The sequence below is a fragment of the Oryctolagus cuniculus genome, chromosome 7 (genome assembly GCF_051225735.1).
Source record: "Oryctolagus cuniculus isolate XC-2025 breed Fujian yellow rabbit chromosome 7, ASM5122573v1, whole genome shotgun sequence".
Classification (NCBI taxonomy): Eukaryota; Metazoa; Chordata; class Mammalia; order Lagomorpha; family Leporidae; genus Oryctolagus; species Oryctolagus cuniculus.
In genome coordinates this window covers 76,807,949-76,952,127 of record NC_142873.1, presented here as the reverse complement: position 1 = coordinate 76,952,127, position 144,179 = coordinate 76,807,949, and the positions used below count along the sequence as shown (strand labels likewise).

Below are 144,179 nucleotides of genomic sequence, written 5' to 3'. Positions count from 1 at the left end.
TCCTCTGTGAAATGCAATAATATACATCTCCCATGGAGGTGGTACAGAGGAAGGTGATACAGATAGAAAGGACTAGGGTAGCATTGTCCCGCCTCAAGGGATCCATCTCTTGTTCGGCTCGCAATTGGTGAACTGACTTTTCTGGAAACTCAGTGAGGGACTTCTACTTTGTAGGTGAAAGCAATGAAAGTTCACCAGCTCTTGATATTTTCTTTGCATACTATAAGTCTGATAACATCCTGGTTGACTCTGCACCTGTTACACCCCCTCAGAATATCTCCGTTTTTTTAGATATTGCTATGAGCCCATAGGGTCAAGGCATACTGAACACTATTTTAGCTTTTCTACTAATTACAGCAATTTGGTACCCCTTATTCTAACAGTGAAGCCATAGACTTTGACCTCTGCCATTCTGGAATTCTTTCATCCTTTTTTTTTTTCAAAGATTTATTTGTTTATTTGAAAGGCAGGGTTTCAGAGAGGTAGAGCCAGTAAGAGAAAGATGTCTTCCATCCACTGGTTCACTCCCCAAATGGCCGTAACGGCCAGACCTGGGCCAATCCAAAGCTAGAAGGCAGGAACTTCTTCTGGGTCTACCACGTGAGTACAGGGGCCCAAGGACTTGAACCATCTTCTACTGCTTTCCCTGGGGCATAACAGAGAGCTGGATCAGCAAAAGAGCAGTTGGGGCTCCAACTGGCCGTCCATATGGGATGCCAGAACCAATATGGATGCTGGAACTATGGGTGCTTATCTACTACTGCCGCCTCTCATTCTTTTGATATTTGGAATCTTCCTCTCAGAGCTAGACCTCTGTTTCCTTGCTGGGACTATGCTGAGATCTTCCCATGGTAGCAGTTTGGAGGCTAAGAGGGAAGACAGATAAGCTGTTAAGGAAGACAAACATGACTTTGAAAGGAACCTGCCTCTGGTGTGATCTTTCAGATGTCTCCAGACAAGGGATTGTTGATCTCTTCTACAAAGGTCAGGGCTTAGTGTTGCTTAGACTGCTGCTTGGGACACCAGCATCCCATGTTACAGTGCCAGTTTGAGTCCTGGCTGCTCTGCCTTTTTTTTTTTTTTTTAAGATCTAGTTATTTATTTGAAAGGCAGAGGCAGAGAGAGACAGAGAGAGAGAGAGAGAGAGAGAGAGAGGTCTTCCACCTGGTGGTTTACTCCCTGGGTGCCTGCAATGGCCAGAGCTGCACCTTTCTGAAGCCAGGAGCCAGGAGCTTCTTCTGGGTCTTCCATGCAGGTGCAGAGGTCCAAGCACTTGGGCCATCTTCCAGTGTTTTCCCAGGATGTAGCAGAGAGCTAGATCAGAAGTAGAGCAGCTGGGACTCAAACTGGCACCCATATGGGATGTCGGTATCACAAGCGGCAACTTCATTCGCTATGCCACGTTTCTGGGCCCTGCTTTGCCACAGAAGATGACCCAAGCTCATGAGTCCCTGCCACCTACACAGGAGACCTGGATGGAATTCCTGGATCCTGGCTTCAGTATGGTCCAGCCATGTCCTCTGCAGACATTTGAGAATTAACTAGTATATGGAGATATCTCTCTCACTGTTACTCTGCCTTTCAAGTCAATAAATAGTTTTTAAAAATGAAGAACTTATGAACTTAAGGCTCTTGTCAGTTGCTATTATGGAAAAGAAGGCTGTCCACCTCATTTACTGTAGATCCATGAGAAGCTAGTTCTTTTCCAGTGGACGAACATTGGTGTAGGCCTCTTATATTTCTTCTCTTAAAGTTTGCGCCATAGGAAGCTAATCAAAAAACCACAACATTGTAACAGAACAAAGTAAATATATACAACCAAGTTTATTAAATATTACACAAAAAAGAGAGTACTAAACTGACAGATTCTTGCAATGTCTCTGAATGATTCTTGTGATGCATGGGACATGGCCCAATGATAAACAAGGGTATTTCAAAAACCTTGTGGAAAAATGGAATAAAAGGTGAGTCTATAAAATTTTTGTGCCATAATATTTCATATGATGCATTTTCATGAACCTTTTGAAGATTCCTCTCTGCACGGATTTTCTGGCACCAAAATAATACCTTTTAATTCCATTTTCCACAGACTGTCTGAAATCCTCCATATATCTTGGAGCATATGTGACACTGGTCACATTTTATTCACAATTGCTGTAGCCTGGAGTCAGGACACAAAACCGCAAAACTGGTAGTCAGAGAGAAAGCCCTGGGTAAGCAAAGGATATTGGGGCCTCAGATTTTGGCTGAAGAAAAACAGACTGTTTGACATGGAACTTCAGTGCTTTTCATTGATGTTCTAGGTAAATTAGTTACCTCTCCACTATAGCACTCCCAGAAGTGACTCAAGCTGTCACAACTCCTAATCCTATAGAGGAAGCATTGTGACTATGTATGTAAACAGATGAGTAGCAATAATTTTTTTTCTTTTTTTTTAACTTTTATTTAATGAATATAAATTTCCAAAGTACAGAATATGGATTACAATGGCTTCCCCCCCATAACGTCCCTCCAACCCGCAACCCTCCCCTTATCCACTCCCTCTCCCCTTCCAGTTTAGGGAAGGTCAAATTCTGTGTCCATGAGATTAATTTGTTTGAAGTCTTCTTATTTAAGTCTAGCATAAGGAAGGGAAGCATCCTTTGCATTTTAATTAAAAACATTCAGGACTGAGGAGTTTGCTCAACTTGCCTGAAACATTCCTTTCAATAATTTTGTTGTACTGCAAGCAGTTGAAGGAAAGTTATTTGGACTTATTATTTTACAGATTCTTTTCCCTCGTTTGATAAGAATCCTGTATTGTGATGCCATGTTAAGCATTTCTCTGTGAAGCAGAATCAAGTCTTTAGTGTGTGACACTGGAGTGGCGTTTCTTTTTTAAAAGATGATTATTCATTTTTAATTTTCATTTGAAAGGTAGACACCCCTCCCCACCCCAACATACACACATACATAGGAAAAGAGAGAGAGAGAAATCTTCCATCCATTGGTTCACTCACCAAATGCCCATAATAGCTGGAGGAGCTGAGACTGAACTAGGCACTCCAATATGGGATGTGGCTGTCCCAAGTGGCAACATTTTTTCTGTTACTGAAGTCTCATAAATATGCTTTAAACAGTTATGTTTATTGGCATTTTCATTATAAAAATATGACTTGACCATTGTACACAATTTATAATTTCAAAAAGCCAAAAATTAGAGGACAATAAGGTGTCTATAGTTTCACCTGTAACTACTCTCTGTATTTTTGAATCATTCATTGAGCAAGTTTTTATCTTGACAAATATGCTTTTTTATTATAATCTATTTACATAACTAGAGATTTCTGGAGGGAAGTAGGGATTAAATAGGTTTGATAGAATTAGTTTGATTAGTGTTGTTCAACACATTTCTGCTTCTTTTTTTAGGATTTATTTATTTATTTGAAAGGTTGAGTTACAGAGAGAGAGGGAGAGGCAGAGAGAGAGAGAAAGAGAGAGATGTATCTTCTATTCATCCACTGGTTCACTCCCAATGGCTGCAACAACCAGGGCTGGGCCAGGCCAGGCCAAAGCCAGAGCTTCATCTGGGTCTCCCATGTGAGTGTGGGAGAGATGCCAGTGGCGCCATCCTCTGCTGCTTTCCCAGGGGCATTAGCAGGAAGCTGGATTGGAAGAGGAGCAGCTGGGACTCAAACAGGCACCCATATGGGATGTTAGCACTGCAGGCAGTGGCTTTACCTGCTATGCCACATCACCAGCCCCTCTGCTTCTCCTTTGAAGTACATGGTAGAATTGTACTACTCCACTCCCTTGACGTCAACCACAGCTTTACCCAATGGGATGTGAGTGGAAATGACTTGTGTTAATACAAAGGGGAAGCCTTTAAAAACCAGTGCACAATTTGTCAGATTTCCTTCTTCCTGCTGTTGGTGATGTGGAAAGTTACAGATGAAGTTACATCGGTCTGAGTTCTTTTGTAAGGATAATACAAAGTAGTACACACAGGAAGTCACATGCACACCCAAATAAGACATGAGCAAGAAATTCTGTTTGTTGTTTTAGATTTGGCAGTTGGCAATCCAGCACAAATCCAGTCTATCCTGAATGACATTTTGCTGTAATTTTGGAGACAGTCTACCCAACTCATATTAGAATGGTTGCTGATTATAAGGGTGATCTGACTTTGACATATCCATCCCGCTGACCAGGACAGTTCATGTGGTTGTACCTTCTCTCTGTTCCTGCTCCACAGACGCACATTTCCCAAAGATGAGGGCTCACTGGATGAGGATAATCCTCTCATAAGAGGATCACTTTTTAGTAAAAATGACAAAAAATAAATGTGCTCTCCTAAAATCTGAAAACAAAGCAAATCTGAGTCTTTGTAAAGAGAATTGTGCTTTTCTCTGAGGAAGGGGTCTGTCTGGAAAAGTCTTATTGTAAATGATTATAATAATTCCTTGATGAATAGAATAGGAAAAATAGAATATAAGCAATTCATGGCAATAATAGACATTCGATATGCTTATTCAAAATGAGTAAAATGGAAGAGAAAGTAGAGGAGAAGGAGGAAAAGACAGAGAGAAAGAGGAAATGAGAAAGAGATGGAAAATCTATCCAATCAAATCAAATATTCAATAAAATTCAGTTGAATCCAGGTGACTCAGTCAAAATAATTAAAGCTGCAAAATGAAGGACGTATCTGGGTTAGCATTTCTCTTAACCAATCAAGAGAAGCCTATGGCATCTACATTGTTTGAGATATTTCCAGTTACATGGGCCCTATGAATTCATAAGGCCCAAATGGCAGCACCACTTTCTCTGCAGAGTGAACTTGGTGCAGAGCCTTTGCTTGCTTTGGCTGCCACTCAAAACCGGATGCCTTACGTGTTAGTTGCTTAAAGGGCTGGTGAAGCATGCTCAAACATGGCATAGGATCCTTCAAAATCCAGTGAAGTCTTTGTGATGGGAAACATCAGCTATGGCAACTTGTTCTAACCTTTAAAGGGAGTCTTGGGTCCTTGGTGGACAGACCCATAGAAACCTCACTGTCATGTCAGACTGTTGGACTTCCTCAGAATTTGTCTTCTATCCTTTAGCATACACACGTTTACCTAGGCATATAGGGTACAATTAACATAATATGACCAATGTACTGGACCAGTGTGATAATCTGCCAGATGTTACAATAATGACTTCCCTCTGGATCCTGTTATGGCAGATGTCAGGACAGCTGACGCAGCTCTGAGATCAGACAATGCTGGTGAAGCGTGCTCTCTGCATATAAAGGGAAGTGGCTCTGATTACCTTTCCTAATGGGAACAGAAAACAAGCACTTTCTAGGTCAGTCTCTGCGCACTGAGTGCCGTACTGCAAATGATATCATCGCCTAATTAGGGCCGCAAAAGCCCACACTCATTCTTCAAGGCCAATTTGGCTTTTGCCACCAACCAAATGGGCAAGTTACAGGGAGAATCTAGCTACTGGTAGGTCTTTTTTCAGGGAGAAACTGGCTCCCTTTGAGCAGAAGTGAGGGAATGCTTGTGCTGGCAAGGAAGTTTCTGGAGATGTGATTCAAAGTTCTCAACCCCATATTTTTATCTGAATGTCCCCAGAATACACATTAGGTTTCTATCCTTTCCTATCAATTCCTTAACTTAATACAAGAGGCATCACGGTGTTGTGCACTTAATTGACATTGCAACTCTGCAACCTCTATAATCAGGCTGGGTTTAAATCTCAACCACCTCTTCCCAGTGCCTATACAATCTCTGGGGCTCCTTTAAAAATGTGATAGACACTTCCCAGTTTTCCACCCATGCCCAGAGTTAGGCATTCGATGCTTCAACTGTGTCTTTGTTTTCCTATATATACTCTCCAAGGTTATGAGACGTGGCCATCCCATGCTATGCAGTATTTTTGTACTCACGATTGTTTCCATAGCCACTGAATGCCAGGGCCACCTTCCAGCACCCTGCCTTTCATCTGCATTCCATTCCTTACTGTGAGTAATCCATGTCCCAATATTCCCCTTAGCGAAAAGTTACTCATGTGTTCTGTTTCCTGGAACCATCTCACTCCCTTTTTAATTGCTCTATCAGTCAGGAGCCTGCCAAGAAAGAGAGGGAAGCTCAACAGGGGTTATTAAAAGAAATTTGATGAAAGCACTCTTTACAGACGTGTGAAAGACATGAGGAAACCATAAGAGGTCAGGGAGTACCTGGGCTAGCACCTGCAGGATGCTGTTGGCATTTCTCAACTAGAAGGGGCAAATAAAGCCTGTCAGCCTGGTCAGCCACCCTTCCCTCCCCATCAGCACCCATTAGCATTGCTTCTTCCAGAAGCAAAGCTCATTTCCCTAAAATAGGGTACACACACAACTCCCTCTGGTATCATCAATTCAGTCACATTCTCACCTAAAACCTAGGACATTAACGTCTGCCCAGATTGCACACAAGTTTACAGATCTTTTACTTATTTATTTATTTATTTTTAAAGATGTATTTATTTGAAAGGCAGAGTTACAGAGAAGCAGAGGCAGAGAGAGAGAGAGAAACAGACACAGAGAAAGAGATGTTCCATCCACTGGTTCACTCCCCAAATGACTGCAATGGCTGGAACTGGGCTGTTCTGAAGCTAGGAGCTTGTTCCGGGTCTCCCACAAGGGTGCAGGGATCCAAGGACTTGGGCCATCCTCCACTGCTTTCCCAGGCCATAGCAGAGAGCTGGATTGGAAATGGTACAGTGGGGACTCGAACTGGCACCTATGTGGGATGCTGGCACTGCAGGCAGTAGCTTTACCCACAATGCCACAGCGCCAGCCCCTACAGATCTATTAAAAAGAAGGAAACCAGGCCGGTGTCGCGGCTCACTAGGCTAATCCTCCGCCTTGCGGCGCCGGCACACCGGGTTCTAGTCCCGGTCAGGGCACCGGATTCTGTCCCGGTTGCCCCTCTTCCAGGCCAGCTCTCTGCTGTGGCCAGGGAGTGCAGTGGAGGATGGCCCAGGTGCTTGGGCCCTGCACCCCATGGGAGACCAGGAAAAGCACCTGGCTCCTGGCTCCTGCCATCGGATCAGCGCGGTGTGCCGGCCGCAGCGCGCCGGCCGCGGCCACCATTGGAGGGTGAACCAACGGCAAAAGGAAGACCTTTCTCTCTGTCTCTCTCTCTCACTGTCCACTCTGCCTGTCAGAAAAAAAAAAAAAAAAAAGAAGGAAAACAAACAATGAACATGAAACACCACTGCTCTTGCTTAAAATGAATGATATCCAGCCTGGTCTATTCCTGTGCCTCGTGGCGTCTAGATGACTGGTAGCTGATGTACTCTGAGTGTGAGTCAATGGGAGCCCCAGGCAGTAGAGTGGCTATCAGGTTGAAATGGCACTAAGAAAGAATGTCATAGCAGGGTGCTGGGTGGAAGGCTAAACAAGGGGCTCTGAGCTTGGTCGTCTTCACCCTCAGGGTTCCATTCCAGAGATGCCAGCCTTGGTCAGCACAGCCCAGTCAGTCCATCATTGGGGAAAAGGAAGGTGCAGTGGTAGAGAAGGAGCCTGGGAAGGAGTAGGTGAGGGAGAGACTGGAACTCCACCCCAGCAGGCTGGTGTTCAGAATTGGGCACTGATTCAATATGGGAGCAGTACTGAAGGTCAAGGTCAAGTGGATTAGCCTCTTACGGTAGGGACTCGACAGGGAGTAGCCCAATGCTTATGTAGCTCCCTGTTAATAAACAAATACTGAGTATTTTCACTGTGTAGAGTATTGTCCTGAAAACTGAAGGGAAAGTGCAATGTTAAGAAAATTAAAAATCCTGGTCTTTATACATCAGGTCAACTAATTCAGATGATTAGTTGGTTATTACAAGCAAACATGCTGAGCAGAAGGGTGGGGTGACCACAGAGCGTACAGCAGGGGCCCTAACCTATTTGAGAGAGGCAGGGCAAGATGTCTCAGGTTTGACAGCCGGCAGGTGTGAGAGTGCCGGACCTCTTCCTGACGCTGCTCCCTCGTCCTACCACACATGTCTGCCAAGCTCCAGATCTGGACAGGACAGAGCCACACAGAGGCCTGGTGGCCAAAGGAGGCTCGAACTGTTTTGGTGGGGGGTGTGGCTCCATTTCTGTTTCCTCTCTGAGTCTATGATTTCTGTGAGTATGTGAGAGAGACAGAGATGGAGAGAGAAAGAGCATGAGAGAAACAGAGAGGGAGACAGGACAGGGAGAGAAACACACAAAGAGATACAGGGAAAGAGACAGAAATACAGAGAAACAGAGAGAGACAGAGGGACTGCTCTTGGGTTTCTGTTCCAATTGTCACTTTCTTATTTATTCTAACCTTTAAACTTGGAAACCAATGCCAGCAGCCATAAGTGGATCTTAGGTTCTTGAGGCAAGCACTCAATTCTCTAACATAATTCTGCCCCTCCTCTCTTTCTTTCTCACTTCTGGTATCTGCTCAGCTTTTGGCTATTTCGGTGTTGTGTATAAGAACTCACCAGCATCCCTTATCAGAGCACTGTTTTGAGTCCAGGCTACTCTGCTTCCTATCTAGCTCTCTGTTGATGCACCTGGGAAAGCAGTATAAGACCGCCCAAGTGCCTGGGCCCCTACCACCCACGTGGGAGACCTGCCAAGAGAGCAACTTGGCAGACACCAGCTCAACCAAGCCCTCCAAGCTAGCAGTACCAGTGAGAAGTCGATAGATCCATTGCAATGCATCTGGGGAGTGAACCAGTAGATTGGAAGATCTCTTTCTGTCACTCTGCCTTTTAAATAAATAAAATAAACCTTTACAAAGCCACGCTAACACTGAGGTCATACAACCTTACGTTGCAATCCTGGCTTCCCTAAAGACTAACGTGTGACCTCGGGCATGATCCTTACTATCTCCAAACTTTGGTTTCCCCTGTTATGAACAGGAGGATATTAATAGCAAATACGTGATAGGGCTACTTGAGGAATAGAAGGAGAAAACACCTCCAGAAGTGGAAGCTGTAACTATCATTCATTTTCTCATTGTCATTCCTTGGATGTGACAACAAAGTCGCACTCCTGAACTTCGACACTCATCATCCACTCAGACACGCAGCGCAGCTGCTCTCCGGCACGCTGCTCTCCAGCATTACGTGCCACAGACACATTCTCCAACCTCATTGTGAGAGACATCCCATGAGGAGCAGCTCTGAGTCCCAGCTCGCCTGCGGAGATTGGCATTGCCTCTTCCTCTTCCAGCCTCCCTCCCTTCCCTTTTAGTCCATCAGTTGTTTCTGATGTGATGAGAAGATTGTGTGGATTGGGGCGGAGGGGTTGCACTTATGGAACCATTTAATGGAAACTTGTCTTATTTTTAAGTCACGGGAATTTAATGTTGCACATTGCTATCTCTGAAATAATAGTGACTTTATACTGATGCCATAGTTTTCCCTGGGTCTGTGAGCCTGGAGGGGAACAAGACAGTGATCTCTAGAGGTTCTTCTACAGATAGGCAAAGAAGGTCACAAGTTCTAGTTTCATGTGGTTTGCAAGCTGTGTTCCCAGGCTTTGCAGATAAGTCTGAGATATTATATGGCTGTTATTTGATGAAAAAGAAAATAGTGGTTTTTTTAGGATGTATTTATGCTAGATTTTTTTTAAAGATTTATTTATTTATTTGAAAGGCAGAGAGAGAGAGAGAGAGAGAGAGAGAGAGAGAAATCTTCCATCTGCTGGTTCACTCCCTAGATGGCTGAAATGGCTGGAGCTATGCCAATCTAAAACTAGGAGCCAGGAGCTTCTTCCAGGTCTCCCATGGGGATGCCGGGTCCCAAGACCTGGGCCATCTTCTATTGCTTTCCTAGGCCATAGCAGAGAGCTGGATCGGAAGTGCAGGAGCTGGGACTCAAACCGGCACCCATATAGGATGCTGGCACTGCAGGTGGCAACTTCACCTGCTATGCAACAGTGACAACCCCATGCTAGTTTTTCATTTGATTTCTGGGTCCAGAGATAAGGCTTCTGATTAGACACAATTATTTTTTTTATTTTTATTTTTTGACAGGCAGAGTGGACAGTGAGAGAGAGAGACAGAGAGAAAGGTCTTCCTTTGCCGTTAGTTCACCCTCCAATGGCCGCCGCGGCCGGCATGCTGCGGCTGGCACACCGCGCTGATCTGATGGCAGGAGCCAGGTACTTCTCCTGGTTTCCCATGGGGTGCAGGGCCCAAGTACTTGGGCCATCCTCCACTGCACTCCTGGGCCATAGCAGAGAGCTGGCCTGGAAGAGGGGCAACCGGGACAGAATCTGGCGCCCCGACTGGGACTAGAACCCGGTGTGCCGGCGCCGCAAGGCGGAGGATTAGCCTAGTGAGCCGTGGCACCGGTGACACAATTATTTTCATAATCATTACCTTTTTAAAATTTCTTATTTTAAAACAATTTTAGATTTACAGACAAGTAGCAAGCAAAGCACAAAAAATGCCTGTATGGGAGATCTTTTTAAAAGATTCATGCAAAATTATGGGTGGATTTCAAAATATTTTTGCATCGAATAAATTTATCATTTAATTTCATTTTCCACAGACTCTGAAGAAACCTAGAATACCTTTCACCCAGCTTCTCAGTGTTTTTTTAACTTTTATTTAATAAATATAAATTTCCAAAGTGCAACTTTTGGATTACAGTGGCTTTTCCCCCCATAACCTCCCTCCCACCCGCAACCTTCCCATCTCCCGCTCCCTCTCCCATCGCATTCACATCAAGATTCATTTTCAATTATCTTTATATACAGAAGATCAATTTAGTATATACTAAGTAAAGATTTCAACAGTTTGCACCCACACAGAAACACAAAGTATAAAGTACTGTTTGAGTACTAGTTATAGCATTAATTCACATAGTAGAATACATTAAGGACAGAGATCCTACATGGGGAGCAAGTGCACAGTGACTCCTGTTGTTGATTTAACAATTGACACTCTTGTTTATGACATCAGTAATCACCTGAGGCTCTTGTCATGAGATGCCAAGACTATGGGAGCCTCTTGAGTTCGCCAACTCCGATCTTATTTAGACAAGGCCATATAGTCAAAGTGGAAGTTCTCTCCTCCCTTCAGAGAAAGGTACCTCCTTCTTTGATGGCCTGTTCTTTCTGCTGGGATCTCACTCACAGAGATCTTTCATTTAGGTCATTTTTTTTTTTTTTCTTGCCAGAGTGTCTTGGCTTTCCATGCCTGAAATACTCTCATGGGCTTTTTAGCCAGATCTGAATGCCTTAAGGGCTGATTCTGAAGCCAGAGTGCTATTAAGGACATCTGCCATTCTATGAGTCCCACTTCCCATGTTGGCTCGTTCTCTCCTTTTTAATTCTATCAGTTAGTATTAACAGACACTAGTCTTGTTTATGGGATCCCTTCTCATCCCAGTGTTACTATTGTCCTAAGTGTGGTCCTTTAGCAAAGCAAAGAAATCAGCGTTCCAAACTACAGGTTTGCATTTCTCCACTTCTTTTTTTTATAACTCTCCATCCTTTTGTTTTATGATTTATTTGAAAGGCAGAGTGATGGAGAGAGAGAGAGAGAGAGATCTTCCATCTGCTGGTTCCCTCCCCAAATGGCTACAAGGGCCAGGGCTGAACCAGGCTGAAGCTAGGAGCCAGGAGTTCATTCCAGTTTCCCACGTGGGTGGCCAAGGACCAAGCCCTTGGGCCATCTTCTGTTGCTTTCTCAGGTGCATTAGCAGGGAGCTGAACTGGCAGCCAGGACTCAAACCAGTGCTCATATGGGATGACAGCATTGCAGACAGCCGCTTAACCTGCTGAGCCACAACACTAGCCCTGCATTTCCTCATTTCTTAGGTTCTTGTTCTGCTACAGGATGCCTTGAGATATCACATTGTGCTCAGCTGCCATGATTCCTTAGTCATAAAATCTTTGAGGTTTCTGTCTTTCCTTGTGTTTCATGGACTTGACACTTTTGAAGAGTAATGCTTAGGTATTTTGTAGAATGTCCCCGGTTTGGGTTTCTCTGATGTTTCCTCACGATTAGATGGGGGTCATGGATTTGTTGGAAGAACACCATGGAGATGAACTGCTGCTCTCGGGGCTCCCTGCCAAGGATCTGATGTCAACACGGATCTATTAACTTCTTACTGATATCGCTAGCTTGGTTGAACTGGTGTCTGCCAAGTTTCTCTCTTGTAAAATTAGTATTTCCTTTCTATGCTGTATTCATTAGAGCAGAATTGTTAAGGGGCAGGCATTCAGTGTGGCAGTTAAGATGTTACTTGGAACACCTGCGTCTCGTATTGAAGTGCCTCAGCCTCCTCTGCAGATTCCAGCATTCCTGTGAATGCAGACCTTAGGAGGCTGCAGGCGATGCTTCAAGCACTTGAGTCCTTGCCATCTATACGTGAGACTCAGATTTTGTTCTGGGCTCTGGTCCACGTCTGGCTGTTGAGGGCATTTGGAGAGTGAATCAGTGGGTAGGATCTCTAATCTCTCTCTCCTTTTCTGCCTTTCAAATAAATAAATAAACAAATAAAAGAAATGTGTTATAAAGCTCAGTTAACACTTTAGTACTAGATAAATAAATTGTACCTTTTGGAGGGAGGGATTTCCTAGAATTTATGGACATACATTAGAATCACTGAAGGATTTAATACATATTTTGGAGAGATTCTTCGGGGGCTGTGTAACCATTCTGTTTCTCTTTAAAGTTTCACCCACTAATTTTAGTTTTCAAATCCTTGAGTCTCACATAACAATCGTTATTAACTGAGATGCTCAAATGGTGATTTTTCAGTACCCTTGTTTCTTCTATGCTTATTTGGAATTTTTCTGTGAGAAAGAATTTTGCCATCAAAGAATTGTTCCATCATTATTCATGTCATTATGGATTAGTGAATATTATTCCTTGGGATATATAATCCAATGCTATTGTTAATTTTTCTTGCTCAAATTGTGTCAGATTTGGATAATGTAAGTTCTTTTTCTTTCTGAACCACCTACTTGTCATTCAGCCTGATTCATCTGGTTGTCTTTGACCCTGTTCTAGCACCATAGGGCTCATTCGAGTCTTCCTTCCCGTGTTCATTTGTACGTTATTTTCTCTGACTGTGAGAAAGATGACTTGGGTGATCTGCAACTTACTTTATTTTTTTAAAGATTTATTTATTTATTTGAAAGTCAGAGTTACACAGAGAGAGGAGAGGCAGAGAGAGGTCCTCCATCTGATGGTTCACTCCCCAGTTGACCGCAATGGCTGGAGCTGCACCAATCTGAAGCCAGGAGCCAGGAGCTTCCTCTGGGTCTCCCACGCAGGTGCAGGAGCCCAAGGATTTGGGCAACCTCCACTGCCTTCCCAGGCCACAGCAGGGAGCTGGATTGGAAGTAGAATAGCCAAGTCCTGAACCAGCACCCATATGGGATGCCGTCGCTTCAGGCCAGGGCGTTAACCTGCTGCACCACAGCGCCAGCCCCACGCAACTTACTTTCTTATATATTCAAATCTCATATACCTGTAAGGTAGCATCAGAATTGCTGACTTTAATTCTTGTGCGAGTCACAAATAGGAACCAAGAAGAGTATAATGATTTTTGTACATATATTCTTGCCTTGGTCTTAGAGCTTCCAGTAAAAGGACTTTTCCAAAATTACTTACACATGTAATTGTGGCACACACTCATCACCTGAATTCCTTATTGGGCTGCCTGACAGCTTGATCTACTTTTTAATTCAAGAACAGTAAAGTTTACTCCTTGTGGTATATGTTTTAGCAAACGCACGGTCATGGACTCACCACCACAGAACCACTCAGAGAAGTTCCATGGTCTTGAAATGCCCTTGTGTAGCCCCTTCCCACGTGCCTCCTGTCTTCAGCTTGGGGAGTGAACTAGGCAGACAGGAGCTCTCATTCTCTCAGTCTGTCTGTGTCTCTCTGCCTCTGAAATAAATAAATAAAGCATTTTAAAAAGCAAAGACAATCCTTTCCATGTTGACTGCAGCAGGGGTTTAGCTGAGATTTGAAGAGAAACTTGTAATCAGAGGGCCACATAAAATTTTTGATATGCAAATCTCCATTTTGCAAATTTAAGTGCAACATTTTTGAACAATGAAAGGCTCCTTGATAAACTAGCTGCCCTTGAATCTGAACTTTCAGGAACTGAAGACAAAGAGAAATTCTGGACTTGGTGTAACAGCTGTAAAGCAGCCCCCACGGGAAACCAGCCTGGCTTGGTCTGGTTGGGGGGGCTGCCTCAGGACCAGGCCAGGCCACCACCCAGCTTGGGCTGAAGGCTCCGCCAGCATCTAGAGGAAGAGCAGCTACCACGAATGATCACACTGCATGCACGGTGATGACAGCAGAGAGGACTTGATTTTGGCACAAGTGCTTAAACTTCCATTATTACCATTGTGCAATGGTGTTTTTCTGAACTAATCCTCGTATTGCCAAATGCAATGAACTCCTCCATGTTCTGTTGACAAGAGACACCTGAGCCAGGTGGCACTTGCTTACATGTGTAGTCACAGTCCTGGTGCCCAGTGTAGATCAAGGCAGCATGCCTACTACAGAATGGAGCCCAAGCTGGCCCCAATTTTGCCAGAACATGCCACTTCTGATATGGATGAAACCAGAACCCCAACCAAGGTCACACAGCCTGTCAGTAACATCAAGCTAGATTAAATACTGAGGAAATCTGGGTCCAGAGATCATTCCTGATAAGAAGTTTAAAATTTTTACATTATTTATTTAAAAGGCGGAGAAACAGATAGAGATCTTCCATCCACTGATTCACACACCAAATGCCTGAAATGGCCTGGGTGGGCCAGACTGGAGCCAGGAGCCAGGAACACAATCAGGTCTCCCAAGCACCTGAGCCATCACCTGCTGCTTCCCAGGCTGTGGATTGGCAGGTAGCTGGACTGGAAGTGGAATAAGGAGGACTCCAACCAGGCACTTGTATTTGGGAAGTTGACATCCCATATAAGCCACAGCTCAACCATTGTGCCAGATACCTGCCCCAATAAAATTTTACTGGTACACAGCTGAGTTCATTCATTTGTGTTACTGTCTATGGTTGCTTTCATGCTACAGTGACGAGTTGAGAAGCTGTAACAGAAGCTTTCTGGCTCATAAAGTCTAAAATATTTGCCATTTGGCTTTCTGCAGAAAAAGTCCTGAAGGAATTCACTGAGAGGCAGAAGTCAAATAAATAAACTAAAAAAGAGGCCAGTGCTATGGTGTAGTGGATAAAGCTTCCACCTGCAGTGCCGGCATCCCACATGGGCGCTGGTTCAAGTCCCAGTGGCTCCTCTTCTAATCCAGCTCTCTGCTATGGCCTGGAAAAGAAGCAGAAGATGGCCCAGGTACTTGGGCCCCTGCACCCACATAGGTGACCTGGAAGAAGCTCCTGGCTCCTGGCTTCAGATCGGCCCAGCTCTGGCCATTATGGCCATTTGAGAGTGAACCAGCAGATGGAAGACCTCTCTCTCTCTCTCTCTCTCTGCCTTGTCCTCTCTGTAACTCTGCCTTTCAAAAAAATAGATAAATCTTTTAAAAAAGAGAGAAAATGTCTAAAAAATTAATAAATTAGAATAATACAGAGTTATGACCTATTGTAGAGGAGCAAAGATTTTTTTATCTCCACTTCAAGGTAGGAAAAAAATAGCGAAAAAACACAAGAGAAAGCGTGGACTGAGCCAAATCTTGGAAAACAAACAGTATGAGGATAGGGTTGGAGACTAAGGTTACAAGTTCTTACAAACAGAATACAAAGGTAGGGCACAGCCTGCTGTAACCGGACTAAGTAATTGTATGTGGCTGGATGAATAGAGGGAGAGGTAGGCAAAGGGTAGATCAAGAAAATCATTGTCCCAGGCTAAGCAGCTTGTATTTGGTTCTTAATGTGATGGAGAGCAGCTGAAGGATTTGAAATGAGAGACTGACATGCTTGAAGCTGTGTAATATAAAAAGTGGTGACAGAAGATACGGACTCCAGGGACTTAAACTTGGAGTAGGCAGAGCACACAAAGCTTCCTCCTGTGTGAAAAGGAGGAAGATTCTGATCAAAGTGGCTACCACTTTCCTCAGTCGTCCACTCCCTTTCCTTCCCTTCTCCCCACACTAACTTCCGCCCAGATGCATCTCCTCCTTCTGATGGTTTCTGAGGCATTTATTCTAGCATCTCTTGGTTGCTGAGGTCAATTTTAAGGAGACGGGCCTGTTGTACTCACTTTTTCATTCTTTGTCAGGAGGTTCCCTGAGTCACAGGAAGTGTCAGTGTGTGTTTCTCTCTGCATGTCCGTCTTTCCCTCCTCCCATTCACAGAGTAAGCAGTGCGTTCCGCTGTCTTCATTGGGGCGGGGAGAGGGCTTCGCGACTTTTGACCATTGAAGCTTACACTGAGACTGAAGGTTTTTTTTTTTTTTTTAAAGAAGATTTATTTTCTTTATTTGAAAGATAGAGTTACAGAGAGAGGCAAAGGCAGAGAGAGGTCTTCCACCTTTTGGTTCACTCCCTAGATGGTCACAACAGCCACAGCTGCGCCGATCCGAAACCAGGAGCCAGGAGCTTCTTCCAGGTCTCCCACGCGGGTGCAGGGGCCCAAGGACTTGGGCCATCTTCCACTGCTTTCCCAGGCCATAGCAGAGAGCTGGATCAGAAGTGGAGCAGCCGGGTCTCTAACCGGTGACAATATGGGATGCTGGCGTCGCAGGCCAGGGCTTTACCCAACTGCACCACAGCGCCAGCCCGAAACTGAAGTTGAGGAGACTAGAAGCATCCTGCCAGGGACTAGAGGAGAGAGGAACTCCTCAGCTGTGAGGTGCAGGTCAGCTAGATGTTAGGCCCCAAGGCACGAGCCTCACCCCAGGTCCCTACTCCGCCTCTGTGGCTTAGAAGGAACCAGGCAGGCTGGGACCATGACACCTTGGGCTCAGCTGTGCAGACAGATGATTAATAAACGGAGAGGTCTCTACTATGCCTGAGACCTCAGGACTTTGACACAAGCCTCCAAAGAGGAAAGCCCAAGAAGACTGGGTTCCTTTCTTTCACATTGAAATTTCATTTTGTTTTATTTTTTATTTTTATTTTATTTTTTTATTTTTATTTTTTGACAGGCAGAGTGGACAGTGAGAGAGAGAGACAGAGAGAAAGGCCCTCCTTTGCTGTTGGTTTACCCTCCAATGGCTGCCGCGGCCGGCGCGCTGCGGCGGGCGCACCCCGCTGATCCGATGGCAGGAGCCAGGTCTTCTCCTGGTCTCCCATGGGGTGCAGGGCCCAAGCACCTGAGCCATCCTCCACTGCACTCCCTGGCCACAGCAGAGAGCTGGCCTGGAGGAGGGGCAACCGGGACAGAATCTGGCGCCCCGACCGCGACTAGAACCCTGTGTGCCGGCGCTGCAAGGCGGAGGATTAGCCTAGTGAGCCGCGGCGCCGGCCATGAAATTTCATTTTGAAATGTAATAGGTTCAACAAGTGGTACCGGGACAACTAGATACACACATGCAAAAGAATGAAGTTGGACACCTACATCACATCATATGCAACAATTAAAATGGATAAAAGAGCTAAATGAAGGGACAGAACAGCATATCTCTTAGAAGGAGTCCTAGGGGATAAATGTTTAGGAACTTCACTCTAGCCATGAATTCTTGCGTATGAAACCAAAACCATATGCAAGAAAAGAAAAAAGTTAGGTTCCATCAAAATTTAAAACTTTTTTTGTATCAAAGGACATTTTAGGGAAACAAAGGGACAAACTTAAAAATGGGAGAAAATATTTGTAAATCATGTGTTAGATAAGGGTAAAGTATCCAGAATATACAAAGAACCCTCAGAACTTAATACAATAAGATAAACAACAAATTTTTTAAAAAAAGATTTTTATTTATTTATTTGACAGGTAGAGTTACAGAGAGAGAGAGAGAGAGAGAGAGAGAGAGAGAGAAAGGTCTTCCTTCTCAAACAGCTGCAATGGAGCCGGGTACTTCTTCCTGGTCTCCCATGTGGGTGCAGGGGCCCAAGGACTTGAGCCATCTTCCACTGCTTTCCCAGGCCACAGCAGAGAGCTGGACTGGAAGAGAAGTAACGGGGATTAGAACCTGTGCCCACATGGGATGCCAGCACCGCAGGTGGAGGATTAACCTAGTGCGCCATGGCGCCAGCCCCTGACTGAATTGTTTAAAAGGGCAAAGGAATTGACTAAATTTTTTTTTTTTTTTTTTTTTTTTTTGACAGGCAGAGTAGACAGTGAGAGAGAGAGACAGAGAGAAAGGTCTTCCTTTTGCCGTTGGTTCGCCCTCCAATGGCCGCCGCGGCCAGCGCACTGCGGCCGGTGCACCGCGCTGATCCGATGGCAGGAGCCAGGTGCTTCTCCTGGTCTCCCATGGGGTGCAGGGCCCAAGCACTTGGGCCATCCTCCACTGCACTCCCTGGCCACAGCAGAGAGCTGGCCTGGAAGAGGGGCAACCAGGACAGAATCCGGTGCCCCGACAGGGACTAGAACCCAGTGTGCCGGCACCGCAAGGTCGAGGATTAGCCTACTGAGCCGCGGCGCCGGCCTAGTTATTTCTTGAAAGAATAAAGGCAAATTACCAAAAACCACAGAAAAAGATACTTAAAATCACTTGTTACTAGGGATTCGCAAATCAAAACCACAAGATACCACTTTACATTAGGATGGCTATACTACTACTACTACTAGTAGTAGTAGTAAATGGAAAACAAGAAATATTGGCAAAGGTGTGGAGAAATTAGGACCTTTATTTATCAATGGTGGAAACATAAATGTCCCAGCTATTGTGGAAAACAGTTTGGCAGTTGCTCAAAAAGTTAAATATAAAATTTTTTATAAGTTTAAAAAGTTAAATATAGAACTATATTTAACTAGCAACCCTGTTCCTAGATGTATACCCAATGGAATTGAAAACAGGCATCCAAACAAATTCTTGTATGTACATGTTCATTGCAGCGTTATTCACAATACCCCCAAAGTGGAAGCAACGCAAACATGTGATGAATAAATTAAAAATATGGTCTTTCCTTTCAGTGAAATTTTATTCATCCATGAAAAGGAATGAAGTGAGGCCAGCACTGTGGTGTAGTAGGTTAAGTCTCTGCCTTTGGTGCTAGCATCCCATATGGGCGACAGTTCGTGTCCCGACCTCTCCTCTTCTGATCCAGCTACCTGCTAATGGCCTGGGAAAGCAGTGGAAAATGGTACAAGTGTGAGCCCCTGCACTTCCAGGGGAGACTGAGAAGAACCTCCTGGCTTCTGGCTTTGTATCAGCCCAGCTCCGGCTGTTGCAGCCATTTGGGGAGTGAACCAGTGGATGGAAGACCTCTCTCTCCCTTCTCTCCCCCCAGCCCCTTTCTCTTTCTGTCTGTAACTCTGCCTCTCAAATAAATAAATAAATCCTAAAAAAAAATGAAGTACTATCAATGCTACAACACTGATAAACCTTGAAAGGAGCCAGACACAAAAGGTCACATATTATGTGATTCAATTTATATGAAATGTTGAGAATAGGTAAATCCATAGATACAGCAAGCAGATCGAAGTTTGCCAGGGGACAGGACCAGAGATAGTACTGGTTAATGGGTACAAAGTTTTCTTTCTCAATAATGAAATATTTTAGAATAAGGTGTAAGTGGCAATTGCCCAACATTGTAAATGTACTAAATACTACTGAGTTGTTCATTTTAAAATAGTTATTATATCATGTGAATGCCACCTAAGTAAAAACAATTTTAGATGTAATAGGTGATATATTCACATAGTTGAAAACTTAGGGGCAGGCATTTGACATAGCAGTTGGGACACCATCGGAACAGCCTTGTTCCTTATCAGAGTGCCTGGGTTTGAGTCCCGGTTCCACTTCTGATTTCAGTTCCTGCTAATGCACACCCTGGGGAAGAGCAGGTGATGGCTCAAGTCCTTGGGTCCTTGTCACCCAAGTGGGAGACCCAGATTTAGTTCCAGGCTCCAAGCTTTGGCCTGGCCCAGTCCCAGTCATTGAATCAGTGAATCAGCACATAGGAGCTAGCTATCTCTCTGTCTCAGTCTCTCTGCCTCCCTAAATAAATAAATAAATATTTTGATAAAAGTACAAATTTATTCAGTGAAGCCTTCTTCCTTCCCCCATAATTACTTAGTTACCCTTCCTACAGTCAATGAAGATGATCAATTTCATGAATATCCTTCCAACTATAAACAATAAGTACACATTACTCCATTACTGGCCCCCTCGCCCTGCACACTCCTTTTATGAATAGTAATGCACTTTGCTTTCTCTTCTGCACATGTTTTCTGCTTAACATTGCATTTGGAAATCACTCCGTAGTAGCACATACAGAATTGTTTCCTTCTGTTAATCAATGTCTAATACTCATCACTTTTTGTTTGTCTGGTCCTGCACTGATGGGCAGATGCATTACACCTGTGACATCTCACTGATGTGAGAGCACATGTGCAGGTTCCCGAAGTGGCATGACTGGGTCAGAGGGACATGCGTTTGTAGCTATTCTTAAGCTATTGCCCGGTTGTTCTCCAGTGTGTACTCACTTACCTGCCTCTCAGAAATAGGAATGAAAAATTATTGTATGTTATCAAACTTTGGGATCCTTGTCAATCTGTTCAGTGAAAGTTGTACTTCAGTGTGGTTTCATTTTGCATTTCATATTAGTTATAATGAAATTGATGTTTTCAGAAGTTTAAGAGCCATTTTAATGTTTTATTTTGTAAACCACAGTCACGTTTTCTTTACTCATTTTAGTATTTAGTTTTTGGCATTTTTCCTTACTGACTTGAAGTTGCTTTTAAGAAAATAAATCACTTGTGTGTGAAACTGAGTGCAATTTTTCCCCAATATTTTCTTTCTATTCTATTTACAGAATTTTTTGTCATGAGAAAATTATTTTTAAGTAGTCAAATTTATTAATATCCTTATCTATAACTTCTGAATTTTAATACTTTGAAAGGTCTTCCCCATGCCAAGATTATAAAATAACTACTTTATAAATAGTTCATTCATGTTTTATTCTATTTTTTAAAGGTTTTTAAAAATTCATTCTTCAAGCAGTTTTGAATTTACTCTTTTTATTCTGTTGGGTGTATACGTTGTGCGTTGTGGATCCAGTTCTCTCTCTCTCTCTCTCTCTCTCTCTCTCTCCTTTTTTTTTTTTTTTTTTCGGTTCCTTTTCAGGTTATTCAGGAGTGAAGAGAAATAAGACTTGGCTCCTTCCTTCACAAAGGTTACTACCAATTAAGTAAACATCACAAAAGCTGTTTCAGCAGTGTTAGCAGGTGCAGCAGAGACACTCAGGAGAGAAGAAGGGCGCACAGAAAAGGATCCAAAGAGAATCTATTTCCAGTGCTTAGGGATAACTGGCATTCACATTCCTATACCCTTCTGGAGACTTAATCTTGACTCTGGGACCCCCCTGTCTGCAGCTTCCATACTATCTTTTAGGTTGTTCTCAATCTTCTGCTTTTTCTTCCTTTCTCCTTCCGTACATAGGTTTATCTCCCTTTCTTGCCTGCTCCTTTTTTTCAAAGCTCATTCATTTCCAAGGATCTCTCTATTTTGCATGTAGAAGAACTACAGATGTCTCTATTTTCTAAGTCTATACCTGAACCTCATATTTGGAATTTTGTATTTATATGATCAATGGCTGTTCCAATTCAAGATTATTCTGGGTGAGGAATGTTGTTTTTCTTAATCACTGGCTCTAATTGCCGGCACACAATAACTTGTTAATAACCCTTTTCATGTGAATAAATGCTTAGCACTGATATTTTTGGTAGGCATTGGATCTTAATTGTCTGATTACCTTCTGGCCATTTGCACTGGGGACTCATCTTGGCACTTCAAAATCAATTTCTTTGGGTCAACAAACACGAACTGAACACCTGCTATATGCCAACATAACCAGGACCAAGGCTGTACCTACTCCAAAGAAATGAAAAGTACAATTGTGTGGTATTTTTGCACATGTTTTCATTGGTATAACCTGCTTTATTAGTCTGAGGTAAAAAAAAAAATCATGTATTATTTATTTTTCCAATTAATTGTCCAACGTGAGTCCTTGTTAGGAAATAATTACAGGGAATTTTTGAGGTTGTTGCTCTCACCAAATTTTTCAAAAATTATTCAGCCCAAAGAGGGTAGACTCATTTCCAGACTAAAGAGGGAATGGAAGCTTCCAATTGGTGTCTTAACCAGGTTTTGGATGACCAAAGCCTGAGGTTGCTGGCTGGAAGCTGGCTGTCCTGCATCCTAAGTCACGTTGCTCCCCTGCTGTGATGTCCTTTCCCCCACGCACAGGTTGCAGAGAAGCTGAAAGCATGAACTCCCAAAGTTTCCCTCTGCATGGACAACGTTGGCAAAAAACTGGAGCAGTTCCTAGGTGACTGAGTTGGGATGGCCTTCAAAACGTAACCAAGTGCTGTATAGGAAGCAGCTCTCTCTGGCTCCTAGGCTCTGTTGTTCTTTCTGAAGCTGCCTCTTTGGGACAAGACCCTGAGCTGGTGAGACAGGACTATCTCTATCAGAAAGGTTCTCATAATGTGGAACCTCAAAAAGGAAGCTGTTGAGGTCTCAGTCTTCTCCCTCCCCGCAGGCTCTCCTGTGCAAACTTCTCCAGTACTAGGTTGGACTCCCCAGGGCCATCTGGAGGAAAAGTCTCTTCGGGGTGTCCTGTTACATACTTTCCCCAGTGCAATGGCTCCTGACATTCCTGCCATTTGGGATCAGTATGGGCTTGGCAAGTGACTCTTTTTTTCAAAAAAGGATCATCTGTTTCTGGTGACTTGTGGTATTTACTTTGCTAGAAAAATGGCAGTTTCTCTATCTCTCTCCTTTAAATTTTTGAGGGCATATATATATATATATTTTTAAGATTTTATTTATTTATTTGAGAGGTAGAGTTACAGACAGTGAGAGGGAGAGACAGAGAGAGAGGTCTCCCATCCACTGGTTCACTTCCCAAATGACTGAAATGGCCAGAACTGGGCTGATCTGAAGCCAGGAGCCAGGAGCCAGGAGCTTCTGGGTCTCCCACAAGGGTGCAGGATCCCATGGACTTGGGCCACCTTCTACTGCTTTCCCAGGCCATAGCAGAGAGCTGAATTGGAAGAGGAGCAGATGGGACTAGAACCAGCGCCAAATGGGATGCTGGCACCGCAGGCAGAGAATTAACCTATTGTGCCATAGCACCGGCCCTGGCAGTTTCTCTTAAAAAAAAAAAAAAGTTTTAAGAGACACCCTACTCCCCAGACACCCTACTATATATTAATAGAATTATGTATGAGAGGTCTTGAAAAATCTCCTGGAAAATGCATATCATGGTTTCATGGATTTAAAATTCTTTGCAGCAAAATTAAAGTATATTTTAATTCCATTTTCCATAAGTACACTCATGAAAAAGGAAAGTAGTACAAAGCAAAGAGTGAGGAACATGTTGGGGACCGGTGGGAGGCTGAGGAAGAATGTTCAGGGTAGGTGAGCATCACAGCCTCGTTTTATAGGATGACCTAGTTGGAAGTGAGGATGTTGGGGTGGGGAAGAATTTGTTCCCTGGGTAGAAGGAAGACCACAGATGTGAACAGCAGCAGGCCTTGGTCTTCTGTTGGAATGCTTCTGTTGGAGGGAGGCAGTGCCAAGACAGCAGTTTAGGCAGAACTTACGTCATCATAACTGGCTCTGCATGGGATGCAAAGGCTCTTGGAGTCTCTGTGCCTCTTTGGTAAGTATTGTCATCCTCTCAGGCATCGGTCAGGAAATCTCAGAGTCAGTTGGAAAGGTTGTTTCCCATTAATCAACAGTCTCACTGGTTGACACCCAATTTGAACCATAAAGTCATTTTCTTCCTGTTTGTTCTGTGTTGCCCTGACTTGGTTGCTCACTACCTTTTATCTATGGTTATTTCAAGACTGTCCAGAGTTTTCTCTGCTGGATGTTTCCTCTGATACACCGCTACTGGTATGACCTTCCTGAAATACAAGCTGGGGTCACTACCTTCCCCCTAGGTCTGCAACACTGCCTCTTACATGCAGAATAAAATCCCACTTAGTTAACTAAGTGTTTTAGATCGCAATGAACATTTCGGCCATTTTTCTCATTTCATACCCTTCCCCAAATGTAAATCTATGCTACACTTAGACATCTTCCTCAATATGTTTCGTACCTTCTTCTCTATATATCTTAGCTCCTATTATCTTTTCCTAAAGCCCTTTCTTCTTTTCTGTTTTTCAAGTCTTGGCCCAAATCACATCAGTTGCATAACAAATTACCCCAAAATTTAGTGGCTTAATGCAATAAAGATATATTATTTCCCTTAGTTTCTGAGAGTCAGGAATTTAGTACCACCTTGGCCAAGCTGTCTGGTCTGGGATTGCTCAAGAGACTGCAGTCATCTGCTGGCTTGACTGGGAACCGAGGGTATGCTTCTAGTGTGGCTCACTCACACGACTGGCAAGCTGGTACTGGCTCTTGGCTGGAGGCCTCAATTTCTCTCCAGGGCTGTTTGCCTCCTGTCTCTGGCGGCTGGCTTTCCCAAGAGCAAGCAATCTATCAGACCAAGGCAGAAACCACACACTTTTAATGACTTGGCCTCAAAAGTTTGAGATCATCCCCTTCAACATACTCTTTGTGTCCCACAAACCAGCTGTGCTGTGAGGGAGATTATATGTGGATGTGAATATTAGGAAGCAGCGTTCACAGGGGACCTTCTTGGAGGTTACCTTACACAAGAATTCTTTCTTTCTTTCTTTCTTCTTTCTTTCTTTCTTTCTTTCTTTCTTTCTTTCTTTCTTTCTTTCTTTCTTTCTTTCTTTCTTTCTTTCTTTTGCTAGAATCCCTTCATTTAAGGCATACAAACTTCATGCATTTCATATATACAAATTTAGGAACATAGTGATTCTTCCCCCCATAGCCTCCCTTCCACCTACACTCCCACCCTTCTTCCTCCTTCCTCTCCTATTCCTGTTCCTATTTTTTACAGAGATCAATTTTCAATTAACTTTATACACCATTAGATTAACTCTACACTAACTAAAGAGTTGAACAAATAGTATGAAGAAAAAAAAAACTGTTCCTCAACAGTCGAGACAAGGGCTGCTCAAAATCATTGCACTTCAAATTAAGTGGCTTTTCTAGATTCCTTGACCTCATATGCCCCCTCCTCTCTGTTCTCAACAGTTCAACTTCTTTAAAAATCAGAGCTGTTGGAGATCTCTCAATAAACCCATATTTTTTCCTTTTTATTAATATGAAGCTACTTCTAAAAGTTTGTGGAAAATGGAATTAAAAGGTTACTGTACTTTGGTTAAAAAAAATTGAAATCCTTGCATAAAGTCTTCTACAAAAGCTCATGAAAAACTTCATATTATGAAAAAATGATGCATAGATTTAAAAAAAAATTCCGCCAAAATGAATGTACCTTTTTTATAGAAAGCTTTTACTTAATAAATATAAATTTCATAAGTACAACTTTTGGATTATAGCAGTTCTTCTCCCCATACCCGCCCTCCCACCCCCAAACCGTCCCACCTCTTACTCCCTCTCCCATCCCATTCTTCATTAAGATTCATTTTTAATTATCTTTATATACAGAAGATCAACTCTATACTAAGTAAAGATTTCAACCGTTTTCACCCACACAGACACACAAAGTATAAAGTACTGTTTGAAGACTAGTTTCACTGTTAATTCTCATAGTACAACACATTAAGGACAGAGGTCCTACAAAGGGAGCAAGTGCACAGTGACTCCTGTTGTTGATTTAACAACTGACATGCTTATTTATGATGTTAGTAATCACCTGAGGCTCTTGTCACAAGCTGCCAAGGCTATGGAAGCCTCTTGAGTCCACAAACTCCGACATTATTTAGACAAGGCCATAATCAAAGTGGAGGTTCTCTCCTCCCTTCAGAGAAAGGTACCTCCTTCTTTGATGGCCCGTTCTTTCCACTGGGATCTCACTCACAGAGATCTTTCATGTAGGTCATTTTTTGCCACAGTGTCTTGGCTTTCCATGTCTGAAATGTTCTCATGGCTTTTTAGCCAGATCCGAGTGCCTTAAGGGCTGATTCTGAAGCCAGGGTGCTTGTTTAGGGCTTTTGTCATCCTATGAGTCTGCTGTGTTGGGTCATTCTCTCCTTTTTAATTCTATCTATTATAATTAGCAGATACTTGGGCTTATTTATGCAATCCCTTTGGAATGTACCTTTTAATTCCTTTTTCTTGAACTTTTGGAACTACTTTCCATTATAAAGTGTGAGCCTGAAAATTGCTTTGTTAAATTATCAAAGGACATAATGCTGACGCAACTGGTTCTCCAAATCCTACACTGCCAGAAGCTGTGTTGTCCTGAGATCATATCAGTGAGAACAGAACATCCTTTGCTTGGAGGGTCTGAGTTATCTTAGTCACTTTGACATAGAGAAAAGGCCTCAATTTACAGTGCTGAGTTCCGATATGGGGTTTTCAGACACAATAGTCTACATTCATTTTACATTTATGTTTTCAATGAAATAGAACCTTGAGTTTGCTTCTCCACCCAGGCCTCTGATTTGCTTTGAGCCTGTCAGGCATCGCTTCATTCAGGTTTTATATTCACTCCTCTCTTCCCCCAAATACATTGACCCCATATTTCTTCTTCTTTTTTTTTTAAACTTGTGTTTATTTTCAGTCAACCTCATTTCCATTTTGCTTTAGAGACTTCGAAGAGCAGCTTAAAACCACTCAGTGGTTGTTCCTAACCTATTCGGTGGCCTGAGCAGTGGGAGCTGCAGCCCAGTCTTCAGAGGCCGGCTGAGCGCTCCAGGCTGCAGTGGGGACCTACAGAGTAGGCACAGAGGACACGTGCTGGCTTTCAGACCGCAATCTCGGGCTGAGTAGCAGTAAACTCAGGAGCTGGGGCTGTCCCTTCACCCTGAGAGTCCTCCTTCGTCACAGCTTTTTGCAGCAGCGGCCTGTTTTTCCTATTCAATCTCTTCAGGATCTCTGTGGAAGTAGAGATCAGGCATGACCTCCCACTGGTGTTCTAGGGAGCCAGTACCATGCATGCACAGAACCTCCTGGGCCAGCTTCTACCACATCAGACCCACTGAATGAACTCCTTTTTTGTTGCATGGGATGGCCATGTCCCCATAGCACAGATATACAGAGCAATGGTAGGCAGGTTCAGATAAGATGCCTCTGTGAGAGGCTGGTGGGTCAGCCCTGGAATTAGTAACCTCCAGAAAACGTGACTCCCAGAAGGCTACCTGTATCTGGTCAGTAAAGGTTCCAGGCTTAAAGTGGCCTCAACAGGAGTAGCTCCAGCGGCAGGAGCAAACCTCAGCACAGTCCTCTGGCCAGTGTTCCTGGGGGATATCACACTGATGTCAGCAGGGTTTTCAATGGTGACAATGGCATGAGCTGCCAGTAGAAGGTTTTCCCAGGTCGTCTTCAGATTTACGAAGTGGATGCCATCACTCTTCCTTTTGTAGCTGTCCTGTTCCATTTGGAAGTCAACATTGGCGCAACCTAGGTGGGCTCCTGCTGCAAGGAATTTGAAGACATGCTCATCCTTCCTCTATAGGACATCAGGGGTTCTGGACATTGTGATTGTTATGCTGAGAGGGGGCTGTGTTGTGGTGCTGTAGGTTACTCCGGTTATGAGCCATTATGTGTAGCTGCTCTACTTCGGATCCAGATCCCTGCTAATGGATCTGGGAAGGCAGAGGATGATGACCCAAGTATGTGGGGCTTTGCCATCCATGTGGGAGACACAAATGGAGTTTGATTCCTGACTTGTTGCAGCCATTTTGGGAGTTAACCAGTGGATGGACGATCCCTCTCAGTAACTTTGCCTTTAAAATAAATTAATTCTTTTTTTTAAAAAAAATGTTACCCTGGGAATCAAGAACTACACTATATGAAGCCCTGGCTGAGTAGCTAGAAGGCTTCATTTCTTTCCCTTTCTTCCTTCCTTCCTAACTTGGTTGGGTCATCAGTTGGTCTCAGGTGGTCTTCATTAGATGAGCTTCATCAACAGTTAAAATTATTTGAGCTCATATAACTTAGTTTTAGACTCTCCCATGCTTTTTGAACAAAGGAACGTTTTAGACTGTATAGACACCTCAATAGACTATGTGTTTGACTAAACTTGCATGTACTTCTTCCACTTGTATGAACTCCAAGATAGCCACTACCTCTGAAGGTTTCCAACACTCTTACATCACTCTGCAATTTACTGGTGAATTAGAAATTTTCCCTCTTGTTCCCCTCACGCCTCCCCACCCCCCCAATCCACTCTGTTTTTTTAGCATTCACTACAAAACCACGTTGTCAAGCCTTAATCGAAAGCTCCGGACAAAAGTAAGCATTTTCTGATTTCTGCTCTCTTGGTGCCTTGTTCATACTTCTAATGTGGTACTTACTACACATATTTTCACATTTTTCTTCTCTAACAGCTTCTGAAAATAGGATTATCTATTCATTCTTGTTTTCTCTAAGCCAGGCCTACCTAATTACCTAAATGTCACATGAGGGCACTAAAAATGTCCATGTGGCAATGGAGAACTTAGAAGACCCCCTTTTCCCTAGAGTTGACTAGTGAGCCCCTGTATACAACAGTCATTAATCTGGTCTTAGTGATCCTATATTAGGCCATAACTAATGTATTCAAGCACCCAGGATGCCACTGTTTCAGAGGCTACTTTAAGGTGTAGGTTACTTGACTATGTCTGTGTATTGTGTGCCATTTTATGAATTTATTTTGATTTTCTCTAGTTTTCTCAACTGAAAATAACAGTTCACTAAGTCATTGTGACGTGCTGGGCTAAATGTTAGGGATAACAATTTCTGCATCATGGGGTCAGACAAGAGAAGAACGCTGTAATCCTCAAAGACCTCTGGTTCTGGGAGTAAGGCCAGCATTCATACAAGGCACGATTGTTATTGCTGAATGTCCCTTTGCAAAGAACCGTGTTTCTTCAACTTTTTGTTTGACCAGACCTACATAAAGAAATACATCTTGTATCGCCACCCTCGATAGGCGAATACAGAAAACTGGAAGGAAATTTCTCAGGACAACTCCTTTATGGTGGGAGGCAATCTAAGGTTTTTCTATCGAGTCCTATTCTTCTCAGTTCTATTCAGAAAACCGAAGTGGTGGTCTTATCTATCAAAGCCATCTCACCATCCCGAGAGAGCGTTGAATCCTCCAATTTGGAAGACACCGAAAAGGGATTTGATCTTCAGCTATTCTTCCCACAGCTCCCGACTGTTCTGTTTTGACCAAACAATGGCAGTTTTGGGGAACCGCACCCCCTCCTCCCAGGCTCCTTTAAGAGTTGGTAACGGCCCACCCCAGGGGGCGGAGGGGCAGGGCCCACTAAATCAGCGGCGCAGGCCAGGCCCGCTTTTCCAGTTCTTGTGAAAGCCAGGGTGTGGGTGCGGAGGCTTGGAGAGGGGGTGGTAAGACAGAGACCACAACTAGGCCTCGCAAGGCTGAAAAGCAGCCGAGGGGACCGAGGGCGGCTTCCCGGCCTTGAGTTTCCGGCGACCCCGCGGGGGTCCGCGCTTGCGCAGAGCGCGTCCCGGGACCGTAGCGCCGCGGAGGCGCCCGCGCGCGCTCTCGCCGAGCAAAGTCCACGGTGGGCTCCGGTGCGCGGGCGGCGCGGCGGCGCGCGCCAGGGGGCGGTCCTGCGCAGCCGGCGCCGCCTGTCTCCGCACGGTCCTCTCCTCCCAGTCTCCCCCGCGCTTCCTCCACTGAAGCAGTCGCCGCCGCGTCCCCTCCGCCGGCTCGCTCACCCTGGTGGTGCCATGGCGGCCTTCAGCAAGTACTTGACGGCGCGAAACTCCTCGCTGGCGGGGGCCGCGCTCCTGCTGCTCTGCCTGCTCCACAGACGGCGCCGCGCCCTGGGCCTGCACGGGTAAGGCTCGTGGCCGCGGCGCGTTCGCGGGCCCCAGCGGGCGCTCCCGGCTCTTCCCTCCCGGGCCGACAGGTTCCTTTGCCCGGCGGGGTCAGGCGCTTAGAGGGCCGGCAGCGGCTGCTGCCAGGCTGCAATGTCAGGGTGTCCCCCGGGCTCCCCCGCGGCCAGCCGGCCTGTCCGGGCACCTCGCTCTGCGCCTGTGGGTGCGAGTTCTGTAGCCGCGAGCAAAACTGCGCTCCGGCCCAAGCAGCCACCTGCGGTCAGGGCGGGAGAGGGTGCCGGGGTGACCCCCGCCGCCTTTCCCCGACCACCTCCTGTCCTGTCAACTTTCTGGGTGTGTGTGCTAGTGTTGCCATCTCATCTCCAGGCGGAGCGTGAGGATTTGTGTAGTGGAGGGGGGTACGTGATTGGAGGATGGGGATTGGACTGACTTGCCAGGCTGGAGGCGGCTGTCCGAGTCACCTGCACAAGCTTTGGCCCGGTTCCCGAGTCACTGCTGTTGAGAGTGGCTCGTGTGAACCACCCCGGGCCCTATCCTGGGTCCCCTCGGCGAGATCTGCTAACGCCTTGACCCCTTGGAGTTGCTGAGGGAACGCCCTGGCCTTTCATCCAGAAAGGCTTCCTGGGTTTCGGGGTGTTTGGAGGACAAAGTTCCCTATCCTGGCTCTGCTAGGTGAAAGGTGAAAGTGTGTTTTAGGTGATGATCAGGATCCAGTGTGATTACACTCCACTACTGCAGCCGCGGAAGAATTTACCGTTCACGTTGAAGTTGGGGAGGTTGTAAGATCAGGGCGAGAGAGGGGATTGAGTTACAGTTGTGGAACTAAGGGCATACCTTTTACTTGCTGGGCAGTGCTTGTCTCGTGCAAGTGAACGGGAGAGGTTACTTCCCCAGCGTGCTTGCCAGTCACTGGATATTTCACGTTAAATCCTGGCACACTCCTTCATGCATTTTATTTCATTCATTCCTCTGGGCAAGTGGTGTTGTCTTCTGTTTTTGATTTGCCTGAAATATCCAAATTGGTAAGTAGAATTTGGTCTAAAACACTGACATGATTTCTAGGTCACAGTCCCCCTTCCACGAAGTGCTGTCTAGCCTGCTCCTGTCTTCTCCCTACCGACCTCGGGAGGAATGGTACTTCTTTCCCTTCTTAAATCCACTTAACAAAGTTGAAATTGATTTACATCATAGTCTGGATATTGTAGGACCTATTCACACTTCTTCTATTTGTTTTCAAAAGGGCAAATTCTGGAAAATAGAAAACAATATTTTTATTGGATTGTGCCCTGATTCTTTAGTTACAAGTGGAAGTTATCTGGGACTATGCCTAGAGAAAATGCTTAGTGCTTTAGTTTTAATTACATATTTGCAAAGAAGGGTTTAGTGCATAGAGGAAGAGTTGTGATATGGGGTTAAGGACTCAAGGACAGCTCTAAACACTGGATTACCTTTGTGATCTTTTTTTAAACTTTATGGGACTATTATGTGCATATAGAAAATGCAGGTAAGTTTAGTGCTTGAAGAATTTTCCCATATAAAACACTTTGATGTAAGCAGCATCCAGGTCAAGAAACACTATTGGCACCTCATAAATATGTACAATTTTTATGTATCAGGTTTTAAAAAAAGAAGCAATATTATCAGCACCCCAGAAACTCCTTTCTGTCCCAGTCCAAGGTTACTGTCATACCAATTTAGAAAACCATAGGTTATTCAGTAAGAGAAATTTTAACCAATATCTAATAGGAAGTACTAACAATAGCAATAAAATAGTTTAAAAGGATTTGTCATATCAAATAATTTTGACTCTTCATTCACTACCATAAAATGCTTTAACAATATCTTTGAGAAATATTGCCAACTTTGGAGAAGATTAAATTATGCAACAGACAATTTACCGAACTGAAGATTATTGTTAATTTTTTTGCATTGTGATAAGTTGGGAAAATATTTTTACAAGTTAAGTATTTTGTGGGAGGAGAATGAAGATTAGGCATGGAGTTTAAATTACTGAGATAAAAGGAATTAACTGTTTTGAAATCACTAAGAATGGTGATGAGTCTCTGTAGATGTTATTCTAGAATTTTATGAATATCTTTCACTACCTTTAGTAACACGATTTGAAAATTAGAGAATTCTAACTTTATATTACTGGTCTTTTGAATATGTTTGGAAACAGGACCAATTAGTCTGAATGTCTGATGCTTAATTAAGGAACCTGTGGCTATTTTGTTTGTATTGTTAATAGTAGGTTTGTCTTAGAGTATACTCATATATTCCCTTATAATTGATTAGTTATAGAGCTAGTGGAACTGCTTTAAATGTTACAATGTAACATTATTCCAGAAGGTATAATTTAATATTCTGGGTTATATTTTATTTTTGTTAATGCAGCTTTTCTGAGCAACCAAATCTCCTGTGTTTGTATGTATCCTTTTATTATGAAGAATTTCACAGATGTACAAACTAAATAGAATAATGTGATGATTCCCTGTACACCTTACCCAGGAAGCACCAACAATATTCTGCTGTTCTTGTTTCATCTATACTTCCTCCTCATTCCTTCTTTTTACAGGTTTTTAGGTAAAACTTATATACATTGAAATGTGCAAATCTCTTTTTATAAGGTTTTTTTTTTTTTTTTAAATTTATTTAACAGGTAGCGGAGTTATAGACAGTGAGAGAGACAGAGAGAAAGGTCTTCCCTCCGTTGGTTCACCCCGCAAATGGCCGCCACAGCCGGTGCTGCGCCGATCTGAAGCCAGGAGTCAGGTGCTTCCTCCTGGTCTCCCTGAGGGTGCAGGGGCCCAAACATTTGGGCCATCTTCCACTGCCCTCCTGGGACACAGCAGAGAGCTGGACTGGAAGAGGAGCAACTGGGACTAGGACCTGGTGCCCATATGGGATGTCAGTGCTGCAGGCGGAGGATTAACCAAGTGAGCCAGGGCGCCGACCCCTGGAAATCTTAATTATATATATTTTAAACAAATCTGTGCACTTGTGTAACACACCTATATCACTAGTTAGAACATTGTCATGTCACCACAAAGTTCCCTTATATTCATTCCTAATAATATCCCATGACTACTGTACTTACTTTTTTCACATTACTTTTGCCTAATTGTACATTTTGTTTTGTATTTTTGGAGAAAAGTAGAACATTTTGGCTCAGGTATAAAGTGGGCGAGGCGATTTATTCAATTCAAAGGAAGTATCTCTTTAAGAATGTTGTAAAGGGGCAGGTGCTGTGGCATAGCGGTTAAAGCCTCCGCCAGCAGTGCTGGCATCCCATATGGGTGCTGGTTCAAGTCCCCACTGCTCCATTTCTGATCCAGCTCTTTGCTATGGCCTGGAAAAGCAGTAGACTAAGGCCCAAGTCCATAGACCCCTGCACCTGATTAGTAGACCCAGAAGAAGCTCCTGGCTTCGGATTGGCACAGCTCCAGCCGTCATGGCCATCTAGAGGGTGAACCAGCAGATAAGTGGAAGACTTCTCTCTCTCTCTCTCTCTCTCTCTCTCTCTCTGCCTTTCTGTCACTCTGTCTTTCAAATAAATAAATAATTTTTTAAGGAATTTTGTAAAACTGCTAGGTTCTCTCTCTCTCTCTCTCTCTCTCTCTATATATATATATAAATGTATATAACACATTAAATAAAATAAGGTATATTTTCTTAGGGAACTTGCATTCTTCTTAAGGAGAAGAAACCTAAACACATGTAGATGTGCCTTAGTGATTCTGAGAAAGACAAGGTTAAGGTGTTTGGGAAGAGCTAGGTAAGGCTTTATGAGTGATGTGAGCTAAGCTTAGAAAGTACGCAAGAATTGGTAACTGGAACAAATGGTATCACAGCCCTTATTAGAGTTTTTTGCATTTGTGTTAGGAGGAAACTTTGTGGTGCCCTTTCAATTCCTCTTCCACTGCCACTGGAGAGCTTACTAAGTAATACAAATATGATTGTACTGTTCCTTCATTACAGTATTTCAGCTACTCTAAAATGCAGACTTTTTGTGTTCATGATTTGGTTCTTGCCTACTTTTGTACTTATCCAGCCATATGGAATGAACTTATAGTCTCCGAGTGTGACATACTCTGCCCAACCTGTGTAGGCTGATTTTAATCACAATCATGCCCTGCACTTCACCTCACCCACTGATGTTTACTTTCCTTCAGGTCTTAGCTCAATCAACATTTCTGTTGAGTGTTTTTATGCCTTTTCCTAATCTCCAAGCTGGCACAGGTGCCTTCTGCTTTCCTGATACTGTAAGTAGTTACTACTCTGTAAATCTGTTTTCCTGGCTTCTGTCTACATTAGACCATGAGGACATGGACTGAGTCATGTTTAAAGCCCTGACTTGGCTAGGTCACATGATAGATACTCAGTGCTTATGGAGTGGATGGGTGATGCAGGATAGTTGAAGAATGTTTTTACAAGCAGTTGAAAATGTGAGACTGGTACAAATATGAACAGAGGCATTGTCTTCAAAGAAGTGATAGTTGTGTACCTGAGAGTATAGAACTGGGTAGTGGAAATCCGTGGGCCAGTTTTAGAAGGCATGGAAAGGGTCCAGTCTATATTGCCATGGTATTCTATTATCTTAAACACACCACGTTACTACAATTTCTTTTCTCTCTCGTCAGTGCTTACTGAGTAAAGTTCAGATTTCTCATCCTGAATTTCAGAGCCGTCCTTAATCTGGTTTCACCTTACCTGGCTAATATTGTATGCCATTGCCTGCCAGTGGGTACTCTTTGTTCCAAATCAGTCACTTCCTGCACAATTATTCTTTAACAGGCTACCTTAATTCCTGGTTTAGGAGCTTTAATCCTGCGAGTAGTGATATCTGGACTGTCTCTCTGTGTCCTCTGTTCTCCACCTGTTACCTGTAAAGGGGTAGGTCAGAGTCACCCCTTCTGTGGAGTGTTATGATGATCTATATAACAACCATCCTCCTTTTAGCATTCTGAAGCATGCATTTAAGTTCCTCTTTTGTTTTACCTGTTCATTGTTTGATTGAAATCTAACTGGTTGTCCCAAGGTCTGCCAAGTTCTGGGGGTGATCATCCTTTCTAAAGCCCCAGTGTATAAATGGTGGGAACACAGTTTCCACTCCCAAGTATTTCTGAGGAGTTGCAGGGAGCTTGTGTTTCTCTTGGACACAGCCTGCTTCACTGTTTTGTTTCTGCTCTATGTTAGATCCCTTTTACATCTTGTGTCTTGAGCCTGTCTCTTTGGTGTCTGCCTTGATTTCTCTCAAACATCAGTCATGAAGCAGTTTAGTTTTCTTGAAAAACTGGGAGTAGTGACATAGTCAACAGCTTAGAATTATTTTGCTTAGAAGTTCTTTGGACTTTCCCAGTGTTGGAAATTTGTGGTGATTCCTCCCCGCCGCCTCTCTATGTCTCAGTCCTGTGGCCTGTTGGTTGGCCCTTATTTACCCAGTGGATGTCCTTGTATCTCTAGCTTTTCCCTGTACTCCCTTCACACAAATCCCTCTACTTGTTTCCTGCAGATTTCCAATTCATCTTTCCTTCCTTAGAACCGCATCTTTCAAATCAAGTTCTGGAATGGCTGGCTTCACTTTTCTCAGTTTCACTGTTCCACTGACAGTTTTGCAGGGTACAGGCTTGAGTTACAGGGAGTGGCTGAAGATGTATGAGACTTTTAGGGTGAACCCTGAGTGAGTGGTTGCTACATGAGCTGGCCCCATTTAGATACTCAGAATAAAAAAGATGCTTAAGCAACCTTAGGTGAAAAAACATTAAAGAATTTGCCCACAAAAGCAGCTGCGTACTGAACCTAGTTGAGACAGATCATCAGGCCCGCCGTAGTGTTCTGAGAACTTTGTAGTAGTCTGTGGTCTGCTGGAGGAACTGCTAGTGGTTTATTTCGTTTTTAGTTTTTGGCACATTGGCATCCTTAGGCAGCCATTCTGTCTTAGGGCTTTTGCACTTGCTATTCTCCTGCCTGAATTGCTCTTTCCCTGTATAACCCCACTGCTTACTGTCTCTCTTCTTCAAGTCTTTCAACAGACATCTTTTTAGTAAAAGGTATTGCTACTCCATTTAAAAAGTGTCCTCTGTCCATCTTCCTGGCTTTGCTTTTCTCCTAAGCACATATTGCTATAAATGTACTATTTATTTTACATATTTATCTTATTTATTGTATGTTTCTGCTGCTAGGATATAAGCAGGAATTTGTTTATTTTGTTCATTGTTATAGCAGTAGTGGCTTAGAACTATGGCGGGCATATAGTAGGCTCTCAAAAAAATGCTCCAACAATTCTATCTCTAGATGCTCATTTTTTAAGGCTATAGTTACTGTTCTAAATAGCAGTTTTTTCTTGCTGCAAATGGAAATATTGACTCCCTATGGATGTTATGATCTCTTTAGAAGCTAGATCCCTTATACAGGTTAAACATCCTCAACTTGAAGATCCAAAATCTGAGACTCTTTGAACCTTGACACAAGGCTCAAAAAGTTTTGAACTTTGGAGCCTTTCAGTTAAGATCAGTGATATTCAACCAGTACCTTTTTTTTTTTTTTGCTGGTATTTCAAATTCTAAAAACTCCAAAGTCTTAACACTCTGATCCTGAGCATTTTGATTAAGGGGTGTTTAACTTGTACTTGTTTTATATATATATATATATATATATATATACACACACACACACACGTATATATGTATATGTATATATATACACACACACACACACACACACACACATATATATATAAAGCAAGTCTCAGATCCTTGTAAAAATGTTATTATCATTTTATAAGCTACTTTTGACAGTTAATAGAGTGGTGGGCCAGCTTTGTGGTACAGTAGGTTATGCTGCTGCTTGCTGTGCTGGCATCACATATTGGAGTACTGGTTCAAGTCCCTCTTGCTCTGCTTCCAATATAGCTCCCTGCTAATGTGCCTGGGAAAGCAGCTGTGTCCCATGTGGGAAGTTGAAACGAAGTTCCAGGCTCCTGGCTTTGTCCTGGCCCAGCCTTACCCTGGCCATTGAGGCCATTTGGCGAGTGAACCAAAAGATGGAAGATCTCTTTCTCTCTTTGTCCCTCTCTCTCTGTCACTCTGTCTTTAAAATAAATAAAATAAAATCATCCATAAAGTCATAAACATAATACATTTTATTTTTGTTCCCTTTCATAATTTTCACATAATTATGTTTTATTATTTTCATTTATAGCATATATCTTTACTGTATTTCTATATGATCTTTATAACTATACTTTTGTTTAAAGATTTATTTTTATTTATTGGGGCTGGCATTGTGGCATAGCTGGTAAAGCCATCTGGAATGTGGGTATCCCATATGTTTCATGTCCTGGCTTCTCCACTTGCGATCGAGCTCCCTGATAGTGGCCTGGGAAAAGCAGTGAGAGATGGCCTGAGTGCTTGGTCCCCTGATACCCATATGTGAGACCTGGAAGAAGCTTCTGGCTCCTGACTTCAGCTTGGCCCAGCCCTGGCTTTTGCGGCCATCTGGGGAGTGAACTATGGATGGAAGATCTCTTTCTCTGTGTAACTGACTTTCAAATAACTGGATAAATCTTTAAAACAAATGTATTTATTCAAATTGCAGAGTTAGAGAGAGAGAGAGAAAGATATCTTTCCATCTGCTGGCTCACTCCCCAGATGGTTGTAATGGCCAGGGCTCTTTAGACTAAAGCTAGGAGGCTGGAACTCCATCCAGTTCTTCCACGTGGGTGGCAGGGGCCAAAGTACTCAGGCCATCATCTTCTGCTTTCCCAGGTGCATTACCAGGGAGCTGGATTGGAAGCAGAGCAGCAGGGACTTGAATCAGCACTCTTCGTGGATGCTGGTGTCACAAGCACTGCACCACAATGCTGCTGGCCCCAATAACTATACTTTTAAAGAATATATAAGTCTTCCTCTATATGGCTATAATTTATTTTACCCTTAAGTATTGGGCAGCGTATTAATCAGCATTTCATTACTACAATGAAATAAGTGGGGCAACTAACCTTACCAAATGAAACAGTTTACTTAATTCACAGTTTTGGAGGGTCAAGTTTAAGATCGGGTGGCCCATTAGTTTGGACTGTATGAGGATAGTGGATGGCAGTGGCAGAGCACATGTGGAGGAATATGGAGAGAGGGAAACAGAGTTTGGGCCCAGCTAAGTCTGTCATAGCCAACCCAGTCGTGAAAACTCCCTCTGAGGGCACACTCTCAAGGAACTAAGGACCTCCCACTAAGACCGCTTTTTAGTCACCATAATAAATTTCCATCCTGTTAATATCATTAAACTTAGAGTTTAAACAGCTGCATGAATTTGGGGGTCAGATGATTTCACATATAACGGGCTCTAGGTTGCCTCTGGAATTTTTACAGATAGTACCATATATTTTTGCAAGTGAATATTTCCATGTCTGCTATATAATTTCCTTGGAATAAATTGCCAGAAAATAGAATAAAAGAATGGAAGCTGGAGAGCTTCAGTATTTGTGGAAAGAATGTAAATGTCTGGAGCTACACAAATTGACATGTTTGCTGATTTGCAATACTATGAGTTAATTATTTACTCATCATTGAAGTTGTTAAATTTTTTCCTACTTTAGAGGTGAAGAATAGTGTTGCAAGATTGTTTTAATTTGCATGAGAGAAAGGTCTTCCTTGCGTTGATTCACTCCCCAAATGGCCGCAGTGGCTGGAGCTGGGCCTATCTGGAGCCAGGAGCCAGGAGCCAGGAGCCTCGAGCCTCGAGCCTCCTCCGGGTCTCCCACACAGGTGCAGGGGCCCAATGACTTGGGCCATCCTCTACTGCTTCCCCAGGCCATAGCAGAGAGCCGGATCGGAAGAGGAGCAGCTGGGACTAGAACCGGTGCCCATATGGGATGCCGGCGCCACAGGCAGAGGATTAACCCACTACGCCACGGTGCCGGCCCCACTATGCATGTTTTTATCTTGCTTGTCAAATTTCTGTGTATGAGCCTGCATTATATTCAGACCTGGCATTCAGTGTAGTTACCATTCTTGGGAGTGAACTTCAGAAAAAAAGAAAAAGAAATTGAGGTGGAATCATATATTTTTGTCATTCAAGAACAAAGCTAGAAGAAGTAGCTTGGCTTGAGATCAGTAGGCAGGAATCAGTGAACTACTAGAAGAGAGGAACCCGAAGATCATACCCTTACGTCTTAGACGAGGGAGTGCCGGCTGCAGCCATGCTGAGTTCTCTGATGTTCTGCACAGAAATGATTAGGAGGCTCTTTCCACAGAGTTGGGGGTGTAATATGAGTCTTAATTAATCCAGCATTTAAATGTGAGGTGCAGAGGACTCAGTGCTTATTAGTGAGATAGGTCTCTTTCCTAGAGAAGAAGACATATTTGTTCCATACTTATTGTGTATGGGGCATTTGGGAGGTTAACAAATTAGATAAGATTTTTGCTGTTAAAGATCAGGCAATTGAAAGAATCCTTTATTTTAATATTTTATGCCAGATTTCTACTTAAAAGACAAATATCCTTTCATATTTTATTTAAAATATTTTTCTTCATTTACTTCCGAATATGGTTACATGATTTCAGGAAATTAGACTTAAGGAAATTAGATTTGTGGCTCATTTGACTTTCCCCCCCAACAATGTCCAAGATACATTGTTCAGTAAAGGGTGTGGGAGGAAGCAAGTATAGGGCAGAGTAAATGATAGCATCTTGTATCTCAAGTATAAGATTAGTTCCAATCTAAGTATTGATGGGTGAATCCATTTCTGTATGTGTTTTTTTGTTGGCTTAACTGAGTAGCTATTTCTCATTCCCCATGCTGGGGAAAACAACAGTGTGGGAGGAAATATAATCTTTTTTTCTCAAAGAAACCTTTGATTTAATGAGTTTCATAAGTACTACTTTAGGAATGTAGTGATTTTTCCCACTTTACCCGCCCTCTCACCCCCACTCTCACCCCACCTCCTCCTCCTTCTCCCATTCCCAGTCCCATTCTCCATTAAGATTCATTTTCAATTAACTTTATACAGAAGACCAACTCTGTACTATAAAGATTTCAACAATTTACACGCACACACACACACACACACACACACAAAACTGTTTGAGGCCAAGTTTTACAGTTAATTCTCATAATACAACTCATTGAGGACAGAGGTGCTGTGTGGGAAGTAAGTACACAGTGACTCCTGTTGTTAATTTAATCATTTTTTTAACTTTTATTTAGCAAATATAAATTTCCAAAGTACAGCTTATGCATTACAATGGCTTCCCCCCCCAAAACTTCCCTCCTGCCCGCAACCCTCCCAACTCTTGCTCCCTCTCCCATTCCATTCACATCAAGATTCATTTTCAATTATCTTTATATACAGAAGATCCATTTAGTATATATTAAGTAAAGATTTCAACAGTTTGCACCCACACAGAACATAAAATGTAAAATACTGATTGAGTACAAGTTATATCATTAATTCACATTGAACAACACATTAAGGACAGAGATCCTACATGAGGAGTAAGTGCACGGTGACTCCTGTTGTTAACTTAACAAATTGACACTCTTGTTTATGGCGTTAGTAATCTCCCTAGGCTCTAGTCATGAGTTTCCAAGGCTATGGAAGCCTTTTGAGTTCGCTGACTGGACTTATTTAGATAAGGTCATAGTCAAAGTGGAGGTTCACTCCTCCCTTCAGAGAAAGGTACCTCTTTCTTTGATGGCCCGTTCTTTCTACTGGGATCTCACTCGCAGAGATCTTCCATTTAGGTCCCCCCCCCCCCCCCCCCCGAGTGTCTTGGCTTTCCATGCCTGAAATGCTCTCATGGACTTTCAACAAATAGTACTAATAAGGGCCGGTGCTGTGGCTCACTAGGCTAATCCTCCGCCTTGCGGCGCCGGCACACCGGGTTCTAGTCCCGGTCGGGGCGCCGGATTCTGTCCTGGTGCCCCTCTTTCAGGCCAGCCATTGGAGGGTGAACCAACGGCAAAGGAAGACCTTTCTCTCTGTCTCTCTCTCTCACTGTCCACTCTGCCTGTCAAAAAAAAAAAAAAGTACTAATAAGAAAAAAAAAAAGCTGTTCCTCTACAGTCAAGACAAGGGCTGTTCAAGTCATTGCTTCTTTTTTTTTTTTTTTTTAAAGATTTTATTTATTTATTTGACAGATAGGGTTACAGACAGTGAGAGAGAGAGAGGGAGAGACAGAGAGAAAGGTCTTCCCTCCGTTGGTTCACTCCACAAATGGCCGCAACGACCGGAGCTGCGCAGATCAGAAGCCAGGAGCCAGGAGCTTCTTCCTGGTCTCCCATGCGGGTGCAGGGGCCCAAGCACTTGGGCCATCCTCCACCGCTATCCCAGGCCACAGCAGAGAGCTGGACTGGAAAAGGAGCAACTGGGACTAGAACTGGCACCCATATGGGATGCCGGCGCCACAGGTGGAGGATTAACCCAGTGCGCCATGGCACCAGCCCCAAGTCGTTGCTTCTTAAAGTGTCAGTTTCACTTCCACAGATTTCCTTTTAGGTGCTCTGTTAGTTATCAGATCAGGGAGAACATATGGTATTTGTCGCTTTGGGACTGGCTTATTTCACCAAGTATGATGTAGGAAATGTAATCTTTAGTACATTCTGCTGCTTAAGTGTTGTGTGTTGGGAGGCTAGGCGTTGAGATCCAAATTTAATGAACATTCTAGCACCAGTCTTGTGGAACTATATGTATATAGAAAATGTGTACAACCTCAGCATTACTAGCCCTGTAGTAGGAACACACCTCTATGGGAGGGAGCACCAAGACGGGAAAACTTAATTCCTCTGGTTGTTACCCTGGGAGGTTTCTCATTTGAGCCTGATTTTTTTTTTAAAGATTTATTTTTTGAGCCTGATTTTAAGAAATGGTGTTTTGCTCATGCAGGAAGGGAAAATAACTAGAGCAAAGGTGTGAGAAGGTGCTACAAGGCACAGAGCTTTTATTTATTTGAAAGACAGAAAGAGGGGGGAGGCAAAGAGATCTTCTATCCCCAGATGACCACAATGGTCAGGACTAGGCCAGGTCAAAGCCTGGAGCCTGGAACTCCATCTGGCTCCCAGGTGGGTTGCGTGGGTGCAAGTTCTTTGGCCATCCTCTGCTGCTTTCCCAAGCACATTAGCAGGGAGCTAGATCAGAAGTAGAGCAGTGGGGATTTGAACTGCCACTCTATGTGATACTGGTATTGTACTTGACAGTTTAACCCCTTATTCCACAACACTGCACCCCCCCATTTTTTTTTTTTATTTTTTGTGAAGATTTGTTTTATTTATTTGAAAGGCAGAATGAGAGAGAGAGAGAGACGAACACACATACAGAAAGGCAGAATGACAGGGAGAAGAATAACAGTGTTTTGAAAGAATAGTTCTGTTACCTTCATTTTGCAGGTAAGGTACCAGAAAGGTAAAAGATAAAAAAAAAAGCAGTTTGGAAATTGTACTCCCTCCCCTTTTTTTTCTTTCACTGTTTAATCTACAGATTTTAATGTATGTTTTATTTTTCTGATCAAATTGTTAGTAATGCTTTATCTTTCTCCCAGGTAGTAAGGGGACTTTCAGAACACTACTTCCATACACTTTCAGCCTGATTTATATGTGATTGCTGCATATTTTTTCTTTAGCTATGTGAAATCTGTTTAATTTCAATTGTATATTTTTAAAACTTGGGTTTGATTTTGTCAGGACAGTGTTACTTTAAAAAAATATTTATTTATTTATTCGATAGGTAGAGTTACTGGGGTGGGAAAGGATGGGGGAGGGGAGAAAGAGAGGGAGAGAGAGGGAGAGAAATCATCTCTTGGTCCTTTCCCCAAATGGCTAAACCTGCTGGGACTGGTCCAGGCTGAAGCCAGGAGCCAGGGCTCCATCTGGGTCTCTCACATGGGTGAGCTGGGCCCAAGTACTTGGACTAACTTCTGCTGCCTTCCTAGGTGTATTAGCATTGAGTTGGAATGGAAGCAAGGTAGGCAGGACTTGAACTGATGCTCAGATGTGGGATTCCAGCACTTCAAGCAGCAGCCTATCCTGCTGGGCCAAAACGTTGACCCCATAGTCACTGTTAGTTTTTGTAGTTTACTCTTCTTGGTAGGAATCTTTTTTTTTTTTTCCCCAAAAGTTGTGTTTTTAGAAGAATATAGTCTGCATTGTTATTTTGCCAGATGTGTCTGGAAATTCCGACATCTGAAAATGTTTTGGTTTTGTTTTTGTTATTTCTGCTGGTCTTTGAGTCAAGTTACTTTGTGCTTGATTATGTTTGTATATAATCTGGATGATTTATTTAAAAGTACTTACTGGAGTACTTTGAGGCTTATAGTAACATACTTTGCTTTTAAAGCAGAGTTTGCTTCTTTAGGTGGGTAGGTTCAGTGTCAGGGGACAACTTAAAGCAAGTTCCTTAAGAATGCATTATAAAATTTTGGTACAGCACCTTAGACAAAAGCAAGACTCAGGTTTCAGAGTTTGTATTTTTGTTTCCGAAAGCAGTTGTATCATTGGATTTCTACATTATTGTCATGTTAATACTTTCTTTCAGCTCCTCTACCTAACTTCAAATCTGCATTTTTTTTTTTTCCATGTCCTGGACAATTCCTTATATAATTACTTACTGGGATGTGAAATCAACATGTTTACAGTGACTCTATTTATTGTTTCCCTGAATGTTCCTTTTTCTGTTATTTTGTATTGTGGTTAATGGAGTCACTATCTTCCAGTCACTCAGGTGCAAACTGAGATAGTGTGCTGTCCAGTACTTCCTCTGGCTTCACAGAATTCTTTAAATTTGTGCCCTCTCCGTCTTATTTCCACATTTTCTTACTTCCCAGCTCTGTATATTCCCTTACCCTGCTATTTGCGGTGATTTTCCTGCTTTTTTCTTCTCATTCTTAAACGTACTACCTTTGTTCAGGTGTTCATTATCTCTGACCTGGGCCATTATCACTTGGTGCCTCATGAATCAGTGTTCTAGTCACCAAGGGCAGAGATTATCTGAGATAAATAGTGTTATTCCCACTCCTACAGATGAGAATCAGTCTGTTTTTTCTTAGTCACACAGCTGGTAAATAGGGTAAAGATGATCACCAACATTTTTTGAATCTTTATCACATACCAGGTTCTATAATAAGCACTTTACATATTTTAACTAATGCAAATGAGAAAACTAAAGTAGAGAGAGATCATGTAACTTGGCCGAAGTTGCTCAGTTCAGCACACAGAATTGGGATTCTAATCCAGGAAATCTCTCTCAAGAGCCATATTTTAATCTAGTGGTCTACTACTGTAACTAGGATTTGGACAGATTTAGTGGGACTCTAAAACACGTGCACCCTTTGCATATCATACTAGAAAACAACGATTTTCCTTTTCTGTAATGGACTGCGCTATTTTAAGAGGTTAGTTTTTTTGCTCGTGATGTTCTGTTAACATGGAATGTCATATTGCTTTTGTCATCTTCACTCTTGGTCCTGCTCGTTTTGTCTCATTTTAAATTTCACATCCTTTCTAGAATAAAATTTTTACTTTTTTTCTTTACCAGTTCAGATTATTATTATTTTTTTTGACAGGCAGAGTGGACAGTGAGAGAGAGACAGAGAAAGGTCTTCCTTTGCTGTCGGTTCACCCTCCAATGGCCGCCGCAGCCGGCGCGCTGCGGCCGGCGCACCGCGCTGATCCGATGGCAGGAGCCAGGAGCCAGGTGCTTCTCCTGGTCTCCTATGGGGTGCAGGGCCCAAGCACCTGGGCCATCCTCCACTGCACTCCCGGGCCACAGCAGAGAGCAGGCCTGGAAGAGGGGCAACCGGGACAGAATCCGGCACCCCGACCGGGACTAGAACCTGGTGTGCCGGCGCCGCAAGGCGGAGGATTAGCCTAGTGAGCTGCGGCGCCGGCCCAGATTATTTCTTTGATTTGCCTTTCATATCACCTTACTTAGACCTTATTGCTTTTCTTTATCTAATATTATAATTGCTTATCTTTTTTTTTCTCTAGCTAGATTGTAAACTCCTGAGGGCAGGTACCATGCGTGTTAACCTTTGAATCCTTGATGATGTACCTTGCAAGCCTGTAGTATATTTAGGGTCTTGATAAAAGTTCATAGAATGTTCATTTTCAAATTTCTGTTCTAAGATGTCTGTTTTCTTAATTATCCTCAATTTTTCTTAAATTGGAAAGTGACGCCAAAATCAATGCATTTTCTTTACATTCATATAAACATGAATATAAAATTCCTGTATAATGTGCTCCTGCCAACATCTGCCCCTTTCTTACCTTTCTTGTCCTCACTGCTCTGCGTTCTTGTTGGCTTCTTCCCTTTATCTTCCTCTCCTTTCACCATGACAGTGCTTCTGAGATAACTTATAATTCCAGTGGTTCAGAACTAACTGTGTTCAACGTAATCACCTGCCCTCTGTGACCTGGCCTCACCTACTTTTGGGCATTTTATTTATTTGCTCATTTTAAAATTTTATTTATTTTCATTTACTTGAAATGCAGTAAGAGAGACAGATAGAGATCCTCTGTCTGCTGATTTACTCCCCAGATTCCTGCCACAGCTGGGGTTGGGCTATGCTATACTCAGTCCAAGTCATCATCTGCTGCCTTTTAGGTTGCACATGCGTAGGAAGCTGGAATCGGAAACAGAGTCAGGACTTGAACCTGGGCACACCAGTGTGGGATGTAGACATCCCAAGCAGGGTGTTAGCTGCTATGCCAAGGAGGATCTCTTTCTCTTTCTGTTTCTTCTTTTTTCTGTAACTCTGCCTTTCAAAAAAAATAAAATAAATCTTTTAAAAAAAGATAAAAAAGGATTTTTAAAAAGATTTTGAAAAGATTTAAAAGATTTTTTTTGGATGGAGAGTTAGAGAAAATCTTTAAAAAATTAAAAAAATTAGCAATGTAGTCTTACTCCTAAAATATTAAAGGTTGCATCATTAAGGACCTTTGAAGAAAGATTTGATCTATGAAAGAATTCTTTAAGGAGAAACAAAAGTCTTGGGTTAGACTTCTTAGTTGTCATAAATAGCTACTTATAAATTATCATAAATGACTAGTTGCTGACTTAAATTTAGATGTAAAATGTTATTAAATGTGAACTTTAAGGAATACATTGTTAAAACTTCATCAGGATCGGCACTGTGGCTCAATAGGCTAATCCTCCGCCTGTGGCGCTGGCACACCTGGTTCTAGTCCCGGTCGGGGCGCCAGATTCTGCCCCAGTTGCTCCTCTTCCAGGCCAGCTCTCTGCTGTGGCCCGGGAGTGCAGTGGAGGATGGCCCAGGTGCTTGGGCCCTGCACCCCATGGGAGACCAGGAGAAGCACCTGGCTCCTGCCATCGGATCAGCGAGATGCGCCGGCCGCAGTGGCCATTGGAGGGTGAACCAACAGCAAAGGAAGACCTTTCTCTCTGTCTCTCTCTCTCTCTCACTGTCCACTCTGCCTGTCAAAAACAAAAACAAAAAAACAAACTTCAGTATTATTAAATGTGAACGTTTGTCATTAGAATTTAGGTTTTAAGATGATTATACTCCTGGCCTCCGATGTCCACTTTTAGATCTTCATCCTTATGATGATATAAAATATCAGATTAGGCCAGTTGGGGAAATGTCAAGAATTTTTCTGATTTTACCTTTCATGCAACTGTGTGTGTGTGTGTGTGTGTGTGTAAGTGCTTCAGCTGTTAGTGATAAGTAATTTGTATTTAAGCATGAATCTTTCAGTGTGGAATTCTGATAATGTTCAAAATTGGATAAAACAAGTTATTTAGAAAATTTCTAAGTACTAGAAAGACTACAAATTCAAATGTAGCTGAACTTTTGAGCATTTGTTTTGAAATGGTACTTTGAAGAATTGTGTTATCCTGTGTGTTTATTGAGAAAGCTGGTATCTGCACACTCAGATTGCTTGTTGTAGGAAGTCGCTCTCTCATTCATTTGTTCTGGTGTTTACTGCCTCAGTTCTGGCAGGTGTCCCAGGCTCATATCTGCTTACCTAGCTCTTTCTCCTTTATTGACAAACTCCACAAGTCTTGGCCTGACTCAGCAAAAAGTCTCCCTTTTAACATCCCTTTTAACATTTCTTTTAAAATTTTTAAAAGGATTTTATTTATTTATATGAGAGGTAGAGTTACAGACAATGGGAGGGGGAGGTAGAGAGAGAGGTCTTCCATCTGCTGGTTCGCTCCCCAGATGGCCACAATCCGAAGCCAGGAGCCATGAGCTTCTTCTGGGTCTCCCATGTGGGTGCAGGTACCCAAGCACTTGGGCCATCTTCTGCTGCTTTCCCAGGCCATAGCAGAGAGCTAGATCAGAAGAGGAGCAGCTGGGACTGGAACCATTGCCTATATGGGATGCTGACACCACAGGTGGAGGATTAGCCTGCTCCACAGCACCAGCCCCTCTTTTTTAATTTTGAAAGAGATTTTTCTAACATACTGAATGAAACACATTTAGAAGGCAAACAATAAAAATTTCTGAGGCGCCTACCTTGTACCAGGCATAGTTGTAGGTGGGCATCAGTGGTGTAGAGATGAGCAAGACATGTCCCCTGCTCTCAAGTTGATGAGGGAACAGAAATGATCTGTAGAGTGCCAAAGGAGAACAGAGTACCTAAAAAACCTATTTGAGGGGGAGAAAAATAGACAAGCAAAGCCTACTAAGACAGGTCACGATGTAATTTGTTATCCTAAGGAACAGCTTTGAAACTGAAATCATTATATCAGAGCAATAGGTATAAACAAGGACCACTCTGGGCAAACTGGTATAGTCAGTCAGTCATTCTGTTTCTAAGAAGATGTATGTAGAGTTTTAAAGACGGGTAGTATTTAAGCAGGCTGATTGGTTGAAGAGTCCTTTAAAACAGAAAGAAGAGTATGTATAAAAATGTGGAATGTGAGAGAACACATAGAATTCGGTTGAAGCATGTGAAATTGTCATCTTTAAGTGAGAAATGGTCACATAATTGTAGTTTCACATGGTTTAACCTGGTATATCATAGGAAAGAGTTTTGTGCTCAGTGTCAGAAGCCAGGTCCTGCAGTCCTTTGAATACCATACTGTGGAGTTTGGGTTCTGTTCGGAAAATGATTATCTGTATGTTTAACATTTGAACTATAAAATACTTGTTTAATTTTTTGAAAAACATCCTCATGTTCTGAAACAAAAAAATGAAGTATACATATATAAAACCATTGGTATAAGTGAGAATAGTCTGTAGTTTTCTTGTGTAAGTTTTGCTTAGGGTTTGGTGTCAGTGTTTTACTTGCAGCAAAAATAATGTGGAAGCTTTTTTCTTTTGTCTGTACTTTGGAATAAAACATTGGAATTTCCTGTCCTCTGGAGGTTTTATAGAATTTCCCTGTAAATCTTTTGGGCTTGGTACTTTCTCATGGGAGGTGGGGCAGGTGGAAGGTAGATTTCTCTCAGAAAACTTTCTCAATTTATCAGTTTTCATTCTGTTCAGATTTTTCCTCTCTGCTGTGGGGTCAGTTTTGGGAAATTTGGGAAATCTTGTTTTTCAAGAAAATGATCCATTCCATTCAGGCTTTCAAAATTTTTTAAAGATTTATTTATTTTATTAGAGAGATAGAGAGATCCTCTATCTGCTGGTTCACTCCCCAAATGGCCGCTACGACTGGGGCTGGGCTGATCCACAGCTGGGAGCTGGGAGATTCATCTGGGTCTCTCACATGGGTGAAGGGGCTCAAGTACTTGGGCCATCTTCTGCTGCTTTCTCGGGCACATTAGCAGGGAGCTGGGTCAGAAGTGGAGCAGCTGGGACTTGAACCAGAGCCCTTATGGGATTCTGGCACTGAAGGTGGGGCAGCTTTACCTGCTGTGCCACAGTGCCAGCCCCTCAAATTTCTTTAAACAATGCTGAGCCGGCGCCGCGGCTCACTAGGCTAATCCTCCGCCTAGCGGCGCCGGCACACCAGGTTCTAGTCCCGGTTGGGGCACCGGATTCTGTCCCGGTTGCCCCTCTTCCAGGCCAGCCCTCTGCTGTGGCCAGGGAGTGCAGTGGAGGATGGCCCAGGTGCTTGGGCTCTGCACCCCATGGGAGACCAGGATAAGTACCTGGCTCCTGCCATCGGATCAGTGCTGGCCGCGGCGGCCATTGGAGGGTGAACCAACGGCAAAGGAAGACCTTTCTCTCTGTCTCTCTCTCTCACTGTCCACTCTGCCTATCAAAAAAAAAAAAAATAGATAAACAATGCTGAAACAAATAGTCTCTTACACATTTTTTAAAAATTCATATACTTTTTAAAAAATTTATTATTTATTTGACATAGCTACACACAAAGAGGAGAGGCAGAGAGAGAGAGAGACAGAGAAAGAGGTCTTCCATCCGATGGTTCACGCCCCAAAATTCTTATACTTTTGTGCTTTCTTTTCTTTATTTTTTCTCTTGCACTTTTATGTTCCTTTTAAAGATTGTCTGGTACTTTACTTGATTGTCCAAAGGAGCAGGTCTTGGGTATTTATTTATTGGTGTCTACTATTTTTCTATTTTCTAAACCTCAGATTCTGTTTTGTTTGTTTGCAATTTCTTCTGGTTTCCCCTTATATTGTTTGTTTTAAACTTTTTTTTTGGGGGGTGCTTGAATTATTAACCTTTTTTCTCTGTTTTTTAAAATTGAAGCAAAAATGATTGTGAGAATTGTTTTAGTTGAATTCCACAGGGTTTATATTACACACCATATATGTAATACAGGTTGAATATTGAATATTTGTAATTCAAAATGTATATATTATGCACCATATATATACACACACCATATATATATACACACAGCATATATATATATGCCATATATATATTTAGAGATATATACAGGTTGAATTTGTAATTCAAAATAAAAAATACTCCAAAATCAAACTTTATGACTACCAACATTATGTTACAAGTGGAAAATTCCACACATGACTTCATGTGACAAGGTCACAAACAGAACATAAGTGCACTAAAAATATTGTATAAAATTATCATCAGGCTATAGGTATAAAATGTTTATGAAATATAAATGAACTTTGTGTTTAAATTTAGGTACTGTTTCCAAGATGTCTCATTAAGTGTTTGTAAATATTCCAAAATCAGAAAAAAAAAATCCAAAATCTGAAGCATTTCTAATCCTAGAGAGGATAAAGACTAACAAAATGGAAGCTACCTAGAAAGCAGGTGAATCTGCTAGTTTAGGTGAGGAATTTTGAGCATCTGGCGTAAGTCGTGGTAATAGAGATAAAAAAGAAGAGCATAGATGGTGCTGTGGCATAGTGGTTAACCTGTGGTGCCAGCATCCCATAGGGACACCAGTTTGAGTCCTGGCTGCTCCACTTCTGATTCAGCTTCATCTAGGTCTTCCATGTAGGTGTAGGATTCCAAGTACTTGGACTATCTTCTGCCGCTTTCCCAGGCCATTAGTAGGGAAGCTGGATCAGAAGTGGAGCAGCCAGGAATTAAACTGGCACCCATACAGGATGTTAGCATCACAGGCAGCAGCCTCCCATACCGTGCCACAAAGGAAGCCCCAGGAAAATCTTTAACTTTTGTATTCATACTAGATTATTTTGCCATTAAGATTTTCTAATATAGTGGTAATTATAGGTGAAAAGTGTTTTCACAGAACTTCTGAGAAATTGAAATCTTACAACTAAACTCTAGTTTGAAATCATGAAAATGACATAAAGCCATGTAGTAATTTGTAGTATTTTGATTGTTACAGACTAATCAGAGAACTTGGGACTTTTATGTTAATTGTATATTCAGGCCAATTTAATGCCTTAGAAATGTTATAGTGCACTCTGAACAAGGTATTTCATGGAAGCTTGAAGAGAGTAATGAGAGAGCTGGCTAGTGATGATGCCCATTGGTGGGTGTGAATGTGTGTGTGTGTGTGTTGTGTGTGTTGCAGGGTCTTAGTCCACCCAAACGAGGATGGACTGAGTCCGAAGAAAGGTAAGTGCGCCGCTCGCCCGCTCCCCAGCCTCCCAATCCCGGAGACAGACGCAGCAGGGAGTCAAGCAAGCAAGAACTTGGTTTATTGCATGCATAGCAAAGCCTTTTAAAGCACAAGACCGCAGGATTACTGGGGCAGGGCATAAGGACCAACCAATTACTTAAAAGGTCATTTTATGGGGCGACTTTTTACAGGACCAGCTATGTGTCTGTATACTCATCATCAGTTGTCGTCACCTCCCCTGATGCTGCGCGGCCAATCAGCTTTGGTGGTAAATGACTTTAGGTACCGCTCACCTTACTTCCTTTGGGCGCCATCTTTGAATTGCCATGTGTGCCTAATTTCCCTGCAGGCGCCATCTTTGAATTGCCTCCTGTGCCTAATTTCCCCACATGTGTGAATGTGTGTCTACTACTTGTACATATATATATATTTTAAAGTTAGAAGTATATTTTTGCAAGCAATTGCATAGCATGGATCTCCATTTCTCTATAAATACCAACTTGCAGTGTTTAATAGCAGTAAGTGCTGTGACATTTTTATTGAATATTTTACTTTTTAGAATTTTGTTTTGATAAACATGCACACTGTGGAGTGATAACCACTGTCAAACTTTAAGTTGTCCCCATCCTATGTGCTAGATCTCCAGAACTTAGGCATCCTGCATGACTGAAACGTTGTATCGTTTGACCAACATCCTCATTTCTCCTGCTTCCCAGACACTGGCAACCACCTCAGCTTTCTTAGATTCCACATGTGAGAAAGATCATGCAGAATTTGTCTTTTTGTGCCTGGTTTATTTCATTAAGCTTTGAGTCCTCGAGATTCAAGCATGTCATAAACAACAGGATTTCCTTCTTTTTATTAAGGCTGACTAACATCCCATTTTACATATATACCACGTTTTCTTTATCCATTCATTTGTTGATAGTGCTTAGGTTGATTCTATAGTATTACTTTGTGATTAATACTACAATGAACATGAGAGTGCAGATAGCTATTTGGAATACTGATTTCATTTCCTTTGGATATATTGCCAAAAGTGGGGTTGCTGGATCGTGTGATAGTTCTGTTTTAAATTTTTTGAGGAATCTCCATGCTGTTTTCCATAATGGCTTATAAATTACATTTCTACTAACGGTATTCAGGAGTTATCTTTTTTCTACATCCTGACCAATTCTTGTTATCTTTTGTCTTGGTAGTAGCCATCCTAATGAATGTGAGGTGGTATCTCTTTGTGGTTTTGATCTGAATTTTTAGATATGTTGAGTGTTTTTTCATGTTTCTGTTAGCAATTTGTGTATTTTTTTAGAAATGTTTACAATACTCTTTTAAAGGTTTATTTATTTATTTTGAAAGTAGAGAGACACATAGAGAGAATGAATGATCTTCTGTCCACTGGTTCACTCCGCAGATGGCTACAATGGCCAGCATTGGGCCAGACACAAGTCAGGAGCCAGGAGCCCCATCCAGGTCTCCCTTATGGGTGGCAGGGGCCCAAACACTCAGGTTATTTTCCATTGCTTTTCCCAGGCTGTTAGCAGGAAGGTGGATTGGAAGTGGAGCAGCTGGATATGAACTGGTGCCCATATGGGATGCCAGCGTTACAGGCAACTGCATTACTCACTATGCCACAATGATGGCCCCCTTTTACAAATTCTTAAATTTTTTTTTTCAATTTATTTATTTGAAAGGCAGAATGACATAGAGTAAGAAACGAGAGAGATCTTCCATCTACTGGTTCACTCCCCCAAATGTCTACAACAGCGGGAACTGTACAGGCCAAAGCCAACTGGCAGCAGGCTGCCTCCCTGGAATATTAAAAGGAAGTTGGATTAGATGTGGAGATGGGACTTGATTCCAGACACTCTGCTATGGAATGTGGGTGTCACAAGTGACAACTTAATGCTGTGCCACAATGCCCACCTCTACTAATTTTTTCACTGGTCAGTTTTCTTCTCTGAGTTGAGTTCCTTATAGTTTTTGGGTATTAACAGCTTATCAGGTATATAGTTGCAAATGTTTTCTCCCATTCTATAGCTTTTCTCTGCATTCAATTGATTCTTTGCTATAGTGAAAGATATTTTCTGAAACAGCTTTATAATTCATAAAAATGTTAAAACATAAATGTGTAGTACAATTGAAATTGGAAACATTAATAAACCTAAGCACTTTTTAAAATAAAACACATGTTGAATTGTAGTTAAGTTTGACTTTCTAACCTTGTTCAGTGACCAGATTATCTTATCACTGAAAATGTTCATTCTACAAATCATCAGTCACCTAGGTGCTAAACATAGATGGCTGACTAATATAGAATGCCTACAGTAGATGTGGAGATGCACCATCCAGATTCCCCTTATAAGAAGGTCTCTGGGGCCAATGTTGTGATATAATGAGTTAAGCCACCACCTGCAGTGCTGACATCCCGTATGAGCATGGGTTTGAGACCCAGCTGCTCCACTTCTGATCCAGCTCCCTGCTAATGCATTTGGGCACTTGGGTAAGCAGTGGAAGATGATCCAAGTCCTTGCAGAGGAAGCTCCTGGCTTTCATCTAGCCCAGCCCTTGCTGTTGCAGCCATTTGGGGAGTGAACCAGTGGATGAAAAATTCTCTCTCTGGCTTTCCATGTCTCTCTTTGTAACTCTGCCTTTCAAATGAATAAAATAAATCTTTAAAAAAATAATAAAAGAAGGCCTCTTACTTTGTACTGTGATAAACAATAGAATCCATGTAGCTCCTTCTGCTCATAACGTAGGTTCTGCCACAGCTGTGAAGAGGAGCCACTCCCCTTAACCCCCCATCTCCCAGGCCATTCCCTCTCTAGGACAGCATACATTTGCACATTGAGCAGTAGCCTATCACAGACTACTCTGATGGTCAGTACTTGTTTTGGAGCTTCCCATGTGGTTGGCTGAAATGCTTTTGATCCTGCATCACAGTTTGGATTCTTTCCAAACTTGTTTTCTGGGCCTTCCATTTACAGGTGTTGATCCCTCTAAATATTTTGCATCTCAAATAAAATATTGCTTCAATTTCAGAGAAACCAACCTGATCTCATGGGACTAGTTTACTGGGAGAAAATAATACATCAAACAAGAAATTAAAAATAGGATCAAAATTAGGTAGAGGCACAGTTGTCATGGTACTGTTTTATAACCTGAGTCTGATTGATCATGTTGTTTAGGGAGGTAGCCTGGGTTACTAGTCAGAGCATAAACCTTGGGCATGCTGATTACTCTTTTTTTTAATTTTTTTAAGATTTTGTTTTATTCAGCGCGGTGCGCCGGCCGCAGCGCGCCAGCTGCGGCGGCCATTGGAGGGTGAACCAACGGCAAAGGAATACCTTTCTCTCTGTCTCTCTCTCACTGTCCACTGTGCCTGTCCAAAAAAAAAAAAGATTTTGTTTTATTTATTTGAAAGGCAGTTACAGAGAGGTAGAGGGTAGAGATAGGCTTTAACTCTCTGTGCCACGGTGCCAGCCTCACTGCTTACTCTTTCCAGATATGTTTCCTTATTTGTAATATGATAATCATATATTCTCTTATTCTTGAGGAGACTAACCTGGAATTGCTGGTGTAGTTGGAGAAAGATTCCCAGCAGTAAGAGAGAGAACCGGGTGCACAAACATTTTTTTTTAAGTCTGTTTGCATCAGATTGTTTAATGCTCCATTGGGCAAGGCAGTTCATGTGGCCAAACTTTGATTCAAGGATGGGGAAGTAGACTTCCACCTTTCCATGGGTGGATTTGTAAAATAAATATGTATATGTATGTCTATTTGTATACACATATATGTAAACATTACCAAATACAATGCCTGGGTGACAGCGCCCGTGGCGCAGTAGGTTAATCCTCTGCCAGCAGTGCCAGCATCCCATATGGGTGCTGGTTCTAGTTCCGGCTGCCCCTGTTCCCATCCAGCTCTCTGCTATGGCCTGGGAAAGCAGTACAAGATGGCCCAAGTCCTTGGGCCCCTGCTCCCACATGGGCAACACGGAAGAAGCTCCTGGCTTCTGGCCTCAGATCAGTGCAGCTCCAGCTGTTGGCAGCCATTTGGGGAGTGACCCAGTGGATAGAAGACCTTTCTCTCTGTCCCTCTCACTGCCTGTAACTCTACCTTCCAAATAAATAAAAAATCTTAAAAAAAAAAAACAGTGTCTGTTATACTGTTATACAATTATAGTTAACATTTATTGAGCATTTTCTATAAATAATAGAGACAGCTGGACTATTATTAGTTAACATGTTTTATCTCAATATAATATGAAAAAAGTAACCCATTTGGAGAGTTTGGTATATTATTTTTGCCATATTAAAATATTATGTTGAAAACACTTTGCAAATACAGTATTCTCTTTTTTTCTCTCTGCAGTAAGAAAAGTGGAAAACCACCATTACAGAATCATGAGGTAAAATTTTATGTCACCTACTATTGGGAATTTCATGCATTTATTATGTTATATACCTTTAAAAAGGATAAGAATCACAGAATTTTAGATTTAGAAGGGACCTTAAAAATACCTCTCCAATCTCCTGTGTATTGGAGGAATTCTTTTTGGAACAGGAATCCTGAGAGATACTGGTATTTACTTGAATCTTCTTATTCTGTGGATTACTACTCTATAAAGAAGCCATCATGTATTTGGGTCTTCAAAAAGGTCATGGAAATTACATGTTAGGAAAAAACTATTATAGGTGTAAAAAATGTATTACACCAAAATAAACTTATCTTTTAATTCATATTTTCATGAACCTTTTGAAGCACTTTCATGATGAGATTAATCTTTCCTAGCTTCCTAGTGATTAACTTTATCATTACAGGATGAGTCTACTCTGGCTTCTCTAAAGGACCCTCGTAATATTTGAAGACAGTTGTATCTTCTGAATATTTTCCCCTTAGGCTGAGAAACTTTCATTTCTTCAGATGTTTCTCATGTGACATGGTTTCTGATCCTTTTTTGATTTTGTGTACATTCCTCTAGACCTATACTTGTTTACCTATACATTGTATCTAGAATAGATACAATGTGTCCAGATGTGATCTGACTGCCATGGAATACATCAACACTACTGTATTCCTTGATATGAACATCACATTGCTAAAATTATTCTAAAATGACTTTAATTATTTAGCCACATTGTTTACATTAAGTGAAGCTGATGGTAAATTATAACCTTCGTGTCTTTTTGATGAACAGTTCTGTTGAAAGATCCCTTACATCTTGTACTCATCGATTGATTTTTCTTTTTTTAAATAACAGCTTTTTGGGGGCAGCTGTTTGGCCCAGTGGTTAGGATGCCACATGGAATGCTTGTGTACCATATTGTGTTCAGGTCCTGGCTCTGCTTCAAATTCATTTTCTTACTGATGTGCACCCTGGGAAGCAGCAGGTGATGGCTTAAGTACTTGGGTCCCTGCCACCTACGAGGGAGACCTGAGTTGAGTTCCTGGCTCCTGGCTTATATCCAGCTGTTGTAGGCATTTGTGGGGTGAGCCAGTAGATGGAAGATCTCTGTCTGACTCAGTCTCTCTCTCTCTCTGTGCCTTTCAGATAAATAAAAAAAATTAAAATTAAAAAAGATTATATGATATAAAATACAGTAATATATTTATTGAGATATAGTTCTTATACCATAAAATTAATCCATTTAGATGTATACATTAATAGTTATTAATATATTCACATAGTTGTGTGGCTGTCACCAGTATCTAATTTGAACAGATTTCATGTCTGCCCCAAAATCTGATAGCCATTAACAATCACTTCTTATTACTTTCTTTTCTGTGATCACTGTGCTACTTTCTGTCTCTTGATTTGCCTGTTCTGTACATTTCATATGTATAGAGTCATGCAATATGTGGCATTTTATGCCTAGTTTCTTTTCATTAGTTGAAGGACATGTAGGTTGTTTCAGTTTGGGGCCTATTATGAGTAATGTTGCTATGGATATTGTGTATATTTTTTTGTGTGGGCATATATTTTCATTTTTCCTGTGTGTATGCCTAAGAATGGAGTTGTTGGGTCCACGATAACTCCACTTATTTCTTTTAAAGAAATGTTAATCTGTCTCTGTAAATGTCAGTTTATTGGGTTTAATCCACTGTCTGTATAATCTTTGTAATTTTGAATGTGGTCCTGTCATCTAATATGTGAAATAGAAGGTATTATTTACAAATTTAATTTACCTTCCCTTTTTTCCTCAAAATTGTGATGACTTTCTGTCTTCTCAATTTTTTTTTGTTTGTTTCAGTTATGGTTTTGTAACTATATTCACCTGTAGTGAAATCTGGTTCTTATTTCTCTATTATGGACATGATAATTTTATTAAAAACATCAGATTTTTTGATTTGTTCATTTACTAAATCAATTTTTCAACAAATACATGCTGAGTCTCTCATGTATACATGGCACTGCTATTGGCTCTAGGTATATGGTAATTAGAAAAATAAGTCCTTGGCCTCATGGAACTTTTTTTTTTCATGGCAGCTAATATACTAGTATAATATTTTCAAGAAAGAAGCAGCTCAGGACAACTTATTTAGTAAACTTATGATGGCTTCCATTGATTAGTGTCTCTCAGGTCTTCCCAAACCCTCTGCGCTAGTGTGGAAGTGTGTACACACACACACATTTATGTATACGAGTTTATGCTAAATCTGGTAGAATAGCTACAAAATATTAACAGTTGATAACCTGAGATGATAATTATAGATTTCTTATTTTTATTTATCAAAATTTTCAAATTTTTACAGTGAATGTGTTACTTATGAGGAGCAGTTGAAAAGGAAATATTTTCATTGAAATTTTTTATATAATTGTGTGCTCTGTAATGATATTCCAATTGACAGTAAACTGCAAATATGACCAAGATCCAATAAGATTATAATGGAGCTAAAAAAAGTTCCTATTGCCTGGTAGTTTCTTTATTTATTTTATTTTTTTATTTGACAGCCAGAGTTAGACAGTGAGAGAGAGACAGAGAGAAAGGTCTTCCTTCCGTTGGTTCATCCCCCAAAATGGCCGCTATGACTGGTGCACTGTGCCGATCAGAAGCAGGAGCCAGGTGCCTCCTCCTGGTCTCCCTTGTGGGTGAAGGGCCCAAGCACTTGGGCCATCCTCCACTGCCTTCCCAGGCCACAGCATAGAGCTGGACAGGAAGAGGAGCAACCGGGACAGAATCCGATGCCTTGACCGGGACTAGAACTCGGTGTGCCGGTGCCGCAGGCGGAGGATTAGCCTAGTGAGCTGTGGCGCCGGCTGCCTGGTAGTTTCATAGCCTTCCTCATGTTGTAATGCAACATATTACTCATGTTTGTGCTGATGCTGGTGTAAACAAACCTGTGCTATCAGGTGCATAAAAGTATAACATGCAGTTATGTGTAGTATGTGATACTTGATGAAAAGCTATGCTGTATTACTGGCTTATGTATTTTTTATACTGTACTTATCATTTTATTATGTGCTCCTTCTACTTATAAAGACTTACTGTAAAACAATATATTGTGTTAGGCAGGCTGCAGCCTCAGGCATCTCCTCTTTATTCTGTTTATTGCTTCAGAGGCTGCATTGAGTGATAGACCTGTGTCATCCAGGTTTGTGTAAGTGCACTCTGCTGTTCACACACAGTGAAGTCACCTAATGCAGTTCTCAGAACACATCCTTGTCATTAAGTGATGCATGACTGCGATTATAACCTTTGGGATGGTAATTGGGTGAGAATATTTTCATAAAATTGGAATTAAGGAAGAGGAAAGGATTTAATTAGAAAATAGTCTTTTTTAAAGATTTACTTATTTGTTTGAAAGTCAGAGTTACAGAGAGAGAGAGAGAGAGAGAGAGAGAGAGAATCTTCCATCTGCTGGTTCACTCTCCAGATGGCTGCAATAGTCAGCGCTGGGGCAGGTGAAAGCCAGGAGCCAGGAGCTTAACTGTATCTCCCTTGTAGGTGCCAGGGGCCCAAGCACTTGGGCTGTCTTCTGCTTTTCCCAGGCCATTAGAAGGGAGCTGGATTAGAAGTGAAGCAGCCAGGACATTAACCAGTGCCCACAGGGGGATGCTGGCATCATAGATGTTGGCTTTACCTGCTGTGCCACAATGCTGGCTTTATATTTTCATTTATTTGAAAAGTAGACAGAAAGGGAGTGGGGGAGAGAAAATCTTCCGTCTGCTAGTTCACGCCCCAAATTGCTGCAATAACCAGTATTGGACCAGGCCAAAGCCTGGAGCCAGGAACTCGGTCTGGATCTCCCATGTGAGTGTCAGGGACCCAAGTACTTGAGCCATCACCTGAAGCCTGCCAGGGTATCTAGTACAGGAAGACGGAACTGGAAACAGAGCTGAGACACAAAACCTAGTCACTCCAAGATGGGATGTGTATGTTGTAAGTGGTGTTTTAACTGTTGTACCAAATGCCTGTCTCTAATTCAGACATTAATTTTAACTAAAGCATATTTATACATTTTAATTTAAAACATAATTTGTCTAATTATGGCTGATTGTGAAGAGCTTAGTAGTTAACCCAAGAGTTGAGGGTGATGGTTATAATAGTTGGGGGATAATGTTAGGCAGGGAAAGAGAGTTCTTCTGTAGTGTCTTGCCTTTCCAAGAAGTTTCTTCTGTCTGTTCCCTAAGCAGCCCAATGATAGTGAAGTAAATAGTCTCTACAGGCTCTTCATGTCACTTTTTCCTTGCAAGTGGTTTTGTGCTTCTGTTTTCATGGACCCAGTGAAAATGAAAAAAATCTCTGAAGGGGTTGTGGTTATCTTCAGTCCTTCTACAATTACAGTAATTCACTATGGAGTCAAGGCTCTGTCCCTTGTGGGCCTTGCCTCCCTTTCCATTGTCATTGTTCTTTGTTGTTCTTTGCTCTAGCAATGCTTTCATCCTACTGTTGGTTGTGCATATCTGTTTTATTCCAGCATTGAGTTTTGTGCTTGATGTTCCTTGTGCTTCACCCCTCCTCCCCCGAAATAATCACATGGCTTCACTTTATGTCAGGTTAAATGTCCGGAGGCCTTTCTGTGCATCCTGTCTGAACCATTCTTATTTTCTCAGGGCCCTGCCTAGTCTGTCTGTAGTAATTTGTATATTGGTTATTATCTGTGTTTCCCCTGCTAAAAAGCAAGCTTCATGAGTGAAGGAACCTTGTCTTTGAATTGATGAGGAAGAGGGTGAACTAGCAGACTGTATATTCTAAATGTTAAGTGAAAAGTCTAGAAATCCAAATTTCCTGTAGTAACATCAGGGAAAATTCTGTTTAGGATTGTTTTTAAAAGTCCCCTGTTAATTAGGAAGTGGGTAATAAAACCCTTAATAAGTACTTGACCAATTCTTAGCTGTCTCTCTGACCTCATCTATTACTCTCCGAGCTCACCCCTGGGACTCAAGTGGCCATTTTGTTGTTCCTCAAGCACAGTAAATGGGCTTTTGCTTGGTGTTGGGACACTTGCTGTTTCTTCTGCTTATAGCCTCCTGTGTATTCATCTGGCCCCAGTGTTTAGGTGATATCTTACTTTTTGAAAGCATGTTTGAGTAAGAGGAGTAGTACAAGTCTTTGCTGTCTACATAGAGTATATTGATTTAGGTGAAATATGTTAATCTTTTTTTTTTATTACATCTGTTATAGCTATCTTTAAAGGACTTTCTTTTTCTTTTTCTTTTTTTTTTTTTTTTTTTTTTTTTTAGAAAGAAGGAAGAAAAGAGCGAGCTGTTGTGGACAAGGTATTTTTATCAAGGCTGTCAAAGATTCTGAAAATTATGGTCCCTAGAACATTTTGTAAAGAGGTAAGTCTTACGAAATTATAATGTTAAGTGTTCAACTTTCAAGGTTTATGAGATCAGAACAGTAAAACATAGCACTTTGGTTATACTGGCAGTCAGATATTTTCTGTGTAAGTAAGAAGGCTACCAGATTTTTGTCTTCAAATCACCACTTGTCAAATACCCTTGTTAAGTGCCAATTTTTCATTCTGCTTTATGCAAAATTCTAAATGACTACAGGGCAGCTATACTAAATGGCGTTGCTTTATTATAGTTAAATAGTGCCAGTAAAAACGATATTAAATTTAAAAAGATAAACCTTTTTATTATATTTACACATTAAGAAGTTACATTGATATGAAATATGTTAAAACTTGCTGCTTCACATTTGACTAGATATGTTTTGAAGAGACTCAGAATGATACCTGAAATCAAATATTTTCAGGAAGTGAGCTGATTTTAGGAATAAGTTTCTTTATTTCTTTCCTTTGCTTTTTTTTAAATGGTTGTTACTTAATAAATACTTGTAATGATTATCAAAACAGTGCTGTGTTTTTAATCACCTCAGCATTCTCCCTTTTATATAACCAGAAATTTCATTATCTGTGACTTCTCCTCCCCGTGTCTCATCTTTTTTTTTTTTTTTAGGATCTAGTCATTTTTCTTCTCTTCCTAACTGGATATTACAGTGATCTTCAGTTAGTTTTACTTCGAAGATCTCTTTTTAAAAACTCTTATACCAGATTTATCTTCTTAAACCATAACATTTCCTCATGTTCAAATTTTAAAAAGCATTAGCCTTATCATTGAGTAATAGCAAGAAAAGGATAAGCTGTTTAAATAGCGGTGCAGTTTCCAAGAGAAAGTCCTTTCCTCCATTACACTAGATCTGCTGTCCGTGCCCTCACCTCAGAACCATATCCTGTTGATTCTGTCCTGGAGAAACTCTAAAAAATAATATAACAACATCCTTTTTTTTCCTAATTTGATGGAGATTATATTTTCCTTGAAAAGCAGAGCTGGAAAATGCAGATGGATATTTTTCTCTTCTTTGGACTTACCAGTCTCAGTCATTTTGGTGTATGGTCTTGTTTATGAGCATATATTTTGATAAAAATGGAATCATACTAACACTTTTAAAATCTAGTCCCTCTCTTACATTTTCAGTGTTCTTCCCAGGAATCTTTGTGTTTTTCAGATTAGTCTCTGCCTTTCCATTCCTGCTGTTTTCACTGTATCTTACCTGGATTGTTATAATTGCTTTGATCTTTTTGCTTTCCAATGGCTCTGAGTTTTATTTCTGAAACTCAACTAAAAGCGTTGCTTCTTTTTTTCTTGTAGGGTAAATCACAAACTGACTTTGACCTTTTCAGTATCATCTGCTTAGCAGATTCATTACTATTTTGTGATCAGAGGCTGTGCTGTCATGCACAATGTCATGTCTGAAAACCTGTCCCTCTTCCCAGCAAAAACAAATGTGTTTAAAAAAAAAAGCTGAACACTTGTTATCTTCTTTGTAAAGGTTTCCTTTGACTCTTCAAGCATAATTGTTTTCTAATTTCTGTAATCTATCTGGCTTTGAAGAAGCCTTGTTGAAAATACATCCTTCTCTGGAAAGATTTATATATCATCTGATCAGTTAGCAACTTAATGCTGATACTCACTGTTGCAGGAGTTCATCATGGGTGACGTGAATGTGAGACATTGGCTAGGTCTCTAGGAGTTGGTAAGGGAGGTAGAAGCACCAACTTGGCTAATCCCTGAGTTTGTCTAGGTCTGGACCTGCCATAGAGTCATTTTACATGCCATCTCTGAGGAACATAAAGACTGAAGTTTAACCCAATTTCAAGAAAGTAAAATAAAATATTTGGAAATAATAGAAGATAAGACATAGAGTGAATAATTGGTATAGGAAATAGAAGTGAAAATAAAACGTGAGAGAATATGGAACTTCATGTGTATTTTAGGGTGAGGGACCTGAATCATTGCCAACTCTTGAGTTGCTGACACAGGTACAATAATAATGGGAACAGTGGTGATTCTGAAGACACCCTTTATATAAAAAATTTTTAGAACTGCCAGTAAAGCAAAGTTTGCTAGGTTTTACTTCAGTGAGACAAGTGAATTTGGTACTTCTTTTAAAGGAAAATATAACCAAGAACATAAAATGAGGGAAAAAAAACCAATTTATCTGTGTCTAATAATACCTTTATACTGCAGTGATTAATTTAGGATTGAGAGTATTAGGAGTCAGTGCTGTGGTGTAGAAGTTAAAGCCTCCACCTGCAGTGCCAGCAGCTTTTGTGGGTGTTGGTTCAAGTCCGTGCTGCTCCACTTCTGTTTTGGCTGCTTTCTAATGCTCCTGGGAAAGTAGTGGAAGATGGCCTAAGTGCTTGCGCCCCTGCACCCACGTGGGAGAACTGATAGAAGCTCAAGGCTCCTGGCTCCTGGCCTTGGCCTGGCACTGCTCCAGCCATTGTGGCCATTTGCAGAATAAACCAGCGAGTGGAAGATTTTCTCTCTCTTCTCTCTGTTCTCTCTCTCCTCTCTCTCTCCTCCCTCCCTCACTTGCCCCCTGACTCTATTTCTGCCTTTCAAATAAATAAATCCCCCCTCCCAACAAAATCAGAGGCAATATTAAATGTCTGAATTGAAAGTTGGCATTATTGTTAAAATGACACAGATAGATATATTGAAATCAATAGCGTCTTCTGTTGTCAACCGAATTCCTAACTTTGGGACAGTGGGATCAGGCAGGGAGATACCTTTCTTGCTAGCTAACTCTGGCAAGTCTTAGGGTGGCAGGTCCCACAGCTCAATTACATAGACTCTCTTTGACACTGTCTTCTTAGGGCTTCATTTACTACTTTTGTGTTTATGACCTCCTCTCTCATCCTTGACTTGGAGGGTTTTCACTTTTTAAAAATGAAGTTTGTTTTGTAAAAATTATTTAAGTAACACATGCTGTCGTCTCTCACTTCAGTAATTTTGAAACTGCCTATATTAGCCAACCAGTGTCCCCTACCCCAGACTTTAGTTGCTATGTGACTGTCATATTCTTCCACTTCAGAAAGTTTAAGGTTGGCTTTGAATGTGTATGTGTTTGTCAGGGAAGGGAGAGGAGGCAGCAGGCTTCTCATCTCAGAGATACCTGGCTTTAGTCACCCCACCTTTTAGCTCTCCCTCTTTGTAATCTGTTTTGCACAGCAGTGCTTAAGTAACACTTTCTAGACATCATTTTACATATTTTGTTCTTCCTGGAAGCTTGCAGTAACTTTATATTGTCTCAATTACGCTTCATATGCAACCCTGTACTTCATATGATTTTAATTTCATTTTTTTCTCTAAATCCTTTACCATTTTTTACTCTTAATTCTCTCATTCATTTTACTTGATTTATTTAATGTATTTCTAATTGCAGTAGCCATCTTTTGTTACTCTAAACCTTCCCATCCCAGTACTTCTCATATGAAGTCATATAAATGTGTTTACCTAAATTTTTCTGTTTGTGTGTGTGTGTGTGTGTGTGTGTGTCTTGCTTTCTTAAATAAATTGAAAACCCTGTGAAGGCAAGGACACTATTAAAAGTTTTTCTAACAAACTGAACCAAATTTATTTTACTTGGGCAAAATTTTAGTCTTCAGTACATTAACAGTTATTGCCATTTCTCTTTAAGTTATACATTTAAAAGTGTGATAAAATCATGGTGCATTGTGATTCAGGTAATCAAAGTTATTCTCTTTGCCTGTGTTATTGACTTGTTGTGAAGGCAAGTCATATAACCTGCCTAAGACTCATTGCATTCTGGATGAGAAAGAGTAAATGTTCTATAAGGCCTTTTCCATTTATAATATGTTTTAAATTTCCTTTTGAACCCTATTTAAATATTTTCTCTAGGTAAAATGTAGGTGAGTTGTATTAAAGCTAGAATAAAGCTTTGAATTTGGAAATCAAAAATCTTTATCAAAGTAATGTTTAACTTTGTAAAATGTATTTATTTAATTTACCTGGTTTATTTTAGACAGGTTACTTGATACTTATTGCTGTTATGCTGGTGTCTCGAACATATTGTGATGTTTGGATGATTCAAAATGGGACACTCATTGAAAGGTACTTGTCTGTTCACCTTCCTCTTGTATGTATGAAATACTAATTTATCTCATAATTAAGCATTATCATTAAAGCAAGAAGTAGGTTTCAAATTAGGTAAAAATACTTAATTTAAGTTATGTGTTCATTTACTTAAAAATATTTATGGGGTGTTTCGTGTATGCCAGACACTATGTGATAGGGTTCATAGTATATATCCCAGTGAAATGGAGAAACTGCTGGACCAAACCTTGCTCAGCTGACAGTTTATAGACTGTTAAAGAGACCAGTAAACAGAAAATTTAAGTGTAGTCTTGTAATGGGAGTTTTTAAAAGCCACCAAGTTTGGTATCTAAAATGAAAGAGATAATTTGGTGGAAAATATCAATGCATTTCAAGAGTCACCTTGAGCATGTTTATAAGAGGAAAAAAACCTCAGATTTTTTTTTTTTGTTTCTGAAGTTAGTGCTTTCTGTATTTTCCATTATTTCCCTACATATTATATTGTTGACCACTACAATGATTAATTCAAAATCAATAATTTTGAATTTAAAAACTTTGAAAATGTCAGTTGGGGTATCTTGGGTTGTAACAACCATTTAGCGTTTATCTGTTAATAAAGAATTTATTCTTCATGATACCAATTTGAATATCAGGGTAGGAAATATTTTCTTCGATTGCAGTAGTTCCTGGTTTGTAATATTTTGTTAGAAAATTTCTTAAAATACTTGAAGATGACTGTTTGAATGACAGTACTTAAAATCTCTAAATGCCCCCAAATTTTGAAATACAGGTTTTTTCTTTTAGATCCTTGATTTGCTTCTTAGAGAATTTATAGGAAGAGGAAGAATGCTTTATGCCCGAGTTTTCAGACTCATTTCTCTAGGAGAATAAAGAAGTTTATCTGCACAGGATTAAAGAATTAAGCACATACTTCTGAATATGGGTAAATTATGTAGGCTATTATATTCAACCAAGTCTCCCTGAAACCTGTGGTAGTCTCATGCCTTTTTATTTGAATCATAATTTTAAAAGTCATACATGAACATAGCTTAATGTCAAATAGTCCTCCTACAGGTTATAATTTCAAAACATACATTCCCAGGGCTCACTCCTTCCACTCAACTGTCATTACCTGGAGCCAATGGTTTTCTGTTGTTTCTGTTTCATCTTTTATGTTTGCATTTCAATATAACATACTTATATTAGTGCTTAGAGATTTTTTTTTTATGTTAGTGTATATGTTCATTTCCTACTTTGGAGGGTGAGAATTAGCTCTTTTGCATTCCTATCAACTCCCGTGCTCATCTTTTCAATTACATTGTAATTGTTGTTAAATCTGAACTTAATGGCCATGATTTTTGACTATCTTTACAGCTGAGCAATGTGGTTTACCTTGGTAGTTTCTTTTCTATAAGGCTTTTTGTTTTTCCTGGCATTTATAAATCACAAATTTTTGTGTGCTTTAATTTTTTGTCTACTCCTCTATAATTCAGCTCAGGCTTTTTGACAATACTGTGAAATCTTTTTAATATTGTGATATGATCAAATGTGCCAGGTAATCTATCAGTTTTGTCTCAACATTTTCACCCTCACCCTATTACTTGTAGTTTCCTGTCTTCTGTTTTAATCATGGCAGTTATACTCTAGGCCCTCTGAATAGCAGTTAAGTTTGAACTGTTTCATCATTAAATTGCATCTTCTCTCCTGCATTTACTAGCCTATTTTCTGAATCTTTTGTTTTCCTCTTTCATGGCTTACTTTCTCATTTTGGCAAATACAGTCTTTCTCTGAAAACAAGGTTCAAGAGAGAAATTTCTGAAACCTTATAGATTTGAAAATGTCTTTATTCTACTCTTACATAATATGTGATTAATTAGCAATGTTTGTGTATTCCTAGTTGAAAGGGTCTTTTCCTCAGAATTTTGAGGGCATCACTGTTGTGTTCTGGCTTTCAACCTTGGTTGCAGACAGTTGGGATCACCTGGTGAATTTTAGGAACTAGGCCTAATCCTACAGATTCAGGTTCGTTTAGTCATCGCTTTGTGAAAACATCCTAGATGATTCTAGTGTGCAGCAAAATTCAAAACCACTGCTGTAGGTCCATGGGATGTTGAGGCCTGTTGCTACTTTGATTGCTCTTCCTTAGCAGGGGATCTGTCTTCAAACTTTATTTTTTCACTTTTTTGGTAATTTGTGATGTATTAGTGGTGTTTGAAAATTTCACTGAACATCAGTGAATTTTTTTCCCATTCTTTTTGTTAGGCACTAATTGGTCCATTTTTAAGTCTATAAACTGAGTCTTCATTCTGAGACATTTTCTTGTTTTAAAACAATTTTTCCTCTCCATTTTTTCTGGAATCCTTATTAGTTGAGTATTGGACTCCCTCCATACCGCTAACCTGTTTATCATGTTTTTCTCTACTGTTTTCATATCTGACATTTTATTCTGTTTTCTAGGAAATATCTTTATTGTCTAGTGAGTTTTTATTGTTATTTTATGTGGATGTGTATTTTATAGCAATTATTCTTTCAAATATGTGTTTTGTTGTTTCTTCATCTTGAAACTATCAGTTTTTAGAGGAATGTTTTGTCAGCTCCTTGCATTGTTTGTTTCTTTCATTGTCCTTTAAAAAAATTGTTCTGATGTTTGTCAGTCATGGTAGAGACTTTATTGAGGCAGTCTATGACTCTTGTCTATTAACTCACATTTAAAAATGAAGGCTGTAAAAATTTATTGAGCAGGAGTTGAGGACTTGCTGATTATGTGGTCTCCCTTGAAGGATGTCTCAGGGAGTCTGGCCTTGTGTGTGCCTAGTGAAGAACACTAACAAATTGAAAGAACATGAACATCACCGACACGTTTGTTTATTGCTTCTAGTGCATCAACTGTAGGAGGATCCATTTTTATTGCTAAGTTCTATTTTTATGAGCAGTGTGCACAAGTAAATTGAATCTTTTGTGTAATTAACATAGAAACGACATTTATGCCCTTTAACACAATTATAAAATTTATATTTTTCTTTGATAACTATCTGATTTTAAATACTATATATTGATAAAAATACAATATCCTCAACTATAATATTGCTAATTGTCTTGTGACAAAAATATATGGATTATATCCACCATGAAATCATATTAGACGTTTGTGCCACCTTTTAGACACAAATTACTTACACACTCTGTACAGTAATAGTTTAGAATAGAAAATTGGTTTGCTTTAAAAAAATTTTCCCATGTTTTGTGATTTCATCCTTTTGTAATCCAGAAGAATAATATTATGTATTCACAACTAGGGATTTCTAAGTTTAATTAAATAGATGATAATTTTTATCAAAGACAATAATCTGGAAAAGATACATAACCAAGGGTAGTTTGTTACATCAGTTTAATTGATGATAATGGACAAGAGAAAAGTTATGAAGTATGAGCCAGCTTATAATTCTACTTGCTAAAATAGCCTATTGGCTACTCAGTTTTAAAATTTAATTATAAGATTAAAAATTTTTTTGTTTTTTTTCTTTGAATTTCTAGCAGTCTCTTAAAAATTAGTTTGATATGCTTTAAACTTAGAGAAAGGTTGCAAGGATAGTGCCAGAAACTTCTTCATACTCTCTTAAGCATATTCACTAATTGTAATTATCATTTTGAAGTTGTTAACTTTCTCCTTGGTAAATATTTTTGAGCCTCTGCTGTATATGAGTTCTTTAATATTTGGTCAAATATTAATATTTAATAAATTTATCCAAATTAAAAGTTTTAAAATATTGTGCATAGAATAATTTTATTTGAAAAATTAGTACTTTTTTGCTCACTGTTAAAGTTACATTGTAAATTGATTTATCTGTCTTTTCCTTTTGTTGCCTCTTTTAAAGCAGATCTAGATGCATGCATTTCTGCTAAGAAGATTCATTTTTGCTAAAGTCTCCAAGAGACTTGTTATAATCTTTAATGTGCTTCATTCTAGTATCCTTTTCATATTTTAGGGTTGTTATTAGCTACTGACTTTGGAATATTGTTAAATCTGAATAAAACTGTTATCTTCTTTAAGGTAGACACTGTAGTAATTCTATGATATAGAGGAGAATCCTTCATAAAGATTTTATTTTCACCCATTTGGCTATCAACAGCATTTTAAAATCAACAAATTCTGTAAAGATCTTTATATATTTTGGCAATAGTCATTAAGGCTACTGTAAATTTACTTTTTGTTAATTATTACTGTTTTTTTGCAGCGGAATAATAAGCAGAAATAAGGCTTTATTCCAGAAACCATTTTTTAAGTTTATAGCTGCTACTCCAATGGTAAACCATTGCTCAATGATGGCATGTACTTTACCAGAATTTTATAATCTTGTGTGTTTCACAGCTTGAGCCACACTAAAACACTTTGGTTTGATGTAAAGTTTGGTTCAAACAATTTTAACTTAAACCTCAACTTTTTGTACTGTCTTCATTGCTTAATGTCTCTATATTCTCACTGCTTATAAACAACATTTTTGTGTGGTTTTATTTTTACTTTGATTCAGTTCAGAGTTTTTAAAAACTTTTTTTACTTTCTAGTGGTTATATCAAAATTGGACTTAATTTTTTCACCACCCAAAAGTAACACTTCCCAAAGTAGGTTGTGTAGAATCCTAGGTATCCAGGAGATGTTACATGCTGTAAACCCCTCGGAGAGTTATAGTGCATTTATCTTACATTAAAAGCTTTGAGAAGGTCTTTGATAAAGACATTTGTTAGCTTTGTTTAATTCATGTTTTCCCAATTTTATTTACCTACTACCTCGTAAAAAAGAAATTATATTTCTGTCATATACCAATCACTTTTTAATGAGGGGATAGATTTAAATCATTTAATCCAAGGTTTCTCAAAATATATTATGTTTGGGAATATTAAGAAATACTTGAAAAAAGAGCTCTGTGATTAAATAAAATATCTCTTCTGTAAATGATAGACTTAGATTGTACCCAAAGATCCTTCACTTATATAATAGTGCCTTTCAAGCGTTTTAATAAAGCAGTAGAATCCTTATTTTAAATTCTTTTTAAAATTTTTTTATTTTGAAAGGCAGAGGTACAGAGAGAGGTGGAGAGACAGAGATTCCATTCGCTGATTCAATGCCCAAATGGTCACGACGGCCAGAGCTGGGCTGAACCAAAACCAGGAGCTAGGAGTGTCTTCTGGGTCTCCCATGGGGGTGCAGCAAGCGCATTAGGCAGAGAGCTGGATCGGAAGTGGAGCAGCCAGGTCTGGAACTGGTGCCCCATATGGAATGCCAGGGTCGCAGGTGGAGGCTTAACCTGCTGTTCCACAGCTCCAACTCCTAAATTCGTAATGTATATTTAAAAAATAGATAAATATGTAAAATATATGCTGATCTAGTTCAAGTTTGCTAAGGGATCTGAAGCTGTGCTGAGCCATTCTAAGGCTGACAGGAACTCTGCTGAACCATATTCTCTGATCTGTCCTTTAGTCCCAGGCTTGGCAGACTAGATCCTGGAGGACAAGTGTTGCTACCTGTTGTCTGTTTTGGTGAAATTTTACTATTAGCAGCCGTACTTGTTCTTGGCTGCTTTTGCTCTACAGTGGCAGTACTGTGTAGTTAAAACAGAGATCTTTTGGCTCAAGAGCCTAAAATGCTTACTTTCGCCCCTTTATGATAGGAGATTGCTGGTCTCTCCGTGTCAGTCTCTGTCATTAGTTCATGCATATTAGAATCAGAATGTTAAAATACTTAAAAGTAAACAAATGCTGCTTTATTTTATCTCTAGTAACCAATACCTAGGTCTGTATTTCTGCCTCTCAAAAATTTTTTTTTAAATGATAACATTTTGAAAGCAAACATACCTTTGTAGGAAAATGTTTTTTCACATCTTTTTTCTTAGTGATTCTTTTGATTTAATAGAAATTTCCGGAAATACTTTTAGAGCTTTGCAGAAGTTTTCTTTGTACTATACTTTGCTTCTTTTGCAACTAATGCATTGCATGTGCTGGTTTGCAGTGGTATCATTGGTCGTAGCAGAAAAGAATTCAAGAGATACTTATTCAACTTCATCGCTGCCATGCCTCTTGTAAGTTTAATTTATTAAAAATCTTAAGTAGGGAAAAATTTCATCTTGTTAAAATCTTTAAGGATTCTTACTATGTTTTTTGAAAATTTATAACACCACATTCCTATTTTGAGCCTAGTTTTATAATTTATACTATACTTTTCAGTATAAACCTTTATACTAGTTAGAGAAATTAAAAGGAATTCTGTACAAATTATGTATAAATTTCATGTATAGTAAAGGTATGGAGATGATTTCTCTTTTAAAAATCGTAACCAATTTTCTTCAGTTGGTAGCAGTAGCCTATTAGCTGGCGGTAGCATCTCCTTTCTAGATGTGACAAAAAGAAATGTTTCTAGGTGTGGCCAAATTAGGAGGCCTCCTGGTTGGGAACTGTTGCTTTAGGCCATAAATTATCATATTAACTTGAACTACTAAATATAGTTTAAATTGGAACTTATGATCTGAGTTTATTAAAGACTAAATTTTTAAGACAACACATACATGATTTTCTTAGCTTGGTTCTTATATTATTATTTTATTGGCACTATTGGGAATTTTAATGTTCTAAACTGGGGACAAGGGAAGGAAAGGAGAAGCTTGATTCTAAAATTCAATAAAATTGAAAATTGGGAATTCTAGTTTAATAAAGTTTGAGGAGGAGCATACGTAGTTTATAATTTTTTAAATTAAAAAAATGAGAAAGATTCAGCAGAGACTTCATGAGAAACGTTTTATTGTGAATTTGCAATGTGAATGTGATTTTGGAACTATCGAAGGATTTATTTTAATATGATGATCTGAAAAATAGCACTATTTGGTATAAAACTTAAGATTTTTAAAAATTTTGTTTAAAATTTTCTTATATTTGTTTATTTGAAAGACTGAGTGACCGTAAGACAGAGAGAGAGAGAGAGATATTTTCATCCACTGGTTCACTCTCCAAATACCCACAATAAATAGCCAGGGCTTAGGCTGAAGCAAGAAGCCTAGAACTCCATTTGGGTTTTCCACATGGATGCAGAGGCCCAAGTACTTGGGCTGTCCTCCACTGCTTTCCCTGGCACATTAACTGGATGCTAGATTAAAAGCCGAGCAGCTGGGACTCAAACTGGAATTCTAATATGGGATACTAGTGTCCTGAGTTGTGGCTTAACCTACTACACCATGACACAAGTCCCCTAAAAGTATTTTTTTGGTAAATGTAAATATAATGTTTATAGGATTTTATGTCTGAGTTTGTGGTGCTGCTAATAGGAATCAGAAGCTACAAAGATAAAGGAACTCCTAAAAGCAAATCTTTATATTAGAAAAGTGACAGATTTGATTGTTTACAAAGTTGGCAAGATGCCATCTCATAATTAAGATTCAGTTCCAACTAAAGTTTAACATAGGGTCATTAAAGCCAGTTGCAGTTTGGTTAGCCTGTTCTCTTTGCATCACTATAAATGCTAAATAAAACATCTGAATCATAAATTTGGACTATCAACCATAAAAATCATAGGATTTGAGGACATAGTGAATGATAAAAAAGTAAGTTACAGTAATTTAGTAAGCAGAAATGAAGCAAACCAATATTTGTTTGTTTGTTTTAGATCTCTTTGGTTAATAACTTCTTGAAGTATGGGTTAAATGAACTCAAGCTATGCTTTCGAGTACGGCTCACTAAATACCTCTATGAGGAGTATCTTCAGTAAGTGTTACCTTTTTTATATTAAAAATACTTGAATAGTAACATTTGTGATATTGAGGTATTTCTTATGTGTTTGATACGTATTTTAGAAAGCCTGCTCTTAGACACAGGAGTATGTTGGGAATAAGTTTCCTGGAATATTGCCTTGGCTCTTCCATTAACTGACAAGTCATCCTACTCTGGACTTGCTTCCTCTAAATGAAAAATGAAATGTTGAGACAGTCTTTAGAGTCTCTTTTGGCTCTAAACTTTTCTATTTCTATATATTTGTACTAGGTAGTATAATGCAAATTTTTTTGTTTTATTTTAAAACTCGCTTGTTTTAAGTCATTTTCTTATTGCTATTTCAGAGCTTTCACATATTATAAAATGGGAAATCTGGACAGCAGAATAGCTAATCCAGACCAGCTGCTCACACAAGATGTTGAAAAATTTTGTAACAGTGTAGTTGATCTATATTCAAATCTTAGTAAGGTAAGTTTTTCTAATTTTTAAATTATTTGTTAAGTTTGTTGAATTTTGAATCTAAAACTTATATAGAATTGCATAGGCAAAACCATAGCAAATAAATATGTAATGCTTTTATAAAAACATTGGAGTTATAATAGTTTTAATAATTAAAATAACAGTTTTTATATTATTTTAGGAGGTACTTTGGCCAAGAACTGACAGTTGAGTGTCTTAAAAAGATTTTGTAAGAATTTGCAAGATGAGATTTTTGGACTGTAAACAGATTTGAATTCTCATTTTTTGACCTGTGTATTTCTAGCAGTTGTTACAGATTGTCAGTTTGTATTTCCAGTTCCACATCCATAACACTAAACTAGGACTTCTTTCCTACCTGTTTCTCTGCTTCAGTATCTCCAATTATAATAGATCATTTAAGGTTTATTCAAAAAATTTTCAAAGGAGTTAGTTTGCTTCAGTTTTCTAGACATTTTTATTTATTTGAAAGGGGGAAAGCAAGAAATGGAGGCAGACAGAGTTCCCATCACTGGTTGGCACCCCCAAATTCCCACAACAGCTGGGGCTGGGCCAGGCCAAAGCCAAGAGCCAGGAACTGAGATTCTCCCATGTGAGTGGCAAAGGTCCAATGATTTGAGTCGTAATGTGCTGCCTCCCAGAGTGTGTGTTAGCAGGAAGTTGGAATCTGGTACAGGGCCAAGACTGGAACCCAGGCACTCTGATTATAGGATGTGGGTATCTCCCGTGGTGTCTTAACTGCTACTCCAAGGGCCCATCTTTTTAGTTTTCTCGTTACTGTTTTCCTCCTCTCAGAATGTTGCCAGAGCTCTTGACTCGAGCCATTTTTTGGCCCATGATTTTTTCCCACTTCTTTAGTTCTTACTTGTCTTAGTGATCTTATCTCACCACCCTTACAGCTTTTGTTTCTCATTAAGCCATCTTCTTTGTCATTGCTTCCTGCATTGACTAGGATGATGTGGTAGGTACCTATAGTTAGTTGTCTACCAGCATCCCCTCCGCTCTTCATCTGATAGGGTCCTCTTCCTGCTCTAATCCACGCAGCTGCCCTTGGTTGGATTAGGGAGCTTGTCTCAAGCTGGACCAATTATTATTTCTTTGCATCTGGTCACAGTTGGCCCAGATACCCATTCTTAGGACAAAAAAATTTATAAGGATCTGGGTTACCTTTTAAGACTCGGAATGATCCTGCTTCAACCATGTGGATGGAGAGAGGATAGGCAGTTCTTAGAAAAGAGATACATCCGGGGCTGGCATTGTGGCGCAGCGGGTTATAGCCCTGGCCTGCAATGCTGGCATCCCATATGGGTGCCAGTTCAAGTCCCGGCTGCTCTACTTCTCATCCAGCTCTCTTCTATGGCCTGGAAAGGCAGTAGAAGATGGCCTAAGTCCTTGGGCCTCTGTACCCAAGTGGGAGATCTGGAAGAAACTCCTGGCTCCTGGCTTTGGATCAGCTCAGCTCCAGCCATTGTGGCCACTTGGAGAGTGAACCAGCGGTTGGAGGACCTCTCTTTCTAGCTCTCTCCGTAACTCTTTCAAATAAATAAAATAAATCTTTAAAAAAAAAAGAAAAAGAAAAAGAAAAATGATACATCCACAGGAACTTCTCTTCTTGTGCACGGGCCCACTACTAAGATACTTTTTCACTTCATGACAGTCTTTTTTTCTTTTTTGAGTTCTCCAGAATCTTTTGCTGATTCCAAATTATAGGAACTCTGACTACATATTCTGAGGATAGGATAGGGGAATATATAGAGCTATTCATGAGTTTGGTAGATACATTTTTTCAAATTATTTATTTATTTATTTGAAAGGCAGAGATACAGAGAGTCAGGTTTTCTACCTGCTGGTTCACTCCCTAAATGACAACAGTCAGGTCTGGACCTGGCCAAAACCAGGAGCCAGGAACTCCATCTGGGTCTCCTACGTGGGTAACAGGGACCCAAGTACTTGAACCATCACTGCTGCTTCCCAGAATATGTAGTAATGGGAAGCTGGAGTGAGAAGTGGAGCCAGGACTCAAACCCAGGCATTCCTGTGTGGGATGCAGGTGTCCCTTATCAGTCTTTGCTGTTCCAAAATTCCTTCTCAGTGTAGATCAGTTTTGTAGACAAACAATTATGTATTCTTTCTGTGGTGATACCAAGCAAGTTTATAAGCTCAGAGCTTGCCACATCTGTGTTAGTGAGATTGTCATCAAATTAATTGTAATGGTATTATGTACTACAGTGTGCTCACTGTTTTAAACCAGACCATTTATTCTAGTGATAATAAGGATATTAATCAGAAAGGGGTGGCTTCAGACTTAAAGTGAATGAACACAATTTATCTTTATTGGAAAACACTTTAAAATATATGCAACTGATAGTGTAGCAGTTGAATTGTCGCTGTGTGAGGGGCAGTACATTAATGTGTGTTCTCAGAGCTTGAGTTTTATGTCACAGAATTAGGGTTATAAGCTCACATGATTATTTCAGTGCATACACATTATGATAAGATAATTGAATAAAAACCTACTAGAGGAGGAAGAGCCTCTAATTTTACTGGTCAAGATTTGTGGAAATCAGAAAAAAGCTGGTAACTGATTTGGGATTAACTCAGGTCATTTTATTCAGTGCCCTTATATTACATTGAGAAATTGCTAAGTTACTAAGGGTTAATTATCACAATAGAATTTATTTGAAAATAAATGTTTTTTCTACTTGTTATGCACTAGACATTGTTCACACAATCTCCATTTTAAGTTTCTTAAGAAAAGAACTGTGTCTTTTATATGTTTATTGATAAATGTATTGTTATAGTACATTATACGTAATGGGAACCGTACATGCTGACAAACATGTTGTGTTAACTACCAGTGTAGTTCTTTAGATTCAGTCAACCTAATTCTTTAGTTTTAATTCTGTGTATTCTAATATTTGTTTTGCAGCCATTTCTAGACATTGTTTTATATATCTTCAAGTTAACAAGTGCAATTGGAGCGCAAGTGAGTCTACTTTTATTCTTTTATTTTATACTTTTATTTAAATTGCTCAAAAGTGTTGTCAATATATGTATATCTCAAAGAATGTTTTCATGTATGTGTTTTCACATGACATATAACAGAGTCTAGTTATAAAATAATACTGTACTAGAGATTTTAAAAGCTATCTTAATTTGGTGTCTCTATTTCCTGTAAGTCAGATACTTAGAAATATTTTTTAAAGATTTTTTTTTTTATTTGAAAGTTAGGGGCCAGTGCTGTGACACAGCGGGTAAAGCCGCCACCTGCAGTGCTGGCATCCCATAGGGGCGCTGGTTCGAGTCCCAGTATTCCACATCCGATCCAGCTCTCTGCTATGGCCTGGAAGAGCAGTGGAAGATGGCCCAAGTCCTTCAGTCCCTACACTTGCATGGGAGACCCTGAAGAGGCTCCTGGCTTCGGATGAGCGCAGCTCCAGCCATTGCGACCAGTTGGGGAATGAACCATTGAATGCAAGACCTGTCTCTGTCTCTGTCTCTCTCTCTCTCTGTCTCTATCTCTGCCTCTCCTTCTCTCTGTGTAACTCTGACTTTCAAATAAATAAATACATCTTTTTAAAAAAATTAAAAAAGATGTATCTATTTATCTGAGTTATTGAGAGAGAGAGAGAGAGAGAGATCTTCCATCTGCTGGTGTATTCCCCAAATGGCTGCAACAGCTGGAGCTGGGCTGGTCCAAAGCCAGAAGCAAGGAGCTTCCTCTGGGTTTCCTTCATGCGTGCAGGGACCCAAGAACTTGGGCCATCCTCTGCTGCCCTCCCAGCACATTAGTAGGAAGCTGGATTGGAAGTGGAGCAGCCAGGACTCAAAATGATGCCCATATGGGATGCCGGTGCTACAGGCAGCAGCCTTATGCCACAGCACTGGCCCAACTTAGAAATATGTTATGGCAGTAATTTAACCAGAAGTACTTAGACATGGAACATACGTATACTTATTATTGCAAAGTAATGTATAAAAAGAAATTAGAACGGGTATAACATATTTTAAGAATTTTTTTAAAAGATTTTATTTATTTGAGAAGTAGAATTAGAGAAAGTTCTTCCATCTCCTGCTTCATTCCCCAAATGGCAGCAATGACTGGAGCCGGGCTGATCCAGAGCCAGGAGCCAAGAGCTTCTTCTGGGTCTCCCACAGGAGTGCAGGGACCCTAGCACTTGGGCCATCTTCCACTCTTTTCCCAGGTTGTAAGTGGAGAGCCTGATCGGAATAGGATAGCTGGGACACAAACCCGTGCCCATAGGGATGCTGGCACCACAGGCAGAGACTTAGCCTACTATGCCACAGTGCCAGTCCCAAGAATATTTTACAATAATATAAATGTTGACTGTTTCATGAGTCTTATTACCCTATCTCTGATATCTGTAATGACAAGAATTACCTTTGAATTTCTGAGGATTCTCATTGAAGTTGAACATCAGTTATTGAATATGTAATGTTATTATTATATATTTATAGCACAACTATGTAATAGTGTGATTTTTATATATATATGTATATGCATTTTATTTGATTAATACATAATTTACTTAGTGATTTTTGTAGGTTTCCAAAACACTGGGGAAAGTTGTTTTTTTTTTTTTTTGAAGATTTATTTATTTGAAAGAGTTACAGAGAAAAGAGGGATAGAACTTCCATCTGCTGATTTACTCCCTCAAATACCAGCAATGGTCAGGGCTGGGCCAAATGGAAGCTAGGAGCCAAGAGCTTCATCTGGGTCTCCCACAATGAGTGCAGGGGCTCAAGCAATTGAACCATCTGCCACTGCTTTCCCAGGTGCATTAGCAGGGAGCTGGATCAGAAGTAGAGCATCTGGGTCTCAAACCGGTGCTCATATGGGATGTGGTGTTGCAGGTGGTGGCTTACACTGCTGTACCACAACGCTGGCCCCAGAAACTGCTTTTTATTTAAATTTTTTTTGTCATTCTTCTTAACTTCTTACTGTTTGTGATTCAGGGTTAATCATACTTACAGCTTGTTTTACTAGAAACAAATAGAGAGGCCTATTCCTCCTTTATGTTATATTTTTATGGTACTTAATAATTTTTATCATGCTGAAGTATATGTTCATGTATTTTTGTTATTTTTGCATTTCTTAAAATCAGAAACTGTGTTTTAGTTAGATGTTTGGCCCATATTTACAGTAGTTGTTAAAATGCATTGAATCACTCAGAGTTAATTAAATTTTTTTGGTATGTACTGAATTCCACATATATTGTACTGGATAGTCAGAATGAAAAAAAAGGAGTAAGACATAGTTTCTTTATCTGTTCATCCATGGATAGACATCTAGGTTGATTCCAATTCTTGGTTATTGTGAAGAACGATGCAATAAACATAGAGTGCAGGTTTCTCTTTCACATGCAGATTTCATTTCCTTTGGATATATTTCTAGAATTAGGATAGCTGGTAGCTATGGTAGAACTATTTTTATTTTTATTTTTTTGAGGAACCTCTTTGTTTTTCTCTGTAATAGCTGTGTGAATTTGTATTCTCACCAACAATGTATCAGGGTTTGTTTTTTTCCACATCGTTAGCAGCATTGGTTACATTTTCTCTTTTTGATAGTAGCTACTCTAACCAGAGTGAGATGATACTTTATTTTGATTTTTATTTGAATTTTCCAGTTGGATAGTGATACTGAGTATTTTTTCATGTATTTGTTGTATATGAGGTATATATACACAATGGAATATTACTCAGCCATTAAAAGTGGTTGAAATTCTGACATTTGCAACAATATGGGTAGAGTTGGAGATGATTTTATTAATGAAATAAGCCAGACACAGAAAAGCAAATACCACATTTTCTCTCATTTGTGGAAGTTTGTGTGTGTGTGTGTGTGTGTTTGTGTGTGTGTGTGCGCGCGCACGTGAGAGAGAGAGAGAGAATTTAAATAAGTCCTTACTAGAGGCTGGGAAGGGTGGAAGAATGTGAGGAGATTTGCAAATGAGTACCAAAATGCAGTCAGGTGAAGGTGTTCCATAGGATAATAGATTAACTATTGTTTGAGATAAAGGAAATGAAATGGTTGCTTGCCTGGTGTGATTGGTTTATGCTGGGTATATCTCTTGAAATATTCTGTTGCACCCCATAGAAAGAATAGGTATTTCATATTAAAAGTTTAAAAAATAGTAAAAAAAAAAGATATAGTTCCTGCTCAGCAGGAGTTATAATATGGTAAAAGAGGTAGATATTCAAGCAATTCTAATAAGTGTGATAAATATAATAAAAGCTTTAGTAAAGTATTTAGTACATGGAAGAATCAGAGTTGATTTTTGAGCTGCTTTGGGGAGATAAGTAGGTATCCATTAGATGTTCCGGCTTGTCTCACTACCTGTCTGAATGCTATGCTCAGGAAACAATGATTTCAGTATGACAGAGCACAGGGATATGTAAATGATTGAGGGAGGGGCCTGTGATGAGCTTAGAAAGATAAGCTTCAAGTTTTCTCCTGAGATTGTCCATGGTTGATGAGTTCATTTACAAAAGTAGAAGGTATAGCAGCTAGAAGCAAGGTACATAAGCAGGGAAAGGCAGCTGGAGTTGCTGTGGGGGATGTGAGTTTGAGTCCTTATGTGGAAATTAGATCTTGGGTACGTAAGTGGTGAAACTGGAGGTATGAATTTGTAATGAGGAAGGAATCTGAGAGAAGATTAATTAATATCCAAAGAGAAGCACAAAAAGACACCTAAGGATTATTGTGGAGTCTTAAGAAAATATTAATTAAGAAGAGTTCCAATGGATGAGTGTTAATTAGATGCCATGGAAAAGTGAGAATTGCAATGAGATTTTGGGTGAGCAAAAGCAGTAGAGCAGAGGGATGAGCTGCTGTGGTTGAAGGAGTAGTGGCTAAGTAGTGAAAGTGTAGAGAGGCTGGTACTTTTTCAGAAAAGAAACAAGATAAAAACAATTAACCAAGGGAGCAGTTTCTCAGTCATTGTGACAATCGTACATGTTTGCATCCAGTGAATTTATTGTGATATTCTTGAACCTTCTATACCTTTCTTTCCCTAAAATAATAGGGCCCAGCGAGCATGATGGCCTACTTAGTTGTTTCTGGGCTGTTCCTAACTCGACTTAGAAGACCCATTGGTAAGATGACAATAACTGAGCAGAAGTATGAAGGTGAATACAGATATGTTAATTCCCGGCTCATCACAAATAGGTAAGGAGAAATGTAATAAAGCTGTACTAAATTCACTTTTATAGATGTTGATGTAATCTCAAGTGACTTCTCAAAGCCTAATAACATACATATTAGGGTTTGAAAAATACACTTCACAAAGGGTATTCATGTTATGAAGTAAGAATATTCCACATTTTGAGCTCCTTTTCTTTTTTTTTTTTTTAATATTTTATTTATTTATTTGAAAGGAGAAAGAAAAAGAGAGACAGACAGACAAATCTTCCATCTGCTGGTTCATTCCCTAAATGGCTCCAACAGCTGGGGTGGACCAGGCTGAAGCCAGGAACGAGGAGCTTCTTCTGGGTCTCCTACATGGGTGCAGGAACCCAAGGACTTAGACTATTTTCCACTGCTGTCCCAGGCTTATTGCCAGGGAGCCGGATCAGAAGTGGAGCAGTAGGGACTCAAAACAGTGCCCATGTGGGATGCTGTGGGCGCCAGCATTGTAAGCAGTGGCCTAACCCGCTGTGCCACAGCACTGGTCCCTCCTTTTCTTTTTTTAAAAGATGTTTATTTGTTGATTTAATTTATTTGAAAGTTAGATCGAGAGAGTCAGAGAACTTCCATCCACTAGTTTATTCCCTAAGTGCCTGAAACAACTTGGACAGGTCTAGGCCACAGTCAGGAGCATTGGGTGGCAGGGACTTGATTACTGAGGCATCATCTGCTGCCTCCAAGGGTGCACATTAGCAGGGAGCTGAAACTGAGAGCAGAACTAGAACTGGAACCGAGGCATTCCAATGTTCCAGTGTCCCAAGTGGCATCTTAACTGCTGTGCCAGACATCCACCCCTCACACTCTTTTTTTCTTAACAAGGAAGTATTCCTGATTTGCATCATCATATGTGTAGTTCACTAATTTTCTGATCATCTCCCTTTAAGCATAGTCAAGGTATAATTCCAATTCCAATTTTCTTATACTGCTCAAAGAAAATTTTGTCTCAATTTATCCAAAAATATTTTGAGACTATGTTTGTAATGCTCAGTAATTCATTCTCAACTGCATGTGTTTCTACTTGCCTTCTGAGTTTTAAAATCTAAATAGGAAGAAACATGTGTTTGGACCCAGCTACACTAATTTCAAAGTCTACTTCCTCTACTCAACAGTTTTATGATTTTAGCATGTTATTTCTAGCCTCATTTTTCTTGTTCATAATAGGTAGATATATAGGATTATTAGGATTACATTCAGATATATACATATACATACATATATATATATATACACACACACACACATACACGGCTTTACCTCAGTTTTTGTTAATTAGCAAGAGCTAAAATTTTCTCATGTGATCCATCAACTTTCAGTCGTTTTGAGTATACTAATATTTATTTAAAAATCTGTAGGCTATTCTGTAGGACTTCACCGAGTTACTTAGGAAATTGCTTTTTTAAGAGTTCACGCATCCCTTTTTGTACTTGGAATGTTTAAATTAAAGTGGTACCAATTTTGAGTGGGTTTTTGTGCTCTACAGAGGCAGAGGAATAGATGGATAAGTGAAGAGATGATTTGCCAACTAAATGAAAGATGGTATCAGCGAGGATGTTTTCAACCACAGGAAATAGAAAACATGACTCAGTTAGCTCCGATAAATAGGCGATAGCTACTTCCCATAAGACGGGGCAGTGTCTGGCACAGCATGGTCAAAGCTCTGCTCTGCCCTACTTATGTGTTTTTCTTGTCCTTAGAGTTTTTCTTGTGATCACCAGATTTCAACAGCTTCTCTTCCCTGGTAAAAGGTCTGGGAGTAATAAGGAGCCATTTCTTCTTAGAAAAAATACCCTGTGCCCCAAGTCCCACAGCTGACTCTGCTTCATGTCTCATTGAGCAGAATAACCGTGTGCTCATGACTGAAGCGGTCACAGCAAATGATTGTGTTGGACCGTTTGGGATGTATACCTTCTGAAGGGGGTTGAGGCCATTCCTAAAGCATTGGGGTGCACAGAATAGGATAGACAGCTCTAAGAGAATTGGAGTTCTCTTAGGAAGAAAGATACAGAAGAGAATGATGTTGGCTAGGCAGCCATTGGTATCCTAAGGCATTCTGTCCATTTTGCTTTTTGATGAGGGGTGAAATGACTAGGTTGAGGAGGAGAATCCTCACCTCATGTGCCTCCATAGGGTCAGATATGCAAAGGAGGGACAAGGATATAAGAAGTAATTATAGAGACAGAATTATGGGATCCTCTTATTTGGTATTCTTAAAACTGGGACTCTTTTTTAAGATTTATTTATTTATTTATCTGAGAGGTGGAGTTACAGTGAGAGGGAGAGACAGAGGGAAAGGCCTTCCATCCTCTGGTTCACTCCCCAAATGGCTGCAATGGCTGGAGCTGCGCTGATCCAAAGCCAAGAGCCAGGAGCTTCTTCTGGGTCTCCCACGCAGGTGCAGGGGCCCAAGCACTTGGGCCATCCTCTGCTGCTTTCCCAGGCCATACATAGCAGAGAGCTGGATGGAAGAGGAGCAGTCGAGATTAGAACCAGTGCCCAAATGGGAAGCTGGTGTCACAGGTGGAGGATTAACCTATGTACCACAGCGCCGGCTTGGGACTGTATTTCTTTGTCAAGGAAACCATGTAACAGGATAAAAGGCAGTGCATCTTTTTGAAAAGTTAACTTTATTTGAAGGGGTTGAAGTAGGAAGCACTTTGTTTTTATGGTGAAAAATTGCAGGTAGGGCCTGTATTATGGTGCAGCAGGCCACCTGTGATGCTGGCATTCTATGTGAGTACAGATTCGTGTCTCAGCTCCTCCATTTTTGATCCAGCTCCCTGCTAATGCCCCTAGGAAGGCAGTAGAGAATTTCCTAACTACTTGGGCCCCAGATACCCACCTGGGTGACTCAGATGGAGTTCCTGACTCCCAGCTTTGGCCTGACCCAGCTGTGGTCATTTAGGGAGTGAACCAGCAGATGGAAGATCTCTGTCTCTCCCTGTCTCTAACTCTGCCTCTCAAATAAATAAAGAAATCCTTTAAAAAAAAATTGTGAATACATTTTACAGTGGAGTAAAAAACTCAAATTTTTAAGTGAAAAAAAAAAAACTTTGAAGAAAATTAGTTATTTATTGAAAGGCATTTCTTTCTTTTCCTTTTTTTTTTTTTTTAAGATCTATTTGTCTGTCTGTCCATCCATCCATCTGAAAGGCAGAACGACAAAGGGAGAGACAGAGATCTTTGACCTGCTGGTTCACTTCCCGAATGTGTACAACAGCCAAGGCTGGGCCAGGCTGAAGCCAGGAAACAGGAACTCTGTCCTAGTCTCCCACATGGATGGCAGGGACCCAAGGACTTGGCCATCATCTGCTACCTTTCCAGGCATGTTAGCGGGAAGCTGAATCTGAAAAGGAGCAGCTGGGACTTGAAGCAGCGCTCCAGTATGGGATCCCAGCATTGCAAGTGGCAGCTAAACCTGCTGTTCTACATCTGTGACTCTTGAAGGCTATTTCAATTGTGCCTTCTAGACTCCCATGTAAATATTTACTTTCCTCTGTTGTAAGAGGTACTTTGCTGGGAAAATTACATCATCCTTATAAAGTGGAAAAATTACCAACTTTAGAGTCAGAATTACAAGTTCAGTACGTTGGCTTTCTGGTTGTATGACGTTCACAGATTTACTTAACTACGCCGAGGCTTTCTTCTATAATATATCCTTTTTTCCTAGTCATTCTGGTAGACTCATTCAGAGCAGCTTAAGAAAAAGGGGAATTGTGAGGATATGATGGGGTTCCAAGAATAAGATCAACCTCTAACCAAACAGGCCTCCTCAGAGCTGCCTGATTTTGATTTAAGAGCATGTCAGTTGTTCCCTCCCCCCACCCCCTCCTGTGTTGGTCTCTACTATAACTTGTAGTCTATAATGTTGGTCCTAGCTCTTTGTTTCCATATATTTTGACATCTTCCTTCTCTGTCTTATTTCAAACTTCTGAGAATTAACTTGGTACAATTTTCTAGCCAGGCTACACATAGCAAGGGCTGCAGTCCAAGTTGCAATCCAGTTAGGTGTGTATTCTGGAATTCTAATCCGCTGAGCAGGAGCAGGATCTTAAATTCAGACCAGTGCTTGACATGCACCAGATAAGCTGTTAGCCACAAAATATTGATTTGAATGCAAATGTTCAATTCTCAAATACTGTATTTCTATTATTTTTCAGGCTTAGCTAATGTTAAAATTAATTGCTAAATTATTTTCTTTAATAGTGAAGAAGTTGCCTTTTACAATGGGAATAAAAGAGAAAAGCAGACAATCTACTCAGTCTTCCGAAAACTGGTAAGATGACATACTTGAGGCACATGCATTGATGGAAAGAATTTTGTTTGGCTTGTACCATCTTTAAGTTATGAGTATATTATATGTCTTTAAGATAGATATACACACATACATGTGTACATAACTTAAAGATACTTATTTTTAAATAGCTATAAGTGATTTTATACCATGTATTTTTTTAAAGATTTATTTTATTTTTTTGAAAGACAGAGTTACAGAGAGAGGTAGAGAGAGAGAGAGAGAGAGAGAGGTCTTCCATCTGCTAGTTCATTCCCCAGATGGCTGCAATGGCCAGAGCTTCGTTGATCCAAAGCCAGGAGCCAGGAGCTTCTTCCGGGTCTCCCACGTGGGTGTAGGGGCTGGAGGACTTGGGCCATCTTCTACTGCTTTCCCAGGCCATAGCATAGAGCTGGATCGGAAGAGGAGCAGCCGGGACTAGAACCGGCACCCATATGGGATGCCAGTGCTTCAGGCCAGGGCTTTAACCTGCCGTGCCACAGCGTCGGCCCCTAAGCCATAGTTTTAGTAGAAACATGAGTGTTAAATACTATCGTATCAATTAAACTGCCCATTTATAAAAATGGATAAGATTTATTAAAATACTCCTCAGTGCATTTTTATGGATATTTCTTAGGAAATTTATTTAGCTTTAAATTTAATGATTCCTACAGAATGAGATTGTTCCTGCAGCATTCAGGAAAATCCTGTGAAGATTATTATGCAGAGCAGGGCCAGCAGGCATTTTCTGGTTTAAGGGCGATAGAGTACATATATTGTAGGCCTTTCAGATGTGTGATCTCCATTGCAACTCTTCAGTTCTGCCTCTCAGAGGTAGCCATATTCAAAATGAAATGAGTGGATGTGGCTGTGTTCTAATAAAACTGTACTTACAAAAACAGTCGCAGGCTGGATTGTGGCTGTGGATGCTAAGTTTGCTGACCTTTGATTTAGAACATAAACTTTGTTCATGTGAAAGCTCTAACATAGTTTTTATTTAGTTGCCACTTGGGAAATTTGAATTCAAGTAATTTTATTCATTGTCCATTCAAAAGATAGTGAGTGTTGTCTGACTGCTTGCTCCAGGTTAATGATAATGATGTTAAGCGGTATGATTAAAATGCTGCCTTTTCTTTTTTTAGTGAATGTAAAATGCTGCTGCTTTATTTAGTGAAAGTTTGTGAAAGTAAATGCATATTTTGGGTTGTTTAGATAGAGTGAAGAATTGTCATTTTAAATTATTTACAAAATTTGATCTTTGCCATGTTGATACTTAGTATGACTAAACTTTAGCATGCTCACTGATAAAATGCATTCAAGGTAATTTACTAGCTGTTCTTCACATGGTTTATTGATTCTCTTTCTTCAGATTTTCAGTCCAAATGTTAATTCCTTTTTGAGGCTTTTCCTTCTCTGATCAGCTTATTTGAAATGACCTCAGACAGTTACTCTGTTTCTTTAAAATTTTAATTTGCCATTTATAATCATCTTGCTCATTTATGATCATCCTCTTTCACTAGAATGTGAACTCTTTGAGCTCAGGAGCCTTGTCTGTTTTATTCATTGGTGTTATCTAGCTGTGAGCAGGGTGTCTGACACAGGCTAAAATGCTGCACACGTTGCTGTAGTTGCAGAAGAGACTGTACAAGCTGCCATGTGCTCAGGAAGGTCATGTTTTAGTGAGGAGACAGTGAATATGTATGTGATGGGCTGTTCTGTGTAAATGACAGGTAGTAATCAATTCTGTGACCACAATGCAGCAGGATCAAGAAATAGAATATGATTTTGGCTATTGCTTAGCTATTTGGCTAGAATGACCAAGAAGGTCTTTGTTGAGGAGGTAATGATTAAGCAGAAACCTACATGAAGTGAAACCTACATGAAGTGAAAGAGTTAGCCATAAAATGTACATTTTTAGGAACAGAGTATTCCTGGTGGCAGGGGTGGCAAGAGGAAAGCCTTAAGAAAAGAGCATGTTTGAGAGCTCAGTGAGAAGGAACGAAGGAGCAGCAGATGATGGCTTGAAGGTGGACTCCAGTGCCAGGTTATGCAGGACCTTGCATCATCTGATAAGTAGATCACCAGCAAACACTGAAAATACAGAATAAAAAGCAGTTTTTAGGATTGTAATTTTGATGTGACTCATGCTCAGGATAAAGCTACAGACTCAGGCTGTATAGCACAGATTTCCATTCACACTTGATTTAGATTGTGTGTGACAAGTTTTTGGGAAAGCACAGATCATGTTGCATGTCTCTGCTGAAAGTGAAGCCTTGTGTACCAACCTGGACTGCTAGTGTTTTAAGCAAGTGAGCTTATCCCTCTGTTCTTTTTACTTTGGTTGTTGATCAGTTTGAGGATATATGTATCTGACAGTATTGTGACTACTATTACATGTAAGGGAAAAAAATTGTTATAATGAATTATATAATTTCCTTTCTTTTTGCATAAAAATGGTTTCATGAAGTCTTTGGCACCTGCTCTATGACTAGCATTCTGCTCAGCTAAGCGTGATGTACAATATGATCAGAAATCAGTCACACAATAAATATTTTTGGAATATATTAATTATACAGTTTTATCCTCATGGAAATTTGAATTTTTTATATGTATAAATATATATATATATATATATGTATGTATGTATTTTGTTTTCTGCTAGGTGGAGCACCTGCATAATTTCATTTTGTTCCGGTTCTCTATGGGCTTCATGGATAGTATAATTGCCAAATGTAAGTATATTTTAAAAGAGATGGTCAGTGAGGTTTGAGGAAAAATTGCAATATTGCTAATGTTTTGAATCTTCCCTTGTTTCAGACCTGGCCACTGTAGTTGGTTACCTAGTCGTCAGCCGCCCTTTTCTAGATTTGTCTCACCCTCGACATCTCAAGAGTACACATTCAGAACTTCTGGAGGTACAGTGATGATAGTAAAATGGAAAACCAAATACAAAAATAAAGACTGGTTTTTAATTTTGGAAATGTAAGTGAAAACTAATATTTATTTCTGTTTAAGGATTACTACCAAAGTGGAAGAATGCTTTTGCGAATGTCTCAAGCTCTGGGTCGAATAGTTTTGGCTGGACGTGAAATGACTAGATTGGCTGGGTAAGATTGGTAAAAATGAGCAATTGCAGAGAATGATCTTTTCAAAAATATGTTTTCCTTAATGTTTATATCTAATTGAACTTAAGATAAGGGGATATTTCCTGTTCCAGCAAACTGATTTCGATAGAAAACTAAGGAGGACTTTTCTCTGATAGTAAACTTCATGTTTCCTAAAGACGGTTATCTGGAGCATAATGCTAGATTAGTGATTCTCCAGCTGTTGTTCCATGGACACTGGCATTGATAAGTTGGGAAGTATTGAGTCATGGTAGTTTTTTTTTTTTTTTTAATTCACAGAAATTTAAGCTAATTGAGTAGAATTGTCTGATTTGAATTTTCTGTCCTTCCTGCAATATATATGTATATATATATTTTACCCTTAAATTTGATAATGGCAACCCAACAGAACAGATGGACAAAAATGAAAAGTTAACTTGAGTTATGTGTAGGTGCAGTTTTACATATGGTTGTATTGTCTAGTATTAAAATAGCTCTTAGCTATAGAGTAAAATTGAATATTTTAGTATGTCAAGCTCTAATATACAGGGCACAGTGTGGTGTAAACACACCATAATGTGAACACCACCATAAATTTCAGGTTACTTGAAGGCATTTGAAGTCTTTTACTCTTCCTAGGCCTGTGATCCATCGTTTTTTTCTCCTTTGGCAGATAAGATCTTCATGGCAAGATTGGATATTGTAAACCACTAATAGGAGTCCTTTTCTCTTGAGAATACTAATGTTCTTCCTACTTCCTAATAGCTTTTCTCATGCCTTTACAGTTCATGGTGTATAGCATATGGGGTGCTTCTGTTCATTTAGGATTTTTTTGAGCCATTTATTGAGGTATGAAGGATATATAAAACATTGTATACATTTTATGTGTGCAGTGAATACGGGGATAAATTATATACTTGTGAAGCCATCACTGCCATCAACTACATGAGCATATCCATCTCCTCCTAAAGTTTCCTTTAGGAAGTTGCTGTTTGTTATGAATGGAAAAATCCTGTTTTGCTCCTTTGACTTTCTCTTTGACTTTTATGTCATTTTTATACTCCCAAACCACTTGTCATTGTTTTTGATTTCTCTGTGTTACCACAGTGGTTTCAAAACCATCTCATATTAAGAACTCTCTCTCTTTTCCCGTCTTACGAATAAGCAATGTCCTAGATTCTTCCCTATTTGCCGAGAGCTAGTGTGCATTTGACATACTTCTAATAAATGCCTTCCTTGGATAGAAAAGCAAACTTTACACATGGCTTTATAGGTCACTCCAGCAGGAACTCTCTGTCCACACTTCCTGGTCTAAGGAATGCACTAGCAGTCGTCCTTTTGTAGTATCTGCGAGAAACTTCCTTAAAATTCTAACAGCAAACAGTCATCTTGCCTTGCTTGTTAACAAAGTATCTGTTGGTGGGGATCCTCTGAAACCTGTCCTCTTATCCTCTTATTCCTGCTCTTCAACTGAAGTATAATAAAACGTGTATTATCATTAATACTTTATGTTTATCTTTATGTTTATCTTTATGTTTATACTTTATGTTATCTTTCAGGTTTCACTTAAACCTAAGTATAATTTTAGAAACTAAACTTTGCATAAATAAATATTAATGATAGTCTGCAGTTTTAATTATGATTTTCTTTTTAAAAATTTTTAGTTTTACTGCCCGGATTACAGAACTAATGCAGGTATTAAAGGATTTAAATCAAGGCAAATACGAACGCACAATGGTCTCACAGGAAAAAGGTAAATATGAATCTTACAACCTAGGTCACAGTATTATGTTTTGCTGACATATGTTGCTTTAATACTTATTTTTCATTTAAGGTATTGAAGAAGCACAAATCAGTCCCTTGATACCTGGTGCTGGAGAAATCATCAATGCAGATAACATTATAAAGTATGTATAGAAAATGGTTCTTTAGCACCATAAACATTTGCTAAATTTCCTAGTAGCTTTCCTCTTTCAGCTTCCAGTTGCTTCATGTTTAATTTAAAATTACCCTTTTTTTTCTTTTAACAGCTTTGAGATATAAATTTATATGTATTTAAGGTATATTACTTGATGTTTCAATCATTGTGAAATGCTCCCTGCATTCCAGCTAATTAATGTCTGTCTTCACTTAGTAACCAGTTACCATTTGTGTGTGTGAGTGAGTGTACAGGTGGGTGTGTGGGTAAGTGTGCAGAGGTGGTGAGAATTTAAGGTCTGTCTTAGCAAGTTTCAGGTATTCAATGTATTATTAACTATTGTCCCCAGACTGAACTTAGATTCTAGAACTTACTCATCTTGCAAAACATAATGGAAACTTTCATACATTTGAGCAGCGTTCTTCCCACTTCTCCCTCCCTTTAATCCCTGGCAACCACCATTCTATTCTCTGTTTCCATAAATTTCACTATTTTAGTTTTCACATACAGGTAAGATCATACAGTATTTCTTTCTGTATCTTGCTCATTTTGCTTAACATAATATCCTCAACTCCATCCATGTTGTTGAAAATAGCAAGGTTTTCTTCTTTTTCAACATTGACTAATATTCCATTTTGTGTGTGTGTGTGTGTGTGTAACATACAGACATGCATACACACACTATGTTTTCTTTATTCTTCTGTTGGTTGAAAGACATTTCTAAGCTGCTGTAAATAATAGTGAAAATGGGAATTGTGGATGTCTCTGAGGTACTGATTTTATCTTTGAATGTATATTCAGAAGTTGGCATGCTAGGTCATATAGAAGTTCTATTTTTAATTTTTTGAGGAACCTCCATACTGTTTTCCATAATGACTGTACTAATTTTCATTCCCATCAGCAGTGTACAAGGGTTTCCTTTTTTCCACATCTCACCAACAGTTATCTTGTCTTTTTTATAAAAGCTACCTTAGGTATGAGATGGTAGTTCACTGTGGTTTTGATTTGTATTTTCCTGATGAATAGAGACACTGAGCATATTTTCTATGCCTAATGGCCTTCTGAATTTCTTTTTTTTAAGAAGTGTGTCTCAGTGGGCCCTTTGCCCATTTTTTCAGTTGTTTTTTTGTATTTGGGTTATTGAATTGTGTGAATTCCTTATATATTTATAAATTATTCTTTTTTATTAATTTCCTGTGTAGGTTTGATCATGTTCCTTTGGCAACGCCAAATGGAGACATCTTGATCAGAGACCTTAATTTTGAAGTAAGTTTTAAGTGATACATAAAACCTTAAATCATCTTCAGAATGTAAACTGAAAATCTCTTGTCTGAATATTTAAATGAATTTTAATATTTTCCTTAATCTCTGAATCCACAGAATTGCTTTAAAAAATCAGTTTTTGGAACATTTAGAAATCTATTTTTCTTAATTGACAGAACTTTAAAGTTTCAAATGCTGGTATCACAAAACTTGTGCAAATAAAGTCCATGTCAAGAAAGCCACAGAAGATACAGTTAATTGGAATCTCCAGTGGATAATGAATATTTAAACATGAAAGTATAATCTTAAATTAAAAAAAATATGTTTTGATATTGTGTTTACTCTGCAGGAGAATTTATACCTATTAAAACAAAATAATAGACTTTCTTATTACTGATACAAGCTGTGAAGAGCAGCATAATAGCACCACAAATAGCCTCTGAGAGTGCAGGCACTCGGCTCAGTGGTGAAGACGCTGCTTAGGATCCTGTATCCCATATTGGAGTGCTTCTGATTCCCACTTCCTGTAAATGCTTACCCTTGGAGGCAACAGTGATGTCTCAAGTAGTTCCTGTCACCATGTGTGAGATATGAATTGAGTTCTGGGCTCCTGTCTTCAACTTGGCCAAGTCTCAGCTGTTGCAGGCATTTGTGGAGTGAACTAATAATGGGTGGGAGATGTATGTGTCTGTTTCCATCTCTCTGCCTTTCAAATAAATAAACATTTAAAAAAAAATAGCCACTTGCCCAAAACAAGTAAAACCTCATAACCAAGTGAATAATGATTCAGGCAAATTTAAAAAGACAAGTCAGGGGCAGGCATTTGGTCTAGTGAAGGTGCCGCTTGAGTGTCTGTTTCCTCTGTCAGAGTGCTTGACTCCCACCTCCGTTCCCAATTTCAGCTTCCTGCTAGTGCATGCCCTGGGAAGCAGGTGCTGCCTCAAGTAGGGTAAAAAGGGATATGAGACTTCTCCACTGAAGAGTCATTGTTGGCCTTTTCCTTTCTGTTTTTGTGTGGAAATACAGTAAACCAACAACACAAATCCTTAAACATAGAGAGAAGGGTTTTGGGGACTGTATGTCCAGATACTTGGCTGTAGACAGATCGTTAATATACTAAAGCTGTTACTTACTTTTTATTTTTATTTATTTATTTATTTATTTATTTATTTTATTTTTTGACAGGCAGAGTGGACAGTGAGAGAGAGAGACAGAGAGAAAGGTCTTCCTTTGCCGTTGGTTCACCCTCCAATGGCCGCTGTGGCTGGCGTGCTGTGGCCGGTGCACCACGCTGATCTGATGGCAGGAGCCAGGTACTTCTCCTGGTCTCCCATGGGGTGCAGGGCCCAAGGATCTGGGCCATCCTCCTCTGCACTCCCTGGCCACAGCAGAGAGCTGGCCTGGAAGAGGGGCAACCGGGACTAGAACCCAGTGTGCCGGTGCCACAAGGCAGAGGATTAGCCTAGTGAGCCACGGCGCTGGCCCTGTTACTTACTTTTAATCTAAAGTCCTTTATTTTAAAGCCCTTATGTTTGGATTTAATATATTTCTGGCAAGTCCCTCTAACACCACTTTCATTTTCTTGAAAAGGCTCTCACCTTTTTACTTTTATTTTGGTTTCATTTGGGAATTTAGGTGAGTCACGTGTTATTCCCTACTTGTTCAAGTTCTTTACTTCATTAACTGTGTTCCTCACCTCCTGGTGTTTATCCTGTTACTTTGACTTTTTCTGCACCCCTAGGAGTTTTCTTTGACTTTTGTCCTTTCTGTCCACTGTTAGGACTCCCTTTTCTATCCTTTCTGACTCAGAGTATTCTAAGTTAGTTTTGACTTTTTCCTCATTTATCCTGTCTTTATGTCATTTTTCATAGCATAACCTTTCTTTATTTACTTCTTTGTGGCATCCAATTATTTTCTACCCATCTAGCTCACTTGATAATAAAGATTCCTCTCTCTTGGAAAGAGGCGTAATAAATCTGCCCATCACAAATAAATGTTTTGTGCTTTACGATTGATTTTTTTTTGGATTACATTATAACCAAATAATGTAAAGTTCTTTGGGATAAGAGATTTTATACCTTTTTCCTTTATAAACTCCTCAGCACGGGCATATTTATCTATCTAAATATTCTTCTGAGAGATAGGGTGGACTGAAGAAACCCTAAGAGATAACCATGTGTAGGTTATCAGGTAGGGATTAAAATAGCCATATACTTTGTAACTTACTCAAATGTTTACCTTTTCAGTAAGGCATGTTTAAAGAAGCCAGTAACTCATGACCAGCATACTTTTATATGAGCTCTCTTTTACTTAAGTCATATTTATTTATAGAATTTTCAAATCATACTATGGTAATTTCATAGGCAGTAGGATTTATCAATGAATGTTCTTTTGGGGAAACATTTATTGGTAAAATATAGGGGTTCAGAGCATTCCTTGGTCCAGTAAAGCAATTCCTGAGCTCCAATACAATGCCTAGAACTTAATTTTCAGTTAAAGTTACCTTTGACTTTTAGTCTTAATTCAACTCCCCCAAAATAAGTGTTTATAGATTTTTTTTTTTTTTTTTGGACAGGCAGAGTGGACAGTGAGAGAGAGACAGAGAGAAAGGTCTTCCTTTGCCGTTGATTCACCCTCCAATGGCCACTGCGGCCAGCGTGCTGCGGCCGGCGCACCGCGCTGATCCAATGGCAGGAGCCGGGTACTTCTCCTGGTCTCCCATGGGGTGCAGGGCCCAAGCACTTGGGCCATCCTCCACTGCACTCCCTGGCCACAGCAGAGAGCTGGCCTGGAAGAGGGGCAACCGGGCCAGAATCCTGCGCCCCAACCGGGACTAGAACCCGGTGTGCCGGCGCCGCAAGGCGGAGGATTAGCCTAGTGAGCCGCGGCACTGGCATATAGATCTTTAATACGAAAAAATTTTCACTGACTTACTCTGGTTGATATGGTAATTGTAACTTTTTGTACGACATTAGAAAGAATAATGGAATAAAGAAAAGTTAATGCTGACCCTAAATCACTTGAGCATAAGACACTACTCAAGGATTTCAGTAAATCTAATAATTACTTCTACAGTTCATCACAGTCTTGACTTTTGAGTTTCCTGGCATACTGTAATAAATAATACAAAGGGATCTTGTTAGGAGAAATACTGGTGCAGTTGTAAACCACAATGAGCAGTTTGAGGCTTATTTTATTTACTTGGCATCATGTTTTTAAGATTCATCCATGTTGTGGCATGTGTCTGAATTTGATTCATTTTTTTAAGGTTGACTGACATCCCCTTGTATGTATATACCACATTTCACATTTTGTCTGTCCATTCATCTGCTTGGATTATTGCCACCTTTTGGTTATTGGGAATAATGCTGATGGGCCTGCATTTCATCACAGTAAAAGCCAGAGTCCTTCAACGGGTTATAATGTCCTGTAGCATTTGCCTGCCCCTACTTCTTACCTGCCTAAGCCCATTGTCTACTCTTCATTGTCGTCCCCCCAAGTCAGCCTCTTTTCTGTGTTTTGAATAAGACAGGCACATTTCTGCTTCAGTGCCTTTGCACCAGCTGTTGTGGGTGAAGGTGGGGCTGGAATAGTTCTCCTCCAGATCAAATTCTAATAAACTTGCAAAGTTTTGCCCAGTTGTCATTTCAGTGAGGTCTGTTCTGACCACCTTAAAATGCGACTCCCCCACTCCCAGGTTTTCTTACCCTGACCTGGTTTTCCTCCATAAGCACTTCATTTTTAATATACTATTTAATTTACTTAAATACTATTTAATTTACTTATTAAGCATGGTCATTATTATATGTTTTCTCCCATTAGAATTTAAATTAATAGTGATAAGGCAAGGATTTTTCTTCTTTTTTATTTCTTTATGTCACCTCAGAGTCTGACATAGAACATTCAGTACGACATTGGAAATAAATAATAAGAATCTAAGGCTCACCAGTTTAAAAAAACTTGTCAAAGACAGGTGAGCAACTTGGGTAACTCCAATCTCTCAGGTCTTATTTCCTGCTGTGCTACATTGGTGTTAATGTTGTACACTAAAATTATAAACCATATTTTCTGATTTTTAAAGAGTTGATTAGACACTGAAATGACTCGTTAACTTAGAACTAAAACTACATTTTTCCCATTAATATTATCTTTATGTCATTATGGAGCAATTTAATAGCACATGTAAATAATTATAATACACATATACTTGAATCCAACACTTACTTTCTAAAAATCTAATCTACAGGAACTTTTTATTTTTTGCTCATTCATAAGTTTACTGGCTAAATCAGAGGGTCATTGCAGTAGTATCTAAAGGGCAAAGTAGAAGGCAGATGACCTATTTAACCAAAGGGAAATATGTAAACAAATTACAGCACATTCCTACTATAGAATGTACCTCAGGCAGTTAAAAAATAAAACAAATCCCAATGTACTGACTGGGAAGAACATCTGAGCAAAAGCAAGTTGTAGAATAGTCTATACAGTACAATTCCATTTCCATTTTTTAAAAATATTTTTTATTTACTTATTTGAAAGTCAGTTACAGAGAGGCAGAGGCAGGGAGAGAGGTTTTACACCTGCTGGTGCATTCTCCAAACAGCTGCAACAGCTGGAACTAGGCCGATCGGAAGCCAGGAGCCAGGAGCTTCTTGCAGGTCTCCCATGTGGGTGCAGGGGCCCAAGGACTGGGGCCATCTTCCACTGCTTTCCCAGGCAATAGCAGAGAGCTGGATTAGAAGTAGCTGGGACTCAAACTGGTGCCTATAAGGGATGGTGGTACTGCAGGTGGCCACTTTACCTGCTATGCCACGGTGCCAGCCCTTCCATTGTTAAAAAAAATGTATTTATATTTATTGTTTTCAAGAATTATCAGATTTCAGATTTCTTTCAAGCTTTAGCTTTTTTTTGTATTTCCAGTTGAAATGAAGTTAATGTCAACCAAAATGACTTTTTAAATAAAAAGAATGTGCTCAGTAAAAATTAAAAGTAAACAGAAGTGGTCTGTCCCTCATCATACCTAATATTACATTTACAAACAAAATAGAAAATTTATCATTAGCAAAGAGCTGTTTGACTCCATTGAAGTATTCATTAAGTATGTATTCATTCAGTTAATTCATAAGACTAATTTTTTTTCAGGTTCGATCTGGAGCCAATGTTCTCATTTGTGGTCCAAATGGCTGTGGGAAGAGTTCTCTTTTCCGGGTTCTTGGTGAAGTAAGTGCAAATTGACCTCAGAATTTCACAGTCTTATTTTGAAATACTCTCCTACATTGTGAATTTCACAATTGTTTCTCCTCCTCCCCCACAGCTATGGCCTCTCTTTGGAGGACGCCTAACTAAACCTGAAAGAGGAAAGTTATTTTATGTTCCTCAGGTATGACCCTATTTATTTTGAAATCTTAAATCTTTGATTTAAAGACCTTTTTATTAATTTTTAAGATCTTCTAATAACTTTTGCTCTTTTACCATTAGAGACCTTATATGACCCTTGGAACACTTCGAGACCAAGTGATCTATCCAGATGGAAGAGAAGATCAGAAAAAGAAGGGGATATCTGACCTAGTAAGGCACTGTTTATATCCTGGACCTACCTGAAAGTATTCCATTTCATATTCTTTATCTTCATCAGTTAAGTGTTTTAAACGTCAAGTAGTTTATCCTAACTTGTAGAGCCTTTGGAAGCTTTTAATTACAGTCTTCCAAGTTGAGGTTAAATGATAACCACTTCACTTAAATACTACTCATTGAGTCTCTTAACTCTCTTTACACAACTTTCTTTTTGCATTGCCTGCTTATGCACAGTAATGTTCTCTTTAAGCTACCAGATCTATTTTGAGAAGTTCAGACTACATGTTGCTACTTTGTTTTCTAAAATGTATACCTCCTAAAGTGGTATTTGTAGTGGAATGATAAAGATTCCACTTTAAAAAATAAATCAAGATAGAGAATGTTGACTTTTAGTAAGCTTAATTGCAGCTTTAATCATTTCGTTGCAAGGTACTGAAGGAATATTTAGACAATGTCCAATTGGGTCATATCCTTGAACGTGAAGGAGGCTGGGACAGTGTTCAGGATTGGATGGATGTACTCAGTGGTGGAGAAAAACAAAGAATGGCGGTAAGTATCGAAGACATCGCACATACATGCAACTGGTTGCATAAAGTCACTTAGTCCAGCATTTTGATTAATTAAGATGCAAACTTTCTTAAGAATCTTTTTACTTACTTATCTATTGTAACAGTATTGATTAGTTTAAATGAAAAAAAGTACTTAGCAATATGTAAATTTCTAATTTTTAGAAATTCATAATATACTGCCAGTACCTGAAAGAAAAAATTGTAAATACAATTATATACCATTAATCCATTTTTCTAAAACTTAAGAGGAACTCTGAGAGGCACATGGGTGTTGGGTTATATGGTAATCCTGGTTGGTTCAAGATACTTTTAGTATCTTTCATGCTATAGACATCTGTTTGGTCACTCAGACTGTGGTCAAAAATAGCTGAAGGTGTTAGATGTTCAACTCCAACTTTATTATTTTATTCTTTATTCTGCTCTTGCCTTTTCCCTCTGTTGTTAAATTATCTTTGTTTCAAGTCTCAATATCTTCTACTTAAAAGTTACTCAGAGTTTTAATAATATATTTTCCTAATACAAAAAAGTGTTTGAAAGGAACTGTTGTAATTTTTACAATGATGAAACTTCAAAAAATGTACAAAACACTACATATCAAGAGTGATGCTTTTTTTTTTTTTTTTTTTTTTTTTGGAAGGTGGAGAGGCAGAGAGAAATCCCATCCACTAATTTCATTTCCCAGGTGCCTACAACAGCTAATACTGGGCCCGACATAAGGCAGGAGTCAGGAACTCAGTCCAGAAACCTGAGCTATCACTTGCTGCCTCCCAGCATGCGCATTAGCAGGAAGCTGGAATGGAGAGCAGACCAGCACTTGAACACAGGCCCTCTGATACTAGATATGTGGCTTCCTCTTAACCTCAGCTCCACATGCCTAACCCTGAGTAATACTTTGTGTCCCTGTTAAGAAGGGTAGCTTTTGAATAGCTTTAAAACTACAGGAAAATTGGCGTTAATCAAAGGATGTTTGGGTAAGAAGGGTCAGAATTTGAATTTGGGACATCAGAGGAAATGTAATAATACTGTTGAATGAAGAGAGGTCCAGTGAATACAGTCTAAGTGTAAGGAATAAGATTATTAATCCATTATTTTGAACAGTGAAAAAATTTAAACTTTTCACAGTATGAGCTAAAAATCTGCTTTGTGCAAGGCATTGTGCTGGGTGCCTACCCTTATAATCATGTTAGGAACTGCAAATATTCTCAACACACTGTAATGCTTTGTAGCCTTCAACTATAGCTACAGAGAAAATGCACTGGGATAATGATGAGGGAGAGATTGGTTTTGGTTTATTTTGTTTTTTAAAGATTTATGTATTTATTTATTTATTTGAAAGGCAAAGATACAGAGGGAGAGATCAAGATTGATCTCTTCCATCCACTGGTTCACTCCCCAAATGGCCACAACAGCCAGGATTGGGGGATGGGGGGAAATGGAGGAGGAGAGAGAGATCTTATATCTGCTGGTTCGCCCTGCAAATGGCCACAACAGCCAGGGCTGGGTCAGGCTGAAGCCAGGAGCCAGGAGCTTCCTATGGGTCTCTGATGTGGGTGCCGGGGCCCAAGCACTTGGGCCATCCTCTAGTGCTTTCCCAGGCTCATTAGCAGGAAGCTGGATCACAAATGGAGCAGCCAGGACACAAATTGGTGCCCATATGGGATGCTGGCACTGCAGTTGGAGGCTTAACTTTCTATGCCACAGCCCTGGTCCTGGGAAAAGATGGGATTTGAATGGCAGATCTCACTTAATCCTTCCAGAAACCCTGGGAAACATGGTACAGAGCCAGGACAAACTGGGGAGCTTCAGTAACTGCCCTGTACCGTACAGCGCTGACAGTTGGAACTGAGATCCAAGAGCTTGTGATTCTGACACCAGCGCCCTTACTCTTCACCAGAACATTTTGTAGCCTTCGGTGTGCAGGTGGAACCTCTCCAGTTCCCCTCTTCATTGTCCTTTAAAGTCTCAGATTTCTCTAACTTCCCTTGCACTCAACTGTCATCAGCCAGGATTGGTCCGGCTAATATCTTAAGTTGGGATATCTTATTTCTTGAACCAAAAGTTATCTTTTCTCTTTCATTATTCTTCCTCTTCCTGTTTAGTAATAGACTTTCTTATTTTGAATTATGAAAAAGTGTATATGTTAGAAAGGTTGGAAAATTTAAAAAAATATAAAGGAAACCAGACCTCTTACCAGAGAAACAACTGTTGTTACAGTTTAGTGTTTTTTTAAAAATGTACTTTTGTTGTTATTTTACTTTAGATTGGTAGCTACCTCCCTTCTTCAAACTCCCTGAGATCTCTCGGATATGAATCCCTCCCTTTTCTTAAAACAGCTCAGTCTTCTGCCTCCTTTCGTGTACAGTTCAGACCAGGGCCTAGCACGTAGTTGAAACTCAGAAGATCCTTCCTTCTTCCCTGCCTTCCTCTTTCCCTCCTTCCCTTCATCCTTTCCACCTTCCCTTCCTTTCTTTCAGTGGTTCACTCCCCAAATGCCCATAACAGCCAGGGCTTTGCAGATTGAAGCTTAGAGCCAGAAACTCAATCCAAGTCTCCTATGTGGTCGGCAGTAACCCAATCATTTGAGCCATCACTGCTGCCTTCCAGGGTGTGCATTCGTGGAAAGCTAGAATCAGGAGCCACAGCTTGATTAAACCAGGTACTCTGATATGGGATACAAGTGTTAAGTAGCATCTTAACCTCTGGGCTAAATGCCTACCCCAGGAGATAGTCCTGAAAGGAATGAAAAAATGATCCTTTCCCCTTTCCCACTTTTGACTTTGTCATGTTACCTAAACCCAGCTCAAGAGCAAGTGCTTATCCTGACATTTCTCTTCCCAAGCATGGGTACATAGCTGAAAAAAAAATATCAGACAATGATACATGGATTGGTGCCACCACTTTCATGATTTCCAGTCTTCGAGGGGTTCACAGTGTGGCTTGACAATCATTGTACTTGTTTCTATTCTTTTCATTTTTCTTGGTAATCAATAAACACTATCAATCTTGGATTTTCTACTCCATTACTAAGAGCGACTCACTTTGCACTTCTTAAAGAAAAAAGAGGCTTTTATTTTAGTTACATGGCATTTTTATTGACTATATTTTTATATACTGTATTGACTATATGCTAAGTATTTTACACAGGTTATCTCATTTAATCCTCACGGCAGCCCTGTGAGATAAGAACTGTGAATGTCTCAATTTGCAGAGTTAATTGAACTTTGGTGCAATGAGAAAGTCTGCCAAGCAGTCAGCTAGTAAACGTGTGTGGGTGGCTTGTCAAGCTCAGCCAGCCACATGCCTCCAGTGTTCATGTACGTGATCACTTCACAGCCTTCCTGTTGTGGGATCAAGTAGTTACCATTGTCGCGGCGAGAGAGCATGTGGTGAGATGCACATGGTGAGGAAGGTGTAAGAGCGCCTTGGGAGCACAGAGGACAGGCATTTTTTGAAAACCTTCTGATAGCTGTTCCTGCTAGTTAGCATTGTGTAGGCCTCATGTCGTCATTCTTCATGAGAAATGCCAGACGTCTCCATCTGTGTTTCACAGGCCCTTTCTCCTCCGAGTTTATCACACCCCTTACCTTCAGTTATGTACCCTCCCAGTCCCCTGCATTGGATCTCTTCTAGACCTTCTCTTTCAGAAAGACATTGTTCAGGTCTCTCTGACCTAAAAAACAAACTGCAGTAACCAAAAATCCTCTGTGGTCTGTACCTTTCATTTTCTGCATAGTTGAACTTCAGGATTGTCTGTACGTGCTGCTGCCCCTTCCTCACTTCATACAGATAGATGGAGATCCCAGGAAAACGTTTTGATTTAGTCATTTGCTTCTCAGACACTTGAATGCTACCCATATATGAATGTTGGATATATAGTAGTGATTAAAACAGACTCGCAGATTTTGTTACTCTAACAGTATATGTGGGTAGACAGAGACAGGCATTCAGGGCTGGTGTCCATATCCCATAGCAGAGTATGTGGGTTCAGGTCCCAGTTTCCTGTTGAGGTAAACCCTGGGAGGCAGTATATGATGGCTGCCACCCACGTGGGGGATCTGGGTAGAATTCCTGACTCTCAGCTGCAGTGACTACATCACAGTCTTTTAGGGAGTGAACCAGTAGATGGAAGTTCTGTTCGTCCATGTCTCTCTCTCTCTCAAATAATTTTTTTTTTTAAATAGACATACAGTTCACAATCTATGAAGTGCCAGAGAAATGTTACAGAAGGGACTTACCTTGACTGAGGGTGGGGATCAGAGTAGAGTTGCTGGAGAAAGTGACATTAAGCAGAAATTCAAAAATTAAAAGGAACATAGTAAAGCATTTGAGACATAGGCAAAGAATGAGATGGTGCTGAGCCTTTCAGGCCTGTAACACCTTGCTCTTGGCAGTTGAGAGGAGGCAGTCCTGGCTGGAATGTTGCGTGTAGAGAGTGTGAGTAGCGGTAAGATGGTGCAGGGCCTTGCAGGCCGTGGGAGAGTTTGAATCTATTCTAAAGGAAATAGGAAATTGTGGAAGGATTTTAAGTCAAAGAATGAAGTTCTCTTGACTTGCCATTCTGAGATTCTCGCTGGTTACATGGAGAATGGATGGGAGGGAGCAGAAGAGGGAGGAGGAGGCTGTAGTCAGAGTCATCAGGCCGGAGATGAGTGCACTGTGAACTCAGAACGTGATGGTGGAGATGGGTACAGGACTCCATGGAACAAAGTTGAATGGACTAAAAATGAGGGCGACACAGGGTGAGAGGGAAGAGGGTGGGAAGGCCTGAGGCAGACTCCTGTGTTCTAGCTGGGATGACTGTGATAATGCTGTTTTCTGAATGCTCAAGATTAGGGGAGAATGAATTTTTGAGAGAGAATCTAGCAAATGCATTGAATTTTAGACTTTTAAAGTCTGAGAGTCCAGGGAGATATCCACACAGAAAACTCAAATAGGGATTTTTATGTGTCTTCTGGAGATTAGAAAAGTATGAGTGGCCGGCGCTGCGGCTCACTAGGCTAATCCTCCGCTTTGTGGCGCCGGCACACCGGGTTCTAGTCCTGGTCGGGGTGCCGGATTCTGTCCCGGTTGCCCCTCTTCCAGGCCAGCTCTCTGCTGTGGCCAGGGAAGGCAGTGGAGGATGGCCCAAGTGCTTGGGCCCTGCACCCCATGGGAAACCAGGATAAGTACCTGGCTCCTGCCATCGGATCAGCGCGGTGTGCCGGCTGCAGCGCGCTGGCCGTGGCGGCCATTGGAGTGTGAACCAACGGCAAAGGAAGACCTTTCTCTCTGTCTCTCTCACTGTCCATTCTGCCTGTCAAAAAAAAAAAAAAAAAAAAAAGTATGAGTAATATATTTAGTTTGCACGATGTAAGTAGTATTTGAAATGATAAAGTTAGATGAGATCACTGAGAGATGCGATATAGGGAAAAGAGAAGACCCAGGAATGATCTCTGAGGGACCCCTACATGTAGTGGTCAAGTGCATAGAGAAACAGCAGCCAAGCAAGTGGGAGGAAACAGCATCATTTCACTGTCACTTTCGCAGAGAAGATAAATCGAGTAAGGATAGAGAAATGTCCACTGTAACGTGGATATCGTTGCTGGAATTTGTGTTAGTACGAGGTCAGAATCAACACTTCCCAGAAAATAAAATACTTGTGGAGAGTAAGCATGGGAAAATTCAGCATTCCAATTAATGAAAGAAGTGCAAGCTGTAACAATCCCGATGTTTTCACTTATAAAATTTGCATAGGTTTTAAGTAGTGAGCACTGACAACAAAAAATGTACTTACAATAGCAATATAAAATAAGTGCACGGGAACATTATTGGCAGGAATATTAATTGCTACCATTGCACAAGCAGCAGAATGTTTCATAATAGAGGCCTTTTCTTGGACCTGAGCCATCTATAGTCTGAATGCTAATGTTTGGTTAAAATATGTACATGCTGATCTTTTTTGCTTAGCAGATATTCGTTGATACTGTTATAAAACCCGGCTTCATCAGCCACATCAGTCTTAAGTTTTTTGCTGTATTTTGCCTGATTAAAAACAATTGGGATTTTATTTATTTTGTTTATATTTTTAGGAGTAGATTTTTTTGAATTTGAATAATTTTTATACTTTTGACTTAGAAGATTGCAAATGCATATTTACTTTAAAAGTAAAGTTTATTTTAGCTTACCAATTTTAGGCTTGCATGTGTTTACACAGAATATTTCTCTTTGTACTTTAGATGGCAAGATTATTTTATCACAAGCCCCAGTTTGCCATTTTGGATGAATGCACTAGTGCAGTTAGCGTGGACGTGGAAGGATACATTTACAGCCACTGTCGGAAGGTAAGTGCGGTGGGTTTGTGGCGGGGCGAGGGGGAGGGTCTGTGCCCCCTTCACGTTTACGCCCCGTCCAACCACGTATCTATCCAAAGAGAGAATTTCAAGTTGTTAAATAATGAAATTACCATCAGAAGGTGATAGCTTCCTTATTCAGATTTTTGGACAAATAGAGGAAAGAAAAAATTGGAAATACATTCTGTATATCATTCTCTTTAGCCATTTCTAAGATGTGAAACACATAATTAAACTTATTTCCTTTTTATCTCATTACTTATACTCAAAATTTTAAACTGATATTTTCTTAATGTGTTCCGTTAGCTTTATCTAAACATCATTTGTTTATCAGGAAAATCCAGCAATAATGATTTGATAATTTTTAATTTATTCATTTTATTATCTGACCTAACCAATATTTAGCAAAATTTCTTTTAGTAACTAAGTCTGAGGATTTCTACATTGCTTCCATTCTTTAAATAAATAGTAGAGTCAGTTGCTTTTTTTCTTTGATGAATGATTATCATCATCTGTATTATTAGATTTTAACAAGAGTAATAAATATAGTTTCTATGTAGGTAAATGAGGCGCAGGTATATTTTAGCATTTTATGCCTGTTCTTCGGGATTTACAATAAAACAAAAGGTTCGTTGCACATACGAGGATACTTCAAAAAATTCATAGAAAATCGATATTATGAAAAAAATGCATATAGATATCATAGTTGTTTTTTGTTGCACCAAAATTCCATTTTCCACAAACTCTTTAAGTACCCCTGCATATAATATGAATTCCTGGTATTCAGAGAGCGGCCCTGGATCTGCAGCACCATCATCACTGGGAGTTTGGCAGATAGGCAGCATCTTAAGCCCTGCCAGCTAAGAGTCTGCAGTTTAACAACTCTCCCTGCTGATTCAAATGCACATTGATACGTTTCAGAGGCGCGGTGCCATGAAGGAAGAATACAGTTGATACATTCATCTTTGTAGGAAGATTTAACTACTGATTTTATTTCTTGAATGGTTTGTTTTTTATCATTGAATTAGTTTTGACAATTTATAATTTTTAATTCATTTTCCATATTGTTTTTCAAATGTGTATTAGAGATGCTTCTGGTATTCTTTTATACCTAAACTCATATAGTCTGTATTTGACTAATGCTTCAGAGGCTCCTTGCTGGTGATTTTTGCCGTGCCGTTTGTGCTGATGTTTTAGCTATGAGCTATTCATCTCCTCTAAAAAGAGTAAATGATTTCTATAAAACATAGGTTCCATTTGAAGGAAGAAGAGTCATAAGGGGGTCACAGTGATAATTTAAATTAATGGTACATAAACCTAAAATGAAAGAACTCAAGCTTCAAAACCAGTATAATTTTAAAAATTAAATGCAGACAAAATTTAAGCACAATTTTGAACTTGTAGCATTAAACAAACCTATTATGCCATTTTGCTGATACTAAACCACTAGTTTGGGATTTAATTATGGAATGATAGAATGTGAGGCCTAGATCTTATATTCTGAATTTTGATTTTGTGCTTCCATTTAATTCTAGAATTGACTCCATTAAGTAGATATCTGATCCAATTATTGTAGAATCATAAACAGAGAAGTAGTACTTGAAATAAGCTGTTCATAATCAAATAAGTGTTGTATAGCTGAAATGTTTGGCTTATTAATACTGAATATATACTTAGTTCATTATGCAATTAACAACCAGTATAAGATCAATTTTACGAGACAGCCAAATTTATGACACATTAAAAATTTTAAATATCACTTTGGGCCAACAGAAGTATAGACACAAATTTGACTTAGAAATCATGGTAGAAATGATTCAAAATTACTTATGTTGAGTTTTTTAAAAATTGTAATCAAAATGAAAATTTAGGTTTAGAAATCATGGATATCATTTAGAAATGATTTCTAAATCCATGATTTCTAAATGCTAGTTCTGTTTTCAGATTTCTGCGGAATCACGTATCTGTCAGCCTTGAGTGTCATTTTGAGAAGCAGTGATCTAGAGCAGGATTTCTCAGTCTCGCCCCATTGACATTCGGGCTTGATCCTTCTTTTTTATTATTATTTTTATTAACATACAGATTGCATAGATACAGTTCTAATATGCTAACCATACTTCCCTCCCTCCCTCAATCCTCTTCCTTCATTTTTTCCTTTAATTTTTGCAATAATATACTTTGAATTTGCTTTATAATCACAGGCTTAATGCAACACTAACCATAATGTTCAATAAGAAATAGAAAGACCACTTTTCCACATTAGTATAGACAAGGGCTATAAACGATAATTAAATCAAATCATAAGATGTCCATTTCATTTTACACCTTTTTTTTGTATTCTGTATTAACTACATGTATCAGAGAAAGCATATGATGTTTGTCTTTGGGGGCTGGGCTTATTTCAGTAAGCTTAATGGTGTCTAGTTGCAAACCATTTCGCTTTCCCTGTAGTTGAGGAACTCCTGAGCCACAGCAACCACAGTCATATCTGTTAATGTTTTTCTGAAAATCTACAAGTATAAATCCTTACTCGAAATCTGAAATCCAGAAAGCTCTTAAAACCAAATGATTTTTCATAATTTTGTAGCAAGTCCATTTGGTAACAAAACCTGGCCTGAGCTAACTAATATGTAAACTCTTTGTTTATTGTCTTAATATCAGTGCCTATATGTGTTGCTGCAGAAACATTCATGTTTAAATACAGAAACTTGCCTTGGAACCCTCTGGGAATGTTAAATAATTCACTTCCAAAATCTGAATTCCAAGACATAATTCCCAAACAAGAATTTCCAGTATGTGAAAAGCAGGTTGACTATAGACACTACTATACTGATTTATTTTTTCCTGGTTTTGACCCCTGAAAATAGTTACTGTCACAGCTTAAAGTATATGGACTGGTTTAATTTGTCACTCTCTGTTATTCATATAGACCTAAGTCATTTTCTTCTTACTAGGTTGGCATCACTCTCTTCACTGTGTCACACAGAAAATCTCTTTGGAAACACCATGAGGTTTGTATTTCTTCATTGTATCATACAGTGACAATTTATTTTATTTAAATACATGAATTTAGGTGAATGTGATTTTAGATTTCATGATGTATATATCCTTAAAAACATATCCCTTAGGGGAAAAGGTACTTTTATTTCAATTTTATAAAGTAAGGCTTTCTTAAATATTGTTGTCAGTTTTCAAAGCCACAATGTATATAAACCATCCCTAGTAATAAATGAGAGATGTTAGAGAACCAGATAATGGATCTCCAGCTTTTAAAGTGGCTGTTTTATAGTAACTGACAAATTTGTATAACCTTACCACAAATATAGCTAAGTAAACTTTTTGTTATCATCCATTGTGGACAGAAGGGGATAGAGTCTTAAGAATTAGATGGCAAAAAATTGAGGGGTATATGTCAGCATTATAGGGGGAAATTGATGATGTGAGCTGTGTTATTGTTGCACTGTAGTACAGTGGGATTCATTGTGTCATCACCTTGATTGACAAGACATGATGATGAGTTTTACATTGGGGCAGCAGTCTTATTCTGGGCTTCAGCACTGCCATTCTCATGTGGCTGGTCTTTTCCACTCTTACTGTGAAATGCTGAAAACCTGAAAATAAACCCAGTTTAATTCACTTAAATTTCTTTCCACCTTCCATCTTTCTTTTTATTTTCCTTCCTAAATGATACAGACATTTTAGGTGAAAGGAAGGATTTGAGGAAAGCTGGAACAATGATAAAGGATATTGTGTCCCATAAAAGATGTCTGGTTGGCTGGCACCATGGCTCACTTGGCTAATCCTCCGCGTGTGGCGCAGCACCCCAGGTTCTAGTCCCGGTCGAGGCGCCAGATTCTGTCTCGGTTGCTTCTCTTCCAGTCCAGCTCTCTGCTGTGGCCCGGGAAGGCAGTGGAGGATGGCCCAAGTGCTTGGGCCCTGTACTCGCATGGCAGACCAGGAGGAAGCACTTGGCACCTGGCTCCTGGCTTTGGATCAGCGCAGCACGCTGGCCGTGGCAGCCATTTTGGGGGTGAACCAACGGAAAAGGAAGACCTTTCTCTCTGTCTCTCTCTCTCTCTCACTGTCTAACTCTGCCTGTCAAAAAAAAAAAAAAAAAGGTCTGTGGTTAAGTCCCACTTTTGCCAGTACTGGGCTAGGTGTCAGGAAGGGTGCAGGTTAACTGACTGAGTTCCCTGGAGCCACATGGTGTAGATGATGGTCCACAGGTGGTAACGTGACTTCACACTCGACTACTCTGGCCTCACTGGACGGATCTCTCACCTGGAAGTCCTTAGTTAAATATAATGAAATGCTTTGTAGTTTTATAGATTTTAAAGATAGCTTTTTGTTGTTTTGTGCCAAATAATTTGCCCATTTTTCATGAATTGAATGTAAAATTAAAAAACTAGCTGTTGAAGCAGTTTCAGGTGCACCCGAGCCTTTGAGTTTCCTTAGGTATTTGGGAACATTATAGCCATGGACAGTGAGAGGATTGGGTTTCCCCTTTCGTCTTCTTTTGGAGGCACACACAAATAAGCCACAAAGCAAGCATCAGGCCAGTGATCTTGTGCAGGAGGGGAGCACGGAGACTGGGATGTTAGGGGCCAGAAGAGCTAAAAAATAGTAATACAGGAAAAAAGCCAAAAATCTTTCTATAAAGTAAAAAGTCACCAAATAAAACCAGAAAGCTTTTATAACTGTTGTCCTAAATGTCTTCAAAGGATGGGTTATAGAGAGACATTATACAGTTCTTTTTCCCCTCTGATAAATCAAAAGAACAAACAAAAAACCTTAAATTATGGATTCCAAGCTGATCTAGAAAGTGAGCTAAAAGAAGTGATAAAGACCACCCTATTCATTAGTCTTGTGCAGTTCACCCTACTGGTAGCCCAGATCCTTGGGTGTGGAGTTGTAGAAGCATTGTAATGTGTCTGATGCTTATTGATCAGGAAATTTATATTTTAGTTCTCAGAAAAGTATTATATCCACTCTAACTGATTTCTCTCATTTTTCCCATAGTACTACCTGCATATGGATGGCAGAGGCAATTATGAATTCAAACAGATAACAGAAGATACAGTTGAGTTTGGCTCTTAGAGAAATCTGGAGAACTGACGCACTGCAATGAAACAATTACAGAATACACTTAAAAATACAAAATACCTTGTAAAATAAAAATTGAGCTTGTTTTTTTTTAAAACAAAGCAACAAATTAGATATAGAATAATGGAGAACAAGTTGTTAAACCATTTAATATTATATAGGATATTGCCAATTGTGTATATGTTGGTTTAATCATTAATATGTACTAAGAATGTCCTTATTCTTGTGGTTAAAAACCTGCCTAAATTAAATTGGGCTTAAATCAGTGTAACCTGATTCATCCTGGGATGTAAACCATTTGAAGTCAGCTAATTTGACTTTGATGCCTCTATCTTTTCCTTCAGTGAAGAACCCTATTTAAAACTGGGGTCATCACTCGTCCTCTTCTAACTTTGAACTTCATTTTCTTTGTCCCATGGTAATGGGAACCAAACAAATCATAATGTGTTATTAAAAATATGTAACGTTATTGCGTAATAGCATTTATCACACGGTTAGCAGATTTCTTTAGTTGCCAGTTATATTCATTCCTTGTATATGCCTTGGGGTGCATTTGACTCTAGGAATGCCATTTGGATTTTCTTTAAGTAATAGGTGTGTCCCTCTCAGTCTGCAGGATTGACTTGTTTGGAGGGTTTTTTAGGTGATGTATGTAACAAAAATGTATGTGCAGCCATGCTTACAAGGGATGGTTTCTGTTTGTCACACCTAATCTTCCCAATGTTTGGGATTTTAATACACAAGATCCTTACCTGTCAAACTCGTGCTCTTACGAGATTTGGAATTTTTAAAAGAATTGGACGGAAGTGTGTGTGTGTGAGAAGCCATTTGTTAGAAGCTGGTGGTTGTATGGTGTCTGACTCCAGATGAGCCGTAGGAATGCACTGTGGGAAATAATGCACTGAATATGCAGTACCGTCACTGTCTTTGACCGTGGTTTATGTTTAAAAATAGGTTACAAAATGTTATGCACATGAATGAATTCTTTTTCCTGGGTGCTGGTTTATCTCTGTGAATCCTGAATAACTTTCTGTATTTGGGTTGTTAGGCTGAACAGTTTTGAGAGAAACTCACTCAGCTCAGCAGCCCACCGTTCTTGATCACATGTATTATTTGCACCAGGAAAGATGAAACAGAATAGGATCAAAAAGCTAGATGGGAAAGCAGTTTTATCAAACTGGGGCTCACAAAGGGGCATTTTATATTCTCGTTTCTGTATAACTGGTTTTGTTTTTAGCAAAATTAACTATAATAATCACTGGTTACCAAAGTAAACATAATGTACTGATTCCATAAAACTTACCTTTCAGTTTTTACCACTTCTCTTTAGCAACCTTGTATACTTATTTTCTGTTCAGATTATAAACAATCAGATACTCTATACAAACTTTGATTATTCCCCCCTCCCCTCCCAGTATCTAAATACAGAGCTGTTCATACATGGTTCATACAATTTTGACTTGAAAAAGCAAAATAAATTAACATTCAGAAAGCTATTTAACATCCAGTGTTTCTTTTTAAAAAGTCTTATCTAGTATGATATTTAATCGAATTAACTTCTCTTTTAGAAAAGTCCATTAAGTCTTCAGTGTACTTCACAAATGCGACCAAATAGTCAGGAGACCTTGAAGGATGTTAGCAGTCCTGGGAAAGATTTTACGTCGTCAGAAGCTGGGGATTTTCAGATTCCCAGGTTCCCCCAAGTCTCTCCATGGAAGTATTCACCTTGCTGCTCCTAATTCCTTCTGTAATAGATCGTAGCCGTGACAAAAACATTTTTGGAATGTTCCCTCTATTTTTCCTGTTATTTAATAGATATTAAACTGCTGCACCATTGAGGTATTGAGGCAGCAGCTGGTGGGGGATCACGGTGGACGGTCACGTGAGAAGGCCTACGGGGAAGGAATCCAGCCTCTGCAGAGCATGCTGGGCTGTGAGTCCTGGTCCATGTCATCCCCGTGAACGTCTCCACAGACTACACTGGGAAGTGGTAGTTTCATTGGAAGAATAAGCCAGTACAAAATGTGTCACTCTGTACTCACAGCCTGTACCTGAAAGCAAGTGAATGTTCTTTAGCACTGTTAATTATAAAAAGCTATTTATTTTTCTAAAGCTACATTAGTAATTTTTCTTGGGTAAAGAACGGAAGTGTTCTGATCTTTTCTATAAACAAGTCCTATGAATGTTGTTTTTAAAAAAAATCCAGAAGAAAAAAAATGGAAAACAATCCTCTCCCTACCCGCTAAGGTCATCCATTTTAAACTTTTAATTGGGCCGGCGCCGCGGCTCACTAGGCTAATCCTCCGCCTTGCGGCGCCGGCACACCGGGTTCTAGTCCCGGTCGGGGTGCCGGATTCTGTCCCGGTTGCTCCTCTTCCAGTCCAGTTCTCTGCTGTGGCCCGGGAGTGCAGTGGAGGATGAGCCAAGTGCTTGGGCCCTGCACCTGCATGGGAGACCAGGAGAAGCACCTGGCTCCTGGCTTGGGATCAGCGTGGTGCACCGGCCACAGCGGGCATTGGAGTGTGAACCAATGGTAAAGGAAGACCTTTCTCTCTGTCTCTCTCACTGTCCACTCTGCCTGTCAAAAAATAAAAATAAATAAATAAAAATAGCATTACAATATCAACTAGTGAAGTGCAAGATTTCTACAGTCAATTCATGCAAACACATAAAAACTGACAAAATAATAAATGAGATAAATGGAGAAAAATGTAAAAGGTGTCTTACTGGAGCCGCCACGACATCTGGTGGGTGGGATGCTGGATGGGGCACCTGCACCCTTATCACAGGGCGGGGCTCGCGTCCTGACTTTGCTTTTGAGCCCAGCTTCCTGCTGATGTGCACTCTGGGAAGGAGGGGTGGTGTCCTTCGTGGTCAGGTCTCTAGCAGCCACGTGGGAGACACGGTTTCAGTTCTAGGCTCCTGGTTTCAGCCTGTTACAGCTGAGCATTTGAACCAGTGGGAGTGCATGTCCATGTCTGTGTCTCTGTCTCTGAAAATAAGTAAATGATTTTTAAAATATCCTATTGGTATTTCAGAGATTCTTTTAGACTGTAGATAGGATTCCCGTAAGTGGTTTAATATCAGAAAAAGTAGAACATAAGACAATAAGCACTTCTAGAAGTAGAGGGACATTTCATACTGAAAAAAAGGTCCCAACAGTAATACGAGATAACTTTTTATGTGTGTGCAGCTGATAACTTAGGCTCAATACATATAAAAGCTGATGATCTCTCTGAGGGAAAAATAGACATCCATATTTTTAGATGAAGGCTTTTAAACATTTGTTACGGGAGCTGACGAAACCAAACACCGCAGACGCGAGTCCTCGAGCAATGCAAGCGACTTGATCCTAGGACGTGGGCGTGTGTGTTTGGCACATGTGGAGTTCTCTGACCCCTGAACGTGCTAAGCCCCCGGACTTTAAACTTCTACCTACTAGGAAGGCTTTGCAGTGTCCTTGTGCAGCTTTCATTAGCTTCACTCCTAGGCATGTGAAGTCGGCTGATGCCAGCCAGCATCGATGGTGCCTGCTTAACATTTCATGTTCCAGTTGTCGCTTCAGCATAAGCACGTATGTTGATCTCCTTGGCAGATTGTATTTCCCAAAGGTGGCTCCATGAGTATTCCATGCCACCCATGTTTTTTGCAGTGTGGTGTTAACATCTGTGGAGAGGTAAGGCCTACATTCCCGCCCCTTGAACCTGCAGATCTTGGTAACTTCGTGTGGAAAGTTCGGGAGTTTGGGGGTTGATTGAGGAAGAGACAGGACCTGCAGCAGCAGTGACAGGCAAGTTTTACTTGGATGGCACGAGGACAGGATTGCAAGAGATGTGAAGTCCCCCTCCACTCCCTCCCTGCCCTAAGAAACTTGCAAGGAGTAGTGGTGTGAGACTGCCACCCAGAAAGCAAGCAGGGCAGGGGGGCTGTGATGAGGAAAGGGGAAATCGGAGGGGAGCTTGTGTGTCTAGGTGGTGTCCCTCCGTGGCGAGGTGTGAGTCCGTCACGTGGCCGGAAAGGGATCAGCATCCACGTTAGGAGACTCTGGGTGCGGTTCTGCGGGTTACAAGTAGGTAAGCTGCAGCTGGCTCAAAAGGTGAGGTTTGCTGGGCTGTATTTAAATCTGTCCGGTGTGTCAGAATTTTAATTCAGGTGTGAAGAAGTAAACAGTTTGGGACCATCTCTAGCCACTCACAGAATACTTCTGCAGCCAATGGCATGCACAGCAAGGTCCAGCTAACTAGCCAAAGCCTTCCGGTTGAACAGTCTCTTTCTCTTGACCGTGTAATGAGGCTCACTGCAGAGCCAAGTAGAGAACTGAGTTCCTTACTGTCCTCTTTTTTTTTTTTTTTTAAGATTTTTATTTATTTATTTTTTGAAAGGCAGAGTTACAGAGATACAGAGGCAGAAAGAGAGGTCTTCCATCTGCTGGTTCACCCCCCAAATAGCCACAACAGCTGGAGCTGTGCTGATCCGAAGCCAGGAGCTTCTTCTGGGTCTCCCACGTGGGTGCAGGGGCCCAAGCACTCGGGCTGTCCTCTGCTTCTTTTCCAGGTGCATTGGCAGGGATCTGGATTGGAAATAGAGCAGCCAGGACTTGAACTGATGACCAAAGGAATGCCGGTGCTGCAGGCAGTGGCTTTACCCACTATGCCACAGCACTGACCCCGATGCCTGCCTTTTTTAATCCTTGCTTTATGTGTCATAACTGTCATAATAGATAATCTCTGACCCTATTCAGAAGTGCTATCCTGCCAGTGCTTCATTTCTGTACAGCTAGTCTGTGCAATATTAAGAGCTGCGAGACTAGGAAGCAGGGAGCATGCAGTGGGAAATGCAAGAGAGGAAAGCCCCTGGAGGAGATCCAGGGAAGCTTGGCCACAGTTTCAAAGGAGGGGTGGGTAAAGGCAGGGCACGTCAATCAGCAGAATCAAGTAAGAAAAGCTTTGCGCCTTTTTAAAAAAGAGTATTTATTTAAAAGGCAGAGATATAGAGAGAAGAGAGAGAGACTTCCATCTGCTGGTTTTCTCCCCTGATGACCCCAATTGCCAGGGCTGGGCCAGGTCAAAGCCAGGAGCTTCATCTGGGTCTCCAATATGGGTGCAGAGGGTCCAAGTACTCGGGCCATGGTCTGCTGCTTTCCCAAGTGCATTAGCACATTAGCGCATTAGCAAGGAGCAAGATCAGAAGTAGAGTAGCCACTGCCCATATGGGATGCTGGCACTGCAGGTGGAGGCTTAACCTTCTACACCACAGCTCTGGCCCCAAGCTGTGTGTCTTTAGAAAGCTCTGGGTTAAGGCAGAAGTTGACAAGTATTGTGCTTGGAAAATGTGTTTCTATTTGCAATACCAACATGACTCTACTTTTACTTTGGGCTTGGATTAATAACTTGCTGATATATAAGCTTAGTAAGTGGCATCTCACCAGATCTGTGCAGTTTTATCCATTGGTGAATTGTGTCTGTCTCCCTTCTCCCACCTCCCTCCCCCTCCCCGTCCTTGTGCAGGAAATCAGGAGTCGTGGGTTCAGCGGTGGGGAAACTCTGCAGATTTCTCCAAGTATGTGTGCAAATTACTTGCAAGACGCAGATTCTGATCCAGTAGGTCCAGGCTGGGGCCTGGGAATTTCCGCTTCTGCCTGGCTCCCCAGTGATGCTAAGGTTGCTGTCCCTGGATCACAGTCTAAGTAGCAAGGTCTGGGAGCTCTGGCCTTGGCTGAAGAGACCTTCATAGGTCACGGCAGCCTGGAGCAGGTTTCTGTGGTGGTTTGTTCCTGCACCCTCCCCTCATGCTCCGTACTTAGTCACCGAGAGAGGGAGTGGGGCTTTCTTCAGGATTCCTTTAGTTGTACAATCCAGCACCATGAACGGTCCGGTCAAGTTGGCCATCCTTCTCAGGAACTGAAGGTGGCGCCATAATCCTAACCATGAAGGCGCCTCCAGCCCCAGCGCTGTTAACGTGCAGGGGATGAAAAAGCAGCTGCGCCTGCTCTTAACGCCAGCAGACAGACACGTTACTTCGCAGGTGTTGTGTTTTGAAGATCGGGCGGGCTAAATCCTGTTCTATTAGCTCCCCGTTTTGAAGGGTTATTACATTTTGTGTATTCAAGGTGAATTATAATTTCTCAGTTTCAATATTCCTGGGCTTTAAAAAAAAGTGTTTTTATTTCCCCAGGGGAAAAAAGGTGATTTTTAAATTGCTAATTATTGATGCTTTACCTAGTAACATGAAAGGGGGGGGTGTCTGGTCTTCATAAAGTTTATGGAAAATATACATCCCTAAATATGTATGCATGGATTTCAAAAATTGTGTGCCAATATTAACATCTTTTAATTTCACTGTCCATTATCTCTTTGAATTCCCTTGGTGTAATCATAGAATTTAGACTGAAAAGGGCTGAAGATCTTTAGCTCACTTGGCCAAAGAGAAAACAGCCCTCCCAATTTTGCTTACGCTTTCTTGGAACAGGTTCCGTCCCCTGCAGCAGGAAAGGGCCTGCTGGATCCGCAGGTGACAAACCGTCACAGGGACTGTGCGGGGGACAGTGGAGGGCCTCGCCGGGGCATGGATCTGCAATTTGGGCTTCAGAACACCTTGCTGTGACTCTCCAAGGGCTGAGGATGCTTCACGGGAATCTACAGCTTCCGCCAGCCTCTCATGGTCCTGAGCAGTAGACGCGTGTTGCTAGCTGTAGTCACTAAGAGGTCAAAGGACCACAGCCTCTTGCAGGGCTGCTTGTTGAAGCAGATGCTGATCCAGCGAGTCTTGGGTGACACCGGTGCTGCCGGTCTAGGCACTGTGCCTAGGGAACCAGGGGATTCAGTTACCCTGGGAACAGAGCCCTGGCCAGGGAGCATCCAGGAAAAGGGGCAAAGCTTCTGCGGGGAGTCACACACACACCTGGGTTTTCATCTTTGCCACCAGGCGGGTCGCTGCCCTTTAAAAGGAAATAGAAGGGGCCAGTGCTGTGGTGTAAGCATCCCATATGGTCACTAGTTGGAGTCCCGGCTGCTCCACTTGCGATCCAGCTCTCTGCTGTGGCCTGGGCAAGCAGTGGGGGATGGCCCAAGTCCTTGGGCCCCTGCACCCAGGTGGGAGACCTGGAAGAAGATCCTGGCTTCGGATCAGCCCAGCTCCAGCCGTTGTGGCCATCTGGGGAGCGAACCAGCAGATGGAAGACCTCTCTCTCTGTCTCTACCTCTCTCTGTAACTCTGCCTCTCAAATAAATAAAATATTTAAATAAATAAATGGAAATAGAGTGGCTTAGATGTTCAAGGATGGGAAGAAACAAAAACGTAGGCAAACAAGTGCCCAGGAGCCAAGTGGAGTTGTGAGGCCGCCACAAAACACATCAAACACCGGAGTAAGGGAAAGGGTTTATTGGGGGAAACCTGACAGACTGGAGGGAAAGGGCGAAGAAGGAAAAAGAGAAGGCGAGTGTAAGAGAGAGAGAGAGGAGAGAGGAGATGGAGAGACATAGAAAGTGAGACAAGAGAGACGCATGTCAGGAACAGGTCCTCTTAAAACTTGGTGGTGGTGGTGGGGGAGTAGGAGCAGTGAAATCCCAGCTCCTGGCTTCTGGCTCCCACAGGCATTCGGGGAGCTACAGCAGATGGGAGTGCTCTCTCTGCCTCTGTATTTTCCTCAGCCTTTGTCCTCTGCCTCTGGCCACACGGTGGCCTCACTTCTGTCCAGATGTTGAGCAGACTTCTCCGTGGGTTAACTCTCGCCTCAAGTCGCCATGTGGGGAAGGGGAAGAGATTCTGGGAACCAGGCTTGCAGATTAGCCAACTTCCCCTCCTCCCATAGAACCGCCTGCTGGACAGCTGAAAGCAAGACCTATAAGAACAGAACCTATGTTTTTAAAAGAATCTAATTACCATGAAAAAAAAAAAAAGAGAGAGTGCAGGGGGCCTACTGTGGCAGTGTTGGCCTAGGCATTGAATGTGGCAAGGCAGAAGAAGAGAAGTCCCGGATGTTGCTTCTTGAAATAAGAAAGATGGAGAAGAAGCTGATGTGGGAGCTTGGAGAAATGAAAGGTTTCTTTGGACATTTTCAGGTTGAGGCACCTGCAGCTCTGGAGCTTAGCAAAGTGGGTGGGGGAGCCATCGGGCCCGGAGGGCTGTGGGAACAGCGTGAGCGAGCTGGCTGATGGAGCCAGGGCGCAGGCTTGTTGCCTAGGGAGAGTGCTGACAATGGGTGTGGGGACGGAGGGACTCTGACATTCAGAAGTTGGAAAGAAGGGGGTGGTGTCCAGGAGTAGAAAGTGAGTAGGAAAGCAGGAGTCTCGCTCCTGTGCAAAGGAAGGTTTTTTTTTTAAGATAGAAAATAAAACGGTATGCTTATGTTCTGGTAGGAATGAGCAAATAATAAGGGAGAAACTGATGGTGCTGGAAAGAGGGAGTAATTTTAGGGACAAAGTCCTCAGTTAAAAGGCGTGAAGATGAATGGGATTTTGCACTGTGAGTTTACATCGCAAGTACCTTCTTCCTTTATGCTCTGTTGTCAATGCTTATACAGCACCAGTTAGGGTGCTTTTAACTGCAAGGAACAAATAGTTGACTCAAGCTTGCTTAAACAGTAAGTTGGATAATGCCCAGAGAAAAGACCACAGGCAGGGGCTTCAGGCAGGGCTTAATCTAGCAGCTTGACACTGTCACCAGAGGTTTCCTTCTATCACGGGGTGCTGCTCTCCAATATGTTGGCTCCATTGATGGCTGGCTCCCTTTGTGGTCTCAAGATGGCCCCCAGCAGCTCCTGGGACTGCAAGTTTGTTTTGGATATTATGTTAATCAAGGAAGGGAGCATCCCCAGCAGTCCAGAGAAAGCCCTGAGATTTCTTCTCCTTGGAGGCAGCTGGGTCCTGTGCCTACCCCCAAGCTTATTTCCATAGCTGTGAGGAAGTAATGTGCTGATTGGCAAAGCCAGCATCACCTGGCCAGGGGAAGGAGGGAACGCCCACTGTGAGTGCCTGAATGAAGAAAGTCACATGGTTTTATAACAGCAATAAACCTTCCCCGGCAAGTGTGGGGTTCAAGTCACACACCATAAATGCACATGTCCTGGAATAGGTAAACACATCGGGGACTGGTTTATTTACTATTGGACCGGGGGGGGGGGGGGCTGTTTACATTAGAGACAGGCTATCAGCCTTCTGCTGTAACTGAGCTAACATGCCTTCAAACTGCATGGTACTTCCAAAAGTGCATGGAAAATGGAATGAAAACGTAGGTTTAATTCGGTGCAAAAATCTGACATCCATGCAGCTTTTGCATAATAATGTTCATTTTCCATCAGCTTTTTGAAGACCTGCCCGATGAAGTCGACACCTGGGTTACTGACCAGCGCTCGGCTTTACGGGGTACCTGGCGGCCAGGTAAGGAGTCCTATTTGGCCCACTGGAGGGCAGTGGTGTCTGGATCCCAGCCAAGAACGCACGGCATAGTTTCCCTGGGGGCCTGCTCTGCTAAGGTGTGGATTTCAGCAGCAGCTGCTTAGGGGAGCCCTGCAAAGCTGGCGGGGCCCGAGGTGCAGAGCGTTCCCTAATCCTTGCAGGCCGGCCTCATTCCGGTTCCTAATGAATTCCTTCCCCGTGCACGGCCAGATGCCTCCTTAGTAGCCAGACCTGCTTTCCGTCTGCCAGTATTTTCCTTAGGGGGATTATTCAAATTCCTTAGATTATGAGGCCACAAGATGACCTCACGCTGTAAATATTCCTGGCGGGGCAGTGCCAGTCACACAGACACCCTGTGCCGGGGCTGCTCGGCCCCACGTGGAGGGCGCTGAGCGCTGTGTCCCGGGGAGCCCCACGTGAGCAGGAATTAAGATAACGCCTGAGGCTCCCTTCTCTGAGGCCGTGACCCCGTGCCTGCTCCTGTCTTTCTCGATGGTTCTGCCGCACATGCAGAGCAACAAAAGGCCCCAGCGGTGCAGAGTCAGCCAGTGCAGAGACCCGGGCGCAGGGGGCGCGTGCGCAGGCGGAGCCAACCGTGCGTGCTCACCGCCGGCCGCTTCCCTTCCCGGCTTCTAAACGCCCACCACCTTTTTTTCCTTTCAGGCTAGCATTTTCCTGGCACTTGCCAGGTTTGTTCTGCTCACTCTTCCTTAGGCTGTGATGGTCACGTGTAGGGTTTCAGTGACAGCGCTCAGCGGCCTTCGGCGCAAAGGAGCAACACCGGGAAGAGCTGGATGGTGAGGGGGTCTCTCTCCTCTGGAAGAGGACTTCGCAGGGTGCCATTCAGATGTTTTTTCCAGGGTGGCAGCAGCCCAGCCTTCCACAGCAAGAAGCAAAAGTGGTTTGGTGGCCCCGCTGGGTGTCAAGAACCTCATCTTCATCTCTAGTTAAAATCCTCTTTCAACTGGTGGAACTGCTGCTCTGTGTGTGACTGCAGGCCTGTTTCTATATATATACTTTTAAAATATTTATTTATTTGAAAGGCAGAGTTAGAGAGAGAAGGAGAGGCAGGAGAGAGAGAGAGAGCTCTTCCATCCTCTGGTTTACTCCCCAAATGGCTTCAAAGGCTGGAGCTGCGCTGATCTGAAGCCGGGAGCCAGGAGCTTCTTCAGAGTCTCCCATGCGGGTGCAGCAATGCAAGGCCTTGGGCCATCCTCCACTGCTTTCCCAGGCCATAGCAGAGAGCTGGATCGGAAGTGGAGGAGCCGGGACGCGAACCAGCACTCATATGGGATGCCGGCACTGCAGGTATTAGCTTTGCACACTACACCACAGCGCCGGCCCCATGTTTCTGTATTTTTTAAAAGCAGATTTATTTATTTGAAAAGCAAAGTTACAGAGAAGCAGAGGGAGGGAGAGAGAGAGAGGGGTCTTCCATCCACTGGCTCACTCCTCAGATGGCCGCAAAGGCTGGAGCTGTGCCAATTTGAAGCCAGGAGCTTCTTCTGGGTCTCCCACACAGGTGCAGGGGCCCAAGGACTTGGGTCATCTTCTACTGCTTTCCCAGGCCATAGCAGAGAGCTGGATTGGAAGTGGAGCAGCTGGGACTCAAACCGGCTCCCAGATGGGATGCCGGCACTGCAGGTAGCGGCTTCACACACTGTGCCACAGCGCCGACCCCATGTCTCTATTTCTAAACTCAACTCGGCTGTGGCTGCACTCAGCTGTGCACAGCCTCCGGAAGGGGACTGTAATCTGTGAACTAGACCCCGCCCCTACCTGCAGAGAGCGCTCAACCCAGGCACCTCATTCCACTGGTCTCTATCTTATATTGTCCTTTTAGCTACTTTCTACTATAAGAATTTTTTTGTTTTGTTTTCTCCTTTGCAATCTTCAGCCACAGCTCAAACTTCAGCTCACGGGAAGAAATCTCTTCCTCTTAAGTCTGCAGTAGCTTGCCTTCCTTTCTCCCTTCTTGTAAGTCTCCAGCCACGGGCATCCCCATGGGACTGTGGCGCCTCCCAGTGGGCAGAGGGTTGTTGGGTGTGGTCCCACAACCTCCCCGTGCACAGGAGCAGTAGTGGTAACAGCTGGGATGCAGCAGCAGCTTTGGGAGGTAGCCTCAAACATGAGGCTGGGGCTGCCCGTTTCGCCCAGGTTTCTGCTTCTTGGAATTTTGGTCCTGCAAGGAGAAGGCATTGACAGGCGCAGTAGCCCACCTACAGTCACTGAGGTGTAATGTGAATAGAAAAGAAAGATCTGCTGTTACAGGTCACTGAGATTTTTAGGGTCAACTGTGACTGCGGCAGATTTGACCAGAGCAAAAAATGAATCACAAATATTAAATGGAAGACAATAGTCAGAATTCCATCACCTTTATTTATATAAAAGTATATTAAATAAATTATCTCTATATATAAACAGAATCTATATAAATAGAATATTCCCATATACAAACCTTTTTTAAAAATTACATAAATACATACAATATTGGCCATAGAAGTTTTAAGTACCTTAAATCATAAACTCTAGGTAGTTTATGTAGCAGTCTTATAAAAAATATAGTTAGCTGTCGAATGTTTAATTCAACATTACTATGTCAGTTAAAGTGCTAAACTGTAATGTATACTTTGGGAAGATGCCCAAAATAAAAGTCTCCTGTACTCCACACATGGATATAAAAGTTTGCCAGTTGTCTTGAATTCTCGAAATACTCCACCAAGAAAAGAAAAAACACCAACACCAACACACGAGATGACAGAGTTCAGAAAAACCCCAGAAAATAGGCCCCGATTGCCATTTCTCGTTCCCACATCACCTGAAGTCAGCTTTTCAAGAGTTCTCCCAAAGCCCACCCAGGCTACTTTAAGGCCCTGTTCTTGGCTTGTTCTCGGCTGCCCTGGCTTTGCACCACAGCAGGTGCACCACACCTGGCGCGGCCCGCACCACAGCAGGCAGGAGACGTGCAAAAGGCACCGTAGTGTTACAGTCACGGAAACAAGCTGGGATTGGCTGTACCGCTCATTCCACTCCCGAGTGACCGTGCTGATGTCTGAGCCACCGTGCTGCTTACAATAGCAGGTCACGGGAAGAGCTTTTTTGAATCCATGGGTCTTTATGCTCCCAAATTCTCATTTGCATCCCCCTATCTCCTGTTCTCCTGGTCACAGTGCAACACAGCATTGGCAGCAGCCGGCACGCCCCGCGGCGCTCCCTTCAGGCGATGTTCAGGGGGGAGCTCTCCTTCCCGCTGGGCCCCGCCCTCGCCTTTCTGCACTTGTACACGGTCACAGACAGGACGATGATCAAGAGGGCCACGACCACCACTGCTCCAATGATGAAGAACATCTCTGAAAAATAAAAGGCACCAGTCAACCTGGAGGGCTTGGGTCCCACCCATCACTGGGCAGAATGGAGGGCTCAGCTGCAAAGTCCACCATCCCGCCTTTGAAATATCTCCTACTCTTTCCATCACACTTATGTTAGGGAAGAATCTGTCAACCCCTAGAAGATTTAGAGCAACGGACGCTGGCTAACAGCATTTCACTGAATGCTGCTGCCGGTCGGAAGTTAAGCAAGAATGGCTGCTGGAGAACGTGGTGCCGAGTTTGGGAGTAAGGATCCTGGCAGGAGGTGAGCTGCAAGTGCCTGGAGGGAGATCCAGAGTGCTCCCCGGATCCAGGGGAGGGAGGAGACACTGATAACTGGCTGGAGCAGCAAGCAGGCTGCATGGTGGAGGTGACCTCTGGGATGCATCTCCAAGGACAGATTATAGTGGGAGGCAGAGGCAGCAGAATCGGAGCTGGGCTCCAGGAGGAGGAATTAAAGGCTGTGGGCAGGCTGCCCCGGGGTTCGCAGGGCCACAGGCAGAGCAAGCGTCACTTTCCATTGAGGGCAATAAGCAGGTGGGAAATCTATCTTAGCAAGAAGCCAAGTCATGACACTGCTCTCTATTTTGCTCCGTGAAAAGTGCTCAGAGCATCTTCCATGGAGAGCTTCAGGGGAGACTAACAGGCTGTCAACCGCACGCACCTGTCTGAACGCCCACAGCACATCTACCTAACAACCATTCTTCACCAGTTTCTGAGCCCCCAGGATGTGCACAGGTGTGTATGCCCAGGGGTGGGCCACCTGGACGTACATGCACGGGGTCCATATGACATCCTCCATCCCTTCATTTGCTGGGCAGGACTTCACAGCCCCGGTGATAATACCCCCCCCAGTGCATGCTTGCAATATCTATCAGGTGCGACTGAGGCTGGTTCAGAAGCCAGCGCCCCTCCCAACGTCAGAATGTCACATGAGGAGATGGCTGGATGCCAAAGCCGGAGCACGCTTAGGGCACCCAGTGCTCCACGGAGAGTTTAGCACGTGGCAGGTGAACACGAAAATGCTTGCTACCATAAACGAACAGCACAGAAAAGGTTCTAAAACCAAAAAGCAAAAAAAATCCAAGGCAGTGTCAGGAACACTGAGCCAAAGAAAGAAAAGCTGGCTGTGCAGCGGGGGCGCCCGGGCCCCCAGGAGGACGGCAGGAGAGACTCACCCCTGGCCCTGCCCTGCTCGCGGCTGGTGCACTCCGTGAGGCTCTCGGGGCTCCTCTGCTTCCTTTTCCGAGAGGGAATCACTGCTTGGACACTGAAACAGTAGTTTTCTCCTTTATCCACGTCGATCAAAAACTCATTAGTGTTTGTCGTGGCTGTTTTCTGTGAACAGATACGGAGTTCTGAGTTCATCTGGGCTCAGAGTAAGTCACTGTGGCAGTAAAGGCTCTGCGCGGAGCCTGCATGGACACTTCTCACCCGTGTGGGGTCAGAGGTCACGCAGCTAATCAGTTTCTGGGAGCTGCGAAGGATGCCTCTCCCAAGTCTGAAAAAGACTCTGTTGAGGCACATCCAGCCCAACTGAGCCCCTGTAGAAGATATCTACCGTGAAAGGAGAAAGGAAGCAAATACCAGTCATTGGCCAGAAACCAAATCAGGAGAGGCGTGAGGGTGGACGGGCGCTTGCAGGTTGTCCGCTGTACCCCACTCGCTGAGGAACCTTGGTGTCCAGCAAGGCAGTGCCCAGGAGAACCCACACCTGTTTCCCAGCTGCCTCCCAGCAGGTGCCCCTCCCACGCCACCACTCCGTTCCCGTATACTGGAGACAACAGGGGCTGAAAATCAAGGACCCACAATGTCCAACAGGTCCTAGAACAAAGGACGAGACCCTCACCTTTCCTGTGCTCGAAGCTCTCCAGTAATAAAGCGTGTAATTCAAGTCCTTGCCAAACACAGCCCGGAGACTTAGGAATGTCCCATTCCTTCTGACCAGCGTGCGTGCATCCTGGACTGTCACATTCAGTTTTGTCCCAACTTGTTCAAAGCTCTGAATTGTTGGCTGGCCGAGGTTTGCTGAAACACAGGAGAAGCTCATGGAGTTAACAAGCCAGCCACCGCTCATACAGAGCACCTGCGCAGAGTGCATGCCCCGGCAGCAGTGGGCCGGCTGGACCCCGAGGTGAATCCTAAGACATTCTGTAGCCAAGCTGTGCCATGAGGGTTTAATGGGAGCCACGGATGTAGTTTTTAAATTTCCTTATAGTCACATTAGAAAAAGTGAGAGATGAAATTAATTGCAATATTTTATTTAACTCGGGGCTGCTGCTGTGGCATAGCAGGCTAAACCTCTGCCTGCAGTACTGGCATCCCATATGGGTACCGGTTTGTGTCCCGGCTGCTCACTTCCAATCCAGCTCCCTGCTATGGCCTGGGAGAGCAGTGGAAGATGGCCCAAGAGTTTGGGCCCCTGCACCCACGTGGGAGACCCAGAAGAAGCTCCTGGCTCTGAATTTGTTCAGCTCCATCTGTTGCAGCCATTTGGGGACAGAAGACCTTTCTCTCCATCTCTCCATCCATCTCTCTCTCTCTCTCTCTCTGTACAAGCAAAATACACAATGTGCTTCTGCCTTGCACTCACGGTGGACTTGAAGTATGTTACAAAAAACTCAGAGATTAGAAAAAGAGATCCTGAGGACGGCATGAGGATGAACGTGAGCAACCCCACGGAGGAGAGGAGCTGCCGTGGGGCGTCCACACCGCAGCCCAGGGCTGCCGGAGACTCGCCAGTGAAAGCACCAGATGAGTCTGGGGCTGGGGCTCGCCAGCGGGGGCTCTGGCCCTCACAGGAGGTGCAAGGAGGGAAGGGCGGGCCGATGGCCCTGCCTGCTGCTCACAGCCCCCGGGACCAGAGCCTGTGTTGGCTCACTGCCTGTGGGCCGGGTAAAACCAGAGGCAGCCGGGACAGGGCACATGGAGTCTCACAGCAGGCCCAGGAGAGAGGCTCAGGTCACTTCCCTTGATGTGCTACATGTTGACTCAAAAATGCCTGGTTCAGACCCAGAGGGAACCCAGAAATGTCTCTCAGACCTGGCAGGAATTCTTCGCATTCCCGCCTCAGCTCCTCAAAGGCTGGGGAGGAAGGCAGTCCATCCGCGTTCTTAGCAGGAGGGGGACAGGCTGAGTGCCCTGGGCAGGCACTGGCACATCCCAGAACTCAACCCGAGGCCAGCTGATTGGAAAAGGACAGCGAGACCAATCGCAGGCTCAGAGGGATCTGGGATCAGCGGAGAAAAGTCCTCCAGAAGATCCACATATGGAAAAGGTGAAACTGCCTGTGGCCCCCTCCCCACCTCCCCACCCCCACCAGCCAGTCACTGGCAGGGCCTGGGGAGAACAGTGGAGGAGCTATTTGAGGACATGGAAGCTTCCAGCACATCTGGCCTGAGCGAGGAGCGCTGTGGGACTAGCAGTTTCTGGGACAGAGGTGGCTCATGGACAACTATTTTTGTCTAAAGGTCCCTATGGGGCACTTGGCAGGACAATCTTTAAGTAGCGAGGGTGCGCGGAGCTACTTACTGTCCAGGTACGGCGTGAACTCCGGGGAGTTTCTAAAGGGAGGCTCCTCGGGGAACCCCGTGGTGTTTCCGTTCCTTGCCGGGTAGGAGAGGACCCGCGCCATGTACGTCTGCCCCACGTCCTTCACGACCTCATCGGTGAGGTCGCACTCCGTCTCCGCGGTTAAGAAACATTTGCTCTTCCAGTTTTCTAGCCTAGTGCTAACGGAAGGAGGGAAGAAGAGGAAGAAACGCAACGTGAGGGCTCTCACGCAGGCAGCGAGCGGGCTTTGCCGCAGCGGCGTCCTGTGCTGACCCGCCGCGCGGCGCTCCCGGGGCAGGGCGTGCAGGAGTCCTCACGGGCCCGGCTCTGTCATCACCCCCATTTGTACAGACAAGCAACTGAGACAGGGTGAGACTGGGTGACTCAGAACAGCAACCAGCCGGACTTTGACCCAGTCATCTGACTCCCAAGTCCGCATTCTTGACTGTTCTGTCCAATATCTTTCTTCAAATGGAGACACTTCGTCAGGGTTTCACCGGAGACAGAGCAGCTTCCCATCCAGCCCCAGCTGTTTATTATATTCCACTTAGGACATCATGTTGCACTCCGTTTACTCTATTACATTATACTCAATATTTAGTCTTTACAGTAATACAGTCTATATAATAAAACAAGGCATCCTCAAAACTTCATGGAAAACACATTATGAAAAACCTATGCATGGACTTCAAATTTTTTTTTGCACCAAAATAAACACGGTTTAATTCCATTTCCCACAAACCTTCTGAAGTACCTCGTATATTCTACTACATACTAATGTGACCATTGTTGGTGGAGTTATCTGCCATTTGCTGTACTGGACACTTCACACATGGTTACTCTATTGGTAAATCCTTGCAAGGAGCAGCTGGATTGTATTTCCACACAGGTACACTGAACCTTGGAATCTGTCCAAAGGCACAGAGCTAGTAGGCGGCCGAGTCGGGTGTGTTAGGCACGTATGTGCCATGGCGCCCTACTTCTGCAAGATGGGAATACATATCATCAAGGATTACAGAATCCATACAGGGAGTATCTATCTGAGGCTAAAAGGCTAAAAGGGAGATTTTTGCTTTCTAAGACAACACTGAAGAGGAAATTGTTTAAAGAACTACAGAAAGTGAAATTCTTCAACCACAGGTTAAGTGTCGCCACAAAGTGGATCAGCAACTTCTGTCCCACGGATTTGGGGCCACGCTGCCCTGCCCTGGGCAGCATCCTGCAAGAGCCCCACCTGGAGATCAAGGCCAGGCTCCAATCTCCGGATCGCCCTGCTGGGCGCTGAGCTCTGCTTTTCTCCTTCCCCAGCACCGTGCTCCACCCAAGTGCTACACGGGAACCCTGTCTGCTTTGTAGCAGGCGCCCTTGCTCTTGGGCTACGCCGCTAAGCAGCCTAAGAACTGTCTTCCTTGGGAGGTTGGCATACACCATGCAGGAAAGCAAGTCACTGTCTAGACCCTGTACAGGAGCCAAAACTGTGTATTCTGTAAGCATCAGAACCAAACAACCCGGCTACAAGAATCGGGCAAATTCGCAAACCAAGATTGGTGTTGAAATATCTCTGTTTCTTGTATTTCTTTCATTTTGTGGCAATAAAAGAAGAGAGGCTATTTTTCTCCCGAATGACCAAAATGCATTTTCAGCATATCAGTTTCCACAAGTAAATGAGAACATGTTGCCTCTTTCCATGGCTATGGCGAACAAGCCCATCAGACTCCCCCGGGTTCTCTGGTGCACACCACGAGAGGGTGTGCATTTGGTTCTGCCCAGCTCCAAGCTGGGACCACGTGCTCATGCCAAAATTTGGAACCAGGGCCTCGATCACTGTAAGTAGTATGATCACGTAAGCAGGGGCAATTTTGTAGGGGGTGTACAATCAGCTTGAGAATTCGGAACATTCCTGTGCACCCAGTATTACAGCTGATGGCTTGGTGCTAAGGCTCAGGGCAGCGACACCTCCCAACCACCACCGAAAACTGTGTCCCAAGGGGAAGGTGCAGGTGGGGCCCCAGTCAGTAGCGAGGGCAGCGGGCGTGGAAAAGGATGTCCAAGATGAGCTCCGCTCCGTGAGCCAAGACACTTCTTCTAGGCAAGGAAAACAGGCAGGAAGGGAGCCCCCGGAGGAGACGCCACACAAGGCTTCCTCCGTCCTCCTCCCAGTTCCGAGCCTCATGCGGGCTCTGGCAGAGCAGTCCGAGAAGGTGCTGGTGCAGGATCCTGGCCAGGGCATCACCCTGAGGGCGATCACGAACAAATCTCTCCCATCCCCAAGCAGCACTTCCCTTATCTACAGGGTGACTGCTGTACTCCCTTTAACCCAGGAATCTGGTTTTCCCAGGCAGAACAGGAGGAAGGCGTGGGTCTCAGAGGTAGGCTGATGGGCAGGCTCCCACGTCCTCCGGCTCAGCAGCCAGAGCATGGGGCACTGGCCCCGGAGGGTAGGAGCACCCCACACCGTGCCTTGAGCTCTGATGTTTGCAGCCTGTCGGCTCAATCACAGTAGCCTCCAGCAGCCTAAGAGCTTGGTTTATGTTTCAATCAGATCAATCCTAACTACATTTCCACATGTCGCTGAAACCACACAACTTGACTGTATTTAGGAGGTACCCATTGGTTCCCAGATCTAAGTTTCACTGTTCAGAAGGAAGGTGCTTACAGAGGTAAACTTTAGATGTGTAACAGAGAAATTAATTCCCAATTCTCAACTAGTGGAATCTGAATTGACCAGTCTGATCATAATCATAATTGTTATCACAGGTTATGAAATTACCTTCTCTGTGTGTCTATCTATCTATCCATGTATGCATGTACACACAAATTCTCTTCCCTGTTGGTTTGGCAAGAGTTGTCCTGGAGTTCATCTTGAAAAACAAGAACATCCACCTAATAATAGCCCACTCCGAACCCACGAGTTGCACTCTTAATTCTGTAAAAGGTTTGGCACAAGCTAAAGCAGCAAGACACATTTCATTTTCTGCCAGCAATACCTTCGTGTCTTCACACAACGAGCGTGCAAATCATTTCTCCTCTATTTTGTAAGCTCGCTACCAAGCCTCCTAGGATATTTCAGAGACCAAAAGCTTGCCAAGCAGATGGTGAAAACCACCAAGGAAAACGTGTGGCGCACCCTGCACACTGAGGCTGAGTATACTGCTCACCAGCGAGGGGAGAGGGAAAGAGCTGTCAGTCGGAGATGTGGAGCCCCCAGGGGCCCTGTGCGCACAAGGCAATTACTTCTGCAACCATTTCTACCCGGCTCCGTGAGTCAGGAATTTGGTCTCCTCCAAGCTCATGTATGCAACCGAATTTTGATTCACATAGCCCAAGGATGCATGAATCAAACAGCGCTGCAGGGCAATGTATGCGCTGGAATTCCTCCCCACCTCTTTCCTTAGATGCAGTTCTCAGTCTAGATGGCTAACAAAGGTAAGAGGCACCTGTGTTGCAGCTTCATAGTCACTGACCCTGAGGTGCAGCACCACACCCCCCCAGGCCTACTCAAGATTAGGCTCACCTCCCTCAGCTTGTACCCAACCCACAAATTTTCCAATCATTTAGCAAAACCAAAAAATTGAAATGTTATATATCAGTTTCAGGTCCGAAAATGCTGCAGGCTTGGTAAAGTGAGATGCTGGCCAGCAGACCTCCACATCGGCCCTTTGCTTTCTCATCTCTCTCTCTCTCTCTCTTTTTTAATTTCTTTGACAGAGTTAGACAGTGAGAGAGAGGGAGACAGAGAGAAAGGTCTTCCTTCCATTGGTTCACCCCCAAATGGCCACCACAGCCGGAGCTACTCCGATCCAAAGCCAGGAGCCAGGTGCTTCTTCCTGGTCTCCCAAGCTCTTGGGCCATCCTCCACTGCTTTTCCAGGCCACAACAGAGAGCTGGACTGGAAGAGGAGCAACCGGGACTAGAACCCAGTGCCCATATGGGATGCTGGCGCTGCAGGTGGAGGATTAGCCAAGTGAGCCACGGCGCCGGCCCTGCTTTCTCATCTCTTAATGATCTTACCCAATAATCAGTGTTAAAGATATCTGTATTCAGCACAGGAGAGTAGAAACACCGTAAACCTTCAAATCTCTTTTTTGGTACATGGCTTACCTTATCTGAACTGTGTAGACATGATCGATGGATTTGGGTTCCCACTCCAGAATTGTCTTGAAATTCGTTGACTTCCAAGTTAGATTATATGCTCTACCTGTAGTGTCTGAACAACACAGGAACCGCTATTATTACATGCGCTTCCCAGCACACGGGTCTCACTTTCCCATCCTCCCATCACCATACACTGCACATATTTGTTTTCAACCGCAAAAGCTCCCCTACTGAATTATCAAGAGGAAAAAAAAAAATCAACATCCAGCCTGTAATCCACGGCTCTTGAACCCCTTGTTTGAAAGTGTCCCTGGGGAAAGCCTTGCACTGGCCAGGAGCCATCCAGGGTGTCTGGGACCCAGCTGGGGAAAAGCAAGGCTCAGGTTCAACTCAGCAGGGAAGACCAAGTAGGAGGGGGTTTCACCGAGTTGCAGACAAGGGCGAATCGCACACGTGGCGAAGGGCTACATGGGAAAACCGAGTCTGTCTACACCACCTCTACACCAGATACCAAGGTGGGTTTATGGCCCTGTCCCCGCGGCATTTTTCGATTAGGAATGTTTTATCATGAAGACCTTTTTCCAACACTCAGAAGCTTCCTGTGTGTCCCCCTACCCCCGCCCTGAACAAGTACTGGGCATATAGGGGGTGCACGACATGGTGCCTGCTCCTGTTCACGCCTCATTTTACAACAGCACCAACTCTACCCAAATCTAAATCCACAACGACCAAGCACAGACCGGGGCCCCTCTTCATTAGGGGAGATGCACATGGAATGAAATAGTTAAAACCCAAACTAAGGCAAGCGACCCGTGCAGATGCCGGCCCATGTCCATCCCTCCACCCCCAAGGTTACAACTCGGTGGAAAGTTCTAGCCCCAAAGCAGGAGTCAACAGGAGACTTAAGCAACCGCGCTCCAGCAGAAGGGGCAGCGGCGCTGGGGCTCCAGCCACCTCCCGCGCAGCTCCCACCTGCGCACCGCGAGGCCCAAGTTCATTCAAACCCGCGGCCGAGCCCCCGGAGCCAGGGCGAGCCCGCGGCCACCCAGAACCGTCTCCTCCGTCCCGCGGGCAGCGCGTCCCGGGCTTCCGCCGGTGGGGGCCACTCACCTGCGGCGCGGGCCACCTGGGCAAGCAACCAGCCGAGCAGCACCGTATAAGGAACAGCGGTCCCGGGACGCGGGACCTGGAGCCGGGTCGGGGGCGCCATGTCCAAAGGCCCACAAGGAGTGCGGATGGATTCTGCCGAGCCCGGGAGTCTGCGGAGGGTGGGCTGCAAGCGACCAGAGGCAGCCAGGGATCTACGGTTCTGCGGGAGCCCGTGCGGGGCGAGCTTTAAAGGGCCGCGCGCGACGCCGAGAGCCACGACCCGCCCCGAGCCGCCCCCGCCTCCGCCCCTGCTCCGGCCTCCCCGCCCCCCGGCGGTCACTACCGTCGCGGTGGGCGGCCCGCGCGAGTCCACACCCCTGCCCCGCCTCCTCTGCCTCGTAGGAAACTCCCAGACCCTGCAAGGGGTGATTCAACGCTGATTCAACCGCACCGCCGCGCGCCAAGTTGCTGTCGGCTGCAGGCGGGCCCAGGTGCTGTGAGGCTCGGCCCCCGAAGGCCCCTTGTGCCCGGGGCCCCCAGGCCAGGGAGGCCCGCGACGCTCAGCCTGGGCGGCCGGCAGGCCTACGGGGAAGAAGGAGCTCGTGAGTTGCAGGGAAGGGGCGCCCCTTCCACAGGGGGATAAAGGGCTGCGGGGCCGGCGGGAGCGCGGCGCTCGCCACCTGGACGCTGGGCTCCGCTCCGGGGCATTTCCCGGGCCGTTTGCTCCCGGGCCAGGGTTGGGAGCCACAGCCCGGCAGCGGCTTGCCTGTGAGCAGGGCCCCTCCCGTCTGCGGCTTTCTTTTGCACCCCGAGGGGCTAGGGCACCTGGTTTGTCTACCTTACAGGGCGCTCGGCGCCAGCCGCGTCGTGCCGACCTGGGTGCCCGCCGGCCGTGTGGACCCGAACGACCCAGGGCCCACGGGTCTGAAGGTCACTTGGCCCCGGCATCCCTCGGTCCGAGGAGGAGCCGTCTCCCAGCTGGCACTTTGCCCCTGGGAGGATTCCAGCGTGACATCTGCGGCCCTGCGGTTCCAGAAAGGATGGTTCTCACACTGGAGAAGACATCCGTGGGACTGAATGAGTTCCACCCGAGTGCGGAAAGGCCGAAAAGGAAATTCAGAAATGTCATCAGACTTCCCCACCGCGCGCGCTAAGCCAGAGGTTTGCGGAATTACTCCCTGGCTTCCCCTTGTGGGCTTGCTGTGAAGTGGTCACGCGTGGAATGTCCGCGCTCACCTGTGCAGTGCACCGCGCGCTGCCCTGGCAAAGCCTCGCCCAATTCATTTGTTGTGTGGGCGACCTCACTGCAGAGTTTTCAGGGCGAGAAGATGATGGGTTTTCTGTCTCATCCTCCCGGGAAGTGAATTGACACTTTTAGTGCGTACCAGGGGTCTTCAAACACTTCATGGAAATAAGCGGGGGCGGGGGGTGGAGGGGTGGGGGGCTGGGGAGCACTATGCACAGATTTCCAAAAGGATCTTGCACCCAAATAAAATTTTCTTTTGAATTCCATTTTCTACAAACTTTTTGAACTACCCGCATGCTGTATCCACATAGCCTGCTGGGCCTTAGGGTTGCATTCCTCTTAAAAGAAACAAAAGTTGGCACAGTTTTTATGTTCTGCCTTTGCCTGACCTGAAATAGCACATCCAGGGCCAGCCCTTGCCGTCCTTCCGTCCATGCAGGGGAAACCTGGCTGGCTGGTTTCCTCTCTCAGTTCTCTCCTAGCTCAAAAACCCACAAAGTATACGTTTGCAAAACTGAGTGGTGCAACCCCTCTTCTTGCCCCCTCTGGCCTGAGTCATTTTCCCTAACAGATCTTCAGCCCTGCCTGGGGTGTGATTCTTTGCTCCTTGGGGCTGAAGATAGCTGAAAGAGAAGCTTACATTACTGAGATAATGAAATAATAACCATCTGTAGTATAGGACCCAAGGACTTGGGCTGCCTCTGCAGAGTAATTCCATTTGGAGTCTCTGACTGGCTTGAAATTCTGTGGGGTTCTTTGCACTACCAGGAACAGCCATTTTTTTTTTTAACTTTTATTTAATGAATATAGATTTCCAAAGTACAGCTTATGGATTACAATGGCTCCCCCCCCCCCAATTACTTCCCTCCCACCCGCAACCCTCCCCTTGCCTACTCTCTCTCCCCTTCCATTCTTATCAAGATTCATTTTCAATTATCTTTATATACAGAAGATCCATTTAGTATACATTAAGTAAAGATTTCAACAGTTTGCACCCACATAGAAACACAAAGTGAAAAATACTGTTTGAGTACTTGTTATAGCATTAAATCTCAATGTACAGCACATTAAGGACAGAGATCCTACATAAGTAGTAAGTGCACAGTGACTCCTGTTGTTGACTTTACAAATTGACACTCCTGTTTATGGCATCAGCAATCTCCCTATGCTCCAGTCATGAGTTTCTAAAGCTATGGAAGCCTTTTGAGTTCACCGACTCTTATCTTATTTAGACAAGATCATAGTCAAAAGGAACAGCCATTTGATAAGAAAAATATGCTTACTGTTCGATTGTGACACAAGAGGTGTCTTTGATGTTGAGAAATTAAATATTTTGCAAATTGACCCAGATTGTCAGGGAGGAATTTGTTGGGTGTTTGTGTCAGTTTGGGGATAAATATGCAGTGACATTCTTGAAGCCTTGAAAAATGCTAACATGGTTCCTGTTTTCAAAAAGAGGAGGCAGAAAACTGGCCATGGTCAGTCACATTTTACAGCAACCTCTTCCCGGCGGATCAGATGATTTCTACACAGGCTGCTGTCTGACACCATTGAAAGCACAATGATTTCACTGCTGGTTTTTGCTGCACAGACATTGATTGCTAATCCGATTCCCTAGCCTTACACATGTGTTTTGCTTCTTTCAGTACAGTCATGCTTGGCAGTTACCAAAGGTTCCTCCTGTATGATATGAGGTGTTTTCAAAAAAATTTATAAAAAAATGTATTTGATGAAGAAACTATGCACGGATTGCAAAAAATTTTTTGCATCAAAATAAACACATCTTTTAATTCTGTTTTCTACAGACTTTCTGTAGTACTTTTCGTATACTCCTTGGAAGCCCTGAACGGTTGGAGAAGTTACTAGGCTGGAATGATAGGTGTGCTTGCCTGACCAAGCTTTCCAATTAGATCTTAGGGTGGCAGAGGATTGGCGAGGACCTCGGGCAGACAAAGGTCCTGAGGCAGCTGGCCTGAGTGAGCTGGCTTGCTCCACTGCCTGGTGCAGACCTGGTCCCCTGCCCTCAGGGGCTTTCTTTCTAAGACCTTCTACTTGTGTGCATGCAAGGAGGAGTGGACCAGCACCCGGTAAATGAATGCTGGATTTATCTGTCTAGAGCCACTCCACCGTGTTCTACAGAGGGCGTAGAAAACACGTGCAGTTCAGGCACCTCCCTGTTCTGGGACAGAAACCTCCTGATAATTAACTCCTTGAAACACGCATGCATGCAAACACATTGGAAGGGTTTCAGGTCTCTGATAGTTAACTCCATGAAACCAGCATGCGTGCAACACATTGGAAGGGTTTCAGGTCTCTGCATAATCAGTGATGAAATGTGGCTGAGACAGCAGCTGGGGCCCTGCTCCAGCCCTTCCTCTGCCTTTTGCAGTACTTGCTCCCAGCTTCACTGATTCTGTTTCACTTTGATTGCAATGGTACATTTACTTGTCAGTCCTATCAGAGCCCTGAGGGGAACAAGGACTAGGTTTTTTCTTCATATCCCTCAACTTTTGCACAATTACCAAAACGTGGTCACTATGTCATACATTTTAAATCAGTGAGTAGCTTATGGAACTGTGCATGTAACCAAATCCTTTCATTGGCTCAAAAGAGGAAATCTGTACCAGGAATGGTTCTGTCGAGGGGCCAGGCCGTGAGTGTCCCATAATCCTCTGCGTGGTGAGAAAATACAGGCTACAAGGGGACTGCAAAAAGTTTATGGAGTTAAACGATCAGTTTATTTTGGTGTAAAATTTTTTTTGAAATCCATACATAATTTTTTCATAATACACATTTTCCACAAAATTTCTGAAGACCCCTCATGCCTTACAGATACTATAGGTTCAATTTCAGACCATTCTAATAAGGTCAGTTTCCAATAAGGTGCGTCACAAGTTTTTTGGTGTCCCAGGACATATAAAAGTTATGTTTATTCTGTACTATAGTCTATTAAGTGTGCATTGCAATATGCCTTTAAAAAAACCAAAGTGATATATGTACCTTAATTTAAAAACACTTTATTACAGGGACTGGCATTGTGGCACAGTGGATTAAGCTGCTGCCTGCAGCGCCAGCATACCATATGAGCACCAGTTTGAGTCCCAGCTGCTCTGCTTCTGATCCAGCTCCCTGCTAATGCACCTGGGAGGGTAGGTGAGGGTGACCTGAGTTCTTGAGCTCCTGCCATCTATGTGGAAGACCTGGATAGAATTTCAGGCAAATGGTGAATTCTTTACAGAGAGTTTCCAATTTACTTTGTACAGCCTTACAAAAAATATTTCTTAAATAGAATGACTTGAGAGTCAGAATTACTCCTTGAACCATGGACTATGAAATGGGCGTCATATTAGCAGACATGAAAGCGACATTAATCTCACTGTGTATCTCCATTAGTGCTCTGGGGTAACGTGGTGCATTGTTGATGAGCAGTAATATTTCAAAAGGAATCTTATGAGCAGAAAACAGTGGCCCTAAAGCATCCAGTAAGTCATGTTGTAACAGATGTGCTGTCACTCAGCGTTTCTTGTACCATTTACAGGGAGCAGGAAAGCAGATTTAGTATCATCCTTAAAGACTCCTGTGCTGTCCAAATGGAAACCGAGCAGTGACTTCACCTTAACATCTCGGCTGTATTAGCCCCGAACAAGAAGTCAGTCTGTCCTTTGAAGACTTGGAGCCAGGCACTTGCTTCTCCTCTCCAGCTATGGAGGTCCTAGGTGGCATCTTTCCCCAGTAAAAAGTGGTTCTGTCTACACTGAGACTGCACTGTTTCGTGCAGTTACCCACATCATTGTCTTATCAGATGTTCTGTAGAGCTTGCTGCTCGCTGGCATTTTTTACATTGTGGAGGTGGCTTCTTGGCTTAAACCTCATGAGTCAGTCAAGACCAGCTTCACAGTGCTCTGTAGCTTCCTCACCTTTCTGAGCCTTTGCAGAATCGAGGAGAGTCAGTGCCTTGCTCTGGACTAGGCTTTGGCTTGAGAGAATGTTGTGGCTCGCTTGATCCTGGATTCAGATCACAAAACATTTCTCCGTATCAGCAATCAGACTGATTTGGTTTCTTATTCATGTGTTCGATGGGGCAGCACTTTTTTTTTTTCCCCGACAGGCAGAGTGGACAGTGAGAGAGAGAGACAGAGAGAAAGGTCTTCCTTTTGCTGTTGGTTCACCCCACAGTGGCCGCTGTGGCCGGTGCGCTGATCTGAAGCCAGGAGCCAGGTGCTTCTCCTGGTCTCCCATGCAGGTGCAGGGCCCAAGGACTTGGGCCATCCTCCACTGCACTTCTGGGCCACAGCAGAGAGCTGGCCTGGAAGAGGGGCAACCGGGACAGAATCTGGCACCCTGACCGGGACTAGAACCCGGTGTGCCGGTGCCACAGGCGGAGGATTAGCCTAGTGAGCTGCGGCGCCAGCCTCTAGCTTTGGATTTTGAAAAAATGAGAGACATTCAACTGTTGCTTTTACTTGAAAGCTTAGAAGTCCTTACGGAGTGATTTAAGTGGCCTATATTGTTGCGTCTCAGGGAATAGGGAGGCTGAGGAGAGAGAGCAAGACTCTGGTTGGTGGAGCCATCAGAACGCACAGCAGTTTCACTAAACTTGCCATCTTATATGGGCACAACTCATGGCTCCCCAAACAATCACAATAATCACATCAAAGATCACTGATGACAGATCTCCATAACAGATAATAATGAAAAAGCTAGACACAGGCAGGAATTACCGAAATGGGACACAGAGACACAACGCAAGCTCACCGATAGAAAAAGGGCGCCAAGCAGCCTGCTCACTGTCAGGTTGCCACAGGCATTCCGTGTGAGCTGCAGTGAAGTGCCTCACAAGACAGTAAGCTGGGTGCTTTGCAAGGCCCCCGTGGAAGCAAGCCCCACGCATGTAACCAAGGAAGGAGACTGCGTGCAGCCGGAGGCAGGGCAGCTGGGAACGGGAAACCAGCGTAGAGATCCAGAGATCAGGAACTGGCTGTGTCTCCCTGAAGGACTGGGCCTTGGGATGAGTCAGAGCGGGCTCAGCCATGTGACCAGGTGGCGGAGAGTTTCCTTGCAAATAAAGGCTTAGTGACTTTTTAGAAAAAATTCCTCAAAGTGTCTCGCTCCCCAGGAAAGGAGTCTGTTAATACTTATGACAGCAGACGAAATGGAGAGTCCTTTTAAAACCCTATTTTATATCGCTTCTCGGCATCTGGCTAAGATCGAGTGTAAAAACCTATTTTATGCATATGAGATGGTAAAAAGAACATGAAGCAATTTAACCCCCAAATTCAGGTAAAAAGCTGTCTGAGAAAAGGCCAGAGGGAATTAGGAGTTAGTAGGAACACGGAGTTCTGGAAAAAAGTGACTCAGCAGAACTAAGAACCATCTGGCAGGGTATAGTTAGTCATGGAAAAATTGGCATTCATGATTATGCATTTTATGCAAGGACTCATGTCTTAGTGCAACAATTTTCATGTAAGCTAAAATTAAATAGTCTAAAATCTGTGCAGTAAAATCTATCATCCTGGTTGTTGAAAATACTCTTTAACTGTATGGAATAGCTTACAAAGAACCTCACCTGATAAGTTATCACACAGCACTGGTATTCTGAAAAATACAATTTTAGAGAAAAAAAATCTTACAGTTCAAGCCTCAGATAAGGATTAGTATTTTTAACACACAGCCATCTATATAAACATAAGACTTATCAAACTACTTGTCAACAGTAAATAGTTCTATGTTATCTGTATAAATCGGTGACCAAGTAAATAAATCATAAGAATGAATTATGGATATTGTTTCAGTAATAAAAGTCATGTGAAATGAAGACCATTACCCTATGTTCTTTTTAATAAAGCACTTCTATGATTTAAAGTTTTGTGTATGGTATCATGCAATTTACGCAAACATGCCTTAATTCCTCATTTCTGCTACTCTTTATATCTGACACATGCGCTAAATTTGACAAACAGAAGTCCACTCATTTAACACGTACGTGAATGTCTGCCGGGTGCCAGGTTCTCCACTGTACTCTGGGTGAACAGAGGTCAGCGAAAAAGTCCCTTTCCTACTAAATACATCACCCTTCCCACTTTATCCAGATTTGAATGGTTTGAAAAATTTTCTGTAAGCTTTGGGTTGCATAGAAGCAATCACAACAGTGTTTGTTTATTCATAAATTTGCGCCTGCCTCATATTTTGGGATGGCACGGTCAGTCCATCAGGCAGGAGGCTGGAGTCAGAAGCCAGAGCCCAGTATCAAACTCTGACACTCTGATGGGAGATGTGGGCATTTCAACCCCTAGAACAAACACCTGCCCCTGCGCCTTAATTTTAAGAACATCTTCGTAATTGTGTACACGTCTCTGAGCAGTGTGTACTAAGACGTGTGCAGCACAGGGGCAGAGAGATGTACAGAGATGTGTTCCTTTGGATGTTGGCCCTTCATGTGTGTTGTGTGCATCTCTTCTGGCTGATTTAATATTTATTGCATGATTTAATAAAAACACCTCTTGTTTATAGTTTGATAGTATAGATCTGATAATTCTCTTGGAAGCATTATACTTAGTATGTGCTATTGCTCTAGGTTTCATTTTAAGTTGAATATTAAAGTAACAATATCTTAATTACAATTCTTTTAAAAAAAGATTGTATTTATTTGAAAGGCAGAGTTACAGAGAGAGGGAGAGATGCAGAGAGAAAGATCTTCCACCTGCTGGTTCATTCCCCAGTTGGTTATAATTGCTGGGCTGGACCAGGTCGAAGCCAGGAGCCTGGAACTTTGTCTGGGTCTCCCACATGAAGGTTGTGGGCCATCCTCCACTGCTTTCCCAGGCACATTATCAGGGAGCTGGTTTGGAAGCAGAGCAGCTGGTGCCCATATGGGATGCTGCACCACAGTGCCGGCCCCATAATTATAACTCTTTGAATACTTTTTTTAGAGACCTGTTGCCATTTTTGTTTTTTAGGAAATTTTTGTTCCAAGGAAAGGCTGAATTACATATTTTTTTTTCCTAACACATTGAGTTAGTGTAGTTTATTCTTGGGTATCAGACCACTCATTCCATTTTGGGATTTTGAATTGGCAAATACTCACGAGGTGGGAAAAAGCATGATGCGTATTATACAGTCTCGGTGACAAGGAACCAGGTGTGATGCATATCCACCCATAGGCCTTGAAGAACAAGCCAGACAGAATTGCTTGTGAAAGTCAAGAGTTACAGAGAAGGGGGTGGGGAGGAGAGAGATCTTCCATCCACTGCTTCACTTCTCAGATGGCTACAACAGCTGGGGCTGGGCCAGGCTGAAGCCAGGAGTCAGGAGTTTCTTCTGGGTCTCCCATATGAGTGCAGGGATCCAAGCACTTGAGCCATCCTCTGCTGCTTTCCCAGGAGCATTAACAGGGAGAGGGATTGGAAGTGGAGCATCTGGGACTCCAGCTGGCACCAATGTGGGATGCCGATGTTGCAGGCAGCAGCTTTGCCCATTATGGCACAACCCTGGCCCCAGATGAGTCCCTTTTGCAAAGCATCTTGGGGGCTCACAGGGAGGGGCGACAGTTTGGGTGCTCCCACAGGGCACAGCAGCGGCAGTGAGGTGGGACACGCTGCTGTTGTGTCTCTCACTGGTAGGTTGAGCTCGGCGTGGCAGCAGCTGCTTTCTCTGTAGTCACAGCCCCGGTGCGGGTGCATAGTAGCTCCCGCACATCCATGAAACTTTGCTTTAAGGATGTGGGAAGCGCTCAGGCTTTCTGAGGAGAGAGTTCACTTCCCCCAGGGTTGGGATGAAAGAAGGTTCCCTGAGGGAGAGTGGTATTTAAGCCGCGGCTTTGTGGGTTTGGGCTGCAGTAACAGAATCCCACAGACAGGGGAATTTAAAATAACAGCTCTGGAAGCTGAGATGTCCAAGGTCAGGGGGCCAGCAGAACTGGTGTCTGGCAAGGACTCACTCTCTGCTTCATAGGTCACAGGTGCTGGCTTGTTGCTATATCCTCCAGGAGTAAAAGGGACAAGACAGTTCCCCTCAGCTCTTTTTTTTTTTTTCTTCAAGATTTATTCATTTATTTGCAAGGCAGAGTTCCAGAGAGGCAGAGACAGAGAGAGAGATCTTCCATCCCCTGGTTCACTCCCCAGATGGCCGCAACGGCTGAAGCTGTGCTGATCCAAAGCCAGGAGCCAGGAGCTTTTTCCGGGTCTCCCATGCAGGCACAGGGGCCCAAAGACTTGAGCCATCTTCTACTGCTTTCCCAGGCCACAGCAGAGAGCTGGATTGGAAATGGAGCAACTGGGACTCGAACTCGTGCACATATGGGATGCCGGCACTGCAGGAGGCAGCTTTACCCACTGTGCCATAGCTCCAGCCCCATCTCCTCTGCCTCTTTTATAAGGGACACTGATCCTGTTCAGGATGGCAGAGGGCCCATGACATGAATACCTCCACAAGGCCCTTCCTCTTAGTACCATCACCTGGGTACTGGGTTCCGACTGAGTTCTAGGCGCAGGTATGGGCACCAAGTGTCAGACCCCAGGAAGCTGTGCCACAGAGGAGCCGCAGACAGGGGCCGAGGCCCGTGTGAACAGAGGGGTCTGCAGTGGACTGAGAGAGCAGGGCTCCTGCAGGTGAGAATGTGCGGAAAAGCAGCTCGTGGCTGGGTTTCGGGCCCTGCTGCAGAGTTTGGACTTGACTCGGTGACGGCAGTACCCCAAGAAGCTAAGCCTGGGTCTGGCGCTGTGGAGCAGCAGGTAAGGCCGCTGCCTGCCATGCCGGTTGTTACATGTGGGCACCAGTTCGGGTTCCAGCTGCTCCACCTCCGATTCAGGTCCCTGCTTTTGCACCTGGAGTGGAGTGGGGGGCAGTGGAGGATGGCCCAAGTGCTTGGGCACCTGCACCCATGTGGGAAACTGGAAGAAGCTCCTGGCTCCTGGTTTTGGCCTGGCCCAGGTCTGGCTGTTGCAACCTTTTGGGGAGTGAACCAGTGAGTGGAAGATTCTCTCTCTCTCTCTCTCTCTCTCTCTCTCTCTCTCTCTCTCTCTCTCTCCAGTTCTGACTTTCAGATAAATAAATTAATTTTTTAATAAAAAAAAAAAAAGGAAACATGAAGCAGCAGCAGTGTCTGGGATGTCCCTGCTTGGGGCATATGTCCTCTCCTTGGGCCAGTGTCTGTTGCTAGAAGACAACCAGGCCTGGTCTCACGTCTGCCCCTGGGGCTAGGAAGTGGGTCTGCTTTTGGTGGGAGCAGGTTGGCCAAGCCAGTGGGCAATCAGAAACCACAACTACACCTGCGCCTGTGACTGAGCAGGAAGAGGAAGATGAGCCAGGGATAACATGGAGGAATGCCCAGAGGGAGCGGAGGGCAGGGTGAGAGCCCAACACCGGGATGGGTGTCAATGAGAGAGGAGGTCATGACAGCTGAGAGCCAACAGAAAGACAGTCTCGTGCATAAGTCAGACCTGACTGCTAAAAATAACTTCTGCGTTCTTTGGGCCAAAGAAAGAGGACCGTGCAGTTGAATAGGGGAGGAACACACTAGGTTTTATTATCAGCCGTTCAGAGCAATACCACAGACATTTTTTTTTTTTGACAGGCAGAGTGGACAGTGAGAGAGAGAGAGAGAGAGAGAGAGAGAAAGGTCTTCCTTTGCCGTTGGTTCACCCTCCAATGGCCGGCGCACCGCGCTGATCCGATGGCAGGAGCCAGGAGCCAGGTGCTTTTCCTGGTCTCCCATGGGGTGCAGGGCCCAAGCACCTGGGCCATCCTCCACTGCACTCCCTGGCCACAGCAGAGAGCTGGCCTGGAAGAGGGGCAACCGGGACAGAATCCGGCGCCCCAACCGGGACTAGAACCCGATGTGCCGGCGCCGCTAGGCGGAGGATTAGCCTAGTGAGCCGCAGCGCCGGCCCACCACAAACATTTTTCAACTCTCTGCTATTTGCTGAACAAGATGTTAGGTGCAAGGTGTTCTGTGGTTAGGAAGTATAGGACAATATGCAGCAAATCATGGCGATTGGTGCTGCCATCAGCAATTCAGTGAACATTTATTGAGCACCTACTATTTGCCCAGCTAGTGCTGGGACCGTGATGAGCACAAGACTGTTTGAGACAAAACTTTCCACTGGTAAGGGACCAGGACCCCACACTTATAGACTTTACTCACATTCATCATCCTTTATGGAGGTTACTTTTGGTGTCAGTCACTTCTGCTCCAGCCTCAGCATCACACAGGCAGGAGTCTTCTTTGCTCCTCTACCCAAGGCCAGTACCTACACATAGTCACTGGCATCATGTATTTGCCAAATGAGTAGACAATAACCAAGACAACAGGTCTGACAATGGTTATGACAGCCTGTATCATGGTTATGAATATGATACAATCTTGCCAACAACCCAGGAATTCTGTGAAATGACTGTTCTCTCTTTGATTTCTTGGCTGAAGTCATGATGTCAGTAGAAAAGCAAGCAACCATCTGAAAATATTGGCTCCAGCATCAGTCTGTTTCTATTCTGTGCTCCCTGTGAGAATGGCTAGCACACATTATTCTTGCTTTCTGTAGGTGCTTGCTAATTTAATCTTCACAGCCACTCTGTGAGAGGTAGGCACAACCTCACAATTTACAGATGTGTTAGCTGAAGTGCAGAAAGGTTAAGTGATTTGGCCAAGGTTACACAGCTGGAAGTGGCAGAGGTGGGATCAGGACCCAAGTATCGGGGTCCAGGGTGCACCTCCATTCCCACCACGCTGCGTTGTCTTCCTTAAAGATGGCGCCAAAACGTGCATTTCCCAGGAAAGCTCAGTGGAAAGCAGTGTGTCAGTCCAAGCCCTTTGTTCTTCTGACCCCAGTGTTTTCTGCCTTGCGAAGCTGGCCCTCTCTGAAGTCCCCAGATTTGAAATATGGGGATTTTCCAGAAGAAAACCAAGCCAAAACCTGGCCTTAGTCACGAATAAAGGGTTCTTTCTTTTACTTTGTTTCCAACTCACTTTGTCCTGGATTTTTTTCCACATTCAGAACTGCTGTGCTCTCCAGGACAGACAGGTCGGGGGGAAAAAGAAAGAAAGAAAAAAGAAGAGAAGCTACACCTGAAAATGGCTTGTTTGCCCTGACAACATGAAATAAATGCTCTTCTGTATTCTCAGGTTTTCTTTAAGAAATATGGGTCCTGATTGCATAGAATAAACTGTAATTTGGGTCAGGAAGTCCCTTTCCAACCACTTCTTGCTTATGGCATGATTGAGTTAGCTTAATGCATAACCCTACCTACCTACCCACCAGCCATCACACCGCCCTTTTCTTGCTTAGAATCCATTTATCATCATGATATAAATGATCAGGCTCAAGATGGACCTTATCGTGGATCATTTAGACGTCCACTGGTCTGCTTGTATGCTGATTTCTCCTTCCCTGGGAGCCCAACTGGGCTGCCTGAGAATGAGCTCCCTCCTTTGGGATGGAGCTGGGGTGGTCTCCACCACAACCACACTCTTCCCTAGTTGGCCACTTAACTGAATCTAGGTTGCCTGCTGCCGGCGTCAGAGCCTTCCCCTGGGATGGGTCAGGAGCTGCCAGCACCTGGATGTCCAGAGTCTGACTGCACTGACTCATTCCTACTTCTGTGTCCTTTATTTGCATGCCATCTTTAAGCAGCCCACAACAATGTCAATGTTTGTAGAAACCTTGACTGAGGCTCATCCCAGGAAAAACACCTGTACCCACCTCCTCTTTCCCACAAGAAGCTGTTTTTCCCCCAAGTGAACAGCAATTGAATTCACATTTTAAAGGACTATTCATATTTATGGGGTAAATGTGATATTCCAATACATGGATACAGTATATAATGATCAGATTAGGGCCATTGGTATATCCATCCCCTCCAACATGTACAATTTCTTTGTGCTGCAAGCATTCAATTCCTCTCCACTAGCTATCTTGAAATATATGATTAATTTCTGTCAACCATAGTTTACCCTACTGGGTGGAAACATTTTTAACATTTGACTATCAGTTTTCTATAATTTTTTTTCTTTCTTTTTTCTCTTTTATTTAATGAGTATAAATTTCATAAGTACAACTTTAAGAATATAGTGGTTCTTCCCCACCCCCACCCACACTCCTATCCCTCTTCCTCCTCCCTCTCCCATTCCCAGTCACATTCTCCATTAAGATTAATTTTTAATTAACTTTATATACAGAAGACCAACTCTATACTAAGTAAAGATTTCAACAATTTGCACACATACACACTCACAAAACTGTTTGAGAATAAGCTTTACAGTTAATTTACATAATACAATTCATTGAGGACAGAAGTCCTGCATGGGAAGTAAGTGCACAGTGACTTCTGTTGTTAATTTAACAATTAACACTCTTATATATGATGTCAATGATCACCTGAGGCTCTTTTTTTTAAGATTTATTTTATTTATTTGAAAGACAGAGTTACAGAGAGAGGCAGAGGCAGAGAGAGAGAGGTCTTCCATCCGCTGGTTCATTCCCCAGATAGCTGCAACAGCCGGAGCTACGCTGATCCGAAGCCAGGAGCCAGGAGCTTTTTCTGGGTTTCCCATGTGAGTGCAGTGGCCCAAGGACCTGGGCCATCCTCTACTGCTTTCCCAGGCCATAGCAGAGAGCTAGATTGGAAGTGGAGCAGCCAGGACCAGAACCAGCGCCCATGTGGAATGCCAGTGCTTCAGGCCAGGGCTTTAAACCACTGCACCACAGTACTGGCCCTGTCGCTCCCCGTCTTCGTGGAGGAACGACACAGGACCCTGTGTTGTTCTTTCGTCTGCTCGGCCCTCCCCGGGTTTGCTGCTGGTTCTTCCCGGGTTGGCTACCGTTCCTTCCACCTCCGTGGAAGGGCGGTTCCCCCTAGCCACTTTCCCCACTTCCGCGGGGGAGCGGCACACCACCGGCCGGCTCTCTCAGGGGCTGCACAGGTGTTCCTCTTAGATGTTCCTGGTGCATGTTGTCTCTCTCCTCCTTTATAGTCCTCTTCCACCAATCCCAACTCTGCTACCCACACGCTGAGTACACTGCTCTCCTCCAATCAGGAGCAGGTCCTACAGTTTATTGGTTGAACTGGAGGCAGCTGTGTAGAAGCTGCTTCTCCCTTCTCAGCGCCATATTGTGGGAGAGCCGATGCATAGAATAAGTCTTAATTCCAGTAACTTAGTCTAGTCCGAGTTGCTCCCCACATGGCCCCACACCCAAGGCTCTTGACA

General features: G+C 42.3%; 2 protein-coding genes and 1 long non-coding RNA gene across 7 annotated transcripts; 2 read left to right on the top strand and 1 right to left on the bottom strand.

The window, feature by feature from the left end:
* Positions 1 to 29,385: 29,385 nt before the first annotated feature.
* Positions 29,386 to 109,729, top strand: ABCD3 (ATP binding cassette subfamily D member 3). 5 transcript variants are annotated; one of them, XM_002715849.6, is made up of 23 exons: positions 29,386 to 29,874; positions 55,187 to 55,223; positions 60,501 to 60,599; positions 64,597 to 64,685; positions 70,672 to 70,741; positions 72,316 to 72,413; positions 72,764 to 72,887; positions 75,826 to 75,882; positions 79,943 to 80,085; positions 84,307 to 84,376; positions 87,036 to 87,105; positions 87,191 to 87,288; positions 87,389 to 87,480; positions 89,142 to 89,230; positions 89,312 to 89,384; positions 90,598 to 90,661; positions 95,801 to 95,878; positions 95,973 to 96,038; positions 96,137 to 96,226; positions 96,662 to 96,781; positions 103,017 to 103,121; positions 106,085 to 106,141; positions 108,150 to 109,729. In XM_002715849.6, the coding sequence occupies exons 1-23, from the start codon at positions 29,765 to 29,767 to the stop codon at positions 108,225 to 108,227; spliced, it is 1,977 nt and encodes a 658-aa protein (XP_002715895.1). In that variant the 5' UTR covers positions 29,386 to 29,764; the 3' UTR covers positions 108,228 to 109,729. The 5 variants fall into 5 exon arrangements, with proteins under 5 accessions (XP_002715895.1, XP_017201555.1, XP_089193185.1 ...); XM_089337059.1 differs by lacking the exon at positions 70,672 to 70,741 and adding an exon at positions 68,903 to 68,972 and having other exon boundaries at positions 29,622 to 29,874; XM_089337060.1 differs by having other exon boundaries at positions 29,775 to 29,874; positions 60,505 to 60,599.
* A 10,268-nt stretch (positions 109,730 to 119,997) lies between these two features.
* F3 (coagulation factor III, tissue factor) lies at positions 119,998 to 129,880 on the bottom strand. The gene is given in 6 exon segments (NM_001082291.1): positions 119,998 to 120,978; positions 122,175 to 122,334; positions 122,846 to 123,024; positions 124,528 to 124,727; positions 128,650 to 128,755; positions 129,754 to 129,880. Coding segments are annotated over 6 exon segments (879 nt in total). The 5' UTR covers positions 129,854 to 129,880; the 3' UTR covers positions 119,998 to 120,844.
* Positions 129,881 to 130,155: 275 nt separating this feature from the next.
* Positions 130,156 to 130,814, top strand: LOC138850597 (uncharacterized). Its single transcript, XR_011390566.2, has 2 exons — positions 130,156 to 130,334; positions 130,578 to 130,814. It is a non-coding gene; the product is annotated as an uncharacterized LOC138850597 (long non-coding RNA).
* The last annotated feature ends 13,365 nt before the right edge of the window (positions 130,815 to 144,179 follow it).

Coding starts and splice junctions, on each gene's coding strand:
- ABCD3 (XM_002715849.6), top strand. CDS start 29,765: ATGGCGGCCTTCAGCAAGTACTTGACGGCGCGAAACTCCTCGCTGGCG. Junction 96,227..96,661: donor AGAAGGGGATATCTGACCTA/GTAAGGCACTGT, acceptor TTTCGTTGCAAG/GTACTGAAGGAATATTTAGA. Junction 103,122..106,084: donor TTTACAGCCACTGTCGGAAG/GTAAGTGCGGTG, acceptor TCTTCTTACTAG/GTTGGCATCACTCTCTTCAC.